The sequence below is a fragment of the Hermetia illucens genome, chromosome 1 (assembly GCF_905115235.1).
Source record: "Hermetia illucens chromosome 1, iHerIll2.2.curated.20191125, whole genome shotgun sequence".
NCBI classification, from domain to species: Eukaryota; Metazoa; Arthropoda; class Insecta; order Diptera; family Stratiomyidae; genus Hermetia; species Hermetia illucens.
Window position 1 is genome coordinate 40546309 of NC_051849.1, and position 115470 is coordinate 40661778.

The 115470-nt window shown below is 39.5% G+C and overlaps 7 protein-coding genes across 14 annotated transcripts; 3 read left to right on the forward strand and 4 right to left on the reverse strand.

The window, feature by feature from the left end:
* Positions 1-257: 257 nt before the first annotated feature.
* Positions 258-38132, reverse strand: LOC119651919 (solute carrier family 2, facilitated glucose transporter member 3-like). 5 transcript variants are annotated; one of them, XM_038055751.1, is made up of 6 exons: positions 38022-38132; positions 15639-15743; positions 8147-8307; positions 1219-1810; positions 844-1159; positions 258-779 (listed from the first exon to the last, which is right to left on the reverse strand). In XM_038055751.1, exons 1-6 carry the CDS (start codon positions 38064-38066, stop codon positions 523-525), a joined length of 1476 nt encoding a protein of 491 aa, XP_037911679.1. In that variant the 5' UTR covers positions 38067-38132; the 3' UTR covers positions 258-522. The 5 variants fall into 5 exon arrangements, with proteins under 5 accessions (XP_037911679.1, XP_037911715.1, XP_037911696.1 ...); XM_038055787.1 differs by lacking the exon at positions 38022-38132 and adding an exon at positions 33718-33822; XM_038055768.1 differs by lacking the exon at positions 38022-38132 and adding an exon at positions 25240-25439.
* A 359-nt stretch (positions 38133-38491) lies between these two features.
* On the reverse strand, positions 38492-49968 carry LOC119646536 (translation initiation factor eIF-2B subunit delta). 2 transcript variants are annotated; one of them, XM_038047005.1, is made up of 7 exons: positions 49799-49968; positions 42528-42665; positions 42287-42466; positions 39596-39931; positions 39358-39537; positions 39174-39301; positions 38492-39112 (listed from the first exon to the last, which is right to left on the reverse strand). In XM_038047005.1, exons 2-7 carry the CDS (start codon positions 42657-42659, stop codon positions 38545-38547), a joined length of 1524 nt encoding a protein of 507 aa, XP_037902933.1. In that variant the 5' UTR covers positions 42660-42665; positions 49799-49968; the 3' UTR covers positions 38492-38544. The 2 variants fall into 2 exon arrangements, with proteins under 2 accessions (XP_037902933.1, XP_037902934.1); XM_038047006.1 differs by lacking the exon at positions 49799-49968 and adding an exon at positions 49572-49592.
* A 71-nt stretch (positions 49969-50039) lies between these two features.
* On the forward strand, positions 50040-57223 carry LOC119646526 (probable 28S rRNA (cytosine-C(5))-methyltransferase). The gene is made up of 5 exons (XM_038046990.1): positions 50040-50221; positions 54721-54830; positions 54895-54984; positions 55037-55453; positions 55752-57223. Exons 1-5 carry the CDS (start codon positions 50125-50127, stop codon positions 57135-57137), a joined length of 2100 nt encoding a protein of 699 aa, XP_037902918.1. The 5' UTR covers positions 50040-50124; the 3' UTR covers positions 57138-57223.
* Positions 57224-64112: 6889 nt separating this feature from the next.
* Positions 64113-74629, reverse strand: LOC119646800 (pyrroline-5-carboxylate reductase 2). Of its 2 annotated transcripts, none has more exons than XM_038047390.1 (5): positions 74477-74629; positions 65903-65973; positions 65659-65835; positions 64448-64865; positions 64113-64386 (listed from the first exon to the last, which is right to left on the reverse strand). In XM_038047390.1, exons 1-5 carry the CDS (start codon positions 74553-74555, stop codon positions 64319-64321), a joined length of 813 nt encoding a protein of 270 aa, XP_037903318.1. In that variant the 5' UTR covers positions 74556-74629; the 3' UTR covers positions 64113-64318. The 2 variants fall into 2 exon arrangements, with proteins under 2 accessions (XP_037903318.1, XP_037903320.1); XM_038047392.1 differs by lacking the exon at positions 74477-74629 and adding an exon at positions 74199-74440.
* A 923-nt stretch (positions 74630-75552) lies between these two features.
* On the reverse strand, positions 75553-84797 carry LOC119657687 (ER membrane protein complex subunit 2-like). The gene is made up of 5 exons (XM_038064721.1): positions 84610-84797; positions 84117-84525; positions 76092-76248; positions 75885-75980; positions 75553-75818 (listed from the first exon to the last, which is right to left on the reverse strand). The coding sequence occupies exons 1-5, from the start codon at positions 84641-84643 to the stop codon at positions 75636-75638; spliced, it is 879 nt and encodes a 292-aa protein (XP_037920649.1). The 5' UTR covers positions 84644-84797; the 3' UTR covers positions 75553-75635.
* A 260-nt stretch (positions 84798-85057) lies between these two features.
* On the forward strand, positions 85058-100040 carry LOC119657672 (solute carrier family 35 member F5). Of its 2 annotated transcripts, XM_038064702.1 has the most exons (9): positions 85058-85300; positions 85390-85692; positions 91275-91395; positions 91452-91589; positions 91658-91711; positions 98796-99026; positions 99087-99420; positions 99488-99902; positions 99967-100040. In XM_038064702.1, the coding sequence occupies exons 3-9, from the start codon at positions 91285-91287 to the stop codon at positions 100016-100018; spliced, it is 1335 nt and encodes a 444-aa protein (XP_037920630.1). In that variant the 5' UTR covers positions 85058-85300; positions 85390-85692; positions 91275-91284; the 3' UTR covers positions 100019-100040. The 2 variants fall into 2 exon arrangements, with proteins under 2 accessions (XP_037920630.1, XP_037920639.1); XM_038064711.1 differs by lacking the exons at positions 85058-85300; positions 85390-85692 and adding an exon at positions 85764-85883.
* A 6059-nt stretch (positions 100041-106099) lies between these two features.
* LOC119646417 (RNA polymerase II subunit A C-terminal domain phosphatase) lies at positions 106100-114401 on the forward strand. The gene is made up of 8 exons (XM_038046863.1): positions 106100-106235; positions 106302-106593; positions 106653-106746; positions 106800-107236; positions 107288-107469; positions 107533-108423; positions 108482-108670; positions 114233-114401. The coding sequence occupies exons 1-8, from the start codon at positions 106145-106147 to the stop codon at positions 114364-114366; spliced, it is 2310 nt and encodes a 769-aa protein (XP_037902791.1). The 5' UTR covers positions 106100-106144; the 3' UTR covers positions 114367-114401.
* Positions 114402-115470: the final 1069 nt, after the last annotated feature.

Genomic DNA, 115470 nt, shown 5'->3' on the forward strand with positions numbered 1-115470 from the left:
GGTGGTTTTGGCTGGGAGGCTTGACCTTATTTCTTGTTTAATATTTTTGTTTACAACAAGTATGTCTGGGAACTGTCTAAAAGGTAGTTGTATCCAATTTTATCTGTTCCAAGTTTTATTTCTGCTCACTGCTTGTATGTAACCTTCGTGCTCCTGATTTGCCTCGTTTTGGTTCGCCTTTAGCAGAAATAGACAACTGTGGTAAATAGTTGACGTCGACGCACTATCGGCAGCCTTTAATTCAAAAACATAGAGTCTCAATTTATGTCCAAAAGTCTTATATTATACACCATTGCAAACCAATTCAGAAAAAAATCATAAATCAACACAGTCACGCTTAAAATCGATATCGTTCGTTGCTATCCTTATTTCGAAATCATAATCATAATCAAAAGAATAAAAATTTAAGCAGTTTTTATGAAAAAATATAATAACGATAACCAACGAAGAGTTTTTGACTTAATAACTATATAACAACCTTGAAAAAAATACAAATATAAATAATGCTAGGCTAACTGGATCTTAGCTTGTCGGTTTTGAATGAAAACCTTTCGATATCAGAGGTGCTATTTCAGAAGAATCACGTCCACGAGTCTCCGGCAGGTAAAATTTGGTAATTAGGAATAGCACTACACAATCAATGAAAAACGGCAGAAATACGAATGCTCCCCAGGCCGCTTGTAAAGTCGGAAACAACATTGCAACCGCAAAATTGCAGCTCCAGGACGCAAGACTACCCAATGCCATTACGGCTGGTCGAGATTCAGTATTTACTATTTCTGTAAAAAAAAACCGCAATAGTTTTTTATAAAATGAATTGAACGGTAACGGTTTCATATGTACCTGAACCAATGAAGTATGGAATAGGTCCAATTCCAATTTGATAGAACAGAATATACAGTAATACACATACTATACAGGCCATAGGCAACCAGGAAGCTGCATTAATATAATGAATTATGAATGTCAGCGCGAATAAGGCGATTGCACTTGCGAAGGTTGAGGTCAACATCACTGGTCTTCGGTTAATTTTCGCCATAATTAAGGGAGTGAAGAAAGCCGTCAATAAATTCAGAGAACCTGCTCCTAGATTAGCCCATTCGGCATCGTCTTTTTGTAGCCCAGCTTCTTGGAAGATTGTAACTGAATAGTAGAAGACCTACATCATGAAAGCTTGATTCAGTATTTTTCCATTCGAAGTAAAACAAATATTCTTACCGCGTTAATTCCTGACAGTTGTTGTCCTCCTTGGAAGGTACAAACAATTACTATTGGCAATAACAATGAGTAATCAGTTAGTACCGACCGTAAGCTTCTTGACATGCTTTTCTCCTTTCGGTCGTTCTCCATCTCCTTCAACTCTAGCTCTACTGTTTCTGGATCGGTACCTCTCAGCTTCATAAGTACACTCTCCGCCAGACTATGGTTCCCCTTTATTAAGTATAAATACTTTGGACTTTCGGGAAACCATTTACATGGCAAGTAACAAATAACAATTAAAATAGCGTAGGCACTTAAAGCGTGATGCCAGGAATCTTCGGTTCCAAATGTATATTTAAGACTCAAAATTTGTCCAACGACAACACCAGCTGTTACTCCTATACTGCAAAACACCCCCACGGTACCACGTAAAGCCAGTGGAGCAAGCTCAGTGTGATATATTGGGAGAGATGCTGTAACCAAACCAGATCCCAGTCCAACAATTATCCGTCCGATCATCAACATTTCTACAGATTCTGCGAGCCGGCAAAATTGGAACAACACTGCTCCAATTACCAGCAAAGCTCCGCTTAAGAGGAAACATCCTTTCCTGAAAGAGGATAATCAATCAGTTTACAAATGCTTTTGTAAAAAGACAAAATTGAAGAAGATTTCGACTAAAATGCAATTAGAACAGTGCAACAAGTTTTCACGAAAGACGGACAGGGTTGACATATTTATTTTGATTTTAAAGTGATACCACCAAAAGCATACAGCGAAAGAAAGCCTAGATCAATTTAAAAAAATTGTGGTTAGTATTTTGTCTAAAAAACGCGGAAGACACTTAAAAGGAAGGGCTGAAACCAATTTAAAATAAGCGGATTAATGGAAGCATACATAAGAAGTTAATGTGCATAACTCAAAACTACGAGAAATTGAAAATAAAAATCAAAACAAAATTATCCAATTGTACGAAAACGACACAGGTACCTACAGTTATCATTCAATATACATTTTATTTATTTCAATTTCTAGCAGCAAATATTCGTTCATTAACTTCTTAAAAAAGTAGATATGTTGTGACCTTGTGAATTTCTAAAATTCAAGGTCGAATAACAAGTTTTCGCTTTTAGGAACAAGAAGTCCTTTAATTTCGCTTTCAAAATTCACTGAACTTGCCTTTGTTAACGTTTTAATCACGTCCTGCTTGGGGAAAACTTATCAGCTGGGATATGAATGTAGCAACAAATCAACAGCATGATAGTAAATTTTGTATGGACTCATGAGATGTTGTTAGAAGCAAACACTGCTTGTATATGATTTTTGGCAGAAATGTAATACGCTACAAAAAAAAAAGAAAAAAATGATTTATTTGAAAACTGGACAATTTGCACCTAGATATTCAAATTTGAATTATTTGCCAATTTTAAAAGTTGTTAATTGAACGTCGAAGCTTCTTTTCAGCCTTTCTCAATTACCAATAGTGTTCAGCAGTTCCAGAGGGTGGGCTAATGTTTAGGCAGATCTGTTACTATAGGCATAAAAAGTACGTGATAAAACAGAGTTCCATAGTAAAAAAAATAATACCTTGACTCAAAATCAGCCTGAAACTCAAGCAGTTTTTTACAATATTCTCGCGTCGCGCCTCAAGGCTCTAAAAAAAAATCTGTATATGTATTTACAGAACCGTAGTGTTTACCAGATTCGCTAAAGCGAGACCCAGTCCTATTGCAAATCTATGAGAGCAGTGAGGCAGCATTGAGACTTAAGCAAACATATCAGCGTCTGTGTCGTATCTTAAACATCGAAATATTAACCGATAACGCCGAGCGATACCCCAAAGGTGTCTGCGCATTATTGTGAAACCAATGAACCCAGTGAAATTCCACAAGAAGCTACGATATGATATGAAAACACGACAATAACGACAAACAGCTATAATTGGTTGTTTTGCCACTATGGGAAGCTGGTAAGAGTGTTGGCAGATGCATCTGCTATCGTGATCGGTTGACAAAAACCCTTACCAGATTTTATTGATTTACTAGCCTTAGACCAAACAAAACAGTATCAAAAAGATCCCATTTGTGAGGATCCGGCTGGGAACCACCAGATTTTGGGAGTATACGAGGAGGCTAACAAAAGTTCGGTAAATTTAAAAAAAATTAACAAACGTTTTTTTGTTCAAATTTTATAAATCCTTCATTCTTAATTTCCATTGATTTGAATCGTTTAGTCTGTACCTTCCGAAATATTTCTTCAAAACGTCTTTTTCAATTTCTGAATTTCGGCTTTGATTGCATTGATAATGCCCTTATTGTAACTAAAAAATCTTACTTTTTTTTATTTTCTGATATAACTGGAAACTATCCGGTGCCAGATAAGGGGAGCATGGTGCTTGATGAATTTCTTCGTCTGATTTTTTTAGCAGTGTAAGCTGCCGCTGTTGTGGTATGAAAAATATTTCCTTTTTTGGCTTGTCTGCAAGCCAATTTTCGTAAGCTTTTGCTAAACACGTTTCTGTCTACCACTTCACCCTTACTATCTAACTAGTTTCCAAAGAAGTAGTAGCTATCGTGTTGGCCTTGATGAAATCAATTGACATCATCACTTTTGTTGCTGACGCGCTTTGACGAGATAATTGACTCATTCTTGGCTTCATACCATGGACTGATGTTGCAACTTCCTTACTTACTTCCTTATCATACTAAAACCGAGCTTCATCACCCATAACGATTTTATCAATCGAAGGTGCTAGACTGGCCATTTTTAAATTTCGCAATATTTAGCAAAATGAACGTGTGCCTCTTTTTGAGTGTCACAGAAAATTTGTGGAGCCTATCGAGAAGATTTTTTCACGTGTGGCGCAGCAGGGTTAACAACATTCGAAATTTATTTCGGATGTTGTTAATTCGACACATGCCACCACCGGTGTTCTCCGTGGCAGAGTACTCTTGAAAATGAAATATGAAAAATAATTGAAGTTTAAAAAGTTGAGTTGACAATGAATTTTCAGTCAAGCTAAACAAATTATTGAAAAGTTGTAAAATTTTAGTTTTGAGAGAGTCTCGCTAATTACTCCTTCACTTTGAGAGAGTCTCGCTAATTACTCCTTAACTTTATATCAATAAATTTATTTAAACTGTGATTTCTAAGTTTTTTTTTAAATGTCAAGGCTCCGAATCGAAAGCAGTTGCTAGCGATATTCATATTCAAAATCTGAAGAATCTAGAACAATCAGGTCATATTAAGACCAAACATCAAACATTCGTGGCACATCAATCATTTCTTGAGTCAATTTGAAATCTCTGTCTACTTTACTTTTCACTAGGACCCCATTCATATCATCGTTGAATGATTTTGGGCAACCTTCACGTTGTTCGTCATCCAAGGAAAAATATCCAGTCTGGAATCTTCCAAACCTCTTTGAAACAATTTTTGGTGAGGGCACATAAGTCCCATATGCATTTTAGCATTTTTCAATATACGTTTTCTCGTTTCCATTTTCACTTATCTTCCTGAAATTTTAAAGACAATGCCACTAAACTATGACAAACAATATATAATTTTTTTTAATTGCCCTAACGAAAAATGAAGACATAAATTTACCGAACTTTTGTTAATACTTCCACATAAAGGAGGCAGAAGTGGAAATTAGGAATAGATGATAAACAAAACACATAGTAGAATTTGTCCAATAAGTAAGTATCAGCGATCTATAAATGCGAAAACTGGTAAAAAAAATAATGAGCTTAACGTATACGAAAGTCTGTGCATCACCAGACAACCTATGAACGTTAAATTCAAATCGCATATTTGTAATTCGGACAGGTACAGTGATGAAGATATTTGAACGCTAGCGTCCCGATATCACGGAATCGAATCCCGTTCATTTTTATGCTGTCATGCTGCTGTAGGCTTATCACTCACAGTGATGATAATAAAACTGAAAAACAGTCCCATTGGACATTTTTAATTCAATCAAATATTCAACATGACAATAAGCGGAGAAAAGGGCAAACTAACGAAGTGGCAGCTATTTTCCAAAATACAGCTTCAAATAACAAACTTTAGCCAAAACCTAATTTATCTTTGAATTTGTTTCTTTTATATGATTACTGATATATCTTTATAATGGATTGGGATAGATAACTCGTAACTAAATGAGAGGGAAGAGGACGCTAGCAGCGAAATATTATGGGGGTAAGGAACTCGAGGGCGGGGTCATTGAATGTTAACAGCTGGAAGCAAATGGTAAAAGAAGCCAAGGCCTGGATAGGCTGCAATACTGCAAAGAAGAAGCAACTTTTGTATCCAACAGGATACTACGACGATAACAATTGATAGCAAGTTGGTTACATTCTTCTATGATATCGTTACTAACGTTACGATCACTACGATAATGAATTCAACATCAGTAACCAGCATTACTAAAACTAATGACCATTTCACGAAGTCAACATCTTCCGGCTTGAAAACGCCGACACCACCACATTAAGAAGTTTCATTTAACAAGTTTCAATTCAATGTCTGCTGTGCCAAATGGCGACGTCTTAGGACCACTATGAAGTACTCTAAATGATTTTCAGTGAAAAGGCATCATCGGCCGTGAAACACAAAAAATAAAATAATAAGATCTAGTAGCAAGGTCCGTGAAAAGAAACGCCTCTACCACAAGTTTCTTGACGATGAAACGCTCGCCAATTGGCAAATTTATAAGAATGCCAACCGGGAAGCAAAAAAAAGCAGTCGCCGTCACCCGAGCGAACCATTACAAAAATCTTTACAATAAACTGGATCAGTCTTCCTTTAGAAGGACCATCGCATCTACGCGATGCGGCCACGAGCTGAACTGCCGTCAAAATATTCATTATGTGGCTGACCTTGCACGATCAGTGTTTCATCAGTCAATCCATCTAAAATGGGCTGATGTGTTAGTATAAACAAGACGACAAAAAACAATTTTTGTTGCATGCATTTCAACATACGAACCATTCGGAAGTCACGTTTCCAGTCCATCCGAACTGGCCGATTTTATTTAAACATTTCAATATTCAACAGGCCATCAGCCAGGTGCCAAAAAAATACCGAGGCGATCAGTTTGCCATAATTTTGTCAGACGCCAGACTGATGAAATACTGATTATGTAAGCTCAGACTATGATTTTGTTAGCAGCAATACACACTTTAGCTGCGCGACATTCAGGTTCAAACACAATTACGATGCGTGCGGAATGCGGATGAGCGAAGCTCCGGACCTTACGTAACTTCAATGTACAGTGAAGAATTCAAATCGGCAAAGTGCGCTTCACGTGCAAGGTTCGCTCTGATGACAATTTACAGCCATTTGCAATATGGCGGCGCTTTTTGTTTTCGCCCGTTACTTTTGAATGTAAATAATTTGATTGAATTCGTTTTGAGAACTATGGAAGGCACTATTTGTGTTGTAAGTGCTAATTATTAATGCCACTCGCATTAATCCCGTCACTTCCATTCATAAAAAATAAAATTAAGCCGAAGGTATGTGCACTCTTAGTGGCAGTTAATTTTAGGATTTTCATGACGTAAAGTATGTACACAGGTCGGTTTTCCGCGCACAAAATCGCGACATTGCACATCATTTTCAAGTTTCTACAATTACCATTAAACAATTACAATTAAATGCCACTAAGAGTGCACATACCTCCGGCTTAAATTTGACATTAATAATTAGCACTTGCAACGCAAATAGTGCCTTTTGCAGTTCTCAAAACAAATTCAACTGATTTGATCACTTATCAAAATAAATTGCTGCTTGCAGCAAACTAGATCTAATGAAGTAATATTGCATCGAATCAGATGAAAGTAACGACTTGAGGGCAGACAATATAGTAGGCTAATATTGGACAATATCGAATGTATCTCACTAGCTTTTCATTCTATCTAGATTTTGTCTAAACACAATCGAACTAGAAACGTTCAATGAACGTTCAATTTCACCATTCTTTTTTAGGGCTGACAAGTCGTATCGAATTGCTCCCTTCTGAATATTCGAAGCCAAACTTGATTTCTAAGCCATATAAACGAAGTGAAAATTGCACCGGATTTGTGGTTTACAGTCTCTAAACTCTGAGAAATATTATAATACAAATGGAAATTAGAATTACAGCATCTAATTCTAAATAATCGACTTAATTTCTTAGTAATATTAAGTTTCTTTCCCTTTCTGTAAAACATCAGCACATTTCTAAGCCAGCGCTTTCGTAAATAATATAATATAATAATTCCAGAAAAGACACTTCCAGGTAATATGGGAAGTTAATTGTGTATAAAAAAAACAGTGCCTTACTTTGCTTATAGTGTTGAGAGTAAGTAGCATCTAGCTCTATTTTGAAATTCCTACCGGTAAATATTCAATGCAAATTTCACAGCAGATTTTTAAATCTTAAAGCACACGATAGATTACAGTGGCCTTAAGAAAACTACACACAGGAGGTGAAACAACCTAGGAAATTTTTGAATTTTTACCGGTCAAAATAGATGACGTCCGGAGTGTGGAACTTTTCAAACAAGGCAACAGATGCGTTCTGCGCATCTCCGCGTAGAAATTTTGTTTCCCATTTGTTTTCAGCTGTTTGTGACTTGTCATATGGTGGCATACAGAATACCATACCTGAAAGTGATGCCTAGAATGCTTCTCCAACCTTAATCTGGCCTTAAACTGGGAGGTTCAATTTTGCCCCGCTTACACTTTGCAATTTCATCTCCTGTGTATAGTCTTCTTGAGTGGACCTAAAACTAATTCTCCAGATACTTCAAATTTTCATCAATTGACTCTGAGATGTTGATGAAATGATACTTACCTGTCAGGTTATCGAGCATCGAATACCTTCACTTCATTTGTTCGGATTTAATGAAGTATTTCTAGGCGACGATGATGATTTGAACATTTTTCAATAGAAATAATTTACCTTCCCAAGATATCCGACAGCCATGACCCGCCTAGAGATCCTATTGCACCACCGATGACAAAAATCGAAACTATTGCTGACCAAAGTATGTTCATACCACTGCTCGTCAAGCGCGTGCCGTACGTGCTGTAGATAGTTTCATTGCACCAGTCTTGTATGAACTGCAAGAGAATTGTATTTATTATATCTGCAGAGGATTCTAATCTTTAAATTTCATGCTGTTTAAGTTTTTTAAGTTTTTCAAATTAATAAAGATAAAACCATTCCAGTCCGTTTCCTTCTGGGACATTAAGAACTTTCGTTCAAAGTAAAATAGTAATTTTCACGATTTACCTGGTGTTTTTAAGGTTTTGTATAAAACAAAATCGATTCAATGTCTGTCTGTCTGGCTGTCTGTCTGCCACACGCATTTTTCTCCAAAACGGCTAAACCGATCCGAACGAAATTTGGTGGACAGATGGGAACTATGAAATCCCACGCATACAGCGAGTGGCATAAATTTAGGTGGAGTTTAAAGGGGGGCTCCCCATACATGCAAAGGGGGGATTCAAAAATTTTTTTCACCGGATACAGTTGTATAGGGTATCAAATGAAAGGTCTCGATTTGTACTTTCCGAAACTGATATTAGTTTTGGCATAAATTGCAAAGTGCGTGAGTAATGAGTCAAAATGTACGCACTTGAAGTAAGACAGGACTCATTTTCGAAAACTACCCAACCTAAAAATCGGAGTGGTGCGCCTAGATGAAATCTAGGCCCCAAAATATGTCCCATTCCGATATCTGCTCAAATAAACTTACTAATATTATATTACTACTTTATAGAAATGTACTGAAAAACCCCCCTTAGATTCATCCTAGGACCTCCGAATTTCGTACCAGCATAGAGGTCAATATTTTGTATATACATGCAAAATTTCGTAGAAATCTGGCAATTAACGCCAAAGTTATAGCAGTTCAAACCTAGCAATTTCGCGCGAATTTACCGCTTAAAAGCCATGCAAATCAGATGCTGACGTCATAATTACCCGAAATAATTGACATTCGCGTGGAATATTAAAGTCGCATTTATGAAGAATCTACTTATCTGCAGCACTTTTTAAGATTTTGTGTAAAACACTTATGTGAAATCTAATCTTCGAGAGATGTCCTATTCCGGTATCTGCTCAAAAAATTTACTAATAGTATATTATCAACTTTTAGAAATTGACTAAAAAACTCCCCTTAAGTTACTCCTAAGTGTACTAAATTTTGCACCGACATAGAGGACAGCACATGCCAAGTTTCATGAAAATCCAACTATTATTGGGAAAGTTATAGCAGTTCAAACTTATCAATTTCGTGCTAATTAACAGCATCCTAAGCCATACAAATAAGATGCTGACGTCATACTATAATTAACGAGAATAATTGAAATTCGAGTGAAATATTAAAATTCCATTCTAGAAGAATCTAATTCTCCCTAGCCCTTTTTTATATTTGATGTTGGTTAAATTGTTGGCATTTGCTAATAATATTAAACTCAGAGTGTGAAGCGTATGAGTTTGACTATTTCAATACGGGGCTTTCCATCAAATGATTTATTTGAATTACTTTCTACAAAATAGATGCCAATAGAATTTTTAACTATGTGACACGGAACTGTCAGGCTCACCGCTCCTCACATCTTCTTCTTTGTCTTCAGCCTTCAGTTCACAAGCGGGGTCGGCTCGTCGTGATCGGTTTCGTCATTTTATTTTATCAAATGCCTGATCAGGATGTAATCGCGAGACCTTCAAATCCCCATCCAGTGTATCATGCGGCCATTGTTTTGCCCGGCTTTTTGGTTGCTTACCATTGACTTCGATGTCGAATACTGGTTGTTGAATTCTCGTTAGCGTGAATTACGTGACCACACCACCGAAAACGCCTCTCTTGCAGTTTTTCCACGATCGGTGCAAACCCATATCGATCGCGGATATTCTCATTTGAGACGTGATCAAAACTTGTCACGCCACCAGTGCAATGCAACAACATCTTCGTCCCCATTACCGCAAGACGCCGTTCATTGTCCTTTATAGTCAACACTCAAACTATAGAGAGCGACAGACGGACGACATTGCAGTAAATTTTAGATTTGGGACGTGCGCTGATACGTCGATCACAAAGAACACCATTTGCGGAATGTCACTTCATCCAGGTGGCGTTAATGCTTGAAACATTTCATTACGCAGTTCTCCATTGGCTGGTAGCATTGACTCGAGATATTTAAATCGCTGAGTTCTGGCTATGGCAGCAGTAACCTGCCCTTCGAGATATTTAAATCGCTCAGTTCTGGCAATGCCCAAACGTGCGATTTCAATATCTCGGGTCAATGCTATAAGCCAATGGAGAACTACCTTATGCTCCTCACATAGGGAAACACAAAACCTTTTATACCTGAAGCGTCAAGCTTCCGGTTTCCCGACTTGTTTATATTCTGGTTGATGAAAAAAATATTATCAAATTCAATCTGATTCTTCGAGTGTACATTGCCAGTTAACAAATTATGGCTGCAGCGAAAATTCTTCAGAAAATCATTGACGAATTTATGAAAGGAAATTTACACAATCATCTCAAATGGCCTTATGATCCGATTGAACCAAAGCTGACTTTCCTTTTTCCATTCCCACCTTGGGTGAAAATTATACGGGCCCATTTAGTTCTTCACTTCAGTAAAGTCTCTAGTCCGAAACCGTTGGAAATCCGCCCTTTCCCTCCCTTCCACGTTAGGTCTACTTCTGCAAAAAAGCACTTTGAAAGTGAAAATTGTAATGTTAAGACTCTAGTCCATTTTTACAACCGGGCAGTCTCTGCATGTATTTATGGGATGTATTACTCATGGATTGAGCTGCTGCTTATTATGTTATGTCTACATGCTTGCTAGACCGACAATCTGTCGCAAATTCAAATGTATGGATAGAGTGTTTGGCTTGGTTTGTGTAGGTTTGCAAACGTTTGTAGCTGATCCGAACAAATGTCGATTTTTTAGCACAAATCACAGGTCATCATAGGTCAAAACTCTCAAACCAAACGGCTAAGAAAGGTAACAGGAAAGATATGAATTCAAATCAGACTTAGCGCCTAATCTGAACTTGAAAAACTCGTTATAACTCGAAAGTTGTCGGATAAAGAAATCGACAAAGCAATAATTGTCGCTACTGACGCCATCGACGCTGCTTCACGTAGAAATTCCAAGCTAATAAAACTCGATGAGTTCAGATATAATACTCTACTCCATGATATCATGCTGCACATGAAAATCAAATAAATATGGCGAATGAATGAATGAATGAATGAATGAATGAATATCCCGAAACTTTGTTCTCACAGAGAACAAGGAACCTGCCTGCAGTAACGCTAGAAAAGCGCAAATTCTTGCGGAATCATTTGAGACTCAGCTTAATACCTCTCCGACTCGAAACCATCCGGCCTTAACTACAACTGTTAAAGAGACAATAAGAACATTCCGAACATTGCAATAAGTTAGTAGATTCATTGATTCGCAACATTTTTCCACAACTCAAAACCTTGATCCATAACCTAAACGGTAAAAAATCAGCAAAACTTGACGAGATTACTAATTAGTAATTAAAAATTTACCTATTGCCTCTGCATTAATAACAGCTATTTTCCATCTACTTGGAAAGTAGCAAAAATCTCCGAGCCAAAGAATTTCAGAACCATTTCCCTGAATTCCAAGTTTGGAAAACTTTTCGAGAAAGCCTGGACAACTGAACCTGTCCAGCATTGTCAAAATATCACTCCAATTATCCAATTATTAGTTCGACTTCCGATATGAACATAGAACGTAACATACTGAGCTACCTTCACGACACTGTCGTTTCTAGACTTAATGTCAACAATAAACCAACCGTAGCCTCTACATTGGATCTAGAAAAGGTCTTTGACTTCCTATGGGTAAACGGACTCATATACAAACTAAACGAAAACAACTTCCCAATTCCGATTATCAGAATAGCCATTAGCTTCTTCGAAGAGAGGTTGTCCTATGTCAACCTGGGAAACGATTTTTTCAATCTCTTACCGCCAACATCAGTAGTATCGAAAGGATCCATTTCAGGGCCTACCTTATATAACGATTCCACAAATGAGACGAGCACTGACATCATCCAATATGCCGATGACACTGTTATCTTCGCAAGAAAGGAAGCCCTAACAAGGCCGCCAAGACAATAGAAAAATACTTGGTACTTTGCAAATACTTCGGTTATTGGGGCATTCGCACAAATGAAGCAAAAACGCAATTGCGTACTTTCAGGAGACAATCCAGATTCTTAGGTTCTAGAAGTATCCATAAAAATGCTAAACGCTTGGAAATTAAAACCGGAAACACCGCAGTGAGCATTTCACAGACGATCAAATACTTTCGAATTAAGTTTCACGAACTCCTCACGTTTAATTCGCACCTAGAGGTCGCTATGGGTAAAGCACACGGCACAGTTAGTAAGGTTTACTATCTTCTTCGCAAGAAAATAAGTGTTAGTGCCAAAGTCAAACTGATTCTCAACAAGACCCTAATAAGACCCATCATCTGATATGGACAACCTACGAGGATCACCTGCTCCAACCCTGCCATGAATAAAAGCAAAGCATTTGAACGCGGAATACTAAGATATTGGACCGGCGTATTTTATAACTTTAAGACTAGAAAGGTCAGAAAAACGCTGAAGTATATCGGCGAATAAAAGTGAAATCACTTTGAGAAAATATTCTCAATTTGATGGAAGGTTAAGGTTTTTCGAGAAAACGGAACACCACAAAAAATTACACTAATTCAGCAACTAAAGCAACAGTAGCACATCGCCTTTGGCCATATTTCTTTGGCCCTGATAAGTTGTGAGTAATGACCTGAAACCCTACATTCTTTCCTTCTTTGAAACTCCTGGCCTAATCGGAGGGATCTTCTTCCGATTAGCGGGCCAAAAGAATAACAGTGGCATTTTGTGTAACGGTACTTTGTAACCCCAGAAATCTTAAAATGTATAAATTTCTTAGCGACTAGTGTTATAAGGGGTGAAATAACGGTAGAAAGTTTTGGGGAAAATCGCGTTTTTTGCATGCTCAAATTCAGCATGTGTATGCGCTATAAAAATACATATCGTTTGACACCACACTCGGCTGTATATAGTATTGCATGAGGATATAAAGGACATTTTTCCGATTTGTTACATTTACTGCTATAGTTGATTAATGCTTAATTGTACATCCATAAAAGTTCATTGCACTATGGCACCCCTATAGGCGCCTAAAAATTTTTCGTGGTATGGCCGTGTTTAAGAATTTGTGGTATGGTTTAAGCATTTGGTGACCGTGAAAAGTTACTAAAATAAAAACATTTTTTTCCATACCCTATAAAAGGAGAATCACAAATTTTCAGTAAAAGAAACATTACCAATTCTTTATGTTTTCTAGAAAGAGACAAATCAAAATTTTTGTGTAACATTTAGTAAAAGACAAATTAACAGTAATTGTGCTTTCTAGAAGAAAAATTAACAGAATTTGTACATTTTGTGAGAAAACAGTAAAGCTAACTTATTATTATTAGCTAAACATACATATCTCCATTCTGCAGAATAAATTGTTCGTCCATTTTCTAAAAGAAAATATAGTTTACATGAAAGACATTTTTTTCGATTTTTCACATCTACCGTTATAGTTGAGTAACGATTAATTCAACATCCTTAAGAATTGGACAGTTGCTAGTAGTTTTAGAGTCCTAATTTTTTCTCTTGGCGTATCCTTGTTTTAAGATTTTGTAATATTTATTTGGACTAGACAATTTTTTCCAATTCAGCGAGGCGAGTCTTCTTTAATGTGAGCCTGAAATTGTTTGTTATGTTCGTTTTCGATTTTCTTATTAATAACTGCAACAGTAAAACAATTAACAAAGTTTTTGTCTGTTTTTGCTGTTCTTATTTATAAGTGAAACGGTAAACCAATTAGCACAATATTTGTCTACAACCGATTCATGTTGATGTCTTTTCTTTGAGAAAGCCACCAGCAGAAAGTCTAAAAAGTGTGATCAAATGAATTGGCCATAACTTGTGGAATTTATTCAAATCGAGTGAAATTTGTCGAAATGAAGATAGTTTTGTGTCCTGGTTGGAAGAAAAAAGTTTAATTACGCGGACAACATACTGTAAAAAATGTAAGAAAAAAATGATTCTCGTTGAGAAAGGTCTTTATTTATATGTAAAGGTTCATCCGGTAAGAATTCCCAGCCCCATCGAATTTCTCGGGCTAAAGGCACGTGGTTTGAATCATCGTGAATGTGTCCCCAACAAGTGATTATATTATCGTATTGCTTTTTCCATCACTTCTCTTACAATGATGCTATAAGGGGAGTTTCTATTTTTTATGAAATCCTCAGTTCCAAAACTGTGGCCCATCGGTATTTCTAAGCGAAGTTTGTATGATCGTTTTAGACCAATTATATGAACAAGAAGGACAAATTGACGGTACCACTAAATTACAGAAGTGGATGAAACTAAAATTGGCGAGTGAAAGTATGACCGCGGACGTACGGTACACCCTGGATTGTTGGTATGATTGAAAGAAATAATTGCAATGAACTGACAAACTTTTAAAAATGTGGAATTAAGAATTAATCAACTGTACCGGTAAATATAAAAAACCGAAAAAAATTTCTTATGCCCTTATGCAATACTATATTTAGCCGAGTGTCATGTCAAACGATAGGTATTTTTAAGGTAGGCATATACATATGAATGAGCTCCCTGGACTTTACCGTTATGAAGTTACATGCAAAAAACGAGATTTTCCCCAATATTTTCTACCGTTATTTCACCCCTTATAACCCCGAGTCGATGTGATGTAGAACTCTTCGGTTAAAGAGGCCCACACCTCCTAATCGGAAGAACACCCAGTAGGGGTACATAGAGGTTAAACACACATTGATATGCGGTTGGATATTGTAGTTTTAAGTAATTTTAAGTATCCTAAGTTAGAAGTAGAAAATAAAAACCTTCTGGCGCTTTCAGTGCGAGCGCTTTTTTTTAAAAAATAAACTTAATATTTGGTAACTAAAAAATTTTCAAGATTGATGTATATATAAGAAATGTACTGTAAAGTATATTTGCATAAAACGCCGGGTAGCCCAACAATTGTAATAGCCATCCATTGAAATAGAATCAAGATAACTAAGTTCAACTTAAGCTAGAAATAAGCTACCAATATTCAGATGTAAGTCACTATTGAAAAATGAAAAAAAGAGACCTCAATCTACTCTTTCTTTGCACTTTGTACATAGAAAATGCAGATTAAAGGAAAATTATACCACGGATAACGTGTCTATTGGTTCTAGTTAACAATATATACGAAAACTAAGTGGCAAAATAGGCATCAATTATAACTAATGAAGGGCGCTGGCCCTAGATTCCGAACTGACTTTATTAGTATGCGGAATAGAAGAGTTGTATCGCTAATACTTACATTCGCAGGACTATTAATGACTCCGATATTGTAACCTACAGGAATAGCAGCACCGATTGTCGTGAGCAGTGCAACAGTTAAAAGCGATGATCCGAAACGTCCACTCTGAAATAGTAAGAGAAATCGGTTTATCTTAGAACGCATTCATATCAAGTTTCTGAAAAGTTGATAGCAAACATTCATTCTATTTCTTCTAGTGGGAACTGTTCGAATGCTTTCTCACTCGGTGATTAGTCAGAGTCGCTACTAAACTACTGTAAAATACTATGAAGCCGTTTATTTGAAGGGCAAACAAGATACTAGAGGTAAGCCACTATGCACACAATATGCAAACGTGGACATAGTACGACTCTGAACAAAGACACTTTCATGGTTCGCTGGTATCACCAATTACGAAACCAGTTCCGTCCAAAACTCGCAATTCTGGCTGTATACCTGATTTCGAAGCAACAAGAGTATTATTAGAACGCAGCAAAAGAAAAGAAAAACATACTCGACTCGGCGGATGGTATGCAAAATACTTAGATTCCGTCATCTTGTGGCCGTTTTCATTCCGTCCCCTGGTCGCTCACACTATTTTGACCTCACCCGCGTGTAGTGTTTGTCAGCATTCACACTATATCCTTCCACTTTCCCACCGAAGCAACCGACATCTGAAAGCACTTTGGTCTCCCTGAATAACTCGCGTGTTGCTCATCGGCAGCCTGCACGTCACTTCGCTGTTTTCGTCGCTTGACAGATGGGGAACCGTTCGTTCACTCAATTTGATTTTGCGGTTAGTGGGTCGGTTAGAAGAGAAATTGCCATTACATAGGAGACTAGGTATTAGCACGGTTCTTTCTGACTAGACTGCAAGCACCATGATTGGGAAATGTATGTATTTTTTCATGAGTAAATATGATTGATTATTGCCCTAGCGAGTATGTTTATATGTACATTAAAATTGCTTACATTCAATTTCAATGCTGTTGTTTTGCGGGTTACATTTTAGTAACATTTAGTAAGTCAAAAATAAAGGTATTATAATTCTGGATAGGTATATAATTTGAAACTGCAACCATAGTGTAACGCGGACGAAATACTACTTTAATTTTTATCATTTCTATAGAGGAAATTTCTTCTTCATTAACAGTTGCCTCTTATCACTTTTTTCCTTCTTCTGATGCCCCCAGGATTCCATCGTTCGACCGTTCTTACTTTTTTTCTTCATTAATGATCTGCCTTCCTTACTAATTTGTTCCTGTCCTCTCAATGCAGGTGAAATTTTATTCTACTCTTCTACATATTACTGACTCGCCTTTAGAATTTAATCGCCTACAATCAAATCTCAACACTGTCTTGGTATTATGCACAAAATAGATTGGCGCTTAATGTTAGCAAATGTTTCTCGTTACTTTTTTCCCTGGAACCTCCTTCCCCGACACTAGTTTACTACTTGGACGGTCAGCCACTTTCAGCTATTTCCTCTTATAAGGATCTTGACATGATCTTTGGCAGTAAATTTCAATTTAAACTTTACTAAGTTGACTCACCCGCCTGAATGTATGGCTTCGATCTTCGCTCCTTTCATCAGTTCAAGGATACACATTCATCAACTATTCTGTATAATTTCTTCGCATTGTATAGTCACAGATTTCAGATTCAAATTTATTTATTGAGCAAAGAAAAGAAATACATGTGCGGTACAAAAGGAATGATAACTTAAAAACTCAAGTTTGACTAATTAAGTATGTAACGCTAACCTACGGAAATATCCGGCCTAGCCGGTTACATGTTATAAAGTAAAAAGGTGGTGCATGTCAGCGCTCATTTGACATAACATGTGCTTAAACCTAAGAATAATTTATAAGTTACAACTAAACAAACATAACACAAAATAGTATTCCGTACTGGAAAACGGGGAAAAAGGGAGTTTTTAGGCACCGGTGGACAGGATTAATCGACGGAATTGGAGTAAAGCGCAGTCCTTTCTCAATGGTGGTAGCATTCTGAGAAAGGGCTACCTTTTACTCGATTTGGACCTGTGCAAGGTCAGTGACCCAAGGTGGGAGGGATGAAGAGGACTGTGGGATTGCGGGGCATGTATTGTGGAGCCTAATTGGTAGAAGGAGGGACCTTAATTTAGGGAAGAAATTAATACTTGGAGGTATTACATATTGTACAGGCTAATTAGTGTCTATTGTCTTAATGTGGACTAAGTAAAGAAAAATAATAAAAGGTGATCTACACCTGCACGGGGATTGACTGCCAGAACATTGGGCTTACGCGTTTAGCCTCTGTGAAAGTCCGGGGAGGAGCTTTGATAAAAGGAGAGGATGAAGGAGGGAGGGGAGGCGTGATGGTTGAGAGGAGAGTTACTGTCCGAGAGGAGAGCCAGCCCTAACACGTAGTACCTCTGCTCGCGTAACAATGCATTGCGTTTAGCGAGATTTTTTATCAGCGGGTTAGGGTGGGACAGCCACTTTTTCAGTCTGACGCGCGACAACTTGATCATGTGCGAAATTATGGGGCAAACTCCTGAAAGGTCGTACAGAAGAATATTTTGGTGAAATTTAATAAGACTTTTGTATAAAAGGGTTTTGGTGGCAGTGAACAGCGCCCGGGATGAAAGGAGGTTTTTTAAGGCAGCTGAGGCCGTAGACATGAGGGTTGGATTTAAGTTTGTTGTTGAGGAAGATTCCCAGGTATTTAATATTTGATTTCGGCTTGAGTGTGTGGTTAGCAATGCGTAAATGCAGGTTTTTGCTTTCTGGCACTGTGCGCCAGTGGCACTTCCCACTGGCGTTTCTGAAGCAAATAACCTCAGACTTAAGAGAATTAACGGTAAGGGCCCACCGGTTGAAATAAGCGATGACCCTACTGGTTAGGATATTAAGAGAGAAGGAGCCTATTGAGGGCCTGAGACCAATCGCATGTAGGATGGATTGTATAGTCACACAATGAATCTGTTCAGGGGTAGTTTGCGCGCCTGCTGTTTTGCTTTTTTTAAAAAAACCTTATCTTTTCATGTTACCTGGATCGTCCTATATTTCATAACATGTCGCTCCTTCAACATCGCAGATCTCTGACTGATACACGTGTCCTGTACACGCTATGCCCCGCCTGATGGACATCTGTTTAACATTTGAGATTTACAATATTTCCGAGACTTCATATGGCATCACTACTAACTATGTAGCTCTTATAGTATACTAACTTCACTCCTCTATGCCGAGGATACAACTGTTTTCGCTTACTTGGAAATTGTCTGTATTGTGTACATTTGAATTAAAATTAAAATAAAATATAAAACAACAAAAGTAGTAAAGGAAGTTCTCTCTTCTTATATAGACTACTCTGAATTTCAGACTTCTCAAAGGTAAATACTTGATTATAATCCTCATATTTTTGATAAGATTTAATATGGTATCTAGAAGACATCCCACTAAGAAATATTGGATGGCAAAGTTTGTTCTGAGTTGTATCATTGTTATGCTTTGGTGTATGGACCGCATTCTAAGTTCCTTCGGAGTCGTCCTCCGTAATTGGGGCTAATATTTGAGAACGATTAATTGCTGGTTCGAATACATTCTCTACTTTGTGATCCAGACTTTGCCCTTAGAGTTTAATATGTTACTACCAGGTACGTCCAGAAAGTAAGTGTACTCAATTTGTGTACATTTAAAAAAATATGTGATTACATTTATATATATATATATATATATGTACGTTATTTTTCAACAGAGTCATCATCAATTCTGATTCAGATAGTGTGACGGGGTATACATTTTTTTATGCTTCCTCGAAAAACTTTCCCGCCAGCTCTTTCACCCAATTCTCCATTTCCTCCTTCACTTCTTCGCTCGTTGGAAACATTTTTTCTCTCATGTAGACCTTCAGGAAAGTGAACAGATGATAATCTGAAGGTTGAATCGGGGGAATGCAGGAATGGTTCCAAACATTCCATCCAAACAAGTCGAGAAGTTGCTTTCTGCCTTTGGTCGTATGGGCTTTGGAGGTAGACTCCCTTCATCAGCATATCCTCTTTTTATTTTGACGCGTTAATGATGCCCCCTGAACTAGATATTCCATCAAAATTATATCTTTATGGTCTAAAAATGGGCCATAACTGTTGCCACTGTTGAGATTGTGTTTTGGTTTCAGAAGATTTATGCATGTAATTTGATCGGCATTATTCCTAGTCAATTTTGTAAAAACATAGTAATATACCATTTTTAACTTTATTTGATTAAGTATTAGAGGGTATTTTGAACCCTGGATCCCGTATAGAGGCAGCTCCATGATTTTTTTCAGAGATTTCGGTTAAGTAGTTTCTGAGGATCCAAATGCTAACACAAAACCTTTAAAATGGTAGGCTCAAAGTTAGAGCATTCGATATCTTAAAGAGAACATATTCTTAAGCACTTGATTGGGATGTAATTCGACCCTAATATTGTTACATCTTTGATAGCACATGTCAGGTTATCGAGAAATCAATACCGTTTAGTGAGAAAAACTGTACTAGATCAGCGATACGACGTTTGTAAGAATGATGACGGTTCGCCTGTAAACCGCATCAGAAAAACTCTCTCTGCCAGAATATGAAAATATTACCAAAAATGCTTTATTGGAAATTCCATCTAATCTGGGCGCTTTATTATATTTGTTTCGCCAGCGAGCATCAGTGATTGACGGACTGATGAAAATTTAAATTTTTAAATAAAATCTATCAGACCGGCTGGACTGATGATAATTTGAGTGTAATGCAGTTGCCATTGTGTTGTTAATCGAAAGATAACTTCCGAATGGTTCAGATCTTTAAATACATGCAACAAAAGTGGTTTTTTGTCATCTTGTTTATACTAAACACATCAGTCCATCAGTCATTTCATAAGTCCATTTTTTATGGATTGGCTTATGGTAGACTGATGAGATATTGATCGTGTAAGGTCAGCTTATCGCTTCCCTCAGATTCCTCTTGGATACCACAGTTTATCTAATAAATGATCCAGGCTTGCGAATGAATTGGGGCTGCTTATAGGCCCTAAACATCTACCAGTATCCACCTGCGATTTAGTGCATAGGCTTCCCCAGTACATTCGCAAGTCCCAACCATTTAGTGTAGACACTACCTATGTTGGAGACTTTAGATGTGTTTCGATGCTCGGTCTTATTGCGTTCGGTTTCTAACCTACCATTGCTTTCGTTCGATTTGAGGCCATTATATTTAGTGCTGATGAAGGACATTACGTTTTCAAAAATATGCAAACATACAGTTCGAAAGTCAATAGCAGTTCTGGTTCTAAAAGGAAATTTGCACCACTTTTCAGCCGATAAGCAACGAGGGCAATTTCCTTGTCATCAATATGCACTCACCTGAAGTTAAGGAAATACAAGCATCGAACGACTCCCCTCAAAACTTTGTTTTTATTATTAAAAATCGGGATCAAAAATAATTTTCACACCACATTTAAATTGCGCTACCCTTTGCGCAAATGTCTGATAGTCGAAGAATCTCATAAACGTCGAGAACCGGTGTAGTGTCAGAACTGTTAGGAATTCGGTCATACAAATCGTGTAAACCAGAAGGCCGCCTATTTTAAAGTGAGGGGCTTTCGCATAATAATTTACCACCGGTTATAGAAAATTGATAAACAAGAAAAAGCTTAATTTAAAAAAAAAAAAAAATGAAAAATTGACCCTTTTTTTCAGTCGTTTTTCTGCGCGCCAAATTTTTTCCTATTTTTGTTTATCTAATTGTGATTCATTGTCATGCAGAGCATGTTAACAAATAAAATCCACCGAGATTAAATTGAAATTGGTTGAAAAGATCCTGAGATTAACTAGCAACCAGTTGAAAAAACCTCATTTCCTCAAAAATATATTTAAAGTTTTTGATGTTTTATTTGCTGAATATGTTTGGAATTGAGTTTTATCACTTCCAGTTGGATAATTTGCTATCCCTGGGCGATATAAAAGCCAGCCTTCTCCTATATAAGCTATTATTATAGAAGAAATTCGTATTATTATTATTATTATGGAGTTGAAAAGGATAAAAACGAAAAATAGATTTTTTTAAATTTGCAATGTAGACTAGTACCTTAAATGAAGTTAATAATCCGAGGCGAATGCAAAATAATAAGTGAAATATATTCTGGGCGGATCAGACCATTCTCCAGTGTTAATTCCTGACAAATACGCAATTAAAGGAGCAGGTGGAGGGAACCACTGTTTGAGAAAAGGCGACTTTGATCACCTGTTTCGTTTTACCGCCTCGAAAACTGCAGCACTAAGGGAAGATCGACATCAAGAAAGAGAAAAGTAACATAGGCCGGCATCATTCTAAATTATATCCGAAATCGTCAACTGATCATTCACTTTGGAAGGCAACAGATAACTTCAAAAGGTCAAAAAGGAATCGAGGACAAAATGATAAAAAAAGATAATTGCCATTATTAATAATTTCAAAGGCGTTTTTCGACTCAATCTGCTGGAAAATGATTCTCAACTTCCAAAGGTCAATCTATCTAGATTACAAAATTACGATTCGAAAAAGTTTCAGGATTCGATCTAGCTATTGGTAAAATAATAAAGGAGTTACTATAATTATTCAGCTTTTATTCACTTACGGTGCACAATCAACACACATTTGCTTGCAGTGTTGCCCGAAACTCTAAAAGTTGTTCCAAAAACTGTGCACCAAGGACCTGCCGACAAACGCACAGAACTTTCACAGTACCGATCAATAAATCTGTTAGTGATTTTATCGAAGTTATTTGAGAAGTCGCAGTCGTTAGAATGATACATCATTTTGAGAAGCCTTCCAGCATACTGCTCTATTAATATGGTTTCGGTCCGAATTACAATACAATTTAACAACTTCATCATTTAGTAAAACTCCCAGGCAAAAACAGTCAATTGCTACTTCATTTCCGCCTTGGAAGCGGCGTTACCAAAATATATGTTGATCACTCTCTTATTAACATTGGAACGGGGACGAAAAGAATACTACCAACTTGCTTGCATAGAAAACTATCTACAAAGTTTGATAAACAATACATCGATGACATTAAAAGAAATCCTTTATTCTCTAAAAGACAGAGAATGAAATTCTTTGAAAATTTTTTGCAAATGGGGTTGTAACGGGTCCCGGTAAGCCAAATAAAAACAAAATTTTGACGATACCGTCTCCACTGATGCAAATATATATATATATTCTTAACCTTCTTTGTATCACCTAGAATACTTTGTGGCAAAAGCGGCAAGAAAATATTTTTGCAAATCCGACACTTTCATTACCTTGATATTGCAGAACAATATGATTTAAATTTTTCAGAAAACCTACTGGCGTGGCAAATGAAAAAATTAATTAAGTTGAAATCTCCCAAGCAGCAGGAGCCAATTTATTTTTGAACATATCTTGAGGACGTTGATCGATGGCAAGGTGTGCCACTGTGGTACCGATACGGAATCAACAAGTCACTGTTATATATGCGGATCAACACATAAAGGCTTCCAAACAAATGACCAAAAAATTAAATATAAGTTAGGCTATTGAATTTGGACTACCTTTACCTTCACGCCAGGATTCGATTTTTGAAAGCTTTTTGAGTCTGACGTATAAGCTACCATTGACAATGTACATAGAAAAAAGGACTGATAAAGAAAAAAAAATAGAAGTGCTTACAAAAAAACAGTCAGCCGACATAACAATACAAATTTTAATTTTGTCAGAAAGCTTCAAGATTATACGCTATCTCAAGTGGTAATAAAAAAGACCACCAAAACTTCAATGAATATGCTATAGTGACTGGGAATTATATGTCGATCAATTTGTATGGTTTGCACCCAATGACTTCTACCATGCAGGGTTGAAAATTGACATGTTCCCATCGAGTCTGATGTCCCAAATCAAAAACCAGGCTAGAATCCTCCGAGGACCGCAATATAAAACACGAATACACAAGGTCCAGATTGTGAGAAGAGCTATATATATAGTGCAAACTTAAAGATTGGTTTCGGTACATTGGAGAGAGCCTGTGAGAGAAGCAACGATGGCTAGGAAGAAGAAAAGGAAGAGGGCAAAGTTAAAATCTATGATAGCATGGCACATCATAGAGAGCATGTCAGAATACGCTTCGCTCCCATAGTAAACACTTTCATTCGAAAACGGGAGTTTGTTTGTTTGGACGAATTCATAACAACTCGCCAGAACTCGGATCCATAATATCCGTAACCTGTGTCACATAACAATTCAAATATCACTATAAAATGTAATATTTGAATGGGTATGTACTGAAGAAAGGTACAACTGGTGACCGAAATACGTATATATGAAAATAAAAAATATATCTTTTTAAGGTTTTGTGTAAACACAAATCTTATTAAAATCGGTTTACTGTCTGTCGTTCTGTCAGTCCGTCACACGCATTTTTCTCGGAGACGGTTACAGCGATTGACACCAAATTTGGAAGGAAAGTGGGAACTTTGAACGCTCACACATACAGTGAGTTACATCCTTTTACGTCGAATCTAAGGGGGTCCCCATACATGCAAAAGGGGGGTATACATTTTTTTCATGTTCAAATAAAGTTAACAATAGTACATTACTATAATTTTTAGTAATTGGCAGGAAAACCCCCCTTAAGTTCCTCCTAGAATCACGAAATTTTGCAGTAATGTACGCTAGAGCCTAGAGCAAATCGTACTCTAACTAACAGAGTTATAATAGGTCAAAGCTGTCGCTTCTGTGCAAATCCAAGACTTTGAATGTCAATATCACTCGAAAGTGGATATTCGCACATAATATATGCATATATTACGTGCTACATACTAATGGGACAAATGCACACTCAAATCTCTTTATAAAAGAAATACACAAAACCCTTCATACCTCAAGCGTTTAGCTTCCGGTTTCTCGACTTGTTTCTTTTTAGCTGGAAAGGCATGCACATTTTACAAAGGATATAATAGTTTCCATTAATATACATGATCTAAGTCAAAATACACTATAAGACAATTTTGACCGTGTAAATCGTAAGAATCATTTTTCAATCTTCAACAGCAGTCGTTATTTGCAAAGTCAGACTTCTTTTTTTCACAGAATGCATTTGTCAAGAATTCAAAATCTTTCTCAAACTAAAAGTTAGCCACAAAACTTTGGCATTTCCAACACTTCCTTCTTTGGTGCATTTTTGTGTATTTTACTGTAGACTGCTGGAGGTCTGAATTAATCGGGCTCTCTACTCAAAAATTTCAATTAGAGCACGTGATCGACAGGCCATAAAAGCTGAATGTCGCTCTTTATTCAAGCAATTTTAAAGATGGAAAAAACACTTCACATAATGCCGTATTATTACTAATAAAAATACGTGCAACTGCTGAAATTTCTGGAGATTTTTTGCAAAATTTTAAAAAACCCTTTCCGAGAAAAAGAGGAGATCGCAAAAAGGACAATAGTTTCGTATAAAATAATTAAGCGCATAGCAACATCTGGTGAACTGCACCAGGTTGGTTTTCTTAACGGGAAGTCTTCATTATATGCCAACAATTGTGGTTATAAAACAATTTCAGCTAAAATACAAATCAAGGAATAACTAACTGAGGAGTAGCACATTCGTACCTTGTGTTCAACAGTCATTTTCTACTACTTTAATAGGCAAATATCTCTCAAAAACAATCTTTCACTAGCACTTTCGATCGAATTACGAAAAATCCACTTTTAACAACAATGTCTGTGCCACCTCATGGAGGGTTGAACTACTTATGCAGCTCCAATCCAGGTACCATAAAATATCATTCGCAATTTATCAGGAGAGTATATTCAAAACACTTGCAACTGGAAAATATTTAACTCGGTTATGGTCTCTTATCGTCCAACATAGTTTCTGCATATTGTTCTCATGGCATTGACAAATTTTTCGATAAGGAATTTATCGCCAACCATAATCAACAAAGATCGTACAAAAAATTGTAATAATCTTAAATAAAACAAGCAATTATCGTTATTCAATACTCCATCATTACGTAGTTAATATGGAGTAGTGACGATCAAGTAAACGAAGCACAGTTGCTGTTTAGTGTGGAAAAGTTGAGTACATAAGATCGGGAGATTAAAAGATTTGAATGGAACAATGTGCACATGTATTTACGATTTTATATCAAAATTTTCCGATCCCCCGCACGTTTCTTTTCAAAACAATAAATATAGGTAATCGCTGCTAGCTGTCTCTGTGTAGTTCATTTTTTTTAGTACTAGGTACCTTATCGAGTCTTTGGGGAAAAACATGCAAGAAAGACGCAATGTTGCTCTTAAATAAATACTTTTCCATAACGAAACCGAGGTAATGCACAGTGTTTCTTAATAATCGAGGGATCGAGGAATCCGTGCTTATCCTTGGTGTATTCTGAATAAGTCGGAAATGGTCCTAGTGAGTGTTGAATAAAAATCAGCTTTTTGGGGTTTATGTCCGTTACCCCTGTTTTAGATTGCCCCATTTGGCCTTAAATATCTAGTTATCAATAAGTATCCAAACTTCAATAGTTTACGTAAAGTGTATGCAAGTGCCACTTCTTAATGTACCTGATATTCTTTCTATTGTTGAGGAACTCGGCAGCTTGTTGGAAAGCATAACGACTTCTGTAGTGTCCGCTTGATTATAGCTCCAGTACCCACGATTCTAAATGACCTAAAGAGACGAGGCCCTCGAAGTCTAGCCTCGAACCACGTCTACTTAAATTAAAGAATCAACGCCCCAGAGTAAGGAACACCATTGTCTGATATATCGATACTAGCAATGAGCATGAAATTATATGATCGAAACTGGCTTACTTAATTCATGTGAGAGCTTTGATAACCATTGGTATCAATATATGCAAGGCGCTTAGTAATATGAACTTCAACTCAGCAAGTCAAGATGTCAATCCGAACATCTTTCCTTAAAAGCTGCCTGGCATTAATGACCACAGTGCTATAAACCTAGGTGCTCGACTCGCTGGAGATATCTACAACGCCGGGAAGGACACGAAATTTCAACAACACCAACTAATGACTGATCAACACTTTCGCAAATCTGAGTATCAAAAACGAATAGGCACGATCGACACCGTAAATTTCTCAGTTCATCAATATACTGATTATTCATGCCGAGATGTATCCTTAAGTGAAATTGACAACCTTGACACTTCAATCTGTGAAATGATTTTCATCTTGAACACTTACCACCTTCAAAAATGCCGGTCCAACACTGAGTTCAATCTAAGTCGATGTGTATATAGGGAACCCAAAAAACAACAAAAATAAAAAGTGACAATATCTTACTGACTTCTACAGCGTGCTGTAGTCCTGTAGTGTACCATTTAAGTCTAACACGCTAACACGCTTCAAAACCCTGATCCTATTGGATTGTCGCGCCAACAATTATTATTATTATCGCAACCCTCCGGATGCCTACTAAAAACTTATATTTGTCACGGGGTAGAGTTCTTTCAAGAATCTTCCTTGAGGTTTCTTGACATTTTTTCATAGGCTTGTTCTTTCATTTGAACAAATTTGACAAGCAGAAGAAAGCAGTTAATAAAACTTACAAGACACGTAAGTCTGACGAGAAGGCGGTGGAAGGGAAGAGGAGGAAGGAAGGTGGAAAGAGGGAATTCCCCCGGGTTTGGAATTTTCTCGGAGGCCCGGAATATAAATTCCAATGGAAAAGGGATAACAGGGAGACCCGTACAATTTTTAACTCTCTTCCAGTTTTTTTTGCATAGTTTTCACTGTGGCCCTGGATTTTCTCTCCAATGCTCTGGAGGCACGTAAGTATTGCGTCTCTCGCGGTTCCAGAGAATGGTTTTTGGACATGTTTACAATACTGCCATGTAGCCTCTCCTCTTCAAAATGAGACCAATTTCGGGTTAGTATGTTGAAACATCTTAACCCGGGACCAACTCTTACGAAAAAATGTCCTTCCTGGCAAGTGGGGATTCCAGAATTGTTGTGAAGAGGAAATCTTCAGTTGAGATTTTTAATGAGGTTGAAAATAGAAGACAGTCTCAAACCCCGCCAAAAAAAATTTAAAACCTCAACCTCAGCTAGAAAAACTATGGTACCCGCGTTTTGGACCACAAAAGCATAATTTCGATTGAATATCTGGCTCAGGCGGAGACCCTCGACGCGACAAAATACTGCAAGACCCTAAAAAAATTAAAAAGGGCTATAAAGAGTTGAAGGAGGGATATGCTGGTAAAGGCAGTCTGCTTGCCACTCGACTATTCCAGAACTCGTACCATAAATGCCACGAAACAATTCCTGGACTTGTTTGGATAGGATATTTTGAACCACACATAACTTACATGTGTAGGAATATACCCATGTATTTTTTTTAAATACGGTCTACACAAATAGAGTGTACTTACATACTGGACGTACCTGGTAAATAACTTTCAATTTCAGGCCACTTTCCAAAGCACAGATTATTCTTAACACACCTACCTAGCCCCACCCTATCCTTCATGTTCTCTGGCCACTTTACCCCGCTCTTTCGTTCAGCGTGACATTGAACATTTTTCAAATTTTCCTTCAAGTGACGTTAAGGCACAAAAAACAACATCATCATCGTTAATTTGTTTAAAAACTAAATGCTAAAACCTAGATTTAGTTAAACGTTATCTTTTCTCTTGTTTTTTCTTCAATTATGATGTCCGATATTTAAGAATATAAAATGTTGATTTTTAGACCATGCACCAGCGGAAACTTCCATACAACAGAAAAAAGGCAATGAGTCTTTGAATGTAATCTACGAAGAATCTCACAGTGATTATATTATCGTTGTTGAAGATTAAGTCGCCAAGGTGACGTCTGACAATACCTGACAAATGATGGAAACACGGCTTTGATGAATGCAATGAATGCGATAAAAAGACAGGTTTGAATTTTTAAGTACGACATATCGGATCGATTAACAAATTGCAATCGCAATTGAATTTCTTCGTTGATTTTGAGAAGACTTTCGACAGCGTTAAAAGGGGATATATCAAGTATTTTAGTAAAAAAAAGATTCCAGAGAAACTAATAGACAATATTTGCAACGGTCTATTCATAAAAATAAACAGGTTTATTGGTTAAAGTTTCCTGCTACGAAAACAAATACAGTATTTCAGGAACCAATTATGGCCTTCTTCAGTGTGCTTTCTTTTAGTGTATTCAAATATTTACAATCACAAAATACCCCAATCCTTAATAGATCAAACGCAGATCAAAGCAGTATTATGGACCAGATCTTCGCTCTATCTGCTTTCAAAAGTGTTCCTAGAGACACCTTGGCTATCACGACGTCTACAATGTTGATAAAAAAGTCCGAAAGGCCGATTAATACGCATGGAGTATGCGAAAAATTACAACTACAGTAAATCAATCACTGTCTTTAATTTCAATAGAGCACTTACTTAGGGAGAAAATTCCTGCCCGGGGAGATAACTATGCCTCCCCTGCATTGCTCAATCAGTCTAATTAATAATTAATAATTTCCAGTCCGGCCCTCCCCCAGGGAACTGTCAACCCAGGGGAATCACCCTTTCTCCTCTCCTTCAAGATGGGCTTTTTAAGGTTTTGTGTAAACACAAAACCTTATTAAAATCGGTTTACTGTCTGCCTGTCTGTCCGTCTGTCTGTCTGTCTGTCTGTCTGTCCGTCACACGCATTTTTCTCGGAGACGGTTATAGCGATTGACACCAAATTTGGCAGAAAGGTGGGAACTGTGAACGCTCATGCATATAGTGAGTTACATCCTTTTACGTCGAATTTAAGGGGGGGTCCCCATACATGCAAAAGGGGGCTGTAAATTTTTTTTTCATCAAATATAGTCATGTGGGGTATCAAATTAAAGGTCTCGGTTAGTACTTTTCGAAGCCGGTCTTAGTTATGACTTTTGTTGAAAAGGTGGGGAGTGCGGGGGGTTGAAAGTGGTCATTTCTCTAACGAACCCATTCTCACTGAACTGAAAAATCTGAAAAAAATCAGGGGGCTGCCACTATATGGTGCCTAGGCTCCGAAATACCCTCCATACCGATACAAATAAAGTTAATAATACTATATTATCTACTATAATTTTTAGTAATTGACAGGAAAACCCCCCTTAAGTTCACCCTACAATCACAAAATTTGCAACAATGTAGGCTTCAGTATGAAGCATGATCCTGCCAAATTTGGCAAAAATCGCATTATTACTAACAAAGTTATACTAGGTCAAAACTGTCGCTCCTCTGCAAATTCAAGACTATGAATGTCAATATCACTTGAAAGTGGCTATTTTCACATAATATATGCATATTTTACGTGCTACATGCTAATGGGACAAATGCACACTCAAATCTCTTTATAAAAGAAATACACAAAACCTTTCATACCTGAAGCGTCTAGCTTCCGGTTTCCCGACTTGTTTCTTACTAAGCTAAGACAATCACTCCCTCTCAGCTGAAGGAGAATTATTAACTAGCGACTATAATTGGTGTACGAAATGTGTGCACCCCTCTCAATTATAGTGTTGCAGATAATAATACAATATATTCGCTTTCTGCACTTCTGATGGCAATTGCATCATCATCAACGGCGCAACAACCGGTATCCGATCTAGACATGCCTTAGTAAGGACTCCAGACACCCCGGTTTTGCGCCGAGGTCCACCAATTCGATATTCTTAGAAGCTTTCTGTCGTCCTGACCTACTCCATCGCTTCATCTCAGGCAGGGTCTGCCTCGTCTTCTTTTTCTAACATAGATATTGCCCTTATAGACTTTCCGGGCTGGCTGGATTAGGTTTTAGGATTTTATCCAGAACCAGACAGTCGTGGTATCGGTCATAGAATTTTTCGTTATGTAGGCTACGAAATCGTTCATCCTTATGTAGGGAGTAAAAAATTCTTCTCTCGAACGCGGCCAAGAGTTTGGAATTTTTTTTTGCTAAGTACCCAGGTCTCCGAGGAATACATAAGGACTGGCAAGATCATTGTTTTGTACATTAAGAGCTTTGGCCCTATGGTGAGACGTTTTGAGCGGAACAGTTTTTGTAAGGTAGGCTCTGTTGGTGCCAACAACCATGCGCGGATTTCATGGTCATAGCTGTTATTAGTTGTGATTTTCAACGGTCTCAAAGTTGCAGTCTCCTATCTTTATTGTTTTCATTTGACCAGTGCGATTCGATGTTGTTCGCACTCTGGTTTTCGCCGCTGGCGTTGCCAATAATTCCCGCGAAACCAATTGGGCATCCTAAGGTCAGATGCGGATAGCGTCCGGATAGCTGAGTAGTTAGAGCGCAAGGCTGTCGTACGGAAGGTCGCGGTTCAAATCTCACTGGTGGCAGTGGAATTTGTATCGTGATTTGACGTCGGATACCAGTCGACTCAGCTGTGAATGAGTACCTGAGTCAAATCAGGGTAATAATCTCGGGCGAGCGCAATGCTGACCACATTGCCTCCTAGTGTACCGGTCCGGTCTTGAATGAAGTGCTCTAACACACTTCAAGGCCCTGATCCAACATGGATTGTTGCGCCAACGATTATTATTATTATTATTAAGGTCAGATGGGATAAAGTGGAAGAGATACTTCTCTCATACAAGTATATTTTGTGGTAAACCCTACTACGGTGAACGTAAATCTGGTTTCAGAACAAATAAATGATTGCTGCATATCAATGATATACACCAGTATTACAGTAAAGGAAAGGAAGCTTTTCCATGAATAATTAAACATAGTGCGAAAGAAGTTTCCTTCCGGAGATATTGTAAACATAATAAAAGGTAAGAATGGGAGCCTAACACATCGTTCAATAAGTCCCGGGACTAGCGTAGAAATGGCGCTAATAATGCCATTTATATACCAAGGTTCAGAAGTACCAACCTTCAGATAAGGTGTGTCAAAATTTGATATAATTCGAAACATAACCAAGAAAGCTATAGTGGTTAAACTGACGCTATCTTTGCAATCGTGAAAAAAAGGAACAAAACAAGTTTCGTGTGTTGATAAAACATTGTTTTCTAATGGGGAAAAAACACTGTTCAAGCTCAGTAATGGCTTGAAAAACGTTATCTGGACTCTACTCCGTCGAAAACAACCATTTGTCGGTGGTTTTCGACGTGAAACGCGGTCGTGCTGATACAAATGATGCGGAACGTTCGGGTCGGCCAAATGAGGGAGTAACTCCCGAAAACACCAAGCAAGTATTGAAAATCGTGATGGGTGACCGCAAAATGAAAGTGCGCGAGATAGCTAAAATGGTGAACATATCAACTGGTAGTGCATTTACTATTTTGCACCAAAAATTGGCTATGAAAAAGGTTTTTTCCAAATGGCTGCCGCGTTTGCTCACAATGGAACAAAAGCAACAACGTATCAATGATTCGGAGAGCTGTTTGGCACTGTTTACTCGAAATAAACAGGATTTTTTGCGTCGATATGTGACAGTGGACGAAACATGGATTCACATTTCACTCCGAAGTCAAGTCGGCAGTCAGCTGAATGGCGTACGACCGGTAAAAGCCGCCCGAAGCGTCCAAAAACACAACAGCCGGCCGGCAAAGTGATGGCGTCCCTATTCTGGGATTCCAATGGTATAATTTTCATTGGCTACCTAGAAAAAGGAAAAACCATCAATAGCGACTACTACATGGTGTTATTGGATCGTTTGAAGGCCGAAATAGCGAAAAACGCCCACACATGATGAAGAAGAAAGTCATCTTTCATCAAGACAACGCACCGTGCCACAAGTCAATCAAAACGATGACCAAATTCAACGAATTAGGCTTCCAACTGCTTCCTTATCCTCCGTACTCGCCGGATCTGGCCCCCAGCGACTGCTGGCTCTTTTCGGATCTCAAAAAGATGCTCCAGGGAAAAAGATTTGGCTCAAATGAGGAGGTGATCATTGCTACTGAGGCTCATTTTGAGTCAAAAAGACAAATCGTTCTACAAACATGGCATTGAAAAGTTAGAGAAGCGTTGGAATGATTGTATAACCCTTGAAGGAGATTATGTTGATGAATAATAAAGAATTTTGCCGATAAAATGTTGTTTTCATAGTTAGTCCCGGGACTTATTGAACGATGTGTTACCTAATTCTGAAAAAAAAAAATCGTGCATCTGGTGAAGATAATGAATTACTGTTCAGAGCCGAAAACTTGTCGGAAATAAAAACTATTTTCATTCCAGCTTCGTCAGAAGAGTCATGAGACAATGTGGATTGGAAAAACCTAGTTCCACAGACCTAGACCTCAACAGTGATTCCGGATGTATCAAAGTGGATGTTTTTATTTCAAAATATAAAAAAAATTCGTTTAGAAATCCATTCAATGAAGGCTTACACAAAATGTTCCCTATTTTTCAGGCTTACAGCAGTGTGGTAAACTAAGGACTTATTCCAATTTAATTCTTTTTACGACACTGCACCAAATGCTCACCTATGTAATCAGCATTTGCATTTACTTCTTAATGACAATTACACCCCTCATGTTACTCTTGAAGTTAATAAAATTTAAAATAGTGGAATCATCGTGTTGGAATACCTAAAAGCAGTCATAAGTTGCAGAAAGTGACCCGTATGGCCCTTAATAAACAATTTACAGTCAAGCTTGTGACGATTCTCTTATGTTCAACCCAGCCTATTGCATTAACATAGCAGATATAATTTGGTAACGCTTACCTTAAGGATGATACTGTTCAAGTAGTTTCAAAAGCATTCAGAGCAACCGGAGTTAATCTGTTTGACAATAAGATTCTCAGCTGCAAAGATTTTCAGCCAACATTAACTGCTGAAGCCTAAATTGAAACGTTTATTTTGTAATATCACTTTTAACAAATGATCCTTTTGGAAACCAACGCCCTCAGCCTCAGCTCATGTTCTCGCCCCATAAATTCTTTTTGCTTCCAATATATGTGGGAATGCTTCTTGGAAACCTCTTTTGCATTGAGACGGTAGTCATTTTGCTGGCCCAAGAAGCTATCTTAGAACATGTAGAGGCCTTTATTGGGCTATCCGGCCCAGAACGAGGATATTTAAAAAAAAAAAGAAAACATCTTTTACATTCCCCTTAGATTAGAAGCACAAAGTGCACTTACCGTTTTACTGCTAATTTTGACTGACCATGCTTCAGAAATTTAACTTTTTTTTTACCAGTTTCAAATTTACACTTTTTGATTTATTTATTTATTAATTCCATGAAATTTTTTAGAAACTGATTGCGTATTATTGGAAAATTTTGATAACATTTCGACGTTTGTCAAATATTGCGTACAATCAATGGAATTATGCAGGAATGCTCCTCAATTTTTTATACGATACTAGCTTAAAGTTAAGAATACAAACATTTGTAAAAAGGGTGTAACTCTTTAGAAATTCTATAAATTTATTTTTTTTCATTATAAGAAAGTTAACCGGCTGTTAAGCAGATTAGGCTCTGAAATCGGTCCCGGGAGATCGCTTCAGAAACCCGGCATCTTAAATCGATTTCTTGGACCCGATACAATAGTTTTATAAGGAATACAGGAAATCTTGAAGCATCTTGACGTTGTTTGGAGTAATTGAATTCTTCTGCGGACTTGGGGATGGAGAGAAATTAAATGGCTGGTGCCAGCTCGAAGCATTAAGTAGGCAAGGAATCGAGGTGATTGGGGCATTGTTTGGAGACTGCCTCAATGTTATGGGTGTGGACCACCTAAAGTCCTCAAACTACAATGTGGATGTTACAAGGAACCAAAGAACTGGGCTGCATAACCTTCCAAGAAGCCAATGGAATGCAACCCGTCGAGATCTTGTGATTAAGGAAGGTAGTTAAGCCATTCAAAACCACTCTTAGCTTTTCACAAAAGCAATCATTGAGTTTTGTTATTGTGGTGGAAATATTTTTTTTTATAAATGTGATGATAGTCTGCTCCTGCAATGATTTTTCGCTTTTAAAGATACTCGGTTAAAGGGGGAAAACCACTCGGGAAATTGATTTCTTTTTCTTTTAAATAATATGAGCGAGTTTAAGATTTTGAAAATCACCTAGCAAAGTTTCATGTGCGAAAAAAACTGTAAGAGCTCGTATTGCGCGGTTCCTTTTATTACTCCATACAAGTGCAATGTGAACTGGAGCATCTGCGCTGTTGGTGGTACTAAATGATTCTTAGCTTCTATTTTGTAATAAGTGGCGCATTTATATAGTTGCTACTATTGTTTTGACTGATTCAATTGCGCAATAAGTGGAAATAAAGTATATATCCGGATATACTCAAAATAATGATGAATTCTTCGAAGTTATAAAGCCAGATAAGGATACAGACATCGCCATCGGTATTTCTAATGATGGATTTGCATCCAAAATAAAAATATTGATAGCTATTGGCATGAAAACCAGCCCAAACACATAACATGTGTTGCGAAGTGGAATCGAAACACATAACCAAGGCGAGAATCGATGCAAAACTGCTAAGGGAGGAAAGGCAGAAGAAGGATGATAATCTATAAGGTCAATTGTATAGTGTAGGAATTGCAGATTAAATACAAAACGAATTTATTCATATTTTTTCAATACTTTGCACTTAAAACGCATTTTTTTAAAAACAAATTTCGAGTTGGCCGTACAGATATTTATCGCAAATAATTTTTACTCGATTGACTTGAAATATGTGCTTTATAATCATAACAACTTGGTCCTTGGCACTACGTAGAATTTTTGCTTGACATAGTATGCTGATCCCAAGCCCAGGTAAAGGAGAAGTGTTTGAGGCAACGTACTTTGTGCTATCTTCAGTAAAAGAAGAAAGACATAAATAAAGTATAATTGTTATTCCACTCTGCTAAATCCTACCTGATCTCTTTTGATGACAATGTCATTAGAAACAGAAGATTGAATGATTCAATTTTTATTTATAATTTTCGGCCGATTTTTTGGCGTTTTCCCATTTTTTATTAAAAAACACACGATTTAAAAACAAAATCTTATCCAATGTCGAAGCTGTTATGATACCTTGTCGATTCCTTTTGTTTTAGTATTGTATATTTGAGATTATTAGTTATGGGTCCGGTCACAACACGAGCTATGACAAAAAAAGACGCCTCTGCAAAAATGGTGCGAAGCGGCCACTTTGTTTTGAACGACTCTGGAAAATTTACGAGCACTCCCCACTACTTCTTTAATGAACGACTTTATACTCGCAGAGGCTGCCAGAACCTTTAAGCAATTGTCCATTTTGATTTGGTCTTCTGGCATTATCAATGGACAAATTGTAATGTAGAAGTTAACCGAAGCCTCCCCCTTATGAATAAAATTGCAAAAAATTAAAGAATGGAAAGATGATAATCAGGAATCAGAAAAGAATGCCACATGACACATGAACGAGTAAAACGAACAAGTTGGGCTTACGAAACAATAGGGAGTTAATTAGCATTAATCCCGATTTTCCCCAAATAGCTATTAGTGAAAGATTTTGCAGCTAAGAAATTCGTTAGATAAAACTTTAGCTTATTTTTTCGACTTTCTGCTTTCTTTCCTGGGTATTACTTAACTTAACTTTACTTATTTATTTTATATTATTTTTTTGGTGAAATGTACATTACTTTTTTTAATATATTTAGCTCTTTTAATGAGAGGTAAAAAATATTTCATCCGCTATCCCTCCTAGCTCTTCATGATACTTGTCTTTTAAATGGATACCTCCATTTATGTACATATATATTATGGTCGGGAGGTGCTCAGTTAAGGTAGAAATCCGTAGGCCGCATTTCATTGACACAACGATCCTTCCATCCATCTTTCCTTTAAGGGGGTGTCTGGTTTTTTAACAAACTTTTTTTTTTTTCACAGAAAAGTTTATAATATATCATTATATCCTTTTCACACAAGAAAGTATACATGTCGAATTATAAAAAAATGTGTTTTTTTGGTCTAATATGGCGATGGTATAACTGCCTCAAAAAATGACTTTTTTTGGAGAATAAGGTGGCCGCTTAGCTCGTAACAGAATCAAGAATTTGGGTAAAAAAAATGACAAAATTGCGGCATTTCGAAATTTCTGATTCTTTTTTTGAATTCATAATTCTGGTACGGGCGATAACTATACATTTGGACAACATCCTTTGAAATTTGAGTTTCGAGAAAAACGCGTTCATATAAATGTTTGGAAGCATCACACACGCATATTTTGTATATTAGTTCTATATGTATTTACTATAAGATGAAAAACAGACGCCAGATGGCTCCCTTAAAGAGGCATCTCCAAATATTGTCGCGGGGAAATAGCGAAGTACGATGCGCCATTCGAGGTACAACGCACGGACAGTCGAGCACTTATTTCTGTTTTTTTTTGTTTTTCAACTTTAATTCTCCACTCATCCTTTAGTTTTTTACTGATTTCGCCTGCTATTTTTTATTTCAGATCCTATTGTGATCTCACCAGATCCTTTGGGATAGTTCGACAGTCCTGATGACCATGTATGTAGTCAATCCGGATGGTCACACTAGTCATCCCAAATATCTACGTTCATTGTAGGCCGAACTTAGAGCAGTTTCACCAAAAATGCATTAGGCATAATTACGCTGCGGGTATTTCACTATCGAGAAAAAATAATTGGGTTTATGTAGTAAAATGCAAGTATGCCATGAAATTCATGAACACGGACCGATCTGAAGTATCAACCCTCTTCAACCGACATGATACGGAAAATCTTTCTGCACCTAAGAGAGGGGAAACAACCTCTCAAATCCCGTCTTTCAAAATGAACACTTTTATGGGTCATACTCCCGCTACATGTGTTTTGAACCCTCCTTCTCCTTTGTGTACTCTAATCAGGCACTTATCTCACCAAACTAATTGCTTTTGTCCCGGGATAACATACACCGTCAGGAATGCGAAACTTGACGTTTTTAAGTCAGAAATTGAAGGCATTTGCTCTAGTGAAATTCCCAGAAATAGCTACCATAATACTGAAAGAGAAATCTTCCCCTATGTTTTTGGTCTAATAAAACTGTAAATAAAATTAATGTTCGAACATAATCACGAATTCGACAGAAAGATAATATCCCCAATAATCCTAACATTAAATAAAATACAAGGGCTGACGTATAGTGCACAGTACATCTAATAAGTAGTACCCACCCCCTCAATGGGCCGGACTTGCGAATGTATTGGGGAAGCTTAACCGTACACATCATAGGCACTAAATCACATGCAGATGTCGCTAGATGTTAGGGCCTATGATATGTACGGATAAGCTTCCCTAATACATTCGCAACTCCGAGAGCACTGAATGTGGGTAGCGCCTATTAGTAATAATGTATGAAGAGTGCTTTAAACCGCAGCATACTGCCCTTTTCGAATCGTTAAAATCTACAGTAAAGTTAGGAAAAATTATAAACAATCAACAAAATACTGGAACTTACAGGGTAGAATATTATATCTGGAACTCGTGGCGAAAGAGTTTGCATATCAAACTATTAATTAGATTCACTCCACGTTCACCAACCCTATTGATTGACTACTCCCATCAGCTAGTAATAAATATAGAAAACACTTAAAACTGAGCCAAATAAACCGTTCGTCGTAAAAAACACTACATCAATGAAAGCCTATGCATAGATGCAAAAAGTTCACTATCCAGCTGTGCTGATATCCCCCAGTATACACATAATCAATGGTAATTTGAACATTTTATCAGCATAAACTGCAGTACAAAATAAAATTCAGAGCGAACTTACTAATTTGTCGCATTCAACACATTAATTTACCTCATTGAAACGATAAAACTTTATAGTTAGAAATAATTACCAACAGCAATTAGTGTAACGCCATTTGTGGTACTAGTTACTATGAAATTAGGGAAGGGGGGGGGGGGCGGGAAGAAAACACTCAATTTATAAAATCAGATTTATTAAACACTCGAACCATGTGTATCACAAGCTGAGTCTAATACAAAATTTCAGTTGGTCTGATTCGCAAAATGACAGGAACACTAGTACAAGGCAATATAGCCACCTCGGTCACTACAGCACTTACCAGTTCAGGGGGTGTGATATCATAAATCAAATTCAAGGGGTAAAGCTTCTGAAATGATTGCCAATTGGCCAAACGCTTCTCTTTTATGTTCGATTCTTTCACAATATCTTCTGGATTCCCCAACTCATTAAATACGATTGCGTCCGTTTGCACACGTTCACTGAACTTATGCGTTTCGCAGCATACCAGCGCCGGAACATTGAAAGAACGCGCTACCAACGCAATTTGTGCCGTTCCAGTCCGAGCCATTACATAGCCATTGGCTAGAAGGGCATGTGCACCGAGAAGAACTTTCGTTACTTCTGGCATTATAAAGCCAATTGCATTGATAAGTACGCACGTGCATGATATTCCTTTTGAAATCAGACGACGTAGAAGCTCCTGACCTTCAAGGAAAGGCCCGCAATCGACGATGATGACACGGAAGTCTACGTTTCGACGGTGTGCTTCCTCCAGGATATGATTTATAAGAGACGAGCTGAGAAAGCAGTAAAACCTGTCAACCCAAAAGTCAAATACAAAAAATCTACTTTACTAACCATCCAAATGTTAGAATCACATCCCCATTGCAAATCTTCTCCTGAACCGTGCTACTGATTGCTTCTGCCGCCTTATCAATCTGATCCCTGATGTAGGCGTCAATAAGTTCACAAAGGTTTTCCTTGAGCTGGAAAAAAATACATTTTCATAACACTCTAATTTTGCATAGGACTTGTGACTTACTTTCGAATCAGTCGAGTTTGTTGGCAGTTGAGTTAGGATATACTTAATATATTTATAAGCATTGATAATTGAAACTGCCAATGGCCTGAAGTTTTGCAAGTAATCCACATAGTTCTTGATGTTTGCTTCTAAACCTCGAGAAAACTCTTGGTTCGGTGGAGTGACATAATCTTGAATAATCTGGAATTATCAAAAAAGTGCTTAAAATAAAAATATAAACGGGGTTTAGCTCACTTACCGTTCTAATAGCGTACAAAAAAGCGATGCAACGGGCATTTGATCCTGTAACGCTTCGATTTAAGTATTGTTCGCCTACACGGATAATTGATGGATGCACAGCTGTATTATTTATAAATAATTTGTGAGCCTTTGTATCTCCGTTCAAATGATTAAACAATTTGGCTTTATATTTCTTCTGCTTTGTTCGAGGCGTGGCTGGTATAATTTCTGTTTTAGCAGGTTCTGGTTTGGAAGTCTCATTTCCATTGTTCGGTTTAGCTGATTGCTTTTGTTGGGCAGGCTTAGTTGGCTGTTTTTGCGGTGCACGATCCACTTTTTGATTTGTTTGTTTATTCTATAATACAGATATGGAAACTGTTTTAGATTTCTTAGGTATTGAGTTGCAATTAAATTATTTTTCGTAGAATTTCCTTTTTTCGGTCCTGGTGTTTGGCAAAACGAAAGCGAAAAAGCACTTTTTTGCAGTTCACAACCGGGACGATGGTATATTTCAAGTACTCTTCCTTCCTGTTTATCTTATTGCCTTTTTCTTTTGCTGTATTGAAGTTCTAAAATAAGGCGAGATACCTCTTCGCCTGAACTACTGATTTCTGGTTTGAGTTAGGAAGAGGTGAGTTAACCAAAGTTTAAATAAAATTAACCGAGTTGGGAAGATAATTTCCTTTATTGGCTAAGAATTTACTAGAAAAAAAAAGTATCTCGAGGACTCCAGTGTTTTCTTTTTCCTGAAACTGAAGAGGGGGACAATTTGTCCCTGAAATAGTGTATTTGTTTTTTTTTGCACCAAATTCTTAACCAATAAAGGAAATAATCTTACCATCCTGTTTGATTTTATTTACTCATTTTTACTCAAGATTAGTGAGAAATATTCGATGATACCGAATCTACTCGCTAGAAAGTAATCACAATACTAGATCGCTCAGAAGATAACGCGATGTGTGTGGTTAATGGCACTTCGCAAGCACTTAGCTGGGAAGTTTTATTCCATGCGGCTTACTCACCAGACTTGGCTCCTTACGATTAATACTTGTTTGCATCACTGAGTCGAAAGATTTGAAAAATTGACTCGATGAATCTTTCGCAGCGAATGGGGCAAACTCATTCTAGCATGGTCTTCAGAAATTGACCGAAAAATTGGGAAATGCGAACTAGCAATGGAACATACTTTGAATAAATTTTCTTTCATTTTTTAGAAAAATTCCGTATTTTATAGTTGTACAGCTGGTAGTTGACTTCGGTCAACTCGAATGGTCATTTTACCGCCCCACAATCTACCAAGTTGTTATAAGTGGGACCCAAAAGTTCACAGCTATACATTTGTTTAATAATGATCGTTGACGCAACAATCCAATTGGATAAGGGCCTTGAAGTGTCTTAGAGCACTTCATTCAAGACCGTAATGGCAGACTGCAGGACTACAATACCCTGTAGAAGGCAATGTGGTCAGCATTGCGCTCGCCCGAGACTATTACCCCGATTTGAATCAGGTACTCATTCACAGCTGAGCCGACGGGTATCCGACCTCAAATTACGACACAAATTCCACTGCCACAAGTGAGATTTGAACCGCAATCTTCCGTACGACAGCCTTATGCTCTAAGCACCATAGCCTTTTCCAGCTCTCAACTTCAACACGCACACACACTAATTGTATAACTCAAAAGCTTTTCGTTCCCACAAGTCTCAAAAACTATGGACCTTGCCGCACAAACTGAAAGGTATTGCTGCTTGAGCCTCTGAGGAGTATTTTTTCCAACTTCTACGTGAAATGGCAATCTCTGGGTTCATTTATTCGAAAGATTCAATATTCTTCGTTCTTTGTGGAGATATATATAGAGAAATGAAAGTCGATATTTCATCTTCGCTTCGCTCTTGGATTCCAAACGAGGAAGCTTGAATTCTCGCCGTTCTCTTCGAGTACAACAAGACAATTGGATTTTCAAGGCCTGTTCGAGAAAAAACAACTGAAGAACAAATGTCGGGCTTAGGTGTCGCGATTTTGACTAGGAGAAATGTCTACATAATTTACTAATGGAAAGGACATAAAGCAACAACAAAGTTCTAAGAATCCACGGACATCCAAAGTTGACAACCGACACGTACGTTATTCTTTCTAGAACCAGAACCAGAACCAGAACCCTATTCTTCATTCATTTTCCTCTTGCCTTGCCTTTTTTAAATCGAATATCAGCGAGACGAGTACTTTGCAAGGGTTTAGTACGTTCGCAACTCTTTCAAGCTATGAAAAAATAATGCTTCATAAAACACTCTGACCTCACCTTCGTTTCAAAAACTTTACCCTAGGTTACTAGAAAAGTCAGTTCATCTTAAGAAAAAATGGGTATAAACATTTGCATCAAGTAAAATATACTGTGAGAAGATTGCTAGGCTCCTGCCGGAGAGATTAAATTGAGAATTTCAAAAGTTCAAGGAATTGCCTACTGAGTTGTTATGAATGAGCTAATATTTTCTTTGTGAAAATGACACAGCTCCTGCGAAATTTTTTTTAACGGAAGAGAATAAAAAGTTTGACTAACAAGAGTCAACCATTTGCAAACCTTTTAAATATTGCGAAACATCGTTAAAGTGTCCTCTGAAAATGCTCAGTGGTATAAAGTATTCGTAGTTACATAAGCTAACTAATTTTTTTTACCTTATTTCTTCCTTTTTCTACTAAAGAAAAACTTACCTTTTCATTTGCATTCGTGGGCTTCTTAGCATCAGCTTTTCCAGGACTGCTGGGTTCTTTTGCGGGACCTTTATTACTTTTCGCTGGAGCAGGTGCTTTCGCATCACCGACGGCTTTGTTAGCATCTTTTGATTGACTTTTATTGTCTTTGGGAACTGCTTCACCGCTATTAGTGTCATCCTTAATATAGTATACAATATATAAGACATTTTTCTTTTGTATGAGAATAGTTTCAGTTTACCTTGCCCTTTTTCTTGGCTAGCTTAGCTGCTTTCTTTGCTTCACGTTGTGCTTTAACTTCTTCACGACTGAGCTTGTTTTCCGATAAATCAGTTTTTTTATCGGTAGACCCTTTTTCTGCAGGTTTAGACATTGTTATCTGTAATTGCGAAACATAAAGCCGGTTTGATTGGATTTGTGTTTTATCAAAATAAATTATCGGAAAGAAATTAATTCTTTGAAAAAATCTTTTTCTTATTGTTGATAAATAATGGAATGGGTAGTTCACTTTATTGAATTACAAAAGATAAAGAAATGTGAAGAATGAGATAAAGTAAGTTGAGGTCGGTAATTAGTAAAAAGATAAGAATGGGCTCTAGAGCCTTTTCCAATGCCGTAGACCAAATCTGGTAGCACGTATCTTACTATAAAGATACACTTTTATAGCTGGGCAGTCTATATCTCCTGAATTCTTGAAAAATGGAATAATAAAACAAAACAATATTTTATTTAAGACGTATATAATCTGCACGAATTTTAGTTTGCATTTGGATTTCTCTTCGACATTAAACAAGATGAACACCAGAGCAATATATTTTAAGAATAAGTATGGTATAATTTCCAATGCTAACTTCTAATGTTTCAAGTGTATTGCAACAAGGAAGAATTTTCAAACGACGATCAATTTAGAATAAGGTTGGTTTCGACGGCTTGCCTATTTCCGATTTCTGGTTTCCATATATTCCTTTATGGGGCATAGCTCGCCATCCAATGTGCTTCAGGTCCCCCAAAAATTTCCGAAAGGCTACACTCGTCCCTCACTTTTCTGCGGCCCACAGCTCTTGGACAATTCATATGCTAGCCATCCTGAAATAGTCGAATCCATCACATAGCTCTACCACTTCAGCATTCAAGACGCGCACGAGTATCAATAGACTGAAACAGAATAAGGTCAGTTTTGCCGGTCTACCTACGGGAGTGTCGATAGTGCTTCACCACCCTTCTACATTGTAGTGAATGTCCGAATCATCCTCATCATCAACGGCATCCCGATTGTGCGCCGAGGTCCACCAATTCGATATCCCTAAAAGCTATCTGGCGTCCTGATCTACCCAATCGCTCCATCTCAGGCAGGGTCTGCCTCGTCTTCTTTTTCTACCATAGATATTGCCCTTATAGACTTTCTGGGCTGGATCATCCTCATCCATATGGATTAAATGACCCGCCCACCGCAACTTGTTTCGAGCGAAACCGTTTGTAAGATGAAATAGGTTCTGTTGTGAGCCAACAACCGTGCACGGATCTCATCGTCATAGCTGTTATCGGTTGCGATTTTGGACCCTAGACGGTCTCAAAATTGTAGTCTCCTCTCTTCATTGTTTTTGTTTGACCAGTGCGATTCGAAGTTGTTCGTTCTTTCGTTTTCATCTTGCCTTCATTAATGTACACGCGCCGCCTGCTCGATCTGGATGAAGGTAGATTGTACATCTCGGGTTGCTCTTCCTATGATGTCAATATCGTCAGCGTAGGCCAGTAGTTAGGTGGACTTGAAAAGGATGGTGCCTCTTGTTGTCCGAGTAATTGTATACATAATATTAAAATTAAAGTGGAGGTTGGAATTGCTGTACCAATACTTCTGTTGCACTGTTGTGTTCATTTTCTTTGCTTTGCTCGTATGATCTACATTACATGGGAATAAATATTTTGGTCTTTTCATTGTATCGTCACATACTTGTTCAGATGTGTTTTGTGTTTTTCAACCTCCTCTATCCTACAACAATTTTTCGAAGTGTACCAAAAATTTTGTTAGTCACATTACAGGATATGCATGGGTATAACACAATGTACAACAGCAGTAGAAGTGAAAATCTTTTCTTTTTGCTTGGACCTAGGTACGCTCATATAAGAGAACCATTTAGTAAATTTTGATCACATTTTTCGATACCGAGTCGCCCCAATTGAATAACTGTCCACAGTCTAAAGGTATTTGGACCCAATATGAACAAAAAATAACGTGAAAACTCCAACGATATCATGTACAAAACAACAGCAACAAATGATTTCTGAACAGAAAATCAATTTGATTATAGGCCCGTGTCTCATGGAAAAATCAATCGCTAAATAAGCAGACTTTGTTGTAGAGCAATTTGGGTGTCGAATTATGTTCTTAATATGTATGAGTTCTAGACTTTTGAACTTTTCGACGCCATATCATCGCGATGAGAACCCAGAAGACAACAACAAAGTATGGTGTAATCTCTGCAAAGAATTAGAACAAAGTATGGTGCCGCCCTATCTGCATTCCAGTCGCTTCATTAGGTAAACTATTCAATACAAAAGATTTCTCCTGAAATTTTCATTAAAGATCCTTCATTATTTTAAAATAATCTCTCGCTCCTGACACCATCAACCAGACGAGACATCCGAAGATGAAGAAGGCAAATCAGCGAGACTGGATGAGCTATTTCTTCAATTGGTGAGAATTCTAAAGGACTTCAGAAGGCGCTTGCTCAAGTCAATTGTAACCGATCAGGGTGTAAATTTTACAGGAGAGTGTTTGAGGCGCTCTGCAAGTTGCCAAATATAATGAAATTGCAGCCATACACGTACCATCCACAAGGTAATACTGTGGAAGCATTCCACATTAGGAAATTATCTGCGCTGCTTCGTGGACGATAAGCTCCGGGATTGGGATGAATGCGGCAGCTTTAGCATGCCCGCTCTAAACTCTCTTTGGCTTTGTGTCAGCAATTCCGGGTCGACTAAAAAGGGAGCTTGGCCCAGTATATAATGATGAGGACAGATGTCGTTTAAAATAGCGAGGGAGAATTTGGGACGACCAAAAAAGTTTCTAGAAGATGACAGGTCTTTGAATCCTGTGAGGTTGCATATGGGAGATGAGGTGCTTCTGAGAGATGCTCAACGGACGTTGAGGGGGGAGTTAGTTTCCATCTATAGGGGGACATTTAAGGTGATGCAAGTGCATTCATCGGAAAATGTGACCATTCTCATCCGTAGGGTCCACACGGACGAGTGAAAATATTTATAATACAGCACTGCATTGATATAATTCCCTTTCAGGCATACGAACGACTTGGATGAGCGTTGTTGTTCGCGGTAGTGGTGTTCTGTTCAATTCTTGGTGGAGTATAGAGCATGCAGACAGCCAAATTGTGCTTTAGTTTCACTATCATCACACTTAACGCTGTGCAAGTGATAAGATCACAGCAGCGAGACCAACACAAGTCGAACACAGACACCCATGACCATCCATAAGTTCGAACCCAGAGCAACGAGATTGGGAGACTGACGCTCTATCCCTTCAACCATCGCGTCGTCATGGTAGATGAATCTAGGTATCCTGAATTCAAATTCAATAATTTTTGTTTTGAATTAGGAGGTAGCTAGTTAGCCGAAATTTTAAGTGAAAGATTTGCCTTTGAATTTTTTTTCCTTTTATTGACTAAAAGTATTTTGTAATACATACAAATACGTATTTTTGAAACCAAATCCCCCCCCCTCTTCAGTGTTTTATCTTAATAAGATAAAGCACTAAAGAAGGGAACAGTTGGTTCGTATTTGTATACATTGCAGAATACTTTTAACCAATAAAAAGGAAAGTATCTTCTAAGGCAAATCTTTCACTTAATAATTTTTGGTTTAATATTTTCGTTCCCGTCTCTTTCTGTTTCTTTTCAGACAAAAAAGCGGCTACTCTCACCTTTTCTTTAAAGTTAATCTGATTGTTAAGTTGGAAGCAAGCTAAGTAAGTCGACCGTTAAAGTGAAAATCATTCTGATAAAATTATTATTTTCAAAGAAAAAGTAATTAAAGTAATTTTGTTAGAGAAAAAAATTACAAAAACTAGATAAATGTCGTTTTTACAAGAAAAATAGTTTTAAGTTGGTTATTACAATTTAAAAGTAACTTGATTAATTTGACTCCTAAGAAATAGTCGTTGGAAGAACAGGCAAGCGTGATGAATGCGAACTTCCAGCTGTTTGATGAGACCGGTGCTCTAAGGTGGCGAGGTGGCAGAAACCCCGTCGGCTAAGTCAACACCAAAGGGAAGCCTCCACGAGGTGACACCGGGAAACGCTGTATTTATTTTGGTTTGCTGACCGCGATGTAGTAGGCGGATGCCCTGAGGCCTGGAGTGTCGACTAACAGCAGCCCGACACAAGGCTATTTGTAAATTCGTCAATTGCTAAATTAATGTACTGTTACGCTTTACATATTGGGTTCATTTAGTTCTGTGAACACAAATCAAGGATTAGTATGAACATGCTGGACCAATAGCGCGATTAAACTGAGTGATATATAAGGGCTCGAGTGAAAAAGGTGAATTTTGACAAGTCTTGCGTATCATAGTGTGCACCACCAACGCATGTGCGATATCCAAGCATGCCACACCGATCTCCAATTTGTTGGAGGACGGTTCACCGATTTACCGGGGAACGCCATAAGCTGTTAAGCTTGAAGTGCGTTCCGAATCCAACAGATACCTAAAGAAATAGAACGGTCCAGGCATGTTTCATATGCGCCCCACGGTGGAGTTGGACCCGAGATGGCTATGGTATTAAAGAAGTCAACCTGCTAAAGTTGCACCCCAGGTGAGGCTCTCGTAAGGGCGCACCCTTCGAGAAATCGTCCATCTGGCTTGCCAGAAAAGCACCGTCTCTTCGGAGGGAAAATTTGGCCGAAAGACTTAGGTACTCTCGAGACGAGTGCAATCAACACAGGCCCCTGTTTGATGAGACCTGGGTACGCGAAGAGACAGTAAGGAAACGCGGTTCTTGCGAGTCAAGTTAACGCAACTTTCAGAAAAGAACAACGTCGAGCTAAATTGTTGGAATCAATGGTTCTAGTTGAGGTGGAAGTCCAGGCTGTTTCGAACAGCCGAGAAATATTGCTTAAGATTGTAGAAAATGCTAGCTTTGGTCTATTACATTCAGCATTACTTTACAAAAAGAAATTTGCTGCAAGTTCTTCGGTAACTTCCAAACAAGAATCCTTTGCGAGATGCGGCTGCAAGCTATCGGGCTTTTATTTTTAAGATCGCGAAGGAGAGTACTTAGCTGTTAATCGAGGAAACTATCGATTTAGTGTCTTTACCAGAAAGTTGTTTCGCCGGTGCCAACAGCTAGTGGAACTGTCTAGTTTCGTGGGTCTTCTATATGACAGTTCCATTGCGGTGCTGCTCCTCCCCAATCAGGCTTCAGAGACAACTGTCTTGGCAAGGAAGGGGAACGATGTGTACGGTGGTCGATGGGTCACAGATTGGAACGCTTTAATGAAATTATTATAGAAGCACAAAACCACTGGATATATATGTAGCGAGAAAGTCTGCGAGTAGTAGTCAATTGTCCAAAAGGGAAGGAGATCAACGGCATACTAGTTGGACTTGGAGTGTTGGAACTCGGGGACCATTACGCGATGCGGACGGAAAGTTTTCTCGTTATATATATCTAACATTGAGGCGAACGTGACACTTATATACGGCGATTTCCTCAATGTAACTCAACCAAATCCCGGAAAGGTTAAGTGGAATGGAATTGTCGCTGCAGTAAGGGTGCTCATAGAGCAATTGGTTGAGAGGTGGCGTAAAGAACGCTATGAGGTGGATAGGCTGTTTAGGCTGACGCATAGCGAAGTATTGACTAGGCAAAGGCAGCAGATGCTCCGGCTGAAGGTAGTATCAATAGCGACTAGCATAATTATCATTTTTGTATTTGCAGTATTCTCGTGAGTTACTTCCAAATGCAAATGTCGAAGGAAGTGGACATGATCGGAAGAGGTGCCGAATAAGTTGAAGGAAGAGAGTCATCACGAAAGCGTTGTATCACCGTTACCACCGTTGACGGTTTCACCGATCGGGCTGTTATAGTATTCACCGGTATCCACATTTTAAAATGCGGGAAACAATGTAGTGCCCTTACCCACTAATCGGCAGGTCATTGATACCATCTAAAGTCCATACGAGCATCCGCTCCAGTTTGTATGTAAAAAGTGCTAACTAGCAATTGACCGATGCGATATGTTAAATTGTGTGGTATCAGCAACCTGCTAATAGGTGAGTAATCGGATTACCACACTGCGATCTTCAAGATGACTTTCCAAACATACTTCCAGACATCAAAATTGACACCTCTTACAACCCAATGGCGATCGTACCATTCCAAGTGTACCAGATACACTAATATTACACTCACAATACTTCTGCATATCTTTTTGCTTTTCAACAGAACAAACTTTGCAGTATGTTGGATATGATATAATTTTCTTTGATGGAAAAGCCCGGAGTTGGTACTACTTAATACGAGAATAATGCATCTCCTCAAATATGCTTGTAAAAGCGATTAGCACTCTGAGCAAGGCAAACTAACCTTGGACCCTGCAATCAGAAAAGAAACGCAATGATTAAGAAATCGGTTGCAGAGACTTGAGGGCGCCTTAGCCACCGCCGCCAGAAAAATGAGTTTCAACTGCCGAAAACCGAGCCTCGACGCTTCGCCATCTCATCTTTTGTAATAACTTCACTCTGGTGCTGAGTGGGCAACTACAAATCCTAATATTGGAAAAACTGCAAAAGTGAATTTAGCTCCTTTTAGGAAGTAAACATAGAAAGAAATACACAATTCGATAATAGGAGATTGTAAGGTAGCAACACCCAATTCGACATATTTTCAACGACGCAGTAACAAAAATATTTAGTTTTCATTAAATTAATGGATGGAAAAAAAACGGTAGGTCTTAGAACGTTGGAACAGTTTATATTATCACGTTAGGGAAGCATGTAGTCGACGTTATCCTCTGTGTTTATTATCCTGATTTGACTCGATTAATTCCTGAAATCCAGCTTGCGTTCTCTCTTAGTTTTAGAAGCGTTCTTTTTTTGGGAAAACATTTTTGATACAATGCCTTTCAATAGAGAATTAAGCAACTTTGAAGAAAAAATAATGAAAGACCTTTGAGATGAAGTCTCTGAACAAGTTGTCTTGTACTTGCCACGAAGTCGACCTTAATTTAAAATTACTGGAAAAGAAATACATACAGCCTATGCTACTTGACCGGATTGAAAATGCGCTGACAACTTTGCAGTAATGTTATAACGCGGCTAAAGAAAGAAAAGTGCACTTGGCTTTGTTTGGTTTAAAACAACTTTTCAGGATGTTTCATCAGCATATTTTCAAGTCCAAGACATGGCCACTGTGATTTGGGTTGAATTTTAATTTCTTATGGAAAAGATTTATGTGCATTACATTTGTAAATCAGACAGTTTATAAACTCTACCTCGACTAGTAATTTCGCCAATGATTTAACTGAAGAAAGTTGCCAACTTCCAACACGCTCCCACAAAATGTCACTTCCAAACCAAAATAACTTTAGAAATAGAAACACCGCGGAACTGAACTTTTTGAAACTGTCATTCCCATATAGGATGATAGAGACATTTCCCCCTAATTGCGACTCTGCCCTGGACCCTCACACCAATTGTCTCATTGACAACAGTGGGCTACATATATGCCGGTAGTCGATTTGTTTATTCGGCGTGGAGTTGACATCTCGATTGCACGTGTGTTTAGTGTTTAGGCTGTCGTCCTCGAACAAGATTTAAAATGGGTCGTAAAGCCAATTTTGCAGAGAAACAGAAAAAAGGACCGGGACGTAAGACTAAAAAGCAGAAGCCGCCATCATTTCCAGCACATATTGCCGGTAAGTTAGCTGTTAAAGAGGTTGTCTAAGATAATGACAGTGTTGTGAGTAAAACGAGGTATGTAAGCGAGTTTAATATTTGGTTGAAGGACTTTGCTGGCTTGAAGTACGTGAATTTGATGATAGGTGAATGCAAGTTATAGTGAAGAAGCTTTTAATGACGAATGGATCTCTTGTAAATGCGTTATTGCTTTTATGTATCAATCGTGGAATCGCCAAGAACCTAACCTCGAATTGATGTGGCAGAGCCCAGTAGGAATTCGCGCTCAGTCCAACTATTGGAACATATATTCGTGTTTCCTTCACTAGAAAACATGAAAGCTTTAATAGTTCCCAAAGCCAAAGATTTGCTTTTGAAGAGGTAGATCATGGAAATTTTTAGTTATTAAACTCGTCATATTTTTTCGCGATTGATATCTGTGATCAGGACAAACATAATATGAACATTTATCACAGCGAATACTGTGCTTATTGCTGTTTCTACCATGTTTGCACATGTGACAACAACGATAGGTGCCCACAAGTTTGCCAAAAACATCAACGCCGCCTTTAGTGTTACTGTAAAGCTTGATAATATCAGGCTTTCGTTCAGGGTCTGATGTATCAATGTTAACGCTGATATGATAGGTTGAAAGTAAAGTTACGAGACGCCATTTCTTTGGCACCTAGGATAACATGCACCCTCCAAGACTATGGTCAAATACAAACTCTGTATGGTGAACTGGTTTTTTTTCATATCGACGAAAATTGGTGGAATCTCCTTTGTATTCTTTCGAATTGTGCCAACCTGTCATTTGGTGTTTCTTCAAGTCACCTGCCAAATGATGTGACGTAAAAAAGCTGGCGAGGGATCAGTGATTTGTGATGCGTTGACACATGTTGGGCCTGGTAGAAAAGAAACTAATTCAATAAAAAGTAAAAAGAAAACGACTAAAAATTACCTGATTGTGAATCGAAAGAACGACAACAACTGGCAACGGATCTTCCCAATATTCAATTGTTTTATCTTTCCGCAAACGCGGCTGTAATACAGCTTATTCTCTCAAATATTGAGACAAATATTCGATCTCCGAATCATCCCCATCATCAAAGTCAAATTTATCTTCATCTTGATCCGAGAAAAATCATCATCGTCTGTATCAAATCCACTTTTTTTCGAAATTATTTTTATACAAACGAGTAGAATAAACAATGAAGACTGTATAGCTTATACTGAAACAGTGTTGGCAAATCTTGGAGTGCCTGCATCCCCACTATGCTGTCACTAAGGAAGCATAGTGTATGTGAACTCCCTTTTCCCAGGTTTCTGAAGGAATTTGGTCAAATTGACCCAAAATCCGGATGAAGGTTAATTTTTTTCTACCTGACCGAGCCACGGTAGCTCAGAAATAATATCGCATTAAAGCGTTACCGTTCATTTTATACGTTGAATTATTTTTAATTATATATGCTTAGTCTCTTGCCTCCTTCGCTTTCAAGCTTGCTTGTCGGAAACCATCATGGATCCCTTCATTCCCGTGTTCCGTCTCAGATGATTTATACAGTTAATCAAGAAAATGTTTTGTTAAAGTAAAAAGGATATGATTTGTAATGCGCGTCAAACAAACCTACGCGCCATCGCTGCAGTTACCTGAAATGCGCTTCAGCTCTCCCCACGGACTGCTCAAGACGCCCGAACTCTCACTACTTTTCTGTGCCAACTACCCTTGGGGCGGCCCACTCGTCGGCCACCTTGGGAAAGCGGGTTCCATCGCATGCCATAGCCAGTAATGAAATTATCACTTTTCGTTAAGGTGTGAAGTTGGTAAAACTTTCGCCTTCCGATCATATGTCGCACACAGGTTTTAACGTAAGCTTGGAGCTTTTCCATGTGCTACTCCCATATAGCAACACATAAAGAGCACTAGCACAGAACATCAATGTGGTCTTGGTGTTTAGATAAATGCATTTCCAGCTTTTAGACAAAGCAGTAAAAGTGGATTTAGCGCTGTCAATGCGTCGGACAGCATCCAGCCAAACTACACTTCTTAGATATATAAATTGATCAACGCATTCGATTCTCTGCCGCTGAACTTCCCGGGATTTCGTTCGATATCGGAGTTCGAGTGCATCATGCCCGCCACTACTCGCAGCGGTCAATAGGGCCTTCCACCTCTTCCCTCCATCAATCCGCTTCCACAATTCCGCAGTCAGCCATTCGAGATGTAAAAAGAGTATCTTCGATGACGTTCCAATGGTTATCGATCTTTCAGGTGAGATGCTCAGTATATCTGCCGTCCGATCATCCAAGCAACCGACATTCGTGCCTCTCTTGTTACGACTCCTAAATCCCCTGCGGTGTGAATACCGCTTCCTCATTGCAAAATGAAGAAGATATTCTCAACTAGTAGATTAGGACCAGTCAAAATGCGCACAATAGTTCTGCAAGTTTTTCTGCTTTTTGGCATTATAAACTGTATAGTATGTTTGTTTGTTTCCGACAGGAAAAGTTTAGTTTGTTTTAAGGCATTTAGGCCCCGCCACTTACCCTTATGAAAAGCTTTTTCCAGACTTTCCTTCATCAGGATTAGCCAATGTTGCTATTAGTTCCTGCATGAGATATTTAATCTTCTTCTACACCACAATAACCAGGTATCCAGAGTAATTCCACCATATTGAAACTAGATATAGAAATGAAACGGTTTCTACTTTTATGAACGATTTTTGAAGGACGATAATCGCCTTCATATAGCTTGGTAATTGCTGCAGATCATATCTCACCTGTTCTTCCATCGCTTATCGAATCCAGGTTGCTTCTCTTAGGATTGCATACATTGCAGTCATTATTGAAAAACTTTATGTTGTGCTAGGTGGAAAGCCCACTTCTGATTTTTATACGAAAAATTAAACTTGTGCTCCAGAACTTTCTTTTGTTTTCGATCCATCGTTGTTGAAAACCCACCGCATATTCTTCCGGTTTGCTTGATTTTTCTCTAAGTCTGAGCATTATTCCATCTATTACTAAATAAATATATGGAGATTCGATAATCAGAAAACATTACAAGAACTGGATTCGGTTTAGTCCAAATCTCTTCTAATGATCTGTGCCCCTCATGTCCATTCCATGAGCTACGCTCATTGCAATACTCTCAATATGTATTTATCCAAGGCCTGAGCGTGGTGCCAGCAGTACTCAGTCATACAATATTTGCAGTGCGGCTCACTTACAGCGAAGGCTCTTTTGTCTCAACCTAACCCACCAAACTACGAATGCATATACGAACATCGGCCTAATATATATATCTACATATTGCAAGAAGGGAGGGTGAGGGCCTTCTTTAACAAAGCGTTGTGAATTGGCGCTAATTAGCCGTAGCTTTTTGCCGCAAATCGTACCCTAGAAATTAAATTAAGCGCAAAGTTTACTGGGTCGATTGGAGTCTGGGGAGGCTAAACCCTTGAACTTCCCACGATGAGCACCTTTTAAATTAAAAATACAGAACAACAAATATGAACAATACTTTCACTTAGTATGTCTTTTTTATTCAAACAACTGAACTCTCTTCAAATATGCTTATGCTATTTAAATAAGGTAAAATTGATTATCGTGTCTGTGTGAAGAACAAGAACGAGAACAGAAACACAAGACAAGCAGCTTCCACATTTAGGAAATTGCAAGGTGTCTTCTTTCTGTACAATGCAAAAGTAATTTGGAATTTAGCAAAGAAGCGAATGTTGGAATTTAAGTATCGCAATCACGTGGTTATGCAACGTAACTGGAAAAATGATTTAGGTTCGTTCCCACGTTGAGGCAAAAGTCCATCTCGACATCCAATAAGCTGGGAGAGTTCACTTCATTTTTGCCGTTTCATGATTGTTCCAAAAAAGCTTCTTACCTAAAATAACTCGCTAAGTTAATAAAACTTTACTTAATCCGTTTTGGTAGGATTCCGTCTTTGTATTACAGTTTTTTCACCTGCAATAATCCGAATAAATTCGTAATAACAGTGGTCTGACAGTGAGACTTCGTCTACCACCCGCTTGTGAAAGAGTAAATCCCATGCTAAAATCTCGAAGATTCAGCGTAAATTTGATTATTTAGCAAACCGTACTTGTTTTATCAAAAGACAGTAGTAACATGCCATACCAAATATAACAGAGGGAATACATTCCTCCAGAATGCTATTTGCTATTGCTTTGGGACTTCCTCGTTTTCTTCCGATTGCCTACCAATATGTATTGCCCCTTTAGTTTCCATTTCAGAAGGGATTTCATCAGTTACCTCGTGACTCACAGATATTTACTAAGTTAATATCTACTCTACAAATAATTTTTAGATTTGATTTGATTTGTCTGAACCTCGTTCATGATCCATATACAGATATTATGCTCTTCTTGGAACAGACATTATGTTCTTCTTGGAACAGTAACTTTATTTTTCAGTCGGCAATTGGAATGTTGCCCTATTATTTGTTATAATTTCCAACCCATCTGTTTCAACTTATATAAATTTTCCTTAGGTGGGCCTGAATCCGAAACAAAACTTTCCCATCGTCAAAAACAAAGGCTGCTTAAACGTAAGGAAAAACAGCAAAAGCTTGTTTCAAAGAAGAAAGTAAAACAAAATGAGGTATGAGACTCCTTACAAGCTGATTATAGGATCTGAGTCCACTATATGGTTAATTTTATTACAGATTCCCCCAAGTGACGACGAGGTATCAGCGGATAATATGTCCGATGACCACGACCAATCGGACGACGCAAGTTCGACTGAAGACAACCAGGTAATGTTTGGTAGTTTAAAATCAAGTACGATCCTGACAATGTTTTTATCAGGCTCCAAATAAACTTTTCGATATGTCTGACGAAGAATCAGAGGATGAAATGCTGGAAGTTGAGAAAGCAAATATTGAGTTGAAAAAGAAACAGAAAAGAGAGACTGAGGAAGACGAAGAAGCAGAGGAAGATGACGAAGAAGACGGCGGCGAAGATAATCGGGAAGCACTGCAGATTTCATTTCAAGACAATGATAAGGAGCTAACATTACAGGATGTTCAACAACGGATAAAAGACATTCTTCTTGTTTTGAATGATTTTAAGCGACTACGACAGGAGAATATAAGTCGAGCAGAATACGTTGCACAATTGCGGAAGGATTTATGCCTGTATTATAGCTACGACGAGTTTTTGATGTCGAAATTGATGGATATTTTTTCATTGAGTGAATTAATGGAATTTTTGGAAGCTTCAGAGGTGAGTTGGTTTTAAGTGTAATTGTTGCTGCCCTATTACTCAAATTGCTCGGACTCAAATTATAGAGAACGAGATAACTCCAAATGTATTTCGCTTTCACGTTGGAACATTTGAAATTTTGTTGAAACGGTAAATGTAGGCAAACCTAAAATTCTAATCCAAGCTCTGAAAACCTACGAGTTGACAACAGTGTTTTTCAAATAGAGTTCTGTCCTTTTCAAACGAGTTATCTTGGCAGTTTAATTTATTAAGAATTACCTGTAATGCAATCAATGTTTGAATCCTTCTCTATTTTCAGGTACAACGTCCTGTCACGATCAGAACCAACACCTTAAAAGTTCGCCGGCGAGACTTGGCTTCAGCATTAATCAATCGTGGTGTTAACTTAGATCCACTCGGAAAGTGGACAAAAGTTGGTTTAGTTGTCTACAGCTCTCAAGTACCTTTGGGGGCGACTCCAGAATATCTAGCTGGCCATTACATGATTCAAGGAGCGTCAAGTTTGTTGCCTGTTATTGCATTGGCACCACAAGAACATGAACGGATACTCGATATGTGCGCAGCCCCAGGAGGGAAGAGCAGTCACATTGCAGCCCTGATGAAAAACACAGGCACATTATTCTCGAATGATGTCAATAGAGACCGATTGAAGGCTGTGGTAGCCAACTTTCACAGACTGGGAGTTAATAATGCCATTGTAAGTTGCGAGAAAGGAGAGAAATTAAAGTCTATCATATCTGGATTCGATAGAGTACTACTTGACGGACCCTGCACTGGCACTGGTGTAATTTCAAAGGATCCAACTGTAAAAACTTCAAAATCTGACGTCGATATTCAACGTTGTTATAATTTGCAACGAAAGCTTATTCTAACCGCCATCGATTGCTTAGACGCAAATTCCACCACAGGTGGTTACTTAGTTTATTCAACATGTTCAGTTCTTCCCGAAGAAAATGAATGGGTAATTGATTATGCATTGAAAAAGCGGAATGTGAAACTAGTACCGACAGGGTTAGATTTCGGCGAAGAAGGTTTCATCAAATACAAACAACTTCGTTTCCATCCAAGCTTGAAACTGACACGAAGGTTTTATCCACATACCCACAATATGGATGGTTTCTTTGTGGCGAAATTAAAAAAGTTTTCAAATGCCATTCCTGTTGGTGTTGATGATGAAGAAGAGGAAGAACAGGAGCCTGAAGTTCAGGAAACAAACAGTATCAATGAAACTTCAAAGAAAAAGAAAAGGGCGAATCATGACTCAAGCAATGAAGTCCAGAAAAAGAAATTTAAGAAAAATGAGGAAATAAATGGTGAAATCATTAAGAAAGTCAAAAAAGACGTCGGCGCGAATACTAAACCCAGTCAACAGAAACTTGTTGCATCCGATAGCACAACAAATGGTGTGTTGAAAAAGAAAGTCATGAAAAATAAAGATGTGACAAAAAAGCTGAAACAAAAGAATATAAAGGCGGTAGGAAGTGAAACAAATGAAGTGAAAAAGAAGAAACAGATAAAGAAAAATAACGATGGAGGTATAGAAGGAAACAAAACGACTGGAAAGAGTGCGGATGCAAACAGTAAAATAAATCAAAAGAAATTGAAGAAAAACGGAGATGCACGCAGCAATGTGAACAAAAAGAAGTTAAAGATGAAGAAAGGTCCTTTGTTGAAGAAAGTGTAAGGTTTTAGTATAAAATGATATATAAAGTATATATTACAATATTTGTACTTGAAGGAAATAATAAATGTAATGTTTGTTGTTTTAAATTTGACTTTCCAGTGCAACTATTGATCATTAAGAATGGAATGAAATTCATTATATGCGAAGCGAGAAGGGGCGAATATGAATCAGGTGGGCAAGAGATTCACCAAACCATCAAATGAAAAATCAAGTCAATCATTCAACCCAATCTTAGTTGTAAAGCAGGGAAGTGCAAAGCAGAGTTAGAAGATGCATGCTTAAATCAAGGCCCCGGAACTGCCCGAAAGGTTGTGTGGAGGGAAGAGTAAGCTCCCCCCCTCCCACCCCTTCTTAAAAAGTTATGACTTCTAAATGTGGGGTTTGTAGTGACCGCGGCTGCGCGACGGGAGCGGAATTTCATTCGGCTCTTTCTTAATTAATTTGCTTAAACAATGCATTTAATAGTGTGCAATTGCCTTAATGTTCGCCGCAGATTGCACATTATTCAATGCATACGAGCGAATTGATCTTGACAGGAGGCGAATGATTTGCCGCATCTGCAGGCGCATGCGCATGTTGCCGCAACATTGCCGAGTGAGAAAGGCTATGTAGCGGGAATAGAAGCGGTGCACGAACAAAGACAGCGAGGATGTTGCTGGGGAGAAGAGTTTTGGCGGCAGGGGATTTGGTTTTTGGTGCTGAGTGAGGACGGAGGAGGAGGAAAAATTGAATTTGGAAAGTCTTGGAGAGGAGGAAGAGGAGCAAAAGTGAATTTTTAAAGTCTTGGAGAGGAGGAAGAGGAACAAAAGTGAATTTTTAAAGTCTTGGAGAAGAGAAGAGGATCATTAATCCGAAGATGTGATTTTCGCGAGCGAAAGAAAGGAATTCAATCAAGGAAGCTAACACCATTTCGTGCTAAATCCTAACGCAAGTGATTTTTAAACGAAGATTCCGTAAATAAGTTCAAATCGTTGACAAATCGTTCAATCGTTAACAAATGATAAATGCACAGTGATTTAGGGCAAAAAAGTAGAAAAACAATTGAAAAGACAGATAATCGAAATATCAAATGAAGAAGTTAATATTTAGCGGCAGAAGTAAATTGTCGGAATTCCCGCGCTGTGTATAAACAAAACAAACTCATAAAACATGAAGTAGGGAATTATAGAGAGGAAGTGAATTAACGTTAGTTTTTTTTGAAGGACTATATATTTTGTAATTATTAATATTTTGAATTTAAAGAAAAAAATAGGCACAGAAGCATCAGTCCGAGCTCGGAGTGACATCTGGGTAAGTGTTTTGTTTATTTTCTTTTCTTCTTCTTTTTTTTTATGATTTTTATTTTATTTTATTCTTTTCTTATAAGTTTTACCTTTTAGTTATCTTTATTTTCATTTCTTTTTTTTTTTTGTAATAATTTTTGTTTTAACATGTGTTGAATGCTTGAATAATAATGATTGAATAATCTGAAGTAGTTTGAGGACTTCCTCCCCTTAGTTCCTCCTTACTCCCGCAGAATTCCTATTCAAGGGACATCCTCTAAACGAATCACTGGCCGGAGGATGTCGAGGAAGGGTGGGAACCTCAGAGGCCGCGCCTCGTACAAGATCTGAGGCGGAAGAGACGGCAATTGAGACGGTGATCCGTCGCGGATCTTCCCCTCCTTGATCGCGGCACTCGGGTCCGGAGACTTACGGCTCCACGCGCGCGGTCGAGCCGGTTTTTTTTTTATTTTCCAATTTAGCTCGCATTCTGTTTGTCCATCGATAGGCCGTCGCGAAATTCCTTGTAAAATCGAATTTAAAATCCGGTGCGGACCCACGCATCGGAAAAGGCACGTTTTTTTAAGTAATGAAGCGTGAGGGATCAAAGCGCTCAAAGGACCCCCCCACATTCCCGAGCCTGGCTAGCACAGAGGCGTGCAAGAACGTGTCGACCGAGCACTTTGATGGAGCTTCAATCTTTGTGGGCGGACCTTCACGGTCAATTTAGCCAAATTGTTTAGATTTTTGGGATAGCTCTGCCCTCTAGGTCGTTATCGGCCACTAAGGATGATCGACCTGATCTCTTATCCCATTCCTACCATTACAGGTTTTTTGATATTTTCATGGTAAAGAGCCTTCCTCTCGCTCCTGCATACTCTCTCAATTTTCAAAGTGGATTTCTGCGGCTTCCACCACCTCATCATTGCTGGTATGTTGTTCAGGCACAGAACTTGCCATGAAAGCAGCTGAATTTCAACTGGTCGACACCGTATAAGCACTCAGGTTGACCACTTTGTGATCAGCATTAGATTTAGGAGTTGTCCTCTTGGTGTCCAGCAAGAGAGGCGCTGGCATTCGCTTGTGTATCGCTCCTCCCACTTCTTGCAGGGTTGGAGGGCTTCAACCCCCTAAATTCAAAATTTACCGCTTCCATATATGATCCAGCTGTTACTCGACAGTGACACGTGTGAGAATATCGATGAGCATTGGGTCACCATCCAGAATATCATTTTCTCGGCCGCTACTCAAATCGTCGGTCACGTCCCAAAGAGGCGTCACAAAAGTTCAGCGTAGTGTGCGTAGTGATAAAAGAGAATTTCTAATTTCGCAGGTTATGGAAGCAGAGAATGCCGCAAGTAGTAATGGTTTCAGAACCGTATACCTCTTCACGGTTCCCACTCACGATGACGAGCCGCTAAAGAGGTAGAAGGGACACTTCACCGCCGTTCTTAACCGTGTCACATTCGGTGAAGTTTCGCCTCTTGTGGATGGAATAGCTAGTCACCGTAACATGTGGGTACGGACTGCTTTTCCAAATAGAAGAGATATTCTCACGGCCGTCGATGTACTCACATGGAGTAAAGTAGATGGTCTCCCCGCAGAAATATTCACCGGTGCTCAAGCAGTTTTTGCGGAGCCGCTTCTTCTAATTGTACGGAAATCTTGGCAATTTGATAACTTTTCTAGAGAGTGGAAGCAGGGGATGATTGCTGAAATTCCGAAAAAGGGTAGTCATCGTGAATACGATTTACGCCGTCGTAAAAATAATGACAGAAATAATCCTGGAAAGCAACAAGGAATATCCCAAAGGCTTGTTCGACAGAAAATAGGTTGATTTCCCCTCTATATTCCTGCACTGGACACATCAACGAATCGCTGGGAAAAGTGGTTGAGGAGCGTGTTAAGTTCAGATGTCTGCTTCACCTGCTCTTCATAGATATCGAGAAGGTCCGACAGCATCGACAGGATGTTGATGTGTTCTAGACAAAAGGGCCATTCCGGAGAAACTAATAGCTTTTATCAGAGCAACATATGATGGTGCAAAATGTTATATGCTGTATTGATGAATTTGGCGGAGTCTAGCAGAGTCCGCCAGCGTTGCATCTTGTCATCGATATTATTTGTTCTTGTGATCGGTAATGTTCTTCATGCTGCCTTGGCTGATGAACGTGGAAGACATCAATAGACCATGACATCATTGCTTACACATCTCGACTACACTGATGACATCTGTTTGCTCTCTCACCGAGTCATGGATGTCATGGATTTGGAAAGAGAGGCAAGTAGAGTCGGACTGAAGATAAACACTAACCCTGACTGGCCATCGTCCAAGTCCTATCTGCATTAAAAGCAACAAAAAAAATTGATCAGTTTGTATATCTAAGAAGCGTTGTTTCGATTGCGGCACGGTTCAGTATTTTAAAAAGCGACTTTTCTAAAGACTTCTTTTCTTTAAGAAATTTTATATTTCTTGCCATAATTTTTCCTGGTTTTTCTGGATTTCCTCGATCATCGATTGCAATGGAATTCAAGTATAACGAGCTTCGATACGTTCTGAATCTGCAAAATTGACCATCAACTGCGCCCACGCTTTCATTGGATAATATATGCTTTATTATTTAATTATCAGTTCAGCTACTAAGCTGAATAACGGTACTTTGCTTACCAACCGTCGAGCCGCAACGGATAGATGGCGAGAATACTTCGAGCAGATTTCAACTGAAGAATTTGCTCATCCTCCACTTCCACAATCATTGCCGACATTTGGAACAGTTCCACCAGTCAGCGCAACTGAAGTCGAGGAGGCAATAAAACAAATGAAATCGGGGAAAGCAACAGGACCTGACGACATCGCATCTGAGCTCTGGAAAGCGAAGAGCTGGGACCCAACACTGTGGCTCAGTGAATTCTTTAACCGGGTTATTCAGGAAGGAAGAACACCATCTGACTGGCAAGAAAGTACCACTGTTCCAATATGGAAAAAGAAAGGTAGCCCAGCAGAATGTTCAAATTACCGTCCGATCCGGTTACTTTCCCATACCATGAAGATTTTTCAACGCATTCTTGACAACCGTATTCGCGAAATCCTTGAAATAACCCAGAATCAAGCCGGATTTGTCAAAAACTGCGGAACTACTGACGCAATACACGCTGCGCGGTTACTAATGGAGAAACACCGTGAGAAGCATCGCCCTCTTTACATTGCCTTTCTGGATCTAGAGAAAGCGTTTGACCGTATACCACACGAAGTCATCTGGTATGCTTTACGACAACACTTCGTGCCAGAAGAACTCGTGCGCTGGGTTCAATTGCTCTACCACGATCCGAAAAGTAAAGTTCGAAGTATGGCGGGTGTATCAAAACCGCTTCGTGTCTCTGTTGGAGTTCATCAAGGAAGTGCCCTCTCACCACTCCTCTTTGTCCTTGTTATGGACACCGTCACACGGGATATCCAACGTCCAGCGCCCTACACACTGCTTTATGCAGATGATGTTTTCCTAGCATCTGATAGCAAAAATGATCTCGAGCAACTTGTTCAAAAATGGAATGATCGCCTCATGCAACACGGTCTCAGATTGAATTTAAACAAAACTGAATTTTTGACGACCGATCCGCATGAAACAGGCACAATCACTGTCAGCGGCAGTGATCTGCCCAGAACTGAGCGATTTAAATACCTCGGGTCAACGCTATCAGCTAATGGAGAGCTGCATTATGAAATTGCTTCACGCATTAACGCAACCTGGATGAAGTGGCGTTCCACAACTGGTGTCCTTTGTGATCGACGTATCAACGAACGTCTCAAATCTAAAATTTACCGCAATGTCGTCCGTCCAGTCGCTCTCTATGGTTCGGAGTGTTGGCTGACCATAAAAGACAATGAGCGGCGTCTTGCGGTAATGGAGACGAAGATGCTACGTTGGACTAGTGGCGTCACACGTTTAGATCACATCCGAAATGAGGATATCCGCGATCGTTATGGGGTAGCACCGATCGTGGAAAAGTTGCGAGAGAGGCGTCTTCGATGGTATGGTCACGCAATTCGTGCAAACGAGAATTCACTTGCCAAGATTGGTCTGAACATCGAAGTCGATGGTAAACGACCAAAAGGCAGACCTAAGCAACGGTGGCTTGATACGCTGGATGGGGATTTGAAAGCCTCGAGATTGCACCCAGATCAGGCATTCGATAGAGCCAAATGGCGAAGCCGATCACGACGAGCCGACCCCGCTTGTGAACGGGACAAAGGCTGAAGAAAAAGAAGAAGATCAGTTCAGCTACTAACACAGTTAATGCTAGTGTAAATAAGCTTCCACTAGCAGAACAGTACTGAAATGAACATAACAAAACATCCATGATAAACCAAGATTCCAATCCGTGGTAACAAGATCGAAAGGCTGAAGCTTGGACAACTCGGCCATCGCATCGTCGGGTATGATGCGCTAGATGTTTGGTTCCTATGATCTGTGACAAATCTCGTTTAGGTTTCCAGAGGCCCTACGCCCCTCAACTATTTAGCTTGTTGCATATTTGCGAATAGATTCATGATTAGGTCCGTGGATTCATGATATTGATCAGATTGATTCTAACCCTTTTGCTTTATTTTTTTCCTCGAAAAAGATGCAAATACTTTAGAAGACTTGATGAAAAATGGATTCCTTTTTTTTCCTTTTTCAAAAACGAGGCTATTCCTTGAGCCCAGACAATTGCGAATCATCAAGTTAGTCATCATCATCAACGGCGCAACAACCGGTATCCGGTCTAGGTCTGCCTTAATAAGGAACTCCAGACATCCCGGTTTTGCGCCGAGGTCCACCAATTCGATATCCCTAAAAGCTGTCTGGCGTCCTGACTTACTCCATCTTAGGCAGGGTCTGCCTCGTCTTCTTTTTCTACCATAGATATTGCCCTTATAGACTTTCCGGGTGGGATCATCCTCATCCATACGGATTAAGTGACCCGCCCACCATAACCTATTGAGCCGAATTTTATCCACAACCGGACGGTCATGGTATCGCTCATAGATTTCGTCATTGTGTAGGCTACGGAATTGTCCATCCTCATGTAGGGGGCCAAAAATTCTTCGGAGGATTCTTCTCTCGAACGCGGCCAAGAGTTCGCAATTTTTCTTGCTAAGAACCGATGTTTCCGATGAATACATGAGGACTGGCAAGATCATAGTCTTGTACAGTAAGAGCTTTGACCCTATGGTGAGACGTTTCGAGCGGAACAGTCTTTGTAAGCTGAAATAAGCTCTGTTGGCTGACAACAACCATCAAGTTAGTACTTTCCTTTAATCTGGAGTCATATTTTAAGATTAACAAGAAATCAATTGAAATTATCTGAGAAAGTCTTCGAAAAAAAAGATTGAATTGTTTAATTTGGATTGTATGTTATTTTGGCCTGAATTGTCTTCGATAGTTTGCTCCGTATACTAGAAGCCCGGTTACATTATGGGATGCATTTATCTATTTTAGCTTATTTATTATATATTTTTCCAAGATCCATAGTTCTTGTAGATTTGGTGATGCTCTTGTCTTTAACCAAGGCAGATTAGAAATGGTTTTAAGTGTAGTCAAGATGGTTATCAATTTGGCTTCATCTCTCATGAATCCCTATATGGCGTATTTATGTCATTAGCTGAATGAAACTTTGGAATATTTTCATAGGAACCGAATCAAGGATCGCACGGTCCGTAATTAATACATAATTGATATATGGTAACACTTTAATAATAAATTCTACGCTTATTTTGAATAAAACTAACAAAAAGTTTAATTTACAGTTGTTCACTATTTTCTTGAATATAACAGTAGAGTTCCATCCTCAAGAGGTGAGATCTGCCTGCACCTTGACAATATTATTTAACTATAGATACAACATCCATGCACGATTTATATAATAGCACTTAGATCCCTAAGATATAATTCCTTTACTTCGCAATGTCGCCATTTCAACTGCACCAGCAGCTGCAGCTCTGAAGTCTAAAATGATAGAAATATTCTTAAAAAATCTTAGAAATATGTCAAATAAAAAATCACTTACTCATTTTATCTAAATAATTCAATCCAGCGGCGGTTGAGCCCCCTGGACTTGTAACATCATCCTTCAGTTTGCCAGGATGTTCTTTGGAATCCCGAACCATTTGTGCAGCACCGAGAACTGTCTGTGATGCAAAACGATAGGCAACATCCCTAGGCATACCCATCTTCACAGCACCATCGGCAAGAGATTCAATAAGGACGAAAATAAATGCCGGTCCACTGCCTGCCAACGCAGTTATTACATCTAGCAATTTTTCATTTACTTCTTCGCAGTGACCAACCGATTTAAGTAACTGCTGCGTCAGTTTTGCATCTTCATCTGTAACATTTGATCCTCTTACAAAAGCTGAACATCCAGCTTGAACAGTGATTGGAATGTTGGACATAATTCGAATTATTCGGCTGTTTTCGTGGAGATTCTACGTTAAAATAATACAATTTGAGAAATAAAGAAGAGTTGTATCTATGATATTATATGGAGTGAAAAATTCTCAGACTAACATATAGGTGGTACTAATAAGGTAGTATATATAGTGGCCCGGTGGCCTGCTAACAGACAACGGAGTATCGCACGCATAGAAAAAGATCAGATGTTACAATTCGTCATGAGGTGTTATAAAAAACGACCTAGTCAAATAAAATTTTTTTAGTATTCAAATTCAAGTCGTTGTATCTCAAAAGACGATAGCCGTAGCAGTCGCTACAAATCCATACCACGAAAATTTCCTGACAATTTGCCGATTGGTTCACAAGTTTTTATAGTAAAAATGTGTTTTTCTGAAGTAGTAAGGAATAAATACTTTCATTTCTTGGTCAACCATTGCATTTTTATTGGGAAAAATACAGGCAAACAAAACAATATAACAATATATTTATACCATAGAAATAACCAATATGGTAGCAGTGCATGTCAAACAGCTAGAAAGACAACCATATTCTCCAGATGTTATTCCAACCGATTACTATATGTTTCTTAACTTGGAAAGATGATTTCTGGGAAGACGGCCCAATTACGAATTACGAATTGTACGACAAATTATATTATATGAGAGGTTCTAATACGTCACAGAATGTAATACGCTTAAAGGAAACTATATTGAAAAATAAAATAGATTTTTGACAAAACCATGTTTCGTCATAGTTAATCCGAAGATTTTCACCCCATGTAGCATATCAACTTGTTTAACACTTCATAATAGAAAAAAAATATACCTTTCTTAAATCTGCAACAGTAATGCCCATTGCTATGGATAAAAATAATTTATTTGCACTTGCAGATTTTACTTCTGATAAAGCTTGCGGGACGACATCAGGTTTGACCGTAATAAAAACTACATCAGATTGTTTTACCACAGGAAGATTTTCTACTACGGCCTCAGCTCCCAAATCCTATTGATCAATGGTTGATCGTATATTATTAGCGGGTAAAAACTCGACAATTAAGCATAGAAGTTACCTTTACACATTTTATGTTTGGAAGGTCTTGTGGGTGAACACTTGCCACGATTGACTTCGCTTCAACCAGTCCTGAAATGGATGAACATAATAAAATAGTAAGAAAAAGGATATTAATAAATTCCATAAGTGAATTGGTTGACGCCAATCTACCATGAATGAAAATTATCTATATTGATTCATTTTAAAGATAACAAAAAGTTTCAAACCAATTAAACCCTCGAAGAAAAGTTTGAAAAAAAAACCAGAGAAATTGGTTCGATTAAATGCCCAAAAAATAGAAGAATTGAAAGAGGAAGGAAGCATCTTAGGTCGACATCTTTGCAGAATACCCACTGCAGAAATTATCACACCATCTGGCAGTTAAAGTGTACCATTAAATGTGACCAAATGAGGTAAGAAGTTGATCTTCAAAACTTCCGTTAATATTGCGAATTTGAAAAAAGAGAAAGATCTGCAAAATGGGCTCATATCTAGGGGGTGGCAAATATTCGAACAATCGAGGTCTTCTAAAAAACGCAATTTTGTAGATTTAGAAACAGGTAACTAGGTTAGGCTCTCGTAATAAACAGGTTCAAAATACATCGAAACATTATTCTTTCGTAACAGTCTAAAATGAGATCCTAGGTTCGAAATAAATTCAAATTCCACTACAGGTTTTCCAGAATTGGAAGCATATCTAGGGATTCCAAGTAGTGCGAACTAGCAGCTTAAATATATGTTATCTCATAAATATTCTGACATTGCAGGGCAACTTTAATATTTGCGCTCCATCATCAGAACAAAATTAAATAAATAAAAAAAGCATAATAATATATTATTAAAGAAAGTTGTTTTTTGTTTGGTATTTGAATCTTAAATTAATTCTAAATAAAGGGCAAACTAAGGACCCTATGCGAAGTTAATCTGCCTACAAGAGGGAGAACTTGCATCTAAACTAAATGTAACGCATACAATGCTTTGCATTCACATACAGCAGCTTGGAAGAAAAACAAATTTCGATTAGTGGGTGTCATTGACCATAATCCCCGTTGCATCTTCTCTCATTATAACAGCTTCAGGAATCTAGACAGAACGATTTGACCGTGAAGTAAGACCAACAAATTGACGAAATGCACCAAAAATTGCAGCATACTTGCATGCGCCCGAAATTGGCCAACAGAAAAGAGTCCATACTTCTTCACTACAACGCTCAACTACACGAAGCACTACCAGCCAGAGTTTTTGCCCGTATGGGCTAAAAAACCCTGTCTTATCTGCCATACTTGCTAGACCCGTCGTCCGCTGATTACCACTTTATCCAGCATCTCGACTTCTTTTGCGAGAAAACTTTCAAAAACCTCTGCTATGTACAAAATGCCTTCAACGATTAATCTAACTATGTGAATATAGTTAAAAAAGCCCACGGACCCTCTTCCCGCCCAACCGGACCGAGGGGCGACCAACCTAAGGATGGGCTGAAGGCAACATCCAAAGGCCCGCATCACAGCGATGATGCGTTTTAACGCAAAGTGTGTGCGATCATGCGAAAATGTATTACTACATCCCGATTGTCGCAAACACTTCAGCCAATGACGCGGAGGTTCTACACTACAGAGACATGGATCTTATATCGAAGACAGTGCGGATCAAGACTGAAACCCATTAGGTCAGATTGTTACCGAACAGGACTCTTCGGACTATAGCACAGGTTGCAAGGATAACCGCTTTTTGCATCTCCATGTATAGTCCAGCCCTAAGATCGAGCGTTTTCAGCGCTTTATGTAAGTTCTGCGGGACTAATTCCGTCGTTGAAATTACTACTGGGACTACTTCGATCTTTTGTAGTCTCCAGGTCTGCTTCATATCGTCTGCCAAGGGGCCGTAGTTCCGAATTTTTTCGTGCTGTTTTTCAACAGTGTTCCGGTCCAACGGTACGGCTACATCGATTATAAAGCACGCTCGTTCTTCCTTCAGAAGCAGAACTAGATCGGGTCTGTTATGATTAACGCTGTGGTCGGTGGCAATAGTGTGATCCCACAGTAGTTTGATCCGATCATTTTCCAAGATTCTCTGCGGAGTATACTTATAGTAAGGATGGTAGTTGCCACTAAGTTATACTTCAACGCAAGGTTTTGATGAAGAATCTTGCAGACGGAGTTATGACGATTGGTTTACTCGGTACCGCTCAACATCCTGCACGCAGATGTTATGTGCTGGATGGTCTCCTCTTCACAGTTGCATAATCTACAACTGGAGTTGGTGATTGAGGAGTCGTGAAGAATGTACCGTTTATAATTTTTTGTTGGGAGCGAAGCATCCTGAATTGAAGTTAGGAATGTTTCGGTCTCATAGAAAAGTACACCATTTGTCAACCATTTATTGGAGGCTTCGATGTCAATGCCTGACAACAACAAATTTTTGATATGACCTCCGTGAATGGGTTTCTCTTTCCACATGTCGATCTTCTGTTTTACTGAAGTAACATTCGACATGGGATCCCATTCTCTGCTTCTCAAGTTCAAAGGAGATAATTTATTATCTGCCATGACAGTAGCCTGATGTATTTGGCTAGAGGATTGTTTCTCATAGAAAAACTCACGAAGAGAATGCACTTGCTTGTAGTGCAACGTTTTTAAATCAAGCACCCCCTTCCTCCCTGATGACGTGGGATAGTGATCCTCAATTTTTCGGCAGCTCTATTGTGCATGTTGTTGTTTGCAAGAACTACCCTTACCCGTCTATTGACAGATTCTAAATCAGTGTTAATCCACTGTATCACACCGAAAGTGTATAGAAGGACGGGAATGGCGAAGGTGTTGATTGCCATGATTTTATTTTTCCCGTACAGCTCAGTTTTAAGGACAAGATCCAGACGCCGTTCAAATTCCCCCAGCAACTTAGATTTGATTATTGCTACAGCAGGTGTTGTTGCTTGTAATATGCCGAGGTATTTGTAGACGTCGTCCGAATCCATGCCCTCAATTCGGATGTTATTTTGGCTGTATCCTTCGTTGTCGGTGTGTTTTCCCCGAACAATTGTTTTTATGCGACATTTCTCCAAACCCAACTGCATGCCGATATCCCTGCTGAACTGGATGGTGATGTCCAGCAAGGAGCGAAGTTGGTTCTCGTCTTTGGCATACAATTTGATGTCGTCAATGTACATTAAATGGCTTAATGTACATTTCGACAATATGCCATGCTTGACTTGGAACCCGTATTTGCTTTCATGCAAAAGATGGGATAGCGGATTCAAAGCCAAACAAAACCACAGTGGGCTTAGAGAGTCGCCTTGGAAAATGCCACGCCTGATTGGTATCTCTCCTGAAGTTTGCGAAGATACCGATAGCTTCGTGCTTCAATTCTTCATTACTGTTCTCAGTTGAAGAACGACATTCGGGTTGATTTTATACAAGCGTAACACTTGTAGTAACCACGAATGTGATATGGAGTCAACGGCTGATTTATAATCGATGTAGGCTGTCGAGATGTTTCGTTTTTGGTGGACAGCCTGCTTTACAGCTACCGTATCGATTATAAGCTGTTCTTTGCAGCCTCGGGAGCCTTTTGCGCATCCTTTTTGCTCCTCACCTATCAATTTATGAACATCAAGATGTTTTGAGATGTTCGCGCACAGAACTGAAGTGAAGACCTTGTAGATGGTAGGAAGACAAGTAATTGGTCGACATTTTGAAGGGTAAGAGACACCCTGTTCCTTGGGGATGAGGAAAGTTATCCCCTTGGTGAAAAATGGTGGAACTAAATCAGGATCGGCAATCATCTGATTAAATTGATTTGCCAATATCCTGTGAGTGCTCTTGAACCGCTTCAGCCAGAAGTTGTGAATCTTGTCAACTCCTGGCGCCTTCCAGTTACCTGCCTTGTCAAGGGCTGCTTCAACGTCGACTTCAGTTACGTCAGGCATGGTCATTTCGGGGAGGGCCTCGCATGAACGCATAAGGTGTGGGAGCCACGCTGCTTCTAAATTGCAACGGCTGGATTCGCTCCAAACACTTCTCCAGAAGTCTTCTGCCTCATCCAGATCAAGGTTACTTTCCCTATCTGAGCTGGTGAGATTTTTGTAGAATCCCCGTTGGTTCTGGAAGAACAAGGTGTCGTCTGCCCTTCGCTGAAAGCTTTTCTGATACCTACGGATGCGATTGGAGCATACCGCAGGTTTCTGCTTTAGCACCTCGAGGATTTCTTCGAATGGCATATCATTGGACAGATGGTAGTTTCCAATGATCTGTGCACTCTTGGTGATGGATTTCCAAGGAGTGCTTGCGTCACACGACCAATCTCCTTTCTCAACTTTTCGACTCTTTTGTTGAGTCGAAACATCCAGAACGGTAAAGTCCTTCTGCGCATACCTCTGTTATTCGCTCTAAGATGTTGGTTATGGAGACGAATAACCGTGGCAGCTGCAACGTAGATCAGGCTGTGAACCTCTGTAGCAGTAATCTCGCTAGCCAAACGATCAGCCAAAATTCTGTCAACGGCAGCAATGATGTTAGTAGTTGCCGAAGTAAACTTCAGTTTTGGGATCTTTGGCCTAGCGTCTGGGAGAATCTCAGCATACTCTGTGAATGCGACCTGGAATGCGGTCAAAGCCTCATTATAAATTGGGTCGACATCCCCAGTTACTAAGCTTCTCCTGACTACTGGATTCATGGAGTGCCTTACAGGTGGAGTACTTGTGTTACTCCTTTGACTAGTCCGGTAATTTGATGACTCCAGCCCGAGCTCAAGTGAAACCTCTTGGAAGATTTGTTGCCTAGTTGGTAAGGCAACTCGGTTGTTATTCACGATCACCCGGTACTGGTTGACGATGTTCTGTTCCGGAACATGACTTAGCTCCGGAAATCGGGTTATGAACGCGTCATGTAGTCGATGTCTGTATCCTGATGGATTCCGCTCCAAATCCGTGACACGGTAATAGGCGCGGACGATAAATTCGTTGAGTTGGTTCGTCCAAACCATACGACGCCTAGGTCTCCCGTCCCTGGTGGTTGACGACATAACCGCCAAAACATCCAAGGGCGAAGAGTCGCTCTGATGTTGTTAAACGACCCTTAACCGTGTTGGGTACTGTCTTCGTGTCCCTGGGGTCCCATTAAAAGAATTTAAATTGTTTTCCCCAATTTTATTCCCACGAGTATTGGGGAAGCAGTCAACCCTGCAACAGAGCCCCAATGTTGCAATGCCCCATGGTTACCTCCAAAGGTAGGGAAGGTATTTGGAGGGGAGCCGCTGAAATACAGTGTAACGTCACTGCAATTCATCCGATAGGCGCGTCGATCCCTTCACCCCGGATTACGGATTTGTTAAGGAGGTTTACTCCCCCTGAACGGTACTTATTTACAAGATTAACTTGCGATATTCGTAGCTGACTCGGTGGGTCATGTCATTATCCGCAACCCATGACACGCGCCTGGTCGCATGCAGCTCTGCGTTTGCAACTCAGGTGAGGATAAACCTGGTACGCCAGGTATATATATATATATATAGCGACTAATTTCTAGCGACTAGTTTCTAGCGACTAAATTAAATGTGAATAATGACCACCACCACCACCAGAATAGAATAGAAAAGAACTTAAATCATTCCCGGCGGTTTCATCCTCAAAAAAGAGGCAACTCTTCAGATGCTGTCTCACCTTTACCCCTGCGAATAGTGATGATAAGACCCTCTCTACACAAACTAGGAAAACAGTTCTTTTCAAGGTTCTTGTTAAAAATAATGAACTGGAGAAGGGAAATGGACTGACCAGTTTTAATCCAAAAGATGTTGACGTTAAGATTGCCAATGCAGTACTCTAATGGGGAAATGGTAAGAAGGGGAATGGCAGGAGGCACGAACCAGGCCGCACTAGTGGGAGAGAAGAAGAGAAGAAAAATAGCGGCAGAGTAAATCACAAGATATTTGTTTCCTTGCATTGAAGGCGGTTTTTAGAGATAGTTTGGCTTGGATACGATCTTTTATAATTATACTGGAATATTGTACATACAAAGGCGATAGATTTGTCGTTCGGAGCGACTTAGATATGGCGCCAGTATCATTAATCGCAGTCGCTAGCAGGCTATCTGCAGCGCCAGATAGGGACGTCTCAGAAGCCGAAACTACACTGGTGCCCGATGAAGCAGCCGCTTGAGGCCGCAGATCGTATTAAAACGCTCTAACTGTGTGTTGAATTGCCATGCTGATGCAGCACTTGAATCACATCCGAGAACATGATACTGCCGGAAGCATTACAACGATAGGTAATGTTCGGGGTAAATTTTGCTCGAATGTCTAGGAAGCAGAGGGAATTCCCAGACACCTAGCTAGGAAAATCATTCCGCAGCACTTATCGCAGTCCAGAAATTTAGAACGAATAGATTCCAGCTTTTTGGAAATATTACAGAGTGCTGTAGATCGGTGTTCATAAGTTTCAGGGCTCGTCTAATTTCAAGCCAATTTCTGGGAAATAATTGCTAAAGAACTATCGAAGGTAACTGAGAATTTTTTTTTATCATTTTTTCAATACAATCTTCGTTTTATTTGCATTTTTGAAAATTAATAATAACCGCCCCTGCGACTTTGAAACGCCCTTGAACTACGAAAGTGTGACACGCGCTCTTGTGGTAAGACTTTGGTTAACAGATGTCTCAAATAAAAAAAAATTAAAAATATTTGTAATTTATATGGCTATGCTTTCCTAAGATGCTTTTTTATTTTGAAATATGAAAATGGCATAATTAAAAAAACTAATTCCGACCTACGACCTATTAGAGGCTGTAAAATGAAATTAAATAAAAATTTGGAAATCGTCCGCGGAAAACATAGCGACATGTCTACCGAATAATGGGAAAGAATGATCAAATTCCCCAAATATAAAAAAATAGAAATTCCCCACACTTAAAAAAGGCAAATCGCATTTAATGATAAACCACAGTGTGAAACTTGGTTGGAGGAATTTATATTTTAATTTGCTATTAGAGGGCAGCAGAGCTCTTTTTTCATTTTTTTGGTTTCTAAACAAACGAACGTTAAATTTTTCCATGAAAAGATTTATACCTCGAAAGGGACCTGAGAGGACGGACCGTCCATGAACCCCTAAAACACTCGAAGAGACTCGTGGTTTCAGGTTATATATACCTACAAAAGAGAGTGTATTGAGCTATATCCTTTATATGGCGTGTTGAAGTCATCCCACAGTTTATTTTCCTAAATCAATGATTTTTTTGTGGTTTTCAACTTATGTACTGATCTGACGATATAAATCTTTGGTCAATTCAGGATCGAGTGTTTCAATGAGGATAGAATGTCTTCCACGGTAGTTTGTTTTTAGACATTTTGTATGAGGGGCACTTTCTTTCAATTAGTCCACTATGCCGTCAACTAGATGCACGACTCTGCTTAGATCAGCTCAAGTCCGAAACAAGTGGTTTTGAATAAATAAAAAAAAACAAGCAACACTTGGCTATGGTTTGGTCACGTTGCTCCCACGGCAGAAGTGACACAGGCACCTATGTTACAGGCAGAAGTCGATTTAGAAATAGTTGAGAGCAGATATATGCTACATAGTCCAAATTTCAAATATATCACGTAAAATTTCTAAAAGAATAAACAATTCATTTTCTTAACAAATAGCTTCGTATCGTTGTTTTGTTTTATGAGTACGTGACTCCAGACGGTGTAGTCGGCACTCGCGCTTATAGAAAACTGATTCTGGGAGTGATTGATCTAGTTAGACTATGTGATGCGTGAGCAATTTTGAACTATTTTATTTCTAACTACATTAGGATGGTACGGGTGCAATACATTGATAAATAGAATGTTTTATGTAAGGTAATCTATCAGAATCAGGCAAACAAACATCGGCTGATAACATGTCGATATGAAATGTATTAGGTCAACTTGACAGAGCCAATAAGTTTCATTTGATAATCATTTAGTTCATAACAAGCCAGCAAAGTAGGTATGGCAGGTCGCCCTAAATATTATATATCGTTAACAAAAGCAGCTTTGAGCCGAAATTTGTGGATATGAACGGAAACTAAACTGGAGCTCTTGATGAAGTGGTTTCAGCTCCCATAACATTGTCTGCTTTAGGTACACCGCTAACTACTTTCAGCCTTCGTACATACCCTAAGATGCTTACATTTCAAATTATGCATGTTTCTTTTTGCGAAAACTTCTCACCGAATTCGGTTGTTAAGAAATACCCACTATATTTTCAAAGATTTCACTTGGGGTTTAGTGTTCGCATCAGACTTAATCCGTCCGTAACTAAAATTGTGATGATATCAAACCAGAACACATAGATAACTCACCATCGATGAAATCGATTTCTCTTCTCTTCAATTTCGCAATATTATCCTAATACCCACAAAATTAAAAAGTTCATATGGAATTTATATTTCTTTTTGTTCGCCCACGATCGTTCATCCAATAAAATATTTAGTCATCTAGTAGCAAAAGGTTTGATAATTACACATAATTGACCATTTTGTATAAAAACCCGAACATTGAATTAACTGCCACACCAACCAGAAAGCATAAACAACAAATATCTATCCACTTTCACATTTTCATAGCCTTCTATCCGCACCTGCATTTATTAATCCTTTCATCATAGCCTGTGCCATTTTTCCACCGCCAAGAAATCCTACTTTTCCAACAGACAACATTGTAACACTTTTTCAGACACTGCACCACTTGCTATTCTGAACGTACAGAAGAAACTAATATCTCCGAAATGACTTGATCACTTATCTGTCGATTGGTATGATGTATTGGTAATCAAATTGTCTTGTGTACATACAATTATCAGTATCGCTACCAACATTTCTGTTGCCATAATCTCTTCTAATCAAGTCAACTAAATACGAAAAGTATTACAACATTTCTGATAATTTTGAGAGAATGTGTGCGTTCGTGGTAAGGGTATTCTGCACAATCGCAATAGATTGCATGTTTTTAAAGCACGAAATTGTTATCTTCTTCTCTTTTGGGAGTCTTGATAACAATAGTATTTCTGAGTGCGTAAGAATGGTCATTAAGAAGACTCGGCAAACAGGTTCGATAAGAAAGAAATTCCAACCCCGGGAATTTTATAGGCCAGTTGTTGTAAGTCAATTGAGCAAGTACATTGGTCACTCGATCTCCTACGCAGCTGCATGTAAATGAAATATTGACCCTTGATCAGCTGTCTTTCTGTAGGAAAGATTCGCGTTGCGGGAAGAGGAATCGATGTACTCTTGGCCATGCTATTTGCTTGACTCATAAATTGACCAATATTGTTCAATTAATTGTGATTAATTGGATGCACTGACGAGTTTGAGTTTTTAAAAATTTTCTCGTTTTAGGCTGTAGGTCAAGTTTATTATTGGATTCATTTATTGTATTTACTATGATAAATTGAGTTCGATTGGGACTATCTTTGGTTTGGTGGTTTTATTTAAGGAAAGGCCATTTTTAACAATATGCAAGTTTGTGTCTAAGAATTGTTTACACTGTACACATCGCAACCGCGCACTTCTAGGTAACAAGAATTAATTCATGTACAGTTTTAAGTTCCCATTTCATTCTTGGAAAAGAGTCCTTTGCACAAATTTACATTTGCACAACGCGATCGAAATTATAAATATATACATGAAATAAATTACAAGGAAATAAAAGCGAACATTTATTATAGTAACCCGCTATATTTGGTAATGGAATACAATATTTTCATAAAACATTTAAAACATGAAAACCCTGAAATAAAACTATTTTCCTTTTATGTCCATATTGGCAAATGCAGAATCTAAAGCTGCAATATATTTATTGCTAGTTTTTGATTTACGTTTGGAATTCTTTTCAGAAATTTGTGTTAGTGCCCATTGTCCAAGAGTTTGTGCCTCCTTACGTTTTGCGAGAACGGTTTTCGAGTTCGTGATATGCAGACAGCACTGTTGAAAAAGTAATTCCATTACCACCTTCTTTTCAATTATTCAATAAAATAATTAAAAACATACCAAGTATAATCCATAAAGGGCACGAAGATTGGTAGGGTTCAACTTAATTGCATACAAATAATACGATTTAGCTGTCTCCATGTTTTCTGTGCCACCCTGAAAAGGACAAAAAACAATGTCTTTGGTAAACACTCATGTCTAAACATGATATATATCTACGAAATATAATATATCATAAGCGTAAGTGTGAGTGAATTTGAAACTTACCATAGTATAACGAATGTCGGCTATCCGTAAATGCAATAAATAACTGTGGGGATTGTGGAGAAGTAGTTCTTCCATACAAAAAACGGCTTTTTCAAAATCGGCTTCTTGCAGGTAAAGATTGCAAAGTTCATGCCAAGCCTCTTGATCCGACATGAATCTGTAAATTTACATAGATATTTTGTATTGAATTTAATATTTGGATAATACCTTTTTTAAATTAAATGAATATTATTATCGCACAATTACACTCTTCAGACGAATTACAGGCATTACGGTTTCAATTGTTTAGGTGTGATGGGAATCTGCAGGTATTAATCATTTCTTCCGCTGTAGGTAGAGCTTCACTGCAGATAATATAATTTGGAAAGTTTTCGGCACAGTTCCAGCAATTTTCACTATTAAGTTGGATTTGCTAACACTAATTTGAGTTATTTTATCAATGATATGTCTCAATAAGTCTCGCCTAAGTGGCAAACAAACAGTGTATGTCTTCGGCTATTCAAATCAAAAACTTTTGTTCAGAACGCGCAGCCTGGCAGCCACCACTGCCGTACAAAAGTGGATATATTTGCGGAAAGCATGTATAGTAGCGTACATTCTTGACGCACTTGTAGTGTTTCCTGTTCACTCCTTAATGGAGTAGAGGGTATCCACACAGTCAGACTGTACTTCAATTTCATTATCATCAGACTTAACGATGTGCAAGCGAAAAGCTCACGGCAGCGAGACAAACTCAGACACGCATGACGACTGGGATTCAAACCTAGAGCAGCGAAATTGCGAGGCTGACGCTTTAATCCCGCAACCATCGCGCCTTTAAACTATGAAAAACCGGGGAGATTCATTCAACAATAAAACTACCGCCCAGGATTGTATTTTGTGAGGATATCAACCTTGTAATAAATATAAATTCTGGGCAGTCTACGAACTCTTCACAACTTTCAGAATTTCCCATAAAAATAAAGATTTATCGAATTTATATGTTAGCTTTCATGCTTAATCAAAATCATTACTAATTAGTGCAGGGCGATGATGACGATATTCGAGAAAAAAAACCTTGTTGGGGTTCCGAGTAATTCGACAAAAAATTTATGTTTCACGTTATCGTGACCATCTTATGGAACCGAAAAAAACGGTGACCGGTGGTTCTGGAGTACAAATAACGACTGAACAACAAAAACGTCATTGTTTCCCAAAAAGCTGTCTCTAAATTCAAGGATTGGATTACCAGTTAAGGGACACACGCAGAGGCGAATCAAACATAACACATATCCGTCTCTTAAACTTGATGCATTTTACCTATTTATTGATTATATGAGATGTGCACATAAGATGCTACTACAATAGTTATTACTTGAATTTACTTAAAAAAAAATAAACCTTTCGAATTTCCTTTTTCCAATTTTCCAGATGATATTGTTTTATCTTAATAGTTACAATAAAATACAGGTTTTATTTGCAGTTCTTATAATGGAAAAATCATGACGCACGCAATACTTTGGATAAAGGTAAACGCTCTATAGCCCTTGGCAATTCATGCCAAAAAAGACACTCTTGAAAGTCAATTTGCACTGTGACGTTACAGAGATCCAGATCCCAAATATATTTAGTTTATTGCTCATTCCATTAGTGTTTCTGTTAATTCCATAATTCTATATCCTAAACATGCTACAGAAGGGGCGACACAACAGAATATTGCTTGTATTTGCAACAGAATATTGCCTGGTGTATTTGCAAGATATACATGTTAAAAACACTATTATTAACTTAAGCCTGGCGTAGACAAATGTCTCTGACTGCCTGAGACAACACACAGCCTAATGTCTATGCGTGCTTCAAACATCAGACAGACAATGTGTCTTTGTCGGAAAAATGTAATCCCATCGCAGCATTGGCGAATGCTTTTTTACGCCACGCACATCGTGCTTACATCGATAGGAATACCTAGTTATACAGTTCTTTGCGATAAAGCTAGTTTACATGTGCCGAATGAATGAAGAGCAGAATCACAGGACTTTCCAACTAATCATTTATCATATGACACAATTAGTCCCTTCACACATTTCAGCGAAAATAATATGAAGCTAGTTTACCAGAAGTTGATTAGTCATCCTTTCCGAGCTTTGCTATGAAAGCCGCCTTAATCTTTTGTTAACAAGAAGGCATGTAGCCCAGAGTCAGACAGGTCAAAAACATGTTTCCTAAGCGGTCGCTCTATATCTTCCTTTAATATCGAGAGGTAGATGCCATCCATGCCAGGGGCTTTAAAAACATCAAAGCATATGTCAGCTCTGCCTTTCTCAATGGTAACCAAAGATTTCACAGTGTTTTAAGTTTCCCTTGCAGCAGCTTGCAGAAACTACTAGTTCTTCCCCGTCCAATTTTGTTACATACAGGTCGTCAGTCTTCTTCATGCAGCTTCATGGAGCTTAGCTTTTTTTGGATTGCTAGCATGTTATAGTCATTGTAAAACAAAATCTTATTAAAATCGGTTTACAGTCTGCCTGTCACACGTATGTATCGGACGCACATATCGGAAACGGTTATAGCGATTGACACCAAAGGTGCGAAAGGTGAGAACTGCTCATGCATACAATGAGTTGCATCGTTCTACGTCGAATTTTTCACCAGATATAGTCATGTTGGGTATCAAATGAAAGGTCTCGGTTAGTATTTTCCGAAGCTGTTCTTATTTTTGACATTTGCTGGAAAAGTGGGTAGTACAGAGGTTGAAAGTGATCATTTTTTCAAGGACCCATTTTCAGAAACTACCCAATTGAAAAATTTGAAAAAATATTAAGAGACTGTCACGATTTAGTGCCTAGGCTCCGAAATACCATCAATACCGATATGTATTCAAATAAAGTTAATAATAGTATTTTACTATAATTTTTAGTAATTGACTGCAAGGTCCCCCTTAAAATCATCCTGGAATCCCAAAATTTTGCAAATTACGATTCCTTCATCTTCTATCTGACACACTTTCAATTTCTTAATGGCTTCTTTCTGAATGACCTACTACTTAATCACCTTTTCGGGAGGCTGATCTAGACCGTAGTTTTGTCCCACTTTCCGAACACAAAGCGCCGACTACCAATTTAGAAACAATGGCTTTTATGGCTGCCATCGGCTGCCCGAGCTTAGCTATCTGGTTTGACGTGTCACGCGGAACCTCGCCAACCACCGGTCACACGTGGGCCAAATGAATTTTATCGGCGGTGGCGGTCAACGTGTCCAAGAGATCCTGAATACGAACTTGCTTGGATGACCTGTGTGCTCCTCGGAAGACTCTCCAGCCACACCATGGCATCTATATTTGTCAGTGGATATTTTATAACAAAGCAACGGCAAATGACAATCCGCAGCGACAAATGACAAGAAAAAGGAGAGTTGACAAGGCGGAGGAAAAGAGTTCCGTGGCGTCCCTTGCGGCGTTTCTGTTTTTTTTCAAGCAATAATAACAAATAATTTACTCCAATTTCAAAATTCAATTTGTAAACAGTTTTGAAAAGCACTCACTTCAGAAGATACTTTTCATTCCTTTATCTCCTTTCGTGTTTCACAGTAGTGTCTATTTCCAACATTGAACTTCTAATTTGATTTTATATGAATTGATAAGCGCCTTCAACCACTTTAAATTGTCCACATTACTGAGAAATGCTTAGAAGATTTTCACACTTCAGAATTTGACGACCCTTCCGAATCTAGACTTCTCGTTTTCACCTGTAGAAATTTTTCGATGCGAAACATCATCAGAGAAAAATCCTACCCTTTGCCTCGAAAATTTCGTATTTGTCGTCGGTATTCCCACAATTCCCACTCACCAATTTTTGATCTGATTTTCGAATTAGTCCAAGAAATTTTTATACTTTCAAACGATGAAATTTTTATGAAGATGGGTATAGTTCTAGTTAATGAAATTTACACGGGAATTATACACTTCTTAAGTTTGTTTTTATTCAGGGTCACCACCCCACTTCCGAGTTGCAATAACTTTTTCGGGGGAGTCACCACCACAAGTTTTCATCGGGTTTGAAGAGGAGAACCTCCTACCTCCTCTATAAACTCCTCATCCCCCTCTGAGTATGGGGTTGAAAATTCAACCCTTAACCCTTCGCCATAGATTCGAGCTATAATTTCAAAGGAATTGAAAATTATAGATAGATTTTAATTCATATTAAATTTTGAAGCCTAACGATAAGCGAGGCCCTAAGTATTGCCCCTATACTCCATAGAATCCATTCAACAGTTACGCGCACGCGTTCTATTGAACAAAATAAAGGGCTATTTGAGTTTCATCTGCCCTTGAGTGGCGAAATCGAAGTAGAAGCAACTGATAAAAATTTTTTTTTCCATCTGCGGCCTATGCGATTTCAATAAAATGAGCGCTGTAGACAGCACAACGCTGTGGCCACCGTTGGGGCTATACGTCGAGTCTTCGATTTCAATACCATGTTATCCATTATGAAAACCTGACTCAACTGCCGCCGGTTATCGGTACCGAACCACCGGTTTATTATTATAAATTGCTAGCTTCAATGGCATCTTCACCCTAGCGTCTCAGGGTGTAGTTCAGGAAAGCGCAGGAGGTTTGTAGTCCGGCAAATTCTTCGCTGGGGAAGCTAGCACCATCCTGGCAGTTAGAAATAAAATACAAATCCAAAAATGAGGAGAGGGAGAAACTTAAGCGGCGGAAGTCGTCTAACTTGGTGACCGGGTCGGGCTTGCGTAACGGGGAACAGGACGTCGAAACCGCTAATCGTGGACGTCTAGCTGCCACGATGACCAGAAGAATTGCCGACCACTTCAGCAGGTTCGGTAAAGCAACCGGTTAAGTAGCTGAGGAAATGAATCTATTTTTCATCCGCTTCTACTACCACCTTACCACCTCTTGTTGTACCAGAGATTCCTCGAGCGCTTCCTGCAATATGCGCACATGACTGTGCAGCGGGTCCCAGATCAATGCGGCTTCATTACTCGCAGGGACACAATCCTGGCCATCATCAGGGAACGTATTTGACTTGAGGTCATCATGCAAACTGGTGACCAAGAGTCGATAGACGCAGAGGCGCCCATACTGCGGGCAATAGTTTCAGTACTCACCGGAACACTCTTCTTCACCGTCCGGCTGAAGTCTCCGCTGAAGTTCGGGATGAATTCCAAACAGCTTGTATAGACTTCTCGGAAATGGATTCTTTGCATAGACCAGGTGTTCCCAGGTTCTATGCATCTCCAGTTACTCCGAGAAGTCTATCTCAAATCAATGATGAGTTTGCGTCTCGACTATGGTATGGCGAAAGTCACTCCAGGCGTGTTCAAAATGCAACATACGCAAGGAACCAGCGAAACCTTTTTCAGATCACAGTGCAGTTTTCGCTAAAGGAAGCTGAGGAATATTGGGATGGGCTTTCGGTGTTACCCGCCCAGCTTGCTCAGTGAATCATCGCTTAAGGCCCCCACCATCCCGGGCTTGAATTTTTCGAATAAGAAGTTCGCGAGTTCACTATAAATAGCTCGAAGAAGAGAAAGGACCCAGGTCTAGATCGGATGCAGAACTTCTGGTACAAAAAATTTACCAGTATAAATGATCGCTTGGGACTAGCATAAACCAGGTCGGCCGGAGGAATTTCCCTTCCTAACTGCGGGGATTACTTACCTTATCTCTACAAATTCATAATATCCATTATTAGCAGAAGGATCAATGCGTACCTGGAGACCAACAACATTCTGTTCGAACAACTCATTATCGACTCGATAGTTGTAGCACAAGAAAATAGAGGCCAAGAAAACCCATTTAGTTGCTATATCGATTATGCCAAGGTTGACAACGTCACGCACAGATAGCTAATCAATGTCCTACATCTGTACCGCATTGATCCGAAACTAATAAAGTTTTTGGCGGCAATTATGGAAGGATGGCATATCACCTTATCAGCACATTAATGTAAGGGTACCAATAACTCAAAGCCTATCTGTGTGCGGAGAGGTAACTTCCAGGAGGATTTCCGTTTGGTTTTGGATGACACTGAACCCCTTTTAATCGCTACTGAATGATGCTAGACACTATGGTTTCGCAATAAAGTATGGCCTACGTACTTAGAAGACATCAAGCTGTATGCTGGTACTGATAACCACCTTAAAAATATATTGTGAATAATAAACATGTTTAGTCGTTAGTCGTTTAGTCGTATTCGGAAGGAATTTGGATTGAACAAATGTTGAATTCAAGCCATCCGTAAAGGTCATCACGAGCCGCATGCCGCAGATAGTATTCAAGCTACGACCGAGCCAGACTTCTATCAAATACTTAGGAATTCTGCAAGAAAAAAATCCATGCTCGAGTTAGTGATCTGAAGGATGCTCTGCTTTCCGAATTTCTGCGACGTCTTCAGTTGATGCTGAAATCGCATCTCTCGGAAAAGAATAAAATAATCACACTGAATATATTCGGTATCCCTTCACTAGCATATGCATTCGGAATATTGCCGAACGAAACCGATCTGGAAAGCATGCAGAAGCGGATACGGACTACTGTGTCCAAATTACGAATGCAGCGTGACATCGGAGGCAGGGCAGTGGTTGATATTGCGGCACAGCATCACCGACAAGTCGACTAGCTACGCGCTTATTTTTACAGCAAAGAGCAGGCGAGTCCCTTGCATGCGGCTGTTTGTGAGGCAGATTGCGGGCTGACTCCACTTTACTTGAAGAATCGACCTTTCAATCCACTCAGTGGGGTGAAGTCAGACGAAGAGCGTATAATTGAATGGAAGTCAAAGGCATTGCAGGGTAAATGGATTGTCGCTGGCAGCCATTTGACGATCTGCATCTGTCGAACAAATGGTTGTGTGCTGGGGAGCCTATTGTTCAGACGGAAGGATTCATGTGTGCCATTCAGAACAGCGTGGTCACCAATCGAGCTTATAGAAATCTCATAATGAACGGGTGTAGAACGACCATCTAAATTCTGACACAAACTGGCATAATGCTGTATGTAAGTTGGTCCATCAAAAACGGTTTACCGATATGATCCGCAGACAGTACTTAATAGTTCTGCTTTCAGCATGTATTGGAACTCGCTCGAAACGTCTCACCATAGGGTCAAAGCTGTTACTGTACAAGACTATGATCTTGCCAGTCCTCATGTATTCCTCGGAGACTTGGGTTCTTAACAAGAAAAATTGCGAACTCTTGACCGCGTTCGAGAGAAGAATCGTCCGGAGAATTTTTGGCCCCCTACATGAGGATGGACGATTCCGTAGCCTACATAACGACGAAATCTATGAGCGATACCATGACCGTCAGATTGTGGATAAAATCTCACTCAATAGGTTACGGTGGGCGGGTCACTTAATCCGTATACGGCAATATCTATGGTGAAAAAAGAAGACGAGGAAGACCCTGCTTAAGATGGAGCGATGGCGTAGGCCAGACCGCCAGACAGCTTTTAGGGATATCGAATTTGTGAACCTCGGCTCAAAACCGGGATGTCTGGAGTTCCTTATTAAGGCAGGCCTAGACCGCATACCGGTTGTTGCGCCGTTGATGATGATGATTATGATATACCATACAACAAGTCTGACGTGTTGTTAGTTGATAAGATCGATCCGCGTATATTATTGATATTGCTATCCCCCATAATAGCAACATTGAACGCAAATACGTGAAGAAGAAGGTAGACTATGAGCTACTGGCTGGAGAAATCAAAGAAATTTAGCGTCTCAAGAGGGTGGTTGCAGTTCCATAATATTGTCTGCTGCAGGTATTGTTCCTTAAATGCCTCACGGTTTCCCTTAATGTCTTGGGACTCTCGCAGTCTGGTTCAAACCATGCAGAAATACATCATTCTGCGTACGTCCTCGATGTTGCAGAGAGTTCGACAGATTCTCTCACTAACCTTCCGCTGGTCATCAGCACCCACGCCTTTTACCTTTTAATTAGGTAGAATCGTCCGAACCTAAATGCTTGGCACTTAGTCCTAGTTTTCGGTAAAATTAATTAATAACCTTTACGATAACTACTCACTTTGTCAGATAATCACATATTTCAGCTATAGCCTCCAAGTTCATTCCCTTCGCTTTCAGAATGGCAACTTTGCGCTTCCTCGCCGATGGGTTCGTCTCGTCCTTCTTAATAATACCATCCAAAATTTCTAGAGCCTTATCGTAGCTCTCTAACATCTCGAAACGCATAGCCTTCAGCCTATGAACTCGCATACTATCCGGAAACTCTGCTATCAACTCCTTCATGCACTTATCGGCAATGTCCATGCGGCCACAGTCCAATGCAGCAATCACCACTTGTTCCAGGATAATATGTCGTTCATTCCCCAATTTGCCCATCTTTTCCTCCAGCACAGCCTCCCATAGCTGAACTATGCTCTCACTTTTTCGGTCGGTGGTCTCTCGCCACTTTCGCAGCATGTCTTTAACATCTAAAATTCATGTCAGGACGGAAATTGTAAATTAAAATATTCAGGTCAATTGTTGGGTGGAAGTTAAAATGCAGCTGGACTCACCCGACCAGGACAATTCCTCATAATTGTAAGACATTCGTGATGTGTATTAGGTTCAGCGATACGTTGAAATTACTTCCCAAGTGCCAGCAGTAGCTAAACACGAATGCAGCTCGAATTAGAATCTGATTATTGATAGCCCATCAGAAAGTATCTGACAGATATACAGGTTATGGACAATGACTGTACGCTAGTATCTGGATACGGGAGTTCGTTGGTCATAGGCGACCATTTTGTTTTTTGGTGGATTTTTAATTTATGACAAAATTATTTGTCCACATACGTTTGGAATATTATGGTTAAAAAGGCGGTTCCTATGATTTAAAGATGGTTCTTTATTATTCATTTATTTAAGGTGATTTCGACAATAACAAATGAGCATCAAAGTCAAAAAATTATAATTTATTATTAAGAAATAAAATGTAAAATTTATCGGACAAAATTTAGGTAGGTTGATCAGGTGTTCACCGTATGCAAACAAACATTTTTTCAGAAGGGGGCGGAGTCTCAGTTATACTGTATTGATCAATGCCGACAATTTGCCATGCATCAGAAAGAGACAAAAATAGCAATATCTGCAAACACCTCCCAGTATGACGAAATTGGCAGGATCAGTTCCAATTGGCTTCAGGATTGATGGATTGTACGAAATCCTCGAGTGGCGAAGGACATATGTTGAAGTATTGCGAAAATGGTAATAAAATTTTTGATAATTGTTCGTTTTAATTGAATAGTCGTAATTAAATTTAGCGTAACATTAGTAAACTTATTTCCTTATTTCAGAAAACACTTTCCTCGACTATTCGCTGATAAGATCAATTGCAAATTTTTATCTAAACATTGCACTTCCCACTAAGCTGACATTCGTTGGAGAAATTGGATAAATGTCGTTAACATTAGTCTGCTAGTTGCTGTCATACAAACAGAATGGACTTATCTGCGGAATAAATTAGTTTGAAATTATTCGAGTGACTTTTCTAAATCAGCGGATTCGAATGTACATAAATGTGCAGTGATTAGCTCAACACTGAGTCGAATGATTTGCTGGTGGCTTAGCCTGCAAGGATAGAATGTCGGACGATTATGGTAGGTAAAGTGTTGGGCATTTGGTGGTAGAGGATATCAGGTGTTTCGAGGTGTTGTGACTTTTCTTAAAGATATTGCACTTGTTAACGTTCCTTTGTTGACATAATATCGTAATCTGCATTGTGTTCAGTTTATCAGTTTTGCGGATTTCCTCTAATTTATGGGAAGAATGAGGAGTCGAAATTGAATGGGTAATTTGTTTACATAGAGACAGGTGTTATCGCAACTAAAACAATAGAATGGGTATTTTTGGGATCTCGTCTGGTACGAACGTATTGCCCAGGAGAATCTGATGAATGTCTACCTAACGGGTTCATTTCAATGTCCGATTGCAACCTAAAACGAAATTCGCCAACTGCCCAGGTGTTAGGAGTTATTCGCTCGGAAGTCTATCTTGATTTCTTAGAAGTCCGAAATTATAATTCAATAACAATCAAGTTAAAGCCAATAAGAAGGTGGCAGAACTCGTGATCTAGCGAGCATAGAAAATAAGTACTTCAAACTAAGTATGAAACGAGACAGTTACAGCAGTTAATCAAGTGTGTAATGAATATGTTAAGCCGTAAACAGTGTTTTGTGACTGACAAAACTTCAAAGGAATGCAATTGCCTAAAAGGTATCACAAATGTTTGCTAAATGTCTGCTTTCTGGTTGAGTCGTAAAAAACCCCGGAAGTAATGTTTGATTCATTTTGGTCAATTGGTGCCGTAATTAGTGTTTATGAGTCGAATTGGTCATTTTAACGGAAAATAATAATGCAATGTAAATCCACTTTTTGAATAAGACTACTTTTCCGAACCCTATGCAGTAGGGTTCATTACTATTCATTATTCGCACGTTTTCTACTTCGGAGACTCTCGGATAGATTACGGTTTGCGTGGGGCCGCGATTTGATGACGGATTTTGATAAAGAAATTCAAAATAAGACAAAAATAGTACATAAAACTTTCCGATATCTCCCTATACTTATCGAGATAACGAAAGTTAAAGTTTTCGACTTTGTCCATATTCATCAGATATATGTCGTATAATGGTGAAGTAACTCCCCTTTCCCTGTCAGGAATTTAAAGACACTTTACAGACCGCAACGAAAAATGATGGGGCCAACATCTGCCACAAATATTTCAACGGTCGCTTGAAAATTAGAAAAAAAAAAGCTTTGGCTAATTCTAATTTCTTATAATTTCTAATTTCCAAGCGTTTTTAATAATGTAAATAATCGTCTGCGACTACATGTTAAAAGATTAATTAGGCGTATATATTTTTTCAAAGAACTTATACCAAATAATGAGATTGGGAAGCGAAGAAATCATTTATTTAAGATTGCCTTATGCCAGCTTTTGTAGACAAGCTGACGGCTTTGTCTCTAATATTTTGTATGGCAACAATTTCATTATCATCATCATCAACGGCGCAACAACTGGTATCCCGTTTAGGCCTGCCTTAATAAGGAACTCCAGACATCCCGGTTTTGCGCCGAGGTCCACCAATTCGATATCCCTAAAAGCTGTCTGGCGTCCTGACCTACGCCATCGCTCCATCTTAGGCAGGGTTTGCCTCGAGTTCTTTTTCTACCATAGATATTGCCCTTATAGACTTTCCGGATGGGATCATCCTCATTCATACGGATTAAGTGACCCGCCCATCATGACCGATTGAGCGGGATTTTATCCACAACCTGACGGTCATGGTATCGTTCATAGATTTCGTCGTTATGTAGGCTACGGAATCGTCCATCCTCATGTAGAGAGCCAAAAATTCTTCGGAGGATTCTTCTCTCGAACGTGGCCAAGAGTTCGCAATTCTTCTTGCTAAGAACCCAAGTCTCCGAGGAATACATGAGGACTGGCAAGATCATAGTATTGTACAGTAAGAACTTTGACCCTATGGTGAGACGTTTCGAGCGGAACAGTTTTCGTAAGCTGAAATAAATGTTGTTATTCGAGCTCGGGGCACCATGCCAACGAGATAGTAATCCGAGTCTATATTGGCCCCCCTTTATGTTGTGACATTCATCAAAGCTGAGAGGTGGCGGCGTTCGATCAACACGTGGTCAATTTGTTTGAAAATTGTCCCCTCTGGAGACCACCAGGTACTTCCAACAATCATTTCGTGTGATAATGCTAATTGAATAATCCGCAGTCCAGGAAACCGGTCCCTGTCCAACGCATCTTCTGTGACGCTGTTACATCAGCCTTATATTGGAACAGGTTATCGGCTAACTGCTTGTCAGCTTCATCTCTGTACAGGGAGCGCACGTTCCATGAGAAAATGCGCAAATCGTTATTCCTTCGTCGTTCTCGGGTTCGTCGTTGTATTATCCGTCCAGTCCGAGGCTCCTGTTGTGGCTTTGTAACAAGTTGTTTTCCGTGTAGGGTTGTCAGCTCTACCCAACCCCCAACATGGAGGACCAGTTGGTACAATTTTCTTCTAACTCGATTGCAGTACAGCGTGAAAAACTGTATCTCAGCTATATATATAAAAAAATGACGATCTCTCAGTTTCCTTTTCTTTCCATAATCGAAAGGGACAATTACCTATAAGATAACTTGGTATGTTATATATAACATACATATGTACAAATGTTAACGGAAATATGCCCGCAATTAACATGATCGCATCTTACAAATCAACATATACGGGAATGCAACCGCTCACCAGTTGCTAGCACAGATTGCTAAGGAGGTAAAAGCGGATCTACTGCTAATCAGGTTCGAAACGGCGTTCGACTTCGGCTGCTAAATAAGTGTTCCGGACTTCCGAGTCGGAGTCAGTGGTGTCGTTAGTGAAAGGGTTGCGAGTTCTTCTTGGAATAGGCAGAGCCAGGCAGGAAGACACTTCGGGAGATGGTAGCACTACAGCTAGCAGCGTCCTAAATTCAGTTATGAACCTGGTACCGACGACCTATTGGGATTCTATACCCTGAAGAACTCAGAGTGTTATTAGTTCCGCTGTTTGGAACAACATTTAAACGACGGGGAGGTGGCACGCACCACAATGATAGGGTACGGATCAGTTAAAAGGAAGCGCAGCGTGGTAAACAAAAGCAAACTCATTGCTGGGCACGAGCTGGTTGACAGGATGGATGTGGAATCGTGGAGACTTTTCCAAAAGTCTATTCAGTTAATGTCGAACAGATAGACTCGTTTCGGTTGATGACAACAGCGGATCTGACGTTATCCCGGCAAAGGTACACAATCTGGTTTTCCATTATCCAACGGACTTTCTCATCACCGCATTCTGGAGGTCCAGGTGAAGATGAAGATCACGTCGGAGGTAGCACAGGGACCCATCTTAGGGCCGAGCCTATCGTACATTTCTTAAAATAGTCTGCTAAAACTCGAAATGCCATATTGATGTGGTGGGTAAGCGATTCACTGACGGCTCATGGTTTCAGCCTTGCGTTGCAAAAAACCGAACTAGTCGTCTTGACTAAAAAGAAAACCCCGACCCTGCGCTCACTCTAAAAGTGGCTAATTTTAACGCGTGAAGAACGTTTTGCCTCCCATATTTAAAAATATTAGTTAAAAAATTGAATTTTCGTCTAACGACACTTCTTTAACATACATAAATTGCAACAGAGACGACTTTTGGATTCAAATGTATAATATTATACACAGTTATTAGAATTGATTTAATGTCTGTTTGTCTGTGACATCCGATTTAATGGGAAACGCATGAGGCTATTCTATCTGTTGATTTAAAGAGTGTTCCCTATATATGTGAAAAGGTGGTGTAAATTGTTTTCACAGAATATGATCATGTGGGGTATCAAATGAGAGGGCTAGATTAGTACTTTTCGAATCAATCTTATTTCTGATATTGGGTGCAATATAGGGAAGTGAGGGCTCAAAATTCATGTCTAAAGAGTGTAACAGAGCTTGCTTTCAGAACCTATCCGACCGAAAAATCTGAAAAAAATCAAAGTGGCGCACTTATACAAAGCCAGGCCTCAAAATACATTCCATTTGGATACCTGCTCAAATAAATTAATTAGTAGTATAATACAATGTTCTAGAAATTGACTCGAAGATTCCCTATAAGTTTAACCAAGAAGTACAATTTGGTACCATTATAAGTAATAATATAATACACAATTTTGGAAAGTTTGAAGGAAATCAAACAATTATTAACAAAGTTACACAAGGTCGAAATTGGGCATCTTCATCATCATATAAAGTGAACTCATATGAACGGCGGAGTTGAATATATAAAGGAATATTTTGCATTTTTAACTATGTACGAATGGGAAAACTTGCGGTATTAAAACTTGCTATTTATTTAACACAAATGAATTAATTCCTCCCTAAGTAAGTAATGAATCCACATTCATGGACGTTTAGGTGATACATTTCCAAATAACACGATGTCTTTCAGCATTAGCTTAGTAATAGAAACATCAAAACATTCAAGGATATTTTAGAATTATAATCATTGTTCGGAGGGTTTTATGATGATGTTTTCTTGCTTAGTTCCTATCTTGACCCTTTAAGGGAGATGAGTTAGCCACTTAGTTCCATGTTTTTCCCCTTCATTTGGTGCAATAGTCGCATCTTCAGTTGTATCTATTTTGCCTGCCAATCGATTCTGGAGGTTCGTCGTTTGGACTTTAGTTAAGATTGATCTAAACAGAGAAGTCGATGTGAAGTAACTAAGCCATTTATTTTCTCAAAGAAATTGGTTTAATTGCATCAAAATCATTAACGGCTTCTGAAACCTCCGAAGAATTGCTGGTCCACCAGAAGAGGATGGACATATGTGTATATAACGGAAAACTGTAGCTTTGTTGTGGATAGGGGCAATGTTTATATAATAGTAGGAGAAGAAGACGTGGTAGTTCCTGCCCCAGATGAAGCAATGACGTAGGATAAGACATCAGGCAGCTGCTGGGCATATGGAATTGTGGACCTTGTTACAACAAAGGGAGATCCGGAGATGTTTACTAAAGCATTGGCTGTTGCGCCGTTGATAATGATTCTATTATTTACATCAGAAAATATTCTTCAACTTCAAGGTATTTGCCCCTGGAAAGAGAACATTTCATAGAAGTCAGCATACAAAACTGAAGAGGCACAGTTTGGTGATATTGACGGCATACATAACAATCAAGATAATATTGATGATGAAGATGCTGAAAATCAAAGTGAATTGCAAAAAGTATATGGCCTGAATTTTAAAATAAAAGTAGCGGTTTAAGACTTGATTTTTGGAATTACAGACTGTTACGCGTGGAAAACCTAGATGTCGGATACAGATTTGACTCTTAGGTATAATAAGATCAAAAATCGAAAAGTGTTCTTCTTTTTCGGGCTTGATGCCAACGAAAATAATCAGTAATAATTAAGAGCAAGAAAAATGACGAGAGAAAAGAGGACTAAACTTATCGAATTTCCTTGCTATAATAGATATTAGAGATAGAATCTCATATTATTGCATATGTAAAAATCCAATATATGCTCAAAACTAGTCCAAATTATACATGATATATCCCTTCCCTTATACGCATATACCCGTACATGCCCTCACTTTATAAGTACTTTCTTTGAACCAGAAAATATAACAAATCCTTTTCTATTTTTCAGACTTTAAACGATGCATAGTGTAGATCATAACATGTTCAAGAAATCATATAAAATATGTTTTGGCGTGTTACTTTTGATAATTCTCGATGTTTTTTGTGTTTTAGCAGAAAAAGTTAGAAAGGTAATGCCTTAAATTAGTGTAATTCCTTCCTAAACTACCTAGAATTTCCATTGCAGTACGTTTTGAAAGATGACAACTGCAATAAGCCATTTTTCAGTGCATACACAGAAGTGTCGATGTTTGCATTGTACTTACTTGTAATCGGTATCATAGAACCATTACGAGAAACATGTACACGCAACAAAAACTATAGTGTAAGTTTGAGAGAATAAATGATAAATGGAAAGTTTGAAAAATAATTTGATTCCTTTTAAATTCATAGATAATGGAAATGACGCGGGAGGATGAAAACTATACACCAAATTATAATAGATTGGTAAGTTTACATTAAGACTCAATGTTATTTTATGTAGTAATTAGATTTAAACAGACGTCCTTCAGAAAAATTTGCATAATTTAGTTGATTTTTCCGCATTCTAATTTATAAAAGTGAGAAACATATATTCTGTAACTAAGACCTCCTGCCTGCCTGATCCAAGCATTAGAAGGCAGATAGTAACTTTTTGGCACACATAGATTAAAAGTGGGTTTTTCAATTGAGTTAACTAAGTAAAGACTTCCAAATTGTTGTATAATCGATTCAACTGTCTCTGGATATAAAGACTTATACAAACCCATGAGAATTTTCATATCAACTGCCAATTGACAAATCTTCCTCCAAGAAAGGTTTACACGTAATGGAAACGTTCTAAAAGCAGTAAATTGTTTTCCATGTGAAATGAAAACAGGAAGACCAAACGCGCTTGAAAACGATGAATTGTTAGTGGTATTGGAGGAGGAGGATAAATAAATTGCTGAAATATCAGAGAGGTTTAACATACACCGTACCACCATAGAAAGAAGAATCCGATCCCCCCTTGCGAAAATTGGAATTCGGGGTTCCCCATGAGTTAAACAAAAAAGGTCGCCTGGACAATTACGCTTCACACATAAATAGACAAAAATTGGAAGATTTGCTTTACTGTTTGATCACTGGGTGTGGGAGGTGGGTTCTTTACAAAAATATTAAACACTGCAGAATCGGTAACAGTGTTGAAGAAAAAACGTCCATTCCTGGTGAATAGGAATAATACTATTTTGCACCATGACAACGTTAGACCTCACACTATTGAAATTTCTTAGGGAAACATTGCGGAGTCAGGATAACAGAAGTTGGTCCAACCATTGTACTCCCTGGCCTTGTTCCATCGAATTTTTACTTGGTCTGACCCTTGGACAATCATTTGAAAGCGAAGGAGTTTTTTAACAAAGATGCTCTGAAAACCGAATTTACAGATTGTTTCCCATTCAAGTCATCTGTTTTCTAGAAAAAAACATTGATTTTCTTTGCTGGCTTTGGCAGTATGTAATAGACCACGTAGGAAATTATAAATTAGATTAAAAATGGAAATAATTTGTTTTAAACTTCTACTTAAAACAAAAAGTTTTACTTAAAAAAAATGCGCATATATCCCACACCTCTTGATGCCTCGAACAATAAGATTGAAACGGTAGTTTCAAGGTAGAAATACAAATCACACATGACACGACATGAACTACACCACTTGTTATTCGATGGCAAAGCTTCCAGCTAAATATCTGAGGCGCTAGTTATAGCCTCGTCAGGAATATGAAGGAAATTTTGGAATAAAAGGGAAATGGAATTTACTATCATATTTCGCATAGTCAATTATGGATTGACAATCCGAAAAGCACAAAATCATCAGAAAAATTTGCCTGATGCATTTCACTGACATCTTATCAGTCAAACATCTTATCAATGAAACGTTAGCGAATGAAATTGAATTGTTTTCCGGTCAGTAAAAAATTTAAATTGATTCATTAGACTACTTTCGATGTGTTTGCAAACTTTCTCGGTCGGAATAGTTGAAATATTTCATACTTGGTTAGATTTACCATTTCTCTGAGAGGCCAGCTCCTTACAATTCACAATTAAAAATAACATCGCCGTATTTGAATAAAACGCTACCTTAAGACAAAATTTACCGATAAAATCTAATCGAAACTCGACAAGAAGTGCTCATGCGTTACTTGCCGAGAACCGCCCGGCTTCTCATTGTAAAGCTCATCATCATCAATGGCACAACAGCAGTAATCCGGCTTGGGAATGCCTGAGTAAAGATTTCCAGACATCCTGGTTTTGCACCAAGGTCCTAATCTATGCCATCGCTCTATGTGAGGCAGGGTCAGCCAGATTTTCTTTTTCTACCAGATATTGCCCTTATACAATTTCCGAGTGGATTATTTTCACCCACACGGATTAAGTGACCCACCGCAACCTATTGAGCCGGATTTCATCCCCAACTAGACGGTCGTGGTATCGCTTATAAATTTCGCCATTATATAGGGATGGATGATTCCGTCATCCTCATGTTTATTACTAATGTTTCTTTGGCTTTTGGTGCTGATGTCCTTTGAGAGTGCAGCACTGCTCGATATGCAGCATTCTTCCGTTCCGTTGCTAGCTTACATTCATCGTTTAACCAGTGATCCCGATAAGTCGATTGATTAATCATCTGCGTACTCGAAATTCCAACATGTTCCTGTATGTAAAAAGTCCAATGTTTTTTTTTGGGCTAAGGAAAAGGATTTATCGTCATAATAGAGTCTATCTGAGTGTAATTACGTGATATTCCTAACAATAAAATTTTTTGAAATAATAAAAACTTCATCATCATCATCATCAACGGCGCAACAACCGGTATCCGGTCTAGGCCTGCCTTAATAAGGAACTCCAGACATCCCGGTTTTGCGCCGAGGTCCACCAATTCGATATCCCTAAAAGCTGTCTGGTGTCCTGGCCCACGCCATCGCTCCATCTTAGGCAGGGTCTGCCTCGTCCTCTTTTCCTACCATAGATATTGCCCTTATAGACTTTCCGAGTGGGATCATCTTCATCCATACGGATTAAGTGACCCGCCCACCGTAACCTATTGAGCCAGATTTTATCCACAACCGGACGGTCATGGTATCGCTCATAGATTTCGTCATTGTGTAGGCTACGGAATCGTCCATCCTCATGTAGGGGGCCAAAAATTCTTCGGAGGATTCTTCTCTCGAACGCGGCCAAGAGTTCGCAATTTTTCTTGCTAGGAACCCAAGTTTCCGAGGAATACATGAGGACTGGCAAGATCATAGTCTTGTACAGTAAGAGCTTTGACCCTATGGTGAGACGTTTCGAGCGGAACAGTCTTTGTAAGCTGAAGTAGGCTCTGTTGGCTGACAACAACCGTGTGCGGATTTCATCATCGTAGTTGTTATCGGTTGTGATTTTCGACCCTAGATAGGAGAAATTGTCAACGGTCTCAAAGTTGTATTCCCCTATCCTTATTCTTGTTCGTGCTTGTGTTTGACCAGTGCGGTTTGATGTTGTTGGTTGATTCGTCTTCGGTGCTGACGTTGCCATCATGTATTTTGTCTTGCCTTCATTGATGTGCAGCCCAAGATCTCGCGCCGCCTGCTCGATCTGGATGAAGGCAGTTTGAACGTCTCGGGTGGTTCTTCCCATGATGTCGATATCGTCAGCATAGGCCAGTAGTTGGGTGGACTTGAAGAGGATCGTACCTCTTGCATTCACCTCAGCATCACGGATCACCTTCTCGAGGGCCAGGTTAAAGAGGACGCATGATAGCGCATCCCCTTGTCGTAGACCGTTGTTGATGTCGAATGGTCTTGAGAGTGATCCTGCTGCTTTTATCTGGCTTCGCACATTGGTCAGGGTCAGCCTAGTCAGTCTTATTAATTTCGTCGGGATACCGAATTCTCTCATGGCCGTGTACAGTTTTACCCTGGCTATGCTATCATAGGCGGCTTTAAAGTCGATGAACAGATGGTGCAACTGTTGTCCATATTCCAACAGTTTTTCCATCGCCTGCCGCAGAGAGAAAATCTGATCTGTCACTGATTTGCCTGGAGTGAAGCCTCTTTGGTATGGGCCAATGATGTTCTGGGCGTATGGGGCTATCTGGCCTAGCAAGATAGTGGAGAATATCTTATAGATGGTACTCAGCAACGTGATACCTCTATAATTGCTGCACTGTGTGATATCTCCCTTTTTATGTATGAGACAGATTATGCCTCGTTGCCAATCGTCAGGCATTGATTCGCTGTCCCATACCTTGAGCACAAGTTGGTGAACCACTTGGTGTAACTGGTCGCCTCCATATTTAACCAATTCGGCTGTAATTCCATCGGCTCCTGGCGACTTATGATTTTTTAGCCGATGAATTGCACGGACTGTTTCTCCTAAACTTGGTGGTGGCAGTATTTGTCCGTCGTCTTCAGTTGGCGAGACCTCCAACTCGCCGATGTTCTGGTTGTTCAGTAGCTCATCAAAGTACTCAACCCATCGCTCTAATATGCCCATTCTGTCGGAAATCAGATTTCCCTCTTTGTCTCGGCAGGATGAGCATCGAGGTGTATAAGGCTTCATCCTGCTGACTTGTTGGTAAAACTTCCGCGCCTGGTGCGGTTGCTCCCTGTACTTTTCTAGTTCACAGACTTGTTGGTTCTCCCAGGCTTCCTTTTTCCGTCTGTGAAGTCGCTTCTCCGCTCGACGGAGTTCGTGATAAGTCTCTGCGCGTGCCCGCGTTCTTTGAGAATGCAACATTACTCGGTATGCGGCATTCTTCCGTTCCGTTGCTAGTTTACATTCATCATCAAACCAGCCGTTCCGACTCCTTTTGCGGCTGGGGCCAAGTATATTTGTGGCCGTATCCATGATAACGTTCTTCAGGTGGTTGTGAAGATCATTAGTTGATGCTTCATCTCCAGGTCCTCTATTGAGTGCGGTTATTGCGGCATCCATTTCCCTCTTATAGGTGTCGCGGAGGGTTGTGTTGTGGATGGCTTCAGTGTTCACTCTCACCTGATTGTCAGAGGGGATTCTAGGTGGTATTGTTATTCGAGCTCGGAGCACCATGCCAACGAGATAGTGATCCGAGTCTATATTGGCCCCCCTATATGTTCTGACATTCATCAAGGCTGAGAGGTGGCGGCGTTCGATCAACACGTGGTCAATTTGGTTGAAAGTGGTCCCGTCTGGAGAGGCCCACGTATGTTTGTGGACCGCTTTCCGCGCAAACCAGGTACTTCCAACAACCATTTCGTGTGACCCTGCTAATTGAATAGTCCGCAGTCCGTTATCATTTGTTTTTTCGTGTAAGCTATGGGAGCCAACGTATCGCCTGAATACGGGCTCCTTCCCTACTTGGCTGTTAAAATCCCCAAGTATGATTTTGATATCATATCTGGGACGGGCTTCGAGGGTTCTTTCTACTGCCTCGTAGAAGGTATCCTTCTCCGACTCTGCAGGGGCGTGAACGTTTATGAGGCTTATATTTCTAAACTTGCCTCGCAAACGCAGAGTGCATAGCCGTTCGCTTATACTTTCAAAGCCGATAACAGCAGGTTTCATTTTTTGGCTGACTAAGAAACCTACTCCGAGCACATGGTTTACTGGATGGCAGCTATAATATATGGTGTAGTGGCTCTTCTCCAGGAAACCGGTCCCTGTCCATCGCATCTCTTGCAACGCTGTTACGTCAGCCCTATATTGGGACAGGGTATCGGCTAGCTGCTTATCAGCTTCATCTCTGTACAGGGAGCGCACGTTCCATGAGAAAATGCGCAAATCGTTGTTCCTTTGTCGTTGCCGGGTCCGTCGTTTTAACATCCGTCCTACCCGAGGCTCCTGTTGTGGCTTCGTAACAGGTTGTTTTCCGTGTAGGGTTGTCAGCCCTACCCAACCCCCAACCTTGCTTTTCCTATTGGCTAGTGTTAATTTATTGGCCTTGCAAATACCGATATTTCGGGAACCACTTGTCCCTTCATCAGCACTAACAAATCCAGACTTGTTTTTATTATTTCAAATAATAAAGTCCAGCTTTCGCTAATCTCTGAGCTACTAATTTGATGGTGACCATTGCCTTGCCATTGATGCTTAGGTCTTTTTGCGCCACCTTAGGAGAAGTAAATGAGGACCTTAATATCACTATTCAAGGATTGGATTTCCCACGTTTTTTCGTAATTCTTCCATATACCCCCAAATATTCTATGACCTGTTTCGTACCTATCGTTCTTCAATTTACTCTGGAGCATTATCAGTCTATATCCGAACTGTAAACCGAATGGAGATGCTCGGGAGCTGCCAAAGTGGTTAAAGCCTCATTGAATGAGGGAATATCCTTTAACGAAAGATAAGGGCGAGGGCGATAGCCACGATCCCAAGGTGGCAGCCCTTCCAATGGGTACCTGTTGGAGAAACCCCACTGGGAGCATACTCGGTCAATGTTTGTCCAAGTGTTCCAGTCTTTGAGTGGGGAGATTTCTAGTACCCAGAACTGCATCATTGAGGTCTGTAGTAGTGTTTGCTTCGATACTACTCTTATGTGTAGATGAAAATTACCCTAAGAAGTGGTGTTATAAATTAAGGAATAACCTATTTTCCGAAAAGTATACGAAAAGTACGGAGAAGGTCGTAATGATCATCGAGGCGGTTGAGGAGTTGATGAACTTTCTACCATGTTGCCTCAAATCCCTCGCGTATCCTTTTTCCGTCAACGCTTCCTTAAATTCTTAATTTTATTGGACTTTCTTGTTGGACATTGATAATATCAGGAACTGCTTTCATCTCTGTAAATCAGAACTTTCAGAAAGGCACGCTTGCATTGGAGTTAATACGAATTAGGTAGGTGCCAAGGTAGAGAGGGAACTCAGACGGCCTGAAGCAAAGGATGTATCAGGTCAGAATACGTTCAGCCGCGGCACACTGATTACTAATTTTCTGGCTCCACACACACACCGTCGAGTTGGCATTTCTTCGTTGTTCCGGCATGCGAGTAACTTAGCGTATTTCCCCAACTTACAAATTTCAGATTCTGGTCCAGTTCCCAATCACGCCATTCCCGAGTATGCAAACAGGACTCTTAACTGGTACTATGCTTAGGTGTTGGCAGACCTATACGGTCTTCCTCCCCGCTCCCCTCCATTCACATATATGGGGAGCTCCCCCTTAAACCTAGCACAAAATATCGTAAAATGTATGTAAATGGAACAACAGATCACACACTCTCACCAATTTTCGTGACAATCGGTCTAGCCGTTTCCGAATAAATCGGGTGTGACAGACAGATAGACACCCACTCGATTCTAATAAGGTTTTATTTCACACAAAACCTTAAAAAAGCGGAAAAGGATAGTGGCTGTAGGTGATGTAGATATTGAGATGTGTGTTACTTCGCCACTATTACTCCCATTGAACTGTAAACTGAACATTGAATTAAATACGTTGCTAAGAAGATTTAGTCTCCTTCAAAATGGAGGACTCTAAAAAGTAATATTGGATTTATCAAATTCTCTTTCCTAAATATAACTAATCAAACTTCACATATTATTTCCAGAGTGATTCCTCCTTTGTACCAATCCAGTCTGATGCCTTAAGTAGCACAGAAAGCGATGACTCAACTATACGTAGCGTAAGGTTTAGTAAATTAGCAGAAGTTCGCGAGATGTCTTCAGTGGACGCTTCTGAAGCGTTAATGTCGCGACTATCATATAGTGCTAGTCTCCGTTTGCGCAAACAAAAAACTCATCATCAAACAGCCAAGGCTGCATTACTATATTCAATCTTGGTACGTATGGAACATTCCTTGCAAGAATTCATCTAAATCATTCAATCGTATTTTTTTCAGTACTTCATTGGAAAGTACTCGCATCATACTTCAATAAATTCCACAGAAACGCCAATCGTCACAGCATTTAGCTCCACGTCGAGTTTATTTACATTAATTTTAGCATCAATGTTTCCATCAACCAATAGTGATAAATTCAGTTTTTCTAAGCTCATCGCTGTCCTTATTAATATGTCTGGTATAGTGCTAGTAACGGTCGCTCATGATTCAGCTTTTATATTTTCTAGGGAGTGTATGTTGTCTCTTTTGAATGCATTTTTTACATCACTTGCTCTAGTTTATATTTTGGCAAAGAATATAATTGAGGATAAATTTGATATACCGTTATTTTTGGGTAAGTTTCCTTTCGTTAACCTGGCAATTCAGATTCTCCCCTAATAGAAAACTCCTTTCAATTTCAGGATTTGTTGGACTGTGGAACCTGATTTTAATGTGGCCACTGTTTTTTGTATTAGATCTTTTACAAATTGAATCGTTTCTGCTACCAAGTGAACGCCAATTGATCATTATATTTCTGAATGGACTATTTGGAACCGTTCTGTCCGAGACATTCAGGCTTTGGGGCTGTTTGTTAACATCATCCGTGCTCGGTGTTGTTGTTCTTTCCATGCAAATTCCTTTTTCAGTCTTATTTGAGTTACTTTTCACACAAAGTAAAATTAACGTTTTTCCGTTGTGTATTGGATCAATAACAGTATTATTAGCAGTTATTTTTTTGGCGATATTGACAAAATACGGCGATGTTGACCCGCTACTTAAAATCATTAAAGTTTTGTATAAAAAAGTTATTGACCGGAAACGAGCGAACTCAGTGAAGTATGTTTTGTGTTTATTTGGAAGGAGGCATTCGCTAATATTGTTGCATTTATTCTCATTCCAGATTACTTGATTATGAGGAACAACATGAGTCACTAATTGATGTTAACCAATAAAATTAAGTATACTAAACATTAATTGTTTGATTTTTGTTAGTCAGAAAAGTTGAGTGTAAATGGAGCGGAATTTTAAAAAATGGGTGTGTTCTTCTATTTTTGAGTTTCTCAATCTCGAGAATTCGGAATCGACTGGCTGGGAAGTTGATTTCTTTAGAGAAACTGCCGAGATCGGTGGAAAATGCTGCAAACTTAATTGACAACAGATTATTTGCCAATTTTAATGGATCATCAATATTGTACAAGACAATAATCCTACCAGTCCTCATGTATTCCTCGGAGACTTGAGTTCTTAGTAAGAAAAAATGCGAACTCTTGGCCGCGTTCGAGAAAAGAATCCTTGGAAGAATTTTTGGTCCCCTACATGAGGATGGACGATTCCGTAACCTACATAACGAAAAAATCTATGAGCGATACCATGACCGTCAGCCTGTGGATAAAATCCGGCTCAATAGGTTACGGTGAGCGAATGACTTAATCCGTAGGGATGGGATGACGATGATCCAGCCGGGAAAATCTATATGGGCATCTATATCTACGGTAGAAAAACAAGACGAGGCAGACCCTGCCTGAGATGCAGCGATGGTGTAGGTTAGGACGCCAGACAGCTTTTAGGAATATCGACTTGGTTTACCTCGTCACAAAACCGGGATGTATGATTTATTAAGGCAGGCCTAGATCGGATACCAGTTGTTGTGCCGTTGATGATGATGATCAATATTGTTGGGACGATATTTTTTTGAGAATTGCGGGGTCCTAAGTCCGCATCCACTTGATGCCGTACGGGACGCGAATTACCACCTTAATCGGGCATTTCAACAAGCAACTTCTGGTATTTCACTTAACTAAACATTTGTTTAAGGGAGGGAGATTGTGAAAATCGTGCAGGATCCGATTTGGAAGGCAGAGAGCTATCTCAGCGACTGGCGACGCTTCATGTGGCAGCGCTCCACAATAATCGCAGCAGATTCTCAGTTGGCCAGTACCGCCAATTTCGAGGGGGCGTACAAATTGCATTACTTCGTGTGGCAGCATTTATTAAGAGCCATATAATCATTTCTCAAGTCGGATCGTGTGCGATTTTTACGTCGGATAAGCCCGCTTTATGTGCCAATATCCTAATTTTTGGACTGATTGAACAACTTCTGTATCGACTTGGTTCATAGGAGATGTGTGACGAGGTCATCGCAAAGAAACCTGGTACCTTCAGGGGAACATGCAACCATAAATTGAGGTATTAAGACTGGCACAACGAATTACTTGCGAGGACCATGCAGAACTCTCTGTGAAGTGCGAACGAAGAACAGCACGTGCAGTGGTTGCAGCTAATAGTAATGGAAGAATTGAATTGAAAATTGTAAATCACTGAAAAAATAACAGTGCACTGCTTGAGCTATTAAACTTGAGAACCTGAAAAATCAGTGGTGAAAATGGACTTGGGTTAATACCTAGCAAACGTCCACGACGTGATCAGCGAAACCATCAGATGCGGAAAAGTAAGCAGAGGCTTGATTATTATCCAAATCGTGGGCTCCCTTCTTGAAATAGAAGCCAATACAATACTCGATGCATAATAGTGAATCAGAAAACGTTGCAACTGATCGAATCGAGAGCCAAACTCTACAAAACCAACAAATAATTTTCCAAGTATTGGCGTGTATAAGATTCATTGCCTGTGACGAGTATCCATGAACGTCACATTGAGAGGACAATACAAAAGCTTGACCTTATGTTGTAAAGAGAACTTTAGCAGGAGGAGCATATCAACCTGATGCTTCTTTGCTACTAGTAAACGTCTAGAGTAGAAAACTCGATGGGCAACCGCAGCTCTCCACTTGAAACTAAGAACATTATCCGTCTTCTCCAAGGTTGTAGAAATTTCGTATGTGCTAGTCAACGAACTCCCCATTTTTGTAAGAAGTCAGGTTATTCTGAATGGATATCAATAAGGCATTTCGATGGAAAAGCAAACGATAAACTGACGATAACAGGGAATGACAAGCCTATTTTCGATTCCTGCATGTTTATCGATGAGCATACTATTCCTAAAGAGGAGGATATTTTCAATCAACTTAAAAGCATGGACATTTTTTACTTTGCATAAATCATGTACATTTTTTGGATAAATCACGTGAACTTATTTTATGAATACATAAATTTTCTTTTCACCCAAATACATAAATGTGATTTCTTCAGAATAGAAACTTTCGGTATGTACTCTTGAGAAAAATAGTCTGCGTCTACTTATTCGACTATAACTGAGGAATGACTGGCGCAGTACATGCTATACGGTTATTAATGGATAAATACCATGAAGCTCCACCATCATTGCCGAGAACTGAGAGCTTTAAATATGTCGAATTAATGCCATCAGCCAATGGTGAACTACGTTGTAACATTGCTTCACACATCACTTGGGTGTTGTAACGAACTGGCATTCTTTGTAATCGACATATCAACGAACATCTTAAATCTAAAATTTCCCACAGTGTCGTCCGCACTGTCGCCCCCTATAGTTTGGAGTATTGGCTTAGCTATAAGACAATGAACAGCAAAAATTGTGAGAGGGGCATCTTCGATGGTATGGGCATTTAATTATCGTTGGCTGGAAATCTTTTGCTAGAATTGGTTTGAACATCGAAGTCGATAGCAAACGACCAAAAAGTTGTTTGATTGATAGCTTTGAGAGCCCCTCGACTCCATCCACACAAGGACTATGACCGAGCAAAACGCTCTTATCTATCACTGAATGGGACAAAAGCTGAAAAAAAGGACCTTCTCTTCAACCTGGCCCTGGAGAAAGTGATTCGCGATGCCGATGCACATGCGAGAGGCACCATCCTCTTCAAGTCCACCCAACTACTGGCCTACGCTGACGATATCGACATCATGGGAAGAACAACCCGAGATATACAGTCTACTTTCATCCGAAGCGGCGCGAGATCTTGGGCTGCACATTAATAAAGTCAAGACGAAGTACATGGTGGCAACGTCAGCGCTAAAACCAAAAGAACGAACAACATCGAATCGCACTGGTCAAACGAAAACAATGGAGATAGGAGACTACAACTTTGAGACCGTTGAAAATTTCCCCTACCTAGGGTCGAAAATAACAACCGATAACAGCTATGACGATGAAATCCGCGCACGGTTGTTGGCTGACAACAGAGCTTATTTCAGCTTACAAAAACTGTTTCACTCGAAACATCTCACCATAGGGTCAAAGCTCTTACTAAACAAGACGATGATCTTGGCAGTCCTTATGTATTCCTCGGAGACTTGGGTTATTAGCAAAAAAAACTACGAACTCTTGACCGCGTTCGAGAGAAGAATCCTACGAAGAATTCTTGGCCCTTTACATGAGGATGGACGATTTCGTAGTCTACATAACGACGAAATCTATGAGCGATACCACGACAGCCTGGTTGTGGATAAAATCCGGCTCAACAGGTTGCGGTGGGGGGTCACTTAATCCGTATGGATGAGGATGATCTATGGTAGAAAAAGAAGACCAGGAAGACCCTGCCTGAAATGGAGCGATGGCGTAGGTGAGGACGCCAGACAGCTTTTAGGGATATCGAATTGGTGGACCTCGGGGCAAAACCGGAATGTCTGGAGTTCCTTATTAAGGCAGGCCTAGACCGGATACCGGTTGTTGCGCCGTTGATGATGATGATTTGTTACCTTAAAAATTCAGTTCTTGCCACCTTTTCTATTGTTTTGCTTATAAAATGCGCCAAAAGCCTTATTTATTTTTACAAAAGAATGTTGGATGATATTTACAATACATGAACACATAAAAATACCGATAAAAAAATGGAAATGTCCGAGCTGGGCTAGTAATAGCTGCGCTTGTATTTTTCTTCTTGGAGTGAACGAGACATACTAAACTAAACTGCCTCCTGAATGTATAAATTTGCTCCAAAATTGTTCCAGAATATTTCTCAGATATCAAAGAATAGGCCTTCCTTTTTGCATATCTTTTCAATTCAAGGAACCTGGCCTTACGTAAATTAAGAAGGTACACTGGGTATTCTACCTGATTTACATTACATACCACTATTTGCTATTCAATAATATAATACAAAAGTCACTACACATTATTTTATTCAGATTATTCTGAATCCTCTATCAGTTTCGATGACTCCACTGCCAACTCTCCACAACAATCTTGCGACCTTCTCTGCACTTACTTCTCTTCAGTGTTTTCTCCCTCGAGCCCTCCACCTTCTATACCTCTCAAAGCTGTAGACTGCTCCGAATCTCTGGTCATTCTTCTCCTTACGCCTTCCTTAGTTGAGTTCCTCATTGGTAATCTTGACCCAAATGTCGGACCTAGCCCCGATGCGCTTCCTAACCTTTTCCTCTTTAACTGTAGAAAACACATTTTCTTCCCCCTGAGTCGACAACAAAAGTCTAGATAAATGCTACTTTCCCCGTCTTTGGAAAGAGGCCCTTATCATCCCTATCCTCAAGAGCCGAGACTCTTCACTTGCTCTGAACTACTGCCCCATTTCCTTTCTCTCCTTTTGTTCCAAAACCCTCGAAAGATACATCAACGACTGGTTGACCGCGCACTTCGGTCACCTCATTGTCAAAGAGCAGCATGGTTTCGTGAAACATATATCTACGGCTTCAAACCTTCTGGTGTTTATCAACGTGATTGCTAAATGCTTGAATTCGCAACTGGAGGTACATGCTAATTATGCCTATTTCTCCAAAGTTTTTGATACCGTTGACTATAACATTCTCCTCTCTTGGCTTTCCTCCTATCTCTCATACCGTTCCTGCAAAGTTTCTTTTCATGGTTATTCATCTCGTTCCTTCTCTCCTTCCTCTGGTGTTCCCCAAGGCTCTATACTTGGCCCCCTACTCTTCCTGTTTTTTATCAATGAGCTCGCCTCCATCCTCACCTGCCCGTATTTGTTTTACACAGGCGACCTTAAATTGCCTCTGTTTCGTTTCCGTTAGATTGTGCTCTCTTACAGTCCAACCTTGATAATTTAGTCCGTTGGTGTTCGGTCAACAAGCTAACACTGAATGTCAACAAATGGCACTGGATGTGTTATTCCCTTAAACCCTCCCCACCATCCTTTTCCCATTCTCTCAGTGGACAACCCCTTTCATTATTGACCTCCTTCAAAGACCTGGGTTTAATATTCGACGACAAACTTCGTTTCGATTCCCACTTCGTTGACATCATCAATTGAGCTTCCAAAATATCTGGTTTTATCCTACGTTCCTCCTCCGACTTTACCTCAATCCAGCCCTCCTTAACACTCTTCAATTCCCTTGTCAGAAACATCCTTGAATATTGTTGTGTAGTCTGGTCTCCCTTCCGCATTCGTGACTGCCGCGCTCTTGAAGTTGTACAATGCAAATTCACCCGAACCCTCTTTTACAAAAAGAACCTACCACGGTTTGATTATCCGTCACGACTTCGCACATCTCGCACAATCTCCCTTCCCTGCGGCAACGCCGTATCTAACTTGATATGTGTACTCTTTTCAAAGTCTGCAATTGTTTGATGGACTGCTCCACCAACTCGAATATTACTTTCCGTATCACCTCATCTCATAACACACTTAGTGCAGACATTTTTGCTGTACCCTTTGCGGAGCTCGAGATTTGCTTCCACTCTCCGATCTTCGAGGCTATGCCGGTCCTACAACTCCCTACAGCTTGGGTCCTTTGACTCTATTTCCTTCTCTAGTTTTGAGCGTAAAATCCTCCCTCTGAGGGCATATGTAATAAGGAATTTGTTTTCTGTGTATTGTTCTCATTAAATAAATAAAATAAATAATAATTAAATACCTTCGTGAAGCATACCTTAGTCAATATCTGCCTAATATATGAACTTATTTTGAGTTACAGTACAGCCTTACTTATAAATCTGTGTACCCGGGAAGGAAACAAGGATTTTTTGGGTGGTAACACAAGGGTTAATAATAATTTCGAATATTTTAAGTAAAACTGCCTGAGTTTGAAGATGAAATATCATGTGCCCTTGAATAGAATTTTGATCAAATAAAGCTTTAAGATGGTCAGTTGTCGACAAAAATATAGATAGAACATGCACTATTTCATTGCATTTAGTGACGTTGATCCGGAACTATTCCAATTGGAATGCGGAAGTGTCCCAGGTCGGGTTGCTTTCAAAACGTGCACATTTCCTTTAAAGATCTCGGGCACTCCATTCAACGCATAATCCACATTGGTTTGTGTTGGCAATGCTTTGCTAACCATTTCCACATTCCTCCAATTTTGTTTTCTTCTCTTGCAGTTTATCGTCTCTTTCTTGTTTTATATTCGTCGCGCTCCAAGGCACTTTTGACAGGTGAACGGGGATTTGTCAAAAAGATGGTTGATAAGAACGTCGTGCTCAGTCCCGCCGAGGAGAAAATCAAAATAATAAAGTGGCGCGTGAAAGAGGGACACTCGGTGACCAACTTACAAGTGATCCTATTGTATGAGGAATGTGGGTCCGAGTCGAAGGAGGCGAAGAAGCTGAAGTCAAATAGCTGCGGAGTCGTGAAGAAATGTTTGTTTGCGGATGGTGCAGTAGTGGAGAAGGGGTCGGTAATTCGCGCTTCCCGCTTTTTTCAACTAATCGATTTTTCTTTGGCTGTTCTAGTTCTCCGATCCTGGAGCTATCGGCATGCATCCACACGACTGTGATAAAGGACATGTGTGCCGATTGTGGCGCGGATTTGCGACGTAACGAAAATGTAACATTTTTCATTTGTTTTCGCTTCAAGTGTGAATCATATTCGTTTTTCAGGGCATGCAAACGGAGGCATCTGTGCCAATGGTACACTCTGTCCCGGAGTTGAAGGTAACACAGAAGTTGGCTCAGGAATTAGGCAGAGCAGATACCAAACGTTTGCTTGAAGAGAGGAAGCTGGTGTTGCTCGTAGATTTGGATCAAACGCTCATTCATACAACGAATGACAATGTCCCTGCGAATATAGGCGGCATACACCACTTCCAGCTCTACGGTCCTAGCTCACCATGGTACCACACTAAACTCCGACCTGGGACCGACGAGTTTCTTACTAAAATATCTTCGCTATATGAACTTCACATCTGTACCTTTGGCGCGAGAAATTACGCGCACACGATAGCACAGCTCCTGGACAAGGACGGGAAACTGTTCTCCCATCGAATCTTATCAAGGGACGAATGTTTCAACATCACCAGCAAAACTGACAACTTGAAGTAAGGACGGCAAATATGCTCGGGTGATCTCTCAATTCTGCATCTTTCCAGGGCTTTATTTCCATGCGGTGACTCCATGGTGTGCATTATTGACGATCGGGAAGATGTTTGGAACATGGCCCCCAATTTAATCCAGGTGAAGCCATATCATTTTTTCCAGCACACAGGGGACATCAACGCGCCACCTGAAGTGGCAAAGCATGAGCTGGACGGCAGTGGAGTCGATTTCAAAGGTTTGTAGACTGTTATCATTGCCACTAAATTTATTTCTCATTCAATTTCTTTGTTCTTTGCAGATTTTGTTTCCCCCGAAAATAATGCGACTGAGGTCAATAAAAGTAAAAGCGAACCGGGCGAAGAAGAAACAAAAGAGTCCTGTTCAAAGGAAGAAAAATCAGAGTCGCAATCAGGCGAATCCAATTCATGCAGTTCAGAAAAATCGGAAACAAAGGAAGACGATGAAACCGACAAAAAAACAGAAAACGTAAGCAAATCCGACGATGAGACTGTTCGGCCGCGAATCGAGGGAGGCCTTGTAAAAATAGACGACCCAGACGACTACCTACTCTACTTAGAGACAATCCTCAAGAACATACATGAAAACTTCTACAGCGTTTACGATGAGAGCAAAGAGATTCCAGACCTGAAAGCTTTAATTCCAAGACTGAGAGCGGAAGTACTTCGCGGCAAGACGCTCGTTTTCTCGGGTCTTGTACCGAACAACATGAAATTAGAACAAAGTCGTGCATTCATGATTGCCCGGAGTCTGGGTGCTAATGTGCATCAGCACATAACTGACGAAGCTACGCACCTCGTGGCTGCAACGGCCGGAACTTTCAAAGTGAACGCAGCCAGAAAGAATCGTAATATTCACATAGTTACGCCCGATTGGCTGTGGTGCTGTGCGGAGCGGTGGGAGCATGTGAACGAGCGACTTTTTCCGTTAGATCCCCAGAAGCCTAGCAAAATGCGACAACCGCCACCTCATTGTCACAGTCCCGAACACATTGTCAATTACAACGAAAAGCTAGAAACTAGTCCCGAGGAGAACAGCATTGAACCAAAGTTCATAGACACGATCAATCCGCTACTGAGTTTCTCCAACGCCGACCTAGCGGCGATGAATCAAGAGTTCAATCAGTTTTTCGAATCGGAATCGTCCAGTGAAGACGAACACGCAAATATAGGTTGGAAATCCCATCAATTTAATGTGACGAGGATTTGCAAAGACATTTTTACTTTTAGAATTTCCCCCGCTTGACAAGAACCTTCGGAAACGGAAACGTGAGGAGGAGAAAGAGGAAAGACAGAGAAATTTCTTTTCTCGAAAGGAGAACAGTTTGTTTGTGATGGCTGGAGAAAAGCCGACTGAAAATGAACAAAATTCGACAGAGGACGATGAGGATGAATCGCCCAGCGTGAAATTTCGAAGGGGTGAGTGCGGGTTTCATTGTTTATGCACAAGGTCTTGGGACTAGAAACTCTGTTATATTTACCGTTAATAGTTCACTTTAGTCGATTTACTATGGCACAAGAATAGATAGATATCGGAAAACCGAAAAGGTCAGCAATTTTATATCCAAGCAAAATCGAGCTTGTCAGACATTGAACGCGAATACGAAGCAATACGTTGCACTCTTTTGTTTCCTTGTATATACGACAAAGCTGTAAATTATTTTAACGGTTGATGATTAGTCCTATTGTGATTATACTATCCCTGATACGTCCATGAAGACAATATCTTACCCGCAAGTCTCGCAGGGTTTCGCTAATATGAGAATGTTTCACAAAGAAAGAATCTTTCGTCTGAGGTATCTGGGGAGTTGTATCCGGATAGCTGAGTGGTTAGAGCGCAAGGCTGTCGTACGGAAGGTCGCGGTTCAAATCTCACTGGTGGCAGTGGAATTTGTATCGTGATTTGACGTCGGATACCAGTCGACTCAGCTGTGAATGAGTACCTGAGTCAAATCAGGGTAATAATCTCGGGCGAGCGCAATGCTGACCACATTGCCTCCTAGTGTACCGTTACGGTCTTGAATGAAGTGCTCTAACACACTTCAAGGCCCTGATCCAACATGGATTGTTGCGCCAACGATTATTATTATTATCTGGGGAGTTGTATGTGAAATGAAAAGCTCTCTTCCCCACATTGGCTAAATATGGCGGGCAACACCAATTTGATTTTCCTCGTGTGGTAATTGAGGGAGCAGTGTTTCGTTAAAAATCTCACTAGCGTTATTATGTTGAAGGAGAAATGAAAACTAGAAATTTACAAATCTGCAGGAAATGCAGGCGCAGCGATAAATAACTCTTCGGGACGATGGTCGAGCCTGGCGGCTTTACTCCGTTTGAGTACATTGATGGCCGAGATGATTTCTCTTCGGTGACTAGTCATTTCATCTACAAGTGGCAAAACTTCACAGCATGTGATACAGCTAAGAACCGTGTTGAAGTGTTCCTTCCAATTCTCCAGCTGCTCACAGGACCGTTGAAAAGTTTGCGACGAAATGCAAGTTTTTTCGTGATGCGGTATATACTTCTCAAATCATTACGATTGTCGACAGCTTGCGTTTCTCTCGCTCAAAGTAAAAACCTATTCCCTTTTGTTCCGTTTGGCCCAAAATACATTGAATAACTCGGGATTTCATGCATCATGCTCTCCTCGCAAAGGTCAATAGAGCCTTCAATTATCGATCCGTTTCCACAATTCCGCAGTTAGCCAGATCTTAGGACGCCTCTTCGGGACGTGGTCAACGACCTGCGCATTAGCAGAGAAAAGAGCATTTTTGATGGCAACATAATCATCGATATTATCGTTATCGGGTCACTCAGTGTATTTGCCATCCGATGAGCAAGATATCTCTCCCATTGTCAAGCGACAGCTGGCTGATGCAAGGTGGGGTCGCAACTCTCCCACCCTATGAGAAGTGGTGAACGCAACACACAAGGATGCAAGGATCACATCCTGACCCCCTCCACTGTTGATCGATTGCTCGTATGGTATCGTTCAGTTGAAACTTAACTGCCCTTATGGCAAGCTTTGCGCTCGAACAATGACGAGGCGGTGAAAGTTGCAGAAATTTACACGCCTCCCACCATTGTCGTTGCGGTCAAGACCATGTTTCCCAATCACACGTCCGAGCTAGGTGTTGTCAGAGCCTACTTTGGCATTCTGATCATCATCACAATGTCACCTTTAGGAAGCTTCGTTCTCCACTATGTCGAAAATCTAACTTGGTACATAGTACTGTACACTCGTGATGCTCTTTAATCTGAACCGGAATCCTATCAGAAACCAGCTCCCAAGTGAAGAAAACGCGTCAGTAATAATCCAACACCGGATTCGCGTCTGCTACCACTTAATTTTCCAGACTACGAAAGTACATTGGAGCAAGATGGAGAGGAGTACTTACCAGAGCACCACCATCTCACTAGGTTTTAGGGCCAGCTTACAACAATAACTGGTAACAAATCCATACCAACTGACTCGACCTGACGTTACCATTTACTGCTGAATCGCTGCTTGTCGAAACTAATTGGGTTGGTGTGACCCGCCAGATTTGATACAGACATTCATTCTTCTGCTGCCAATAAAAAAGTGTATGTCTCTGCCTGGAATATGCAAGTTGTTTTTCCGAAGGGCTAAATCTTCCGAAAACACTCATGATCCTCAATTTCTTCAATGATGAAGACTACTCTATCGAGACATGGCCATTTTTATCTTCTGGTTATCTAGGTTGTAGATGTGTACCGTGAAAAAGAGCTAAATGTGGATTCAACCCGCTCGAGGGGATTATGTTGCATATCGCAGTGCAGTCTCTGAGTGTTTTTAAATTCTACCTGAGAAGTGTCCTTCAAGTAGATGGTTTGCCGTTTTTTCACTGCTTCCCAGGTGAACGTAGTTCTCTCAAATGCTGGCTATGTTCTTCGACTATGATACGCTTTAATTGCAAGATTACTTCGAACTAGTTATTTTTTCAGGGTTTTTTTTCTTCTGTTCTTCTTCAGAACTTTCGAAAACTTCTTTGTTACTAGTTTCATTCTTCAGTTGGCTTGATATCCAAAACTGAATTGAGGAATGCCATCGCATTTCTCCTGTTTTATCCCACCATGATGTTTCCACCTTCTTTGACATATTGAAGGGGCAGCTTTTTTCAAAAACTTGCTGCTAGTGATAATTTGGATTACATTTATGATCTCAGCAATGGACTTAACGTGCTTACCTATTATGAAGTCAATGCGACTGGAGTCTGAAAGTGGAACATTGTTCCATACTGTTACTCATCGACAACAGCCACCAGAGAATGTGCCATGATGTCGATGACTAACTCACCTTGCTACATTGACCAAAGATGGTTCATTATAAAGTTGACGATCTGAAGGCCTTTTCCTACCAGATATAGCACTTTGGATCCCCGCGTGTTGATTTTAGAGTTTTCTTAATAACTATAAGCTATGGGCGTTAACTTAACTATTAGAAATGTTCCACAAAGGACCCCGTCGGCGTCATAGAGGGAAGCCGCGAAGTACCAAAGAATCTCCGTATCTTTTTTTGAGGATGCAGGGAGATCTGAGTTTGCATTTACTTGATGACGGAGCGGACCACTTGGGAAGCAACTTACTTCCACTCCTGTGGTCTACGGACCTCTCTTTTTTGGATTAAATACCCAAGTCTATTAAAAAAGTTGACTGACGGTTTCGTCCAGGGCAGAGGCAACTCATCAGACGCGGCCTCACCTCTGCCCTGGGAGCAGCGTAATGTAATGGCTCCATTTATATATAACCGCAAACACGACATGAGTGCGAATTATTTTGAAGTGAATCCGTTTTTCCAAAAACTGTAAGCTATGGGCGTTAAATTACTATTAGAAACATTCTACAAGGGACCTATTCGGCGTCATAGAGGGAAGCAGCAGAGCACGAAAGAATCTCCTTATCTTCCTGTTGACTTTTTATGGTTAGTTTGATCGTCAGTTTTTTCTTCTGGTGTGCTGCCTAGCAGCATCCAGGTGGTTTTGAGATTGTTTTGGACAGAACGTTATTTCAGGACGTTAACACCTCGCTCCTTCTCTGGAAGTCAGTGAAAGTACTTGCAGAGTGATGGGGTTAGTTGCGCACCCTCCCACGCATGGTTCAATGCGTGACGTTTGAGTAGGTAAGTTTAACCGTAACATTTGACGGTATATATCTACTGACCTGAAGTAAAATTTGACACCTTCCGATGATGTAGCTAAGATGAATTTTTTCCTAAGCTGTTTATGTTGCCCACTATCGTAACTTTATGGACTGATGCCGTCTTATAAGTTCCATCTGGTGGCTTCAAAAATCTTGACCGTAGTCTGCCAGGCGAACCTTTTTTGCTGCCGTTTGGGATGATGAGTTTGGATAGTTAGCAGACCACTGCAGCTTTTGTTTATCCCTACCCTCCGTTGGTACATGTTGGAAGCGTTGTTTTCTGAATGCCCCAATTTGAGCCACACATCAGGAGTATCGACAGAAGTTAAAGATTGAATTTCAATTTGATTAGTTGTAAATTGAATATTTGAAGAATTTAAATTTAGTCTCAGGTTCTTCATTGATCTCGTCAGATCTCCCTTTTATCGAGATATGGCTACTTGACGCAGCGGGTTGTTAGATGCCCAAAGTACAGGGTGCGGCAGCATAACTTCCTTTTTTCAAAACTCAATAAAAACTATTGTATGCATCGGAAAATATTTATTTATTTTTTATAATGTAGGTACATGTCTAAAGTTTTTATTTACATTGTTTTGAAGATCAAATCTGTTAGGTGACGTCCCCCATTCTCCATACATTGCGTAAACCGATTTCTGGCGTTTGTCATGACTCTTGTTAGCATAGCAGGTGTTATGTTGGCAATTTGTTCTTGGATGTTGGTCTTCAAATCTTGTAGGGTTCTTGGACGGTTCACATAAACACGGGATTTCAAAAAGCCCCATAGAAAAAAATCACAAGGGGACAGATCGGGAGAGCGTGCCGGCCATTCCAAATCCCCTCTAATTGAGATAAGGCGCTCTGGAAAGTGTTCCCTCAAAACAGCCAGAACACTGTGGCGATCGCAACATTGACGCTCTCACTGCTTCAATGTTCTCAGGTGATCTAACGGGCCGAGGGACTCCAGTTCTTCCTTTTGTCGCACTTGCCGTTTGTCTGAATGTAGTGACCCATGTAACAATTGATTTGCGGTCTGGGACGGGAGCCAACGGGGCTAAATTAAAGCGATTCCGAAATGCACGCTGTGTTGCAATAACCGAACATCCGCTTGAAAAGTAAACCTCAACGGCAAAGGCACGCTTCTCACTATTCCAACGCATGATGGCGACTGAACCGTGTCGGGACAAAACTTTACAGTATCCCCTCTTGAACGAGACCACTAGCGCTCCGCTATGACATCAACTAACTGAGTGGCGCGCATTTTAACAAAGGAAGTTATGCTGCCGCACCCTGTACATCGTTCGCGGCCATATCTTAACCATTTTGTCTACTAAGTCGTCATTGTCGCGATAGTCAGAGGTTGGCTTGGGGGTTGGTTATCGCTTAGCTTCACGTTTCCCCTAGGTCCCAGTGAACATTCGAGAAGAATCCTACTAAGTGTATAAGAAATATTAAGCAGCTAATATATAATTTTCGCTCCATCTGGAAAAGGTTTCTAGCGACACTGGTCGAAAATTCACTCCATATAATGCGCATATGGTGTTACGTCTGAAAAACGGTTGCGATTGGGCTTGCTATTAGTATAACGCGTGTTAGCTTACTGTTATAAGCTAAATCTGTTTGTTATATTAATTGCTTTCTGGTTGCCAGCTGTGCTCTTGCATATAAAAACAATCTGGTTTTATATTGATGTTTTAGCGCTGCGCGCTGAAAATTGGTTTTTATTTTTATACTAAGATTTAAATGAAGATTTTATTCTATAAAAACTGTTCGAATTCATTTTTCATTCCCGCTAATTTTATGCTCATTGCTGTATATTTTCAGGAGAAGGTTTGCCTTCAGATTTGGAACTAGGATCTGATTCCGATCATAGCGATAATGGTGTAGGCGCGGAAGATGATGGAGATTGGAATATGATGGGAGCCGCATTAGAACGAGAATTTTTAGGATTAGAGTAAAGAAAATTGTGTAATAAAATGGACTTTTACAAATTGTTGCTTGTTTTAATCTTTCCTAATGCTTGGTTGGTTTAATTTATCCTCTCTATATAAGCATCGTGCACGAAGTATTTATATATAATTGCCATAAACCCCTACCTGAAATGTAGTCCATTAACCAGAGTTATGCGCCATCGTTCTTTCCCCTCTCTTAAGCTACCGATCATCCTGGATGAGGAGCCTATCGTTAACTTTCTTCGCAGAATCAGTGAGTCCCGACCAGCTGAAAGTTTTTTTTTGTGATGATATATGGTAATGACATTATTTTGATTTGTGACTGTTTCTTCTTCCCTGACCAGCGCAATGGTGAATTTCCGTTTGTCATGGCGTACGCTAGGCCATACATCTCATACTTTTTCCTGGTATTGCAGCTTTAGCACGCAGGCAGCAGTCACTCAAACTCGCATCTCCTCGCGTTCATCTGCCTCCACGCTTCTGTAGTAAATCAGATCATGCAACTTCCATTTTGATGTGCAAGGAAACAAACCCGCCCGAAGATAAAGGCAATTTCAATGGCGGGCAAATGCGAACGAGCTGTTCAAATTTTCCCATTGCTGAACGACTGCAAAACCGCGGAAATAGCTCATATTGAATTTAGGGGAACGGCACAATGTGGTGGACGTAGTCGTGACACGCAAGTCAAAGTAACTGACTATCGGAGGATGGTCTCTTTCAAAAGTGACGTCAGCAGTCCTTTTGTTAAGCATATTTGAGAGACAATTACTAAGTCTACTATTGTTAACGATGTGTCCATTTGATGGATGTTCATTGTCGGCCAGCCTGTGCTCGAACAATGATAAGTTGAAGATCTTGTAGAGGTGATTAAGACCATGTCTGCCCATCACATCCGCGAGCAACGCATGATCACAGTCTATCTTGGTTTTTAGGGCAGTCATCACTGCCGAAATATTATCTTTTGGGAGGCCCTCCTGAACTGGGGAAATTACTCTGCATCCTTCTTCTTTATATAAAAAAATCTCCACTTGTGCATAATCGTGTACAATTATAATGCTCTTTAATCTGGAGCAGGATTTCGCAGTCAAAATTCTATCAGAAATTGTTTCC

Bases quoted from the DNA above. Each gene is read 5' to 3' on its own strand.
- LOC119651919 (XM_038055751.1), bottom strand. From the start codon at position 38,066: ATGCAAACTCTTTCGCCACGAGTTCCAGATATAATATTCTACCCT. The intron at 8,308-15,638 runs GTAAGTATTAGC...ATTCTCTTGCAG, and splicing joins TCATTAATAGTCCTGCGAAT to TTCATACAAGACTGGTGCAA. The intron at 780-843 runs GTACATATGAAA...TTTTTTTTACAG, and splicing joins TCCATACTTCATTGGTTCAG to AAATAGTAAATACTGAATCT.
- LOC119646800 (XM_038047390.1), bottom strand. From the start codon at position 74,555: ATGTTGTCTGTTGGAAAAGTAGGATTTCTTGGCGGTGGAAAAATGGCA. The intron at 65,836-65,902 runs GTAACTTCTATG...ATTGATCAATAG, and splicing joins CAAACATAAAATGTGTAAAG to GATTTGGGAGCTGAGGCCGT. The intron at 64,866-65,658 runs GTATATTTTTTT...ATTTTAACGTAG, and splicing joins CTGTTGCAGATTTAAGAAAG to AATCTCCACGAAAACAGCCG.
- LOC119646536 (XM_038047005.1), bottom strand. From the start codon at position 42,659: ATGTCTAAACCTGCAGAAAAAGGGTCTACCGATAAAAAAACTGATTTA. The intron at 39,932-42,286 runs GTAAGTTTTTCT...TCTGTATTATAG, and splicing joins CCACGAATGCAAATGAAAAG to AATAAACAAACAAATCAAAA. The intron at 39,538-39,595 runs GTAAGTGAGCTA...TGATAATTCCAG, and splicing joins TTTTGTACGCTATTAGAACG to ATTATTCAAGATTATGTCAC.
- LOC119657672 (XM_038064702.1), top strand. From the start codon at position 91,285: ATGCATAGTGTAGATCATAACATGTTCAAGAAATCATATAAAATATGT. The intron at 91,396-91,451 runs GTAATGCCTTAA...TTTCCATTGCAG, and splicing joins TAGCAGAAAAAGTTAGAAAG to TACGTTTTGAAAGATGACAA. The intron at 91,590-91,657 runs GTAAGTTTGAGA...TTAAATTCATAG, and splicing joins CACGCAACAAAAACTATAGT to ATAATGGAAATGACGCGGGA.
- LOC119646526 (XM_038046990.1), top strand. From the start codon at position 50,125: ATGGGTCGTAAAGCCAATTTTGCAGAGAAACAGAAAAAAGGACCGGGA. The intron at 54,985-55,036 runs GTAATGTTTGGT...TGTTTTTATCAG, and splicing joins GTTCGACTGAAGACAACCAG to GCTCCAAATAAACTTTTCGA. The intron at 55,454-55,751 runs GTGAGTTGGTTT...CTCTATTTTCAG, and splicing joins AATTTTTGGAAGCTTCAGAG to GTACAACGTCCTGTCACGAT.
- LOC119646417 (XM_038046863.1), top strand. From the start codon at position 106,145: ATGCGGAAGTGTCCCAGGTCGGGTTGCTTTCAAAACGTGCACATTTCC. The intron at 106,236-106,301 runs GTTTGTGTTGGC...CTTCTCTTGCAG, and splicing joins TCAACGCATAATCCACATTG to TTTATCGTCTCTTTCTTGTT. The intron at 108,424-108,481 runs GTTGGAAATCCC...TTTTACTTTTAG, and splicing joins AGACGAACACGCAAATATAG to AATTTCCCCCGCTTGACAAG.
- LOC119657687 (XM_038064721.1), bottom strand. From the start codon at position 84,643: ATGTCTTACAATTATGAGGAATTGTCCTGGTCGG. The intron at 84,526-84,609 runs GTGAGTCCAGCT...CATGAATTTTAG, and splicing joins TGAGGAATTGTCCTGGTCGG to ATGTTAAAGACATGCTGCGA. The intron at 76,249-84,116 runs GTGAGTAGTTAT...GTAAATTTACAG, and splicing joins ATATGTGATTATCTGACAAA to ATTCATGTCGGATCAAGAGG.